The sequence below is a fragment of the Phytophthora ramorum genome (assembly GCF_020800215.1).
Source record: "Phytophthora ramorum isolate Pr-102 chromosome Unknown Phyram_PR-102_s0002, whole genome shotgun sequence".
NCBI lineage: Eukaryota > Oomycota > Peronosporomycetes > Peronosporales > Peronosporaceae > Phytophthora > Phytophthora ramorum.
Window position 1 is genome coordinate 5,735,152 of NW_027150648.1, and position 137,707 is coordinate 5,872,858.

The following is a 137,707-nucleotide window of genomic DNA, read 5'->3' on the forward strand; positions in this document are numbered from 1 at the left end:
CTGATATTTCTAATGAGAGGTTCTGTCATTGGATGGCTGGCAGAACCCCTATCTATTGAATGACTCTCATTGGTAGAAAGGTGTTACTTTCTACCAGTCATATGTCTTTTGCTATGAATGTGGACCACCCTGTGGAGTGGTCACCTGAATGTATCCCTTAGTGCATGTTGCACGAAGGTAGGAGGTGAACCGAATGTGTAGCCCCGCTACACCAGCCCCCCGTTAGGATTTGACGTGCCGGTCTTGACACGTCAATTCGTATTTTCTTCGGGAAAACACGTGCTCTTTCCCAATGAGCACGCCAACGACGTCTTCGTCTAAGACGCCGGCCGCTTCGGCAACAGCAAGTGCTGTCGTCGCCTCCAAGGCGACGACGGCCGCTGCCTCAGCCACGACCGCTACTGACATCGCCTCGACGGCGATGTCGACAAGCGCGGCAACAGAGAGTCGCCTCTCTGTTGCTGGATACCACTCGAGATGGCATGAGAAACATGCCATCCAAAACAAGACAGGCAACATCATTGCTGTCGAAACCGGAGTGGGTATCTACTCTCCGGGTGGAGAGGGAGTTCCCCTCGACTACGGTAGCGAAGTCGAGGAGGGGGAACTCGAAGGAGACAAGGACACCTTGTCTCCGGGCCACACTGACCCCAATGTGGGTCTGCGTCGTCCACGCGAGGACGACTTGAACGCTTCGGGCTCGAAGCGTTCGCGCAGCGGCAGTGGAACATCGCTCGCTGCCGCTGGAGCCTTGGCGACTCCGCGGGATGGAGATGACTCCACTCCATCCGCTGCTGTTGCGGCCTCGCGCACTGATCCAGTGCGCGAGCCGTGGATGCCGTCTCAGTTTGAGATCAGCAGCCGATTCGGTGCGACCGTGCCACCGAATCTGTACGCGCTGTATTCGTGCAACTCCATCGTTGACGATGTCGTCGCGAAGCGATTGCACTTTGATCCGATGACGGATCAAAGGCGCGACTACTACATCGGGCTCTTCCATGAGCTCCGATGGTTTGCGAGCAAGAAGACTTCTCGCAGAAGCAAAGTGCCCGAGTGGCAGGCACTTTGTCAGAGTTGGAGTGCCTTTGTTGAAAACTTCAACAAGAACCCCGCTGGCTATCGCGATCGGATTAGCCAGGCGCGGGAGCTCTACGAGAAGTCCTCGAAGCGTGGTAAACTTGAACGACTGCACCATGGTGCAGTCGGTATCGGACTTCCTTGCGCAGTGCCTTACGACACTGCTTGTGAGTACTGCTACCCCGGAGCAGTACGCATCACCGAGCGGGACATTAACGGGTACACATCCATGTGTGTACCTGACGACCTCAAGACCCTGCGCGCTAGTTTTCAGGCGCAGGCGTCTTCTAGTGCTGTAGCCGACTACAGCGCTCGCCCAAGTTTTACGCCCTTCGACGGAGGTGGCGGTGGCGGCCTTCGTACGCCGTCACCATTTCCGGAATGTCCTCCATCAGGACATTCCGTGATTCCCACGTATCGTGTTGGGGAGGAAATCCTCTCCAACGAATTCGAAAATGAACCGGACCTCTGGTCTGGTTCCGATGACCAACAATTCGCTGGACGATCCAGCGAGTTGCCCCGCGTGCGTCTCGCAACGGGGGTGGGGGGTGGGGGGGGGGGGCGGGAAGACGCCCCGGGTTTGGTCAACCAAACCTTGAGTCTCGCTTGGAGGCTGTTGAGCGTCTCCAAGCGTCGCAGTTTGCTGCTCTGCGTCAGGAGCTGAGCTTGTTGAAGGCTCAGCTCGCGGAGGTTGCGCAGACGACCTCGAACGTAAAGGTTGAGGTCGGGACGAGGCTCTCTGGCGCCTTGAAGCGCGTCGCCGCGCTCGAGAGCGCTTTGGCGAGTCACCAGACGTAGGTGACTCGTGCTGCACGTACGGCTTCAGTCGCCCAACGTAAAACGTTGGGTGCAAGCGCATGCTGGACGGTATGTCCAGTGTGTACGCGTTGCCATGCTTCGCCAACACGGTGAATGGCCCAATGAAGCGCGGAGCAAGCAAGCTTGCTCTGAAATCGGAAACTGCATGTTTAGCTAGGTTCTGCGTAGCTAACAGAACTAATGAACCAACTTTGAACTCATTTGTGTTTCCTCTGTCGGTGTTATCGGCGTTCAGCTTCTGTCGATCGACAGAAGCTGCTATTGCATCTTGGACAAACCGAATTACGGCTTGTCGGCGCTGGACAAAGTCCATTGCATCCGAGCTGAACCCCTGGTTCAGTTCGTGCTCCTTGTTCGCAGCAGGCCCGGCCTGCGCGTGTTGTTCGTTGTCGTTTGAAGTGTCTACGCCCGTCGTAGACACTGTGTTGTCGTCGCCATGACTGCGCGCAGTACGTGCGCGAGTCGTCACAGCTGATACATTACTTGTATCAGCGTGCTTATCCGGTTGTTTTGAATTAACCGAGTACCCTCCCCCACTTAAGGAAGGAACTACCGCTCCGAGTACGCTCGGTACGCGTGGGTGCCTCATGGCATTCACGTAGAACGGTGTGTGTCCTGTCGAGACATGCACCGAGTTGTTGATGGCGAATTCCGCCATCGGCAAGCAGTCGCTCCATTGATGGAACGAGTGCGCGTAGCTCTTCATGGTGTCAACCAGCACGCGGTTGACACGCTCTGTTTGTCCGTCGGTCTGCGGGTGATCCGCAGTCGACATGGACAACTGCGTCCCAAGAAGTGTAAACACTTCTTGCCAGAATCGCGCTGTAAAGCGCGGATCCCGATCCGACACGATGTCGAGTGGCATACCATGGTGTCTAAACACCATGTCGACAAACAGACATGCCGTCTGTTTGGCTGTCACCTCGGCTGGTACTGCAGCAAGATGCACCATCTTGCTGAAGTGGTCAACAAAGACCACAATACCAGTCCTCCGCTTGTTGTCTTGCGGAAGACCAAAAACAAAGTCCATTGAAATGGACTGCCAGCACTCCGACGGAGTCGGTAGTGATTGAAGCGGAGCCTGCGAGTTGGGCGCAGGCTTCACACGCTGGCATACCTCGCAAGCACGAACGTACTTGCGTACCCACTTGTACTGGTGACTCCAGTAGAAGTCACGAGTGAGAAGCAAGTATGTCTTCTCACGGCCAGGATGTCCCGATGTCGGGGCATCGTGGTACTCGTACGTGATCTTGGGCTTCAGCTCATGATCACCCGGCACGACAATGCGATCTGCGTTGTCGTCGACTGCGCTGTAAAGCAGCAGACCATTGTGTACACGATAACGGTGTACACGGGCACGAAGGTGTTTGGCCAGCTTCTGACGAGACTTGTCAGAAGGTGTGGAGAAGTACTCCAACAACTGCTTCGCATCCGCATCATGCGCATATGCGGCCTTCACGTCATCCAACAAGGACGACGAGGGTGTAGTCGTCGACCTCTTGCACCGCATAATCTGGTCGACGCGAAAGCGCGTCGGCCACGACATTCAACCTTCCAGGTTTGTACTCAACCTGGAAGTTGTATTCAGCAAAGAATGACAGCCACCGTGCCATTCTCTGTGATATGTGCGGCGACTTAGTCGCCGTACGCAATGATGCGTGGTCGGTGTAGACCACGAATGGTCTACTCTCAAGTAGATACACTCGAAACTTTGCGAGTGCATACTTCATGGCAAGGAGTTCCTTGTCATGTACCGGGTAATTGCGCTCAACTGGCTTCAGCTGACGCGATTGGTAGTAAACCACACGATCACGACCTTCGTGATCGAGTTGCATCAGTGCGCAGCCGATCGCGAAATCGGATGCATCGCACACAACGTGGAATGGGCGATCTTGGTCGGCCACCGCCAAGATCGGCGCCTCAGTCAAGCCCTGCTTGACTGCTTCAAAGGCCTGCTGACAATCAGCAGTCCATTCCCATGCAGCTCTTTCTTCAAGAGCTGCGACAGCGGGCGAATCTTGCCCGCGTAGTTGCTCACGTACTTGCACAAGTACGTGGCGAGTCCAAGGAACTGCCGCAGTTCCTTTACATTTGAAAGCGTAGGCCATTCATTGATCACTCTGACCTTTCCTGAGTCAGGGCGTACGCTGTTCTTCCCCACGAGACACCCAAGTACGGGTATCTTGGTCGCCCCGAAGATACACTTCTTCAGGTTCGCATAGAGCTTGTGCTTTCGCATGAGCTCAAGCAACTTGCGGAGATGCTCTGTATGCATCTCCACATCCGATTTCCCATTCACAGCCCGGCTATGAATGAACACGTCGTCGAAATAGCTCGGTGCGAAGTCGCGCACCGACCGCAACAAGTGCGTGACGCACCTGTTGAACGTCGCTGGGGCGTTCTTTAGCCCCTGCGGCATCACGAGCCACTCCCAGAGCATGCTGCTCGGAGTGCTTACCGCTGTGAGAGGGATATCACTCTCACGCATGAGGATCTGATAGAACCCGTCTCTCAGATCCAGAGTACTGAAGATAGTACTCGAGGTCATCGAATCGATGATCACATCTTTTCGAGGTATCGGTGTCTGCGCCGGTACCGTCGCATCGTTCAGCTTGTTATACGCATGAACGATGCGCCACCCGCCCTGTGGCTTCTTGACACAGAACGTAGGCGCGCTGTGCGGGGACTTCGATTCCCGCACTTGTCCTGCATTGCGACGACTTTCAAAGAAGTCGTCGATTGCCTTGACTTGCTCACGCGGCAGTGGCCACTGTCGCGTGACGCAATACTTCGTTCCCGGCACGAGATCAATCTCGTGCTGAACACGCTTGTCCTGCGGTAACTCCGCAGGAATGTCGTCCGGGAGTACATCCTTGTACTCACGCAAGACCTTGTAAATGGGGCTCGCCTTGAGCGAGTCTCAGCCTTGCTCGTCGAAGCGTTCCTTCTTCGCCTTCGCGCTGAGGGCGTCCGCGCCTTCAGTGATGAGCTGATTCAGCACTTCTGTTTCACTCGTCACCCTCTCGACGTCCGAGAGGATGCAGATCTGCTCGATGCGTCCATCGTGCAGTTCGCGAGCGAAACGCTTCCAGCTTGTGACTGGGAGCGACATCAACTCCGACGCTAACGTCGGAGGATTCTCCAGTCTCATCTTCTTGTATTGGAGACCAATACTCGTACGCGTCAAGACACTCAATGTCTCGACGGTCGTCTCCAACTCCTGTGTCTGCCCGGCAGACACTGCTTGTAGCGTCTCGGTCCCTGACCGAGACTTGCGCAGCTTTTCTCGCTTGCGCCGTTCACTTCTCGTGCGGAGCCCGGCTCCTCGAGTTTCTTCTTGTCCAGGCCCGGCCGTGGACAGTTGTTCCTTGTATTCGCCGGCGGGTTTTACCCGCGGACGTACGCGTTCAAGCCCGGCTTGATCGCGCACCGCTTCGTCGTGCAGCCCGGCTGCACGCGAGCTCGCAAACATTTCCGGTGCGGGACGTTTTCAACCGTCCGCACTGCTTGCAGCGTCGGCTCCCAGAGCCGACGCGCCTTCTTTACCTCTACGCCTAACGGCGGAGTGTCTTTCGACCAATTGTGTGTCGACATTACCTGTCGACACGACCGCGTCGCCCCGGACGCTTCGAGACCCTCTCGAATCCGATTGAATCAGGCCCTGCTGATTCGTTTCACATCTTCTTCCAACGACTCTCGCAGTCGTTGGCGTTCGCTTGGGGTGATTGGAGACAGCCGCGTTCCGCGCTGTCTCTGGCGGAGGGCCGCATGCACCACGTGGTGCATGTGCTGCGCCGACAGGGCCATCGCTCTCTGTCGCGCTGCTGCTGCTCCCGAAGCGCACGATCGTGCGCTTCGTCCAGTCGATCACCGGATCATATCGAGCTTATCGTCCTGGAACAGGACGATAAGCTCGACGAACTCCTTCTCTTGATAAGAGAAGCGTACGCGTACGATACGCTTCTCGGTTCTAACAACGACACCCGTTGCTAGTCTCATTTCCAATAGACTTCGAGGTGTTTTCACCTCCTCGAAGTCAAGCCTTGGAAGGCTCTGCAGTCGAACAAAGTTGTTCGACGCACCACAGTCCACTAGAGCACGAAGAGACCTCTCTCCCTTCGAGCTTACCTTCAGGATGACAAGGTTCGGCTTGTCATCTTGTTTCTTGCAGTGAGATTGACTCTCACTGGGGGCAGCGATCTTCATTGCAGCGTGTCCGATGTCGACACGCTCGATCGCATCACCAGCAGGGCGCCCCGCGCCTGCTGGTCCCTTTAGTTTTTTGATTGCCCGTGACGATACCCAGTATCGCCACGACGGCTCCTCGCCGCGTGCACAGGTGCTGTGCACTCGCGGGCATAGTGACCGATGTTTCCGCAGCGGAAACAACGCACATTCGTTGATCCACGACGCTGCTGGGAACCAGCAGCGGTCGCACTCGAGAGGTCCATTGGTTCGGGACCTCCCGACGGCCTTGCCACCGGTCGTGGCATTAGCCGTGGGGCGTTCACATGCAGTTTAGCCTGCCGCAGGCTAAACTCTTCTTGCATTGCAAGCGCAATTGCAGCCTCGAGAGTATTTGGATACTCTCGGAAGAGATAGGTCTTCACAGGCCCATCTCTAAGGCCCTTCATGAACGTGACGACCTTTGTCGCCTCGTCAATCGGGTTGGTCACGATGTTCGAGACCAAGTACCGTGCTCTTTGGGCGTAAGCATGCACGTCATGCTTGCCCTGTTGCAGATCGAGGAACTCCGCCCTCGATCGGAACTCGTTTTGCGGGGGCTCAAACGCTAGTTTGAGCTCCTCCTTGAACTCTTCGTACGTGCTGAAGCACGTAGGGTCCGTGAGTCGGCGTCCGTACGCCCAACTCCTCGCTCGTCCGCCAAGACATGACATGGCGAACGCAACCTTCGACAACGGGTCGACGATACGTCGAGCCGCAATGGCAGTGTCGACCTCGACAAGCCAACGGAGGAGAGGTTCGCCCTCTCTTCCAACGTAGCTGCTTACGTGGAGTTTCAATGACTCCACGCGCGGTGTGGCCGATGGCGACACCGAAGTTCGAGCAGCGGTTTCACGCTGTTCCTTCACGATGAAACCCAGAGCAACACCGTGTTGCTCCGTCGGCGATAGCGTTCGCAACATCGTTGCTACCGCCGCTTCCCCCATGACTGTTGACAGTCGTTGGAGGGCCTCCCACTCTGGTTCCGACAGGTGGGGGCAGTCTGCACGCGCAACATGCGTTGCAGACGTGTTTGGGCTACCCACGGACATGTTACTGTCCGAGGGCAGATTCTCAGCCCCGCGTTCGTATTCCATACGAACGTGTTAATCGGTCATTGGACGGACTACAAAGTGCTACCAGGTGTAATGGGTCTGCTTGGACCCACTACTTAAGCTTACACGTGTGCGCACGTGTATGAGGAAGCGTAGGAGTATTTAACTTAAGTTCAGTATACTTGTATCCGCAAGTATACTGAAACCTAGATAAAGGAACCGAACGATAGCTTTGGTGCTAAATGAGAACTGTATTGATTGTAAATGGGGTTTCCTCCTAAAACTGATATTTCTAATGAGAGGTTCTGTCATTGGATGGCTGGCAGAACCCCTATCTATTGAATGACTCTCATTGGTAGAAAGGTGTTACTTTCTACCAGTCATATGTCTTTTGCTATGAATGTGGACCACCCTGTGGAGTGGTCACCTGAATGTATCCCTTAGTGCATGTTGCACGAAGGTAGGAGGTGAACCGAATGTGTAGCCCCGCTATAGCATATCTCCGCCGATTCGAATACCACGACCAAAAGCAAAGCGCTCCAAGACAGACGAAAGACATCAAGTCGCATCTTACATATTACAAGGCCTCTATAGGAAAATACCAACACCAGATAGAAGGCCACTTATCATCATATCAGACTTTGCAACGTATCAGCGGTCTTAGATATCATTTAATATATGTTAATTCCTCTTGCTTGGCTTGTTTAAATGATCACGCTGCGATTTCAAGCATAATCCCATGTACAGAGCCGCTGGCGGATTTGTCACGCAGGCACCTGCTGGCACGAGGTTGCCAACTGGGTCTTTGACATCTGCAGCACAAAATAATGCAGCTGTCTGCCAGCACCCTCTAGTCGACGGCTTCCCGCTGGTTTCTTTAAAGCCTTGTTCAATGGAGAAGCAAACAGGGGAACGCGGTGGCTGGCGACTAGCAGTCGGGATACATGCTATGCTTGCAGGCGACGATGAGTTGATCGACGAAATAATGGAGATACTGGACGAGGCTATCGAGCCTCGGTGTGCGCGCGCCCATATCGTTAGCACCAGCGATGCTGGGCCCACTGCAGCACGTTCTTTGCCAGACGGCCAATGCTGCTTGCAACCTGTGCTTTGTCCCAGAGTTCCCGCCGCTACTCTCGGCTAGTTGCCATCGTATCCGCCACCTGCGGGTTATCTGCTGGAAATTGAAAGAGTGTCTATATGTATTAAAACACCGCATCACCCAAGCTGGCAAAGAACTGCCTGGTGGCAAACAGGTGATATGCAGCTTGATTTGCTGAACGGTAATCGAAAATTTATTGTTGGCAGATTAGTCACGATAGCATACAGCTGGTGCTGCTAGCGAACAAACAGCGGTAACCACAGTCAGTCATCCACACTGTACCGTATATGTATCGCTCGCAAGCGACCCACATCGACAAAGCGGCTCCTGCTAATAGAAGACCCAGACAACACCAAGAAGCTATTCAGTTACATGTAGTTGTATAAACTACGGTAGGGTTCAATAGACTGTCTTCTCTCTCAAGTGACTCGCATCGCGGTCGATGAGGATAAGTCCTACGTGTACATATAAGCCGGACGAGGCTATCCAGCACTTTTGGCCCTCAATACTGTTTATGTTGACCGGGGAGAGTGATTCCTACCACAATCCCGTTACTTGTAAGCCCACCTATTTCTGCTTAAATAAGAGATTGGGGGGGGGGAGCCAACCTGCTCGGCAGACCGTAACAACGCCTGCGGCTTAAAAGACCCAGGACCAAGCATTCGAGCTTAAACTGAGGAACACGTCTCAAAATACTCACGTTTTTTGTGGGGTGGGCGATAGATTCCAGGTCGACAACTTCGATTTTGCGATTTGACGGCTCATGACATCCATCCTCCCGATTGTGGCACTGGCCGCTGCCGCGTGCTGATCGATGGATTTGCCGTCAACGTTATCCTGTTATGTCCACTGGATACTATCCAGAGACCTCACTTACAGAAAGCGTTCTTCCCCACTTTCCATTTTACCCTCGCCGGCTTGATCACGCTCCCCTCCACCAGTTCAAGTGATCTCAGCACCACACTTTCAATGGACATGTGTGTTCTCCGCCCACCCAACAGTCGGCAATTCAGCGACGATGTCATTACCAGTGTCGTCCAGCGCTCCCGGAGAATTCGCAACTCGCTCGTCGCCGTCGCCAACGTCTTGAGTCCGGACGCTGAATACCACCCAGCGCAACACTCGGACGCGCACACACCCGACAGAAATTCGTACCCGACACGTGAGATGGGGGTCACTCCTCCAGAACGTTGGCGGGCCACCTCGCCTCAGAGCAACTCTACATGCATGGCGTTCACAGACCAGAAAAGGAAGAGGGAAGACTTGCAGAGTTCCGTCTCGATGTCATCTCCTACTGCTGGCGGTGGCGTCCCCGAGAAGACTGTCCTGGTGAAACACGAAGACCAGCTTGCAGTCATGGCCAGACTAGTCCTCTCCGAGAAACAGCGTGTTCGTGAGCTCCGTCGAATGCGGCAGATACGATATCGCAAGAAGAAAGACAACTACGCGCTGAGTCTGGAAGAAGAAGCTCGACGATTACGCGAAGAGATCGAGAAGCTCGCGCAAGAGCAACGAGCTGCGTATGTTGCTGTGTCTGCGGTCGAGTCTGTCTGGAGCGTTGCAGCGGAATACTTTCGGATCTTCCAGTACGGCATTCGTCAGCACACATCCACTCTACAAGCAGACCAAGGAGCTCAATTCAGTGTGTACGGTAGGTTCTTGAGATCGACGGTGGCTCCAGACGTCGTCTTCAACTCAGAGAACGGGCAAGAGGCAATGCTGACGAGCTGGAGGAGCTTATCGCTCTGGTTCAAAGACGTCGAACTGGAGCTCGAAGGCTTAGAGAAGGCCGGTCTTGACTCGGTTGTCGCCACAACAATTACCAGCGCCACGATCACACAGCAAACACTGCAGTGTGTGTTTCCACACTTGCGTGCTGATACAACGGGATCTTCTGCGAGGTCGCGGCTAGCGGACAAACTTCTTGGTCAGCGGATTGCCATGCGTGGCTCGATGCGTTTCTCCTGGGGTCGCGAATCCAGACGAGTGGAGCGGGTCATGGGGCAGTCAGATATGCTGACACCGATGTTACGTCTCCTTGGGAACTTGGAGGACGTGTCCGTCGTGTTTGAAGGAGCTCTCGTCACTCTGGATTTCCAGTGGAACCCTTGACTTGATGTGCTTTCATTCTACAAGTTGTAATGTCTGCATACAGATACAACGGGAGAACCTACTCGGTGTCCCGTGTCATCAGAGGGTGCAAACCGCGCGAGGTCGTAGTGATACCTAAGTACGAGTTTGAACTTAAGAGAAGCCTCTTAGTTTGATTCCCAAATGACTAGACAATTCAGTCAACCGTGAAAATATGGAATTCATCATATCTGTTCTACAAAGTAATACTACATGCTCTTCGAAGTAATACACGTAACTAGCCCGGCTTGCTGTGGATATCGTGCGCTCGCACTCACTCGCCTCCGTTGGACCGGCAAGCCTAAAACTTAATACGTCTGCTCACGCTTGCCGTCGGCGCCCTGCTACCCGCAACCGCATACTTACTTGGTATTTTCCTGGATAAATACTACTAGTACCAAGTGTAACCAGGAAAATCACGCGATCATCATCTCGCAGGATATCATCTGCTGAGGATCGTCATTTTGGATGAGAAAACAGGCACATCGTGGACTTGGTTGAAGTATGCCAGTAATCGAGTAACTCCATAAAAGTAACAATCCGCGGGTTTGTCTGTTTTGATTTTTTTTTCACATTTCACGCTGGGATTACGGTGCCCTGAGCGACTTTTTCAGAGCGCAAACAAATTGCGCTTCTCGCTGAGAAGTTCTCATTCGTCAACTCGCCCACTGAGTTTTACTAAGAGCCCGGAAATGGACACTTGTATTCTCCTCCCGTCAACCAGCCAAGTCCCAAATGACGCCGTTATCACCGATGCCGTGCAGCGCCCCCGCGGCTTTCGGTCGTACGCTCATGTCGAGCAGCCCAGTCGACCGACGTATCCCACCGAGCACGTGGCGATGGGGTACCCCCACCCGACTCATGCGTACTACACAACACCGGAACACAACTCGGCAGAAGGACCCATGGACAGGAAGAGGAAACGGCAGGAGTCCACCGGCTTCGCCAGTTCTACGCTGATGCTCTTGGCAGCTTCGAGCGACGCGACGGAAGTTGGTCCCGATACAAGTAACAACCAACACGTCAGCAAGGAGTGGCTCATGGCACAGCAGGAACATCAACGGGAGATCCGTCGACAGCGCCAAATTCGGTACAGGAAGAAGAAAGAGAACTACGCGAACGCCCTTGGGGAGGAAACGCACCAACTGCGACAGGAGATTGACAAGCTGGAGCAGCGTCGACGATCGGTCTCTGCTGCTGTCCCAAGCGAGAAGACTCTCTGGAACGTGGCGGTCGAGTACTTCCGCCTGTTTCGCTACGGTCTGCGCGCCTCGGACTTGTCGGAGCAAGCGACCAACTCGTCAGAGCCTCAGCCGTGCGCTCAATTGGACTTCCTGCGAGCGGCCATGGCCCCAGACGTCATGTATAACGCTGGACGCGGCATCGACTCGATCATGACGAACTGGAAGTACTTGTCGCTGTGGTTTCAGGACGTCGAGGTCGAGCTGGACGGCTTAAAAAAGTGCGGCGTCGACGCGCTGATCGCCAAGACGACAACCAAACTCACCATTAACAAGCGGGCGCTTGTCACCGTGTTCCCGCACCTGTGCAGTAAAGACTCGGGGGCGGCTGGACTTGAGCTGGCCAAGAAGCTCTACGGAAAGACCATCACTATGCGTGGTTCGACGCGGTTCGAGTGGGACAGCGGTTACGGTCGCGTGACGAGTGTGATTAGTGAGTCTGACATGCTCACGCCCATGCTGCGGCTGCTAGGAAGCTTGGAAGGCGTGTCCCGAGTGTTTGAGAAGTCTCTGATCTCGCTAGCTCCGTATCGGAGTCAAAACACTGCTGCACGTCAAGGAGTCGGCCGCCAGTGAGGAGAGTAGCAGAGCAAAGTTAGGTAGACATATTGATATGAATCACAGCTCTTTCGGTGAACTAGTATTCGCTTTTTCCGGTGGCATTCGGTCAGCTGGACCAGCGTTCTGGCTAGCTCGGAGAGCCAATTGCATTCGAACAGTCCGACATCTTCAGTGCACAAAGCTGTAGAGCCACTCTTGTCGACTATTGACCGACTCTCGCAATTCATTTGGTTCCTAGCAAAGCGTACACATAGCATTGTTTGACATGCGCTTGCCGAGCCTTCTCGTTGCATGGACTTCCTAGATGCGAGAGTCGGTCGATGATCGACAAGAATGACCCTACAGCTTTGTGCACTGAAGATGCTGGAACTGGCTGCGAATTTCTAATGTTTTTTTTTTACCATTTCAAACTGACCAATCCGCTCTGCTAACGAAGTACCGTCAGCATTTTGAACCTCTCCGTCGTACTGCAGGAGCGACTTTAACCAAGCTCGGATTGCGCTCCGTAGCCACCAACGTAAACGTCATGCCGTCTGAGTGTGCTGCACAGCCTCGGTGTCCGAGTCGGATGGGCAGCGCAGTCTCGTACAGTAAGCGCTGAACATCATTTGTCTTGCAGTCGCAATTTGTGAGCGACATGCTTTCGCCTGGGAGGTTTCACTGGGACCACTTCCAAGGCTTATACACGCAAGCAAGCCGTATTCAATGCTGTGACATTCTACAAACTGACCAGAGCAACTCCCGAATGGACAGCACATAATTGTCAAGGCCTGGATTGTATACGTGTGCGAGCGAGCAGGTTCCGAGACTACTGTATATCGCCGATGCAGATTGAAGCTGTCTGGCAACTCTATCCGGCACCAACACAATTCTTTATGAACAGCAGTGCGGTTGTGGTACCTGCATACGTTTCTCTCCGCCGTTAAAAAAACTGTCACGGTTCTACAGGCACAGTAACAGCAAGTGCTGCTTACTTTGTCCGCTGCTAATGTCGGCTGGTTGCTATCGTAATCGCTACCGCGTTATCTGTAGGAAATCGAGTCAGTGTCTACGCAGCATCACCCACGCTGGCAAAGGACTGGCTGGTGGCAAGCAGGGTGATACATGCACATGTATGCAGCTTCGGTCTTCGTGGCTTGAATTCAGAGAGCAATCTTGCCTTACAACTTTCCAGCTTCACTTGTCCTACATATTCTCGGCAAGCCCAGCCAGGAGCCCACCATGTACAATAAAGTGTAACGATGGCAGATGTAGTCACGATGGCACATGTCTCACGAGTAGACAGTCGCAGTCATGTACAGAACAGACAAACTCCATGGTATTAATAGACCCCTGTCTAAGGGTATTCCTATCGCAGGGCACAGTATGAATCATAATTCGACAATCACCATGCTACCATTACGTTAAGGTCACATTAAAGGTCCCAACTGTCGGTTTGCTGAACGTGTCATTACAATCCTGTCGCATGTGTAGTGCGCTTCATATTCCTGTTGAGAGCGTATTATAGGCCTGTGGATCACTACGCAGGGGTTGCAGTACATGCTCGCTTGCAAGCGGTTCACATGCAGCATTTTTAAACGCGACGCCAAGCCCACCCCCGCCACCTACACCGACTGTTGATGATTATGACGCCCAATCATACAGTGCAGATAACGAAGAGTCCTGCACGAGTGTGGCTGCTGCACTTCGCTTTTTGCGCCCTCCGGCACAAGTGGTTTCAAGAATACCTCCAGCGCCTCTTCGGAAGATCTCGCTTTTCGGACGAAGTCCCCCCAACGTGGGGCCGGGAATGGGAGATGGGGTGTTCCTGTACGCCGGGCACGGACGCGGCGCCGTGCCTGGTGTCTGCCACCAAGACTGATATCAACATCGCCGCAGCATGTGGGACCTGGTGACCTCCACGTGTGTCCAAGACCCACACCAAGACGCAACGGACCTGGCGGCCCCGTAGTGCCCAAGAAGAAAAATTAAATCGCCAAGGCGCACCGAGGACCTGGTAACCCTCGGAGCGCTCCAGACAAGCACGCACCACGGCGCGATGACATGGTGAACCATCGCGCTTACGCAACCCAAACACCAAAGCACGGAGGGCCCGGTGACCCCCCACGTGTTCAAGATCTCACACACCAAGACGCCTCGGGCCTGGTGAGCCCCTCGCGTTCTCGTTCAAGCACCAAGCACAGAGGAGATGGGACCCCTCTATGCTCACGATTTCCCCTCCCCAGAGTGCAACACAGCAGTCCATATACGAACCTCTTGACATGACGGCCCGCTTATTGACAGCAGAAGGACCTCAGGACCTCAGCAAAGCCCAAATATAGCGGAAACGGAGCCACACGGAGTTAAGAGCTGGTTACTCTACACGTGAAGACCCGATACCGACGGTGGGACCGCAGCTGTGCCCGAGAGGGTTAACCCTTCCTAGCGGATACGGACACCTGTGCTGTTTTCCGGAGGTTGAAGCAACTCAAAACACGGGGCGAGGCAGGTGGCGATCCTGCTGGAACTTGTAGCCTAGTGTATTGGTAGCTTGTGGTGTAACTAGCAAATTGAAGAGTGAGAGATTTGGACAGTCGTCACCATCCATCCTTCTCAATGAAAGTATGAAGCCTTCATGCTGATGGCAGCATGAAAGGGAACATGTAAGGCAACCCGCGATTCCACTTGGATCACTGGCGGCCTGTTCTACAAGATCCATGAAAGTTTGGTCAGAGCCAGATGTCTGGCTCTGCCATCGCCAAGGAAGCACGCTGACCTTGATGCACCAGGATCAGGCGTAGCTCCTTCTGTGATTGACCTGGTTGCATCAAGTCGCACACTGTCTATTGGTCAAGTCTTGAAGTTCACGTCTGGCGGCGGAAGCTGGCTTGATCCAGAATCCACCACAACACCTCACCATGCAAGAGCAAGAAATACTCGCCTTGGCGTGAAGACCCATATCGACCGAACAAGACCTCAGAGAGGATCCGCTGTAACGGATATGGAACACCCACCACATGCAAGATCGAAGGAAAGACCGAAGTGAAAAAATCTTCGAGGAAGACAGGCAGATCTTTTAGAACTGCCTAAAGGCGTCTATAGAAAACAAACTTTAACATCAAATAGACGGCCGACTAACACCACCACCACGAGTGTGGCTGCTGCTGCAGTTCCATGTACACTACAATCGCTGGCTCAAACCAGGCAAGTATTGTCTCCATCCTGTGCGGTGGCATCAATTTTTCCTAGCGTCTCGTGTGAGGTGGTCGCTCATGCTGGCGACAGTTCACACGAAAGGTGTTGTCATCTGGGTCACAACACTACTATAGTAATGCGAGAGCTTGGTGACGTCGATGCAAGTGATGTTTTCTATGACATTGGTGCGGGTCTTTGGAATGTCGTCGCTTAAGTCGTGCTCACAACCAAGATATCGAAGGCGATTGGCATCGAGGTGCACGCAGATGTCTACAGACTTGACATGGAGATGATTACAAGGAGCTCCCATGGTCGCCATGTTCATGAAAGAGCTGAGTTCTACTGCAAGGATATCACCGGCATTTGCTTCTTGCGGACCCCTCCGTATCAACAAGCTACAATCGTGTTTTAGAACTTTTTTGTTTTGTTCAAGCCTGTCACGATGGGATACATGAAACGCAAGCTTAGTGAGATGATTCATGTGCGCCTCTTCGTGTGCACAGCTCGCATTTTCTCACGACACCGCGAGCCTTGCTTCGCTCAATTCTGTCCTTCCTTGAGCTATTCGCCGAGTCACATATCGCCTGCAGCTGGAACGTTGAGCCGCAGCGCGCGTACTTCTATCGCTCGTACCAGTTTTATTGTAATTTCGATAGTAAAATCAATATAAATACACACTTCACCACGATATGTGAACCTTTGTCTCCAACCAAAAATGATGTAAACTATTACCATACTTACTTCAAGATATATGCGCACTTGGACCAAGGTTTTGGTAGCTATAGGTCGATTGAGCGTACATCACTTCGGTGACCTCCAGCTGGTACTTCTTGTCCTGGGGTTAAGTTGCGCTGCTTCATGCTCTCACGTTTCATCTTGTACAATTACAAACTTGTGCGTACATTGCTCTTGGCTGAGAACAGCTAGCGTGGAAGATAAAAGTAATGGTACTTCTCCCAGCACGTCCATGTTTGTTTGGGACACATGAACGGCTCGTTAGCCACGAACACGTGCTGACAGAGGCAAATCCTGTGGATAACGCAGAAGTCGTTAACCTCTGTTGCGTATCTGTCCTCCCATCTGCACACTACACATTGCCGTCGCTTCCAATTCGAATCTAGGTATAGCTACTTTGAGGCAATCGCAGAGCACCGCTTCTGGGGGCTACCAAGGACTCCACCGACGTCACGCCTACCAGCAACCCACATCACACTGGACGGCGACATCTGCTCGTCCACCACTGTTGATGTGAAGCGTTTGGCGGGCACCCGGGGTCCCACAAGGACCCCGGTTCTGGCAAAACAACCGGTATTTGGTAAAATGCAATGGTATTTTTTTCCCTTAAAAAAAGGTCAAACTTCTTTATCTTTCTACTTCGCAGCAGAGCTGAAGAACTGCAGAATGGAAGGCTGTTTAGCTCGCAGCTTCACTTTCTTCTTGTGAGGTCGACCAGGCTTGCGTTTTCCCGCGGTGGCACCAGTGTTGGGGTCTCCTGTTTCGGTGTGCTCGGTATTGATCTCTGGGGCGTTTAGGATCGCTTCAGGCACGGCAGGATAGTAGCCGAGGTGCTCTTGTGGTATTGAGAAATACTTGGCTGACAATGGCTTGATTTTCTTTGCGGATAGTTCTTTGGTTGGATGGCGAGGGAGCTGGACGCCGCGAACGGATGCTTCCCAAACACTTTTGATGTTTGCTCCAAAAAGCTCAGCCAACACTGCCTTGCGGACAGCCTCGATGTTGCTGTGCGGTATCATCGAGAATATGATCGATTGGTCATCTGGCGTACTTACCGTTTTGCGCGCCGTGCAGACACCTTGGTCAATTTCGAATAGGTAGTTGGATGTGTAGCCAGCAGGAGGCGGAGTAAAGTATTTTGAGAGAAGTGCACTCCACTCGATGAAAAATGGACGCTGTGGGTCATTGTGGTCGAGAAAAATACTGTTGACACTCTTCACTGTGTTCACTTTCTCCACCAGTGCAATAGGTGAGTAAATGTTGAGGCCACGCATGGCATTACGACACCAAGCGATGACACGGTCCGCGATATTGTGTGAATGCCCGGGAAGCAAAAAGCATAGAACCACCTTCTTGTACGGAAACACCACTGACAGCATAGCGAAAAACATCATCACTACTTTGGATTTGTTCTGTCCAACACAGTTGTCAAGCAGACTGAAGCTTATCTCCGCACCTGGTATTCCATTGCGAGCATTTTTCTGTAGAGTCGAAAGATGATAGAGGAGACGGAGGCTGCAGAGTGCATCTGCATTCTTGTCTTGCGCGCGCTCGTCATAAAAGAACACGTTGTTCTGCTTGTTTGAAATATCTGCAACGACAAAGTTTTGGATAATCAAGTTGCTGTTGAAGTAGTCAGCTGAAGGACGGGAATGGCCATAATGCGGCATCGAAATTCCTCCACCGTAATCCTCAGCTTGAATTTGGACGCGACAATACTGCTTTGCGCTGTCTTCATTCAATCGCTCGTCGCACTCAGAGCCGCGATCATGCTCGGCTTCCTCAGCGTTGTCGTTGTCGTCAAACGTGTCTGGAATGACTACAGGCGGAAGAAGTTGTTCTGGTGCGTGCAAAGCAGAGTAGTCTTTGATAAACGTCGACACAAATCGACGCTGGGCGATTGCTTCGTCGAGGTGTGTGCGCTTCTCTAAGAGGATTGTCTGCTTTTCATCTTCGGTGATATCGGACTGTTGAAGTAAGATATCCAGTCGAACACAACAATCACACACATCTTCTGCAGTTCGTGTTAAGCGGACGCCAGGGTAGTAAAAGTGCACATACTGAGTGAAGCGTGAATAGCTTAGCGTTCTGGCGTCGGGATGGGCGCGCAACATATCATCCACATACCGAGAATGCACGACAACCCACGTCAGTTTCGGCTCTGTGAAATACTGACGTGGGCGGCGGTGGGCGCAGGGAAAACCATCCTCGAGTATCCAAGTAGCGCAGTGAGTCTTAAAAGCATCCAGGTCCAGCTCACTAAATGCGTGCCATGGCTTGACTGGCAATCTTCTTGTGTGTAAGGTGTCAATTCCATCCTTAAGGACCTTTCTCAGCCTCGAAATACGGCTCCCACCGACTGGAATAATGGATCGGGTCACGCGCTCGGATAGTCCCTGTTGTATCAACTGCAGCACCACGCCTTCAGATTGTTGCCACTCCCTGCCATGTCCCAAGATTCCCAATCCTGTCTTATCTGCTTCACGGTGTCAGCACCCAGGAGCTCTACTGCTCGAAGGTATGCGGCAGCTTGTCGGTCAGAACCCTTCTTCCGTTTACGTTGCGGGATTGTTGACCGCGACCCTCCTCCGCGCCGTTGCGTCATATTCGCTTGATGCTCTTGAAACAAGGGCGTCTTGCTTCTCCACACGGGGCCCACGGGCGACTTGCTGCTCTGAGAGGGCGACTTGCTGCTCCACACGGGGTCCACGGCCGACTTGCTGCTCTGAGCGGGCGACGGGCGACTTGCTGCTCGACGCGGGGTCCACGGCCGACTTGCTACTCGACACGGCCCCAATGCGCTATTGGTTTCCTAAACGATGTAGTTTTGCACTCGGTCGCCGCGACCGCAGGTCCAAAATTAAATAAATAATTCCCGCCTTTTTCGGTTTCTGTTGCGGGAACCCGGGGTCCGGCCAACCGCTTCATGTGTCCATTGCGTAAAACATCCGCCGTTCGTTAGGCTCCTCTTTTCATTTTCCAGACAGCAAATCAGAGCTGAGCTGGACAATAAAGTCGCGGTGGGAGTCGCGATCATTAGTGAGCCCGAGCAATAATTTGTGCGTGAAATACGCATTTGAGCGCGCGACATCCACAAGCGCGAGACCCAGGTTTTTATACCACTTGTTGAAAGGATGGCCATCCACCAAAGAGAATCTCCCTCGAACCTGGTCGAGTCGATCAACACTGCATGTTTTGTTGTGCTTCTTAATGCATGTTGGGGCGCTGAACGTTCACTTCTCGGAGCGGACTTGGCGAGTCAAGGTAGTCAGCGTCGATGCATCGGCATTAGAAGTCACGGTGATAATGAAACTATCATATCATGAGGCCACCACCGTATTGCAATCAGCAGAAGCCCCTTGTCCGGAGGTTCCACGAGTGCAATCTATCTTCTCCACCACGGCGTACCTCGGAAAATGTGCACTAGACTTTCTCACGGCCCCCCGTCCATACACGCATAGCATCTAGTAGCTGCACAGATGTGTTGTAGTAGTTGGAATTGGCAATGCGGCCGGTTCCATACAACGGTCGAACTATTTGCAGCACACACTGGCGGATTGATGAAGATACTGCTATTTTATCACTCAGGGCTTGAGCTTCTGCTTGTGCCGTCACACCTGCTAGCCCTTCCGTCACATCGCACTGACAGTGTAGCCGAAAGTTTAGCGGAATCCACGTGGTAGAACAGCAGAACATGTAGATGCGAAAATGACACTTCTGTAGGCTTCATAGGATTGTACACAATCTGTGGCTTGCCGTATTTCAACCTGCACGCGATGTTGGCTTCGTCTAGAGCTACATTTCGTCCGACAGCCACGTACTTAGAACCTGTTGCCTTGAGGATATTGAGCAGAAGTCTGATTCTAGCTGACTGGTCACGATTGCCGTTGTTCACTTCAATGCACTAAACCCAAAACGCTTGTCAAAGCTGCTTGAACGGACGAAGAGGCATCGCTGTATCAAGACTAACTGGATTTCCTCCAAAAGTTATATTCCACCTGCTGTCCCCAGTGGTCGCTGTACTCGCCTGTATTCACTAGCTTCATGTAGAATAACACACCGAGAAATGTCATGGTCTTATCCAATGTAAATGGTTACGCAAGTGCAATGCCGTATACACATGCATAGCTTCTTCTTTTTTCTTTCATCACTTGCTGCCAGAACGAGACAGGAATGTTCGCGAAGAAACTCGCTGAAGTCGAGTGCTCGAATAGGTACTTGAACTGAGGTAACAGACCCATTGTGGTAGTGCCGTCCGCATGCTGAAACAAGTCTACTGGCTCCTCGCTCTGCGCACCAGGCTCAAACCGCGTGTTTTTGATGGCCTCAACCTCTGCTAGCGTTGTTGGTAGCTCCATGGGTCGAGCATTTTCATACACTCCTCCGTCTCGTCAATATCGCCCTCCACTTAAATACGTCCCCCTTCCTCAACGGCATAAAGATGTCTCCAATCCACCCTCGAAGAACTACCATACTGAGCTGAATCCTGAGCTCGTCGTTCATCCTGGATCTGGCGCACTCCCAGATCCTGCTTGCAGCTTTCTGCATCGGGACGAGCGGTCTCAGCACGTACAAGTCGGTCCGTGAGTTCTTGGACATGGTGGCGTGCATCCACATTGCGTTGGTCTCTGCGTCACTCTCGCTTCATGGCTTCCAAGTGTTCTCTGGCGAGACATTTTCTCTTCTCGTTCTCCATTTGGGCCTGCCACTCTTGCTGATGTCGCATGACGTTCAACTCAATTTGGGCTGGCCCAGAGCTGGCGGACGACGCTGATCCAGGATGCCGAGATGATTTCCTGGAGGAACGACTGGTATCTCGGATTTCGACGAGTGTCAACCCTAGAGCTCCGATGTCTGCTTCGCTAATCACTGTCAGAGTCTTCTGTATCAGGATTCACTGCAGCGCCCCTGGAAGTCGCTGATGGTATCCTGGATAGCTTGCTCCGGCTCAGCCACCACGATGTCATCCTGGTTAACAAGTGCAGAGCGTGGTGGAAGCACTGTTCTGGTTACGTTGAAACCCATCGAAGCATCAGCAGCGGCAACACCGCCTCCACCTTGGGCTACAAGTGCTAAAGCAGCACCTACAGTGTACGGTATGTGTGACGAAGTACTCCGATCGGTCGACATCATCGATGAAGACGACGAATTTCCTCGTGAAGTATGCGCCCCTAACGTTACGCTTTCATCCGAAGACCTTGAAGTGCTAATGACGTGGCAGAATCTGTGTTCATGGCCTCGGCGCCCTGGGTTACAACATCCTGGACACTTGAATCCTGACGCGATTGATTCGTCAAAGACTGGTACGCTGGCAGTGAAGAGAGTAACGGGGTGGATATTGCGAACGGAGTCGAAGGCACCAGTGGACGCGGTGGTTGATGCTGACAGCGCTTCAACCTAGGTTCGCCGTCGCTTGTCCCCCCCCCCCCCCCCCCCCAGGATTTCTGGTTACCCTGAGTCCGGTTGCTCTAAATCTCAAGACAAACTCTCGTCCAAGCACATCCGTGTCGTAGTCGGTCATCAATAGATTGCCTTTGTGCATCTTGAGTGTGATACTCCAGTCTTGGCGATTGCTCTTGAATCCTGGGTGCAGGTTTCTCCTCGAGAAAGGGAATCACCTCTAAGCGCACTCCAGCGATGACTTACCTCCAGTCCATGAGTTCAGCAGCAATGCACGCCTTGATTTCACTCGTCACACTGCATACCATGTCATCCGGAATCCTGGACACATGCGTCTTGGACCATACAAGAATCAAGTTGGAGAGCTCAAAACCGGCTTCAAATAGTAGTGTCTGCAGAACGACGGCACATTCACGTGGTGTCAGCATCGTTGGCGGAATTTGGATCGCAGTGAGGTCTTGGGCAGTGCCAGCACCCCAGTGGACAGGATTCACTTCTGAGATTCAGGCATCATCCTGACATTCCGAGAAGAGCGCCACTTGAAGTAGTCTCCCGTCGCGAACGCTGGAGACACCATAGCATTTCCACCTCGCGCTGCCTCGCTCTCGCAAGCAGTCTTCCGCGCAGCCCGAGCTTCTCTGGAGATGGCGTCCAGATCCTTGTGCTGGCAACCCTTACACACGACGCAACTGATGTGACGCCTCACTACGTCCGCCACCTCCGCGTCCAGCCTTCTTCGCCCCTCGTCCTCCCGGCTTGGTGAATGAATCCAGAAGTTGACGGGCATTCAGCAGCTCTTCAACATTTGGGATCGATGAAATCCTCGATAATCAAATCCGGGTACACACACCAGCTGTGGTGAGGTCAATGAAACATTTACCGCCCAGGGAGGTTCGTATTGCGCGGTCCAGGAATTCCTCCTCCAGGATTGAAGGGGGAAGACTGTTCTTGGTGGCGTGGGTACCTTGCGGAATCCCTAACGACTCGTTTGTCTTTGACGTAACGGCACTTCACCGAGCTTGTGGTCTTGAAGTTGTGCCGAGCGTACGTCCACGTCTGGATGCACCCTCAACGATAGAAAGGAAGAGTGTAGTCTGGATTTCACATCCAGAGTATCAGTAATCCAGGGTGCACCTTTACCCATGGTGCACCCCAAATACGAATAACTAACAAATACAGAGTTATATATAATACAGATAGCCGTCACTTATTCTTATCGACCCTTGGACGGTGGGTCACTCGCTAGGCCCACTCGAGTCTTACAATTCAGACACCTAGTCAGTCTGAGCACTCGTATAAAACGCGCACCACTCTCAATTAAGAGAGAAACTATCAATTACCGGAGTCAGTCGATACACACAGTAGTTAAACTATCAATTCGGGGGACAACTGCTAATCAGTCACCCAGAATACCAGGGGAATATGAAATGGGCAAACACCATCACGCTAGCGACCCAATTAAAATATGAAATAGGTGGGTCAACCCAGGATGCTGGAGCGTCTCTGGTCACCATCTAACTGGACTTGATGTTATGAGGTGGAGATGTCACAGACAACCCGTCCTTAATGGTCGCAGCGCCCTTTGTTGTATCGCAAAACTCTTATCGAAAGGCACCCCTTGCAGGCGACGGTTAAAAAATATCAACCTATCAAATTACTCCATTTTGATCATTTATCATGACATATCGAAAGACACCCCGGAGATAAATTACCACCAGTCGATAGGTTACGCAGCGAGCTAGCCATTCATCAGCACTGCACTTCGCCATAACTCAGCCTGCAAGAATGCCCCGAGGAAGCCGCCCACGCGTGAAAGGCTTCGAGGCTTCGCCAAGCCAGTGCCTTCGCACTGCTATCAGCTACCAGCGCAAGTATATTATTAATAGCTTCGTCGAGCAGAACGGCATGTCAGCAGCAGTAACACGCTTCTATCCCTCTCTCCAAGCGGAAGCCCGAAAGCGGAAGAAGCGGCAACTGCACAAGTGGTTTGAAGCCCGTGATGACATCGCCAAACAAGTTGCCCAAGGCAACGGGCTCCCAGTCTGTCGCATCAACGACAGCAGCTTTCACCAACTGAACCAGCGAGGTGACCGTAATCTATTCAGGAAAATATCTTTGATAAATAAATTCCGAGTGATGCAGCTGTTATTTATTTGCAGATGCCTCTTCCCATGCATTCGGCATCCCTGGTGCTGCAAGGGGTGCCTTTCGATAAGAGTTTTGCGGTATCGCAGTCGAAGTCTTGGGTCCCCAGATTTCTGTCGGCAGGCTTGGCCAATTTCACTTGCGCAGTACGGGGTAAAGCAAACTCTGCTGTTGACTGTAGGCCTTAAACTATCAATTCTTTCTAGATCTCGGCTCTGGGTGATTTATCTTGATTTCACTATGGCTTGGGTCAAATTGTCTTCGCTTCAGTATGGTCTGGGTACATTGTCTTCGTAGCTTCAAAAGTGTCGACTCGACAGTTCTGCTGGATTATTTGGTGGTAGTTCAATTGCATTTCACTTGATGACGTACTACTGTCTTCGAAGTCAGTAGTCAGTGGTCAACCGTCAAGGTTCTGGTATTCTGGAGTCAGGATTTTGGATACAGGATTCAGGATACAGGATGTACTTGACACCCAAACTCTTGGGGCTTCCAGCGCACGACTTGGGTGTTGGTAGTGAATGATCTTGGTGCAGTATCTTTAGTAGTCGCTCTGAGCCACAGCAAGATGAGATACAGTCTGAGATACGTTCTCAACTGCACTTTCCGCCAGAATGTAGGCACTCGCCGTAAGGGAAGTCCAGGGTTGGACATAGTGCGGGTTTGCAATCGTGAATTTGTGCACACCCAGGATACGCACTTCCAGCCGATTGGGCCCATCTGTGGTTAGGCGTAAGATCTTTCCATAAATCAGTCGCACTCCATACATCACCCGTGTCCCACGGGTACAGCCGAGCCGAGTCACATTCTCCATTTCATCCAATAGTATCCATGCTCAAATTTTAGACCAGAGTCATGACGGCGGCGCGTTACAGAAAATCCAGGAGCACGTCGTGTGAAACGCATTCACGCGGTCGACTTGCTTGGCTGGCGTCGCCAACGACTAGACTCGGCGGACATCCCTTCCAAGGATGTCTCCCATCTTTCGAATGGACTCGAACTACGAGTCGTTCAATTGACGATACTCACTTAGAAGAAACACACTTCGTTCCATAGTGGCTCGGCTGAGACCACAGAGAATTCACGTAGTTCCATCTACCCGCATATTGACTACAAGTGCTACCAAGTGTGACGGGGTACTGACTCGAGTACGTGCACACGTACATGTACACACTTGCCATCGCGTGGAGATGTCTGCGGGTATGCTGGTGGCAGATCGTCGCAGATCAGTCACACAGCATTTTGCACAGCGGAAGTGCTAGAGAGCGGAAGTTCTCGGTGAGCAACTAGTTCACGGTTCCAGGCCTAAAGGAACCGACTACGACTTAGACAGTATGTTACAGACTGCATATATTTATAGGTGAGCCAAGCTTGATCCATACAAACTCTAAGTCAAATATAGTAAAAGCTATATAAAGGTCCGATGGTTGGTTCACCGCCAACCGGTACCCTGTTACACTTATCTCCTCCCTTCGAATAAACAAATGGTAGCTTTTTGACACGAACTGGTTTCAGGCGGTTTCGCAGCTTGTTATCGTTAAAGGAGTGAGCACTCCATCAAGGATTTCGAAAAATAAATATCCAATAGAGTATATATACTGTTCTTTGCATGCTTGTTGTCCGTCAAGTTGAAACGCACCCAATGCTGTCAGTTTTGCACTCCTAGCCCTCCATCTCTGGTTTACCAGGCTGTAAACAAGACTTCAAAACAGAGTAAAAATGTAAAGAAGAGTTTGTCTCAATAAAATCGAGTTATCAGAACAATGTAACTTACTTTATCGAGCGTTTTGACAAAATGTAGGCATAATATCACTCCGCTCCGGATCTTTCATAAATCTCTCTTGGGACTTGCCAATAATAGGCCTACGGTAGCGTGATTGGTCGAACAATAATATGAAGGATCAGCCGGGTTGAACGCCGTGCACATTTTCCAGTGCTCACCACGATAATATATGTAAAACTGAAACCAAGAAAATAAGCTCAACTGACCTCATATTTTTGTGTGGAAGTGAATTCTTTATGACAAAGTGGATCTTTTTCACTCTCATGATTTGAAGCGACATTTTACAGTTGAAAATATAAATTCAAAATATGGACATGAATAAAAACTGAAGGGGATAAGCGTTGAGTGGTAGCATTTGTACAAAAGCTCAAGAAACGAATCAGCATACATGCATCGATAATCCGACTCACTGTCGGTTGAAATCCAATCGGAGTCGATCGCACCCGATCGATGCGATTGGGTCTACTTGATAGTCTCCTGTTGCCTGTCGCTGGCAGCCAGTGTACTGTACCCTACAATCACAGTGGAAACAGGTCAAGTCATCTGAGCAAAGATGCAAAATTCACGCGTGAGACAGTGCATCAAGCTGTTTATCGTTTGTGTCCTCAACCGTGCTACATACGAAGTAAGCTTACATGGATACCGATACCCTACGTACACGTAGGAATACGCGTGGGGAAATGAACACTGGAAGACTTCACAGTGTCCGTCCGCTGTCGCGACACAGGAGACACATTACCCTAAAGTTCGAATTCAGTGAGATAGTGGTAAAAAAAGTCATTTGCTGTATAAAAATATTCAAAATATTGTGCTTTGCAGATTTTTGTTGCTCCATGTAATGAATGACCTCGACCAGCAAACAAATCGAGGCCATAAACATGCGAAAGGAGTTAAAACGTGCCTTATACATGTATTGGCTTCTCCTTACCTGCTAAAACGATCACTTCTGTGGCGGTGAGCCCCTTGAAGGACGCCAAGATGTAGCCGGCTGCTAACGCTCTAATATTGCTCTGTTTGCGCTGTGCAATGGCTCTTTAGTTTCGTCTGTGTGTGTACTAGCTGTTCCTGCATCGTGGCGCGCTGCTTCACACCTGTGAGAAAAGTTGCTCCGCCTCGAGTAAGTTCGCCCAGCCAGTGTTGTGTTACTTTACTAAAATCAAGATGTCGCCTGTTGATCCTCTAAGTAAAATGTAGGATGGCCTTTTACGTACTTGAGAACACGAGCTACTACATTGCACGGCCATCATGACGAGCGGTTCGTTCCCTGTCTGTCTTCCACTACACCATTAGTTAAAAACAAGTTGTACCAACGCCGCAGGGTCCGCATATTCGGGCCAAATATATCACTAACACACTGCGTACAAATACCATAGAAAGATGGCTCGCGTCTTGAGAATACATGCTGCACTTGTGCGCGAACAAGGTTATTGAAAACTGAGCTAGTTTGAACATGAGCTGCATCCCCCAATTCCTGTGTCCGAAAACTGGCGCCGCAATGCTTTATAATGAGTATGAAAATGGTGCATTAGTAGCCGGACAGACGGAAAGATGGATGTAGTATAAATCGGCCCGGATTGCCGGTTTCAAACGGCAATTCGAGGGCCTTCGATATCTAACTCCAACCTTGCGAACTATAATCAAGTCGAATTGTCCTATCTTTTCCACCATCTACATCTATATCGAGCTCCAGATGTTACACTTCGACCAAAACGAGAAGTGAAAAGGACAAACGCATTGCAAAGCACAATACAGGTACTGGTACGAGGATAAATTTACTTTTTACGGTCGTAAAAAGTAATTTAGTACAATTTCCAAGTCGCTCCTAAAATATCGATTTTAGTTTTTACTACTGTCGCATTGAATCCATGTGTCTCTTCTCACTGAATTACGGCAAGATTTGCCAACGCGCTGTTTTTTGTTATGATCGATGTTTTAACCCATTGTTCCGTGAAGGGCGTCCTATAAATAGTAACATGCAGAGTCCGAAAGGGCTACAGACAACGACGGATAAATCCGACACCACTGACTGACCTCCCCCATACTAAAACTCATTGTAAAAGGACTGCTTCTCTGTCTAACGTTTACATGGATTCTGCATAAACCACACGCCAGCATCGCATAAAATACCCGTAAAGTCATAGAAAATACGCAAAAGCATATGGTTTCGAAGAACCAAGTATTATAATAGAATCTGATTGGCTAGATCGATTCCCACTCTAGGTACAACTCGTTTTGTCGGAGGTTAGTGTCGGTCGGATGTATCCGTCGTTGTCTGTACCGGTAGCCGGCTACCACCACGCAACCCTCCCACCTCGAGGTAGGCACATGGCGACGCTATTAATAAATCGAAATTCGCACAAGAGACTCGAGCGAGAAAGTTAACCGGAAAATTCATCTGAAGTTATCTAAAAAATCTAAAAAAAATCACTCGGTAGGCTCTGCATGTAGAACCAGACGTGTGGGCGTATCCTTAGACAGACAGATATATGTAACAGGAAGGTTGCCGCCAAACGGACAGCCAACAAAGAAGGAAGGACTTCTCGTGCTGCTATGTATCTGCACATTGATTTATAATGATAAGTCTACTTCCTCAGGAATCCTACGTGTAACGGATACCCAACAGGTATTTTAGTGTTCGCACATACTAGTACACTGTACTGCTTACACTACTGTTTGCAGACTGTTTGTTCGTGTATAGCTCATCTGGCCAACATGTATGTGGAGTTAGGCGATTCTCATTGGTGCATTATAGAGTTTGCCCTCGGCTCGCAATGGCAGGCTGACAAGGACTCGTGCACCGCCATCAGTCATCTCACTTCAGCTCTGTTCATTTTCCAATGGTCAAGCTGCCTATCAATTCTCCCCATCGCACCACCAGTAGTAATAACTACATCGTAGCTGTGTTTAGTATGTACGAAACACACACAGACTAACACGTTTGCAAACACCACTTACTGTTAGCTGGCGTGTAGTAAGATTCACAAACACGTCTGCGGAGTACATTACCAACAAGACGGATCGGCAACAAGCATAGTTTAGGCAACAAGCGCGACTGTTTCCTCGCATGAGAACACTCGCAATCAGCGTTCGCACAAAACACAACAAACAAAGCTGCTAACACTGTTTGCATACTGTTCGTTAGCGTACAGCAAAATCTAGCTTCGCGTTGGTAAACTTAGACAGTTCTACTTTGGCTCATCTCAAACTGATTCTCCCCAAGCACCCCACGCATGGTAGCGGTTTGCTTAATATAAATCGCAGACAGACTGACCTATTGTAAACCCACTGCAAGTACACTCATGGGCACACTTCATCGAGAGTACAATCCTAATACCTGTATGCAGTAGTAGACTTCATTATGCACTTTAAGTGGGCATGCTACACTTCCCGTGTAGGTAAGCGTGTTGACTTACACTTACAACCGGTGATTCAAATCCACTGGAAATGTATAGGAACGGCAGATCCCCCTCCCAGCTATTTTATTAATACACTGTCACTGAGGTGCCATTCCGTTCTGCTCCTCAAGTTACTTTACATAAATAAAATGCCGAAGTGGAAAAAATGTGTCGGTTGTTCTACCCAGATGAAATCTTATACAAGTAGCAACGCCAAATCCGCCACCCAGAATGGACACGACAGAGGGAAGACGATGCCCAATGCTATGGTAGCCAATCCGTGAAAATAAGCATGGATATCCGGAACGTTAGTACATGTACCGGCGTAGTGTACTGTTCACCTCTACCAAAGTACTACGAAGTAACATATTATCCCCAATCCCCAAGGATGCCCGGTAACTCTCGAGTTTATAAGAATGCTGAACAACTTCTTATTATAGCACAGTCTTTGGTTGAAGGGTGTGCTGTCTGACTGAAGGACGAAGGGGGACTGTTAGTGCCAGATAAGGCAAGGTTCCCACCAGCACGACTGAGTGGCTCGAGCAGAATGGTTCAAGAGCCCTTTGGGGACCATTTTTTTTCGGGACAGCAGTATACTTGGGCCAAGTAACACGCCGGAGCCAGCACAGTCGGCATCTTGTAAGTGATCTGTTTGTCTTCAGATGGGCTTAGAAGTCCAGCTGTTACTTTAGTACTGAACGCTCGTTGATCACGTAGAGACTACCGGTACACGAAAGCGCCAATTGCTTGCTGGCAGATGCTCCACTAGTTTGTGTCTATCCTTTTGGCAGGCTCTTCACGCATCGAGCAGCATTTCTGAACTCGCAATCCCGACAACAGGCGTCATCAACGTTCGAGTTCGCAGCAGTAGGAATGAACTCGTCGATTCTGCGGCTGTCGAACCAAGGAGTACTACCTAGGACCGCCCTTGGCGGTGTGGAGGAGCGCAACATGACGAACAACAACTTCCTCACTAATGGCAAAGGTTCGAGGCAATCGCATTTACGCCCTCGAAATTTAACGTGTTATTCACCGGCGCCTCCAGTAACGAGAACGCGGTCACCTGGTATTATCTCGGCTGCTTCTGAAAGGGACGCGGTAGCGATAGACGGACTGCTATCGCTCATGGGCAGGAAGAGAAAGAGGGAACCGTCCATTTGTTTGTACCCCTCCAAGGCTCCGTCGCCGAGGTCTCCTGGCGCCAGTTCGGCGCCAATGACAGATACAGAGTCGGTGAAGAGTGATAAGCAAGACGCGGTCATGCTGGATTTGGCTGCCTCGCAGAAAAAATTCCAGCACGAACTTTGCCGGGAGTGGCAGATCAGGTACAGGAAGGAGCAGGACGCCCGCACGGAATGTCTCGGGGAGGAGATTCGGCAGCTAAATGAGGGGATCGAGACGCTCGAGCAACTGCGACAAACTATTTCCATCGCTCTCCCGGCAACAGAAAATGTGTGGACTGTGGTGTCAGACTACTTCCGTCTCTTTCGGCACGGCCTCCAATGGATAGCACAAGCATCCAACCCAACCAACTCGACTCGGACCTCTGCTCAAGTGAACTTCCTGCGGACGATGATGGCCCCTGACGCTGCGTTTAACGCTGGAAGAGGCTCGGAGGCGATGATCCGGAGTTGGAAATGCATCTCACTATGGTTTCAAGACGTCGAGCTTGAACTTGAAGAGTTGGTTGGGCGTGCAGGCGACGCTCTTGTTGCTACCACGACAACCAGCATCACTGTCACGGAGCGAACGCTTAGAAATGTGTTTCCACACCTGTGCTACAAGAGTCAAGGATACGATAGGCTAGCAGAGAAACTGCTCGGTCAACGTATCGTCATGTGCGGCTCGACACGTTTTGAGTGGGACCCTGAGCTTGGCCGCATTATCAGCGTAATGGCCGAGTCAGATTTGCTCACCCCGATGCTGCACCTACTTGGCAATTTAGAAGATGTCGCGCGAGTGTTCGAGAAGTCCATCATTTCTCCCGATTTCATGTGGAGGTCGACGTCGTAACTCTAATATCAAGCAAAATACAGGTCGTCATTCCAGTATAAAAAAAAACAAATTCGCCTCGCCTTGTGGGCAACCATCAGTGGAAGCTGGGCGAATTAAGCCTCGCAGCCATCTTGTCGAGGCGTTTCACAAGGTTCGTCGTCACTTTCCGCGTATCCGCCGTACTGTCATAGAAGATGTGGACCTTGTTCGCCTGCACCTTCGGGTGGCATGACACATACTCCTGCATCTTGCGCGCAAGGTCACTCACGTCACAGATCGATTGAAGCAGGGGCGCGACTACGTGAGAAGTCACTGCGAAGAAAACCCGTGCCTCGAATTCGCCAATTTCTTGATACTCTTCAGTGAGAGGTTGAGTAGCCGCAGGAAAGTTGAACCCCTCGGCCGTAAAGTGGCTGCCAAAATTAAAACCTCCACGAGTTTGGTTAGCGTCTCTGAAGCCTGAAGAGCGTGGCTTGTTCGTTGGAACCTGTGCGCTAACAATCAAGCGAGACATTTCTCTGACGAAAAACAAACGCAAAGATGTGAATTTCCTCAACACGGCGCCACGTATGCTATTGGTAAATCGAAGCGTACCTGTCCAGGGATATATTTGCGGGAGGAACAGATGGGACGTAGATTTCATCGAGCGAGGTGCTGTGGAATCCTTTCGAGTCCAAGTACAACTCCAAAGCATTGGCTAAGGTCTTTAGCTCGTCTGCTGCTTTGGTCGGCATCTTCTTGACCTGTGTTGGTAGTTGTAGAAGACTTGCGTTCTCTGGGTCAAACTCCAAAAATGATTTTTCCAAGTGCTCCAGTAGGTCTTCGTCATTAATAAGCAGTTCGTTTAGCCGCTCCCACAACACGCCAGCAAAAAAGTAGTGAAGGTTGGCGAAACGATCCAGTCGCTGCAACTTTCCACCCTTCTGCTCCAATCCAATCGTTTTCTGAACGAGATGAACAATGTGAAGCACTACATTCTTCAGAATCTGGACCAAGTGATCGGTGATGTACGTGCCATGGGAGTCTAGCATCAATATTGATGCTGCCACAAGGGATCCAGAGTGTGTTCGAGCCGAGAACGGCTTCTTCGCATGAAAAGGAGCTAAAATCAGTTCGTGCTCTTCCCTAGACTGCAAGCAATCCTCGTGAATAATTGCTGCGAGCTGTAGAATATCTTCGTCAACACGTTCCAAAAGTCCAGGTAAAATGGGGGTTATCAGCTGAAGCATCCTCTTCCGAGCTGTTGTTGGAGACACGCCAACAAAATCGCTCACGATATCTTCTGCAGAAGGTCCTAAGCTCGCCAACGTGTTGTAGCAGTTTCTACGTTGAGTTTCAATCTTGGCCAGAGCCTGAGGCACCCAAGTGGCGCGCGCATGGTCCGCCAGTATCTCCTCGAGTTTCTTTGCCAGCACGGAGCTGGATGCTAAACCACGATCGATGTACCCCGGCATTTTCTCTTCAAGCCACGCATTTTCTTCAGCCTTGGCTTCATCCAACGACAACGCTGGTGCTAAACGTGTATCGCGGTTCTTGACCGCCACGTATCCGTGTTTCAGGTCCACAACGTCTTGCGATGTACCCTCCAGTCGACTCATGACTTCACTTAAAGGGGCATCAGGATTCGTTGCATCTACTGCACGATCCATCATCGTGAGCACGCCGATCGTGCTGTCCATGAGGTTGTACTGCTGCACCAACTGGAACGCCTGCGAGTTGCGCACTCTCTCAAAGGCCGGTACAACCGCCAGTACCAGTGTGTTCGGCATCTTGAGATATTTCTCCACGAGCGCTCGAGTACGCTGCATCATGTCAACCGGCTCGCCGACGCGTCGTCCCGCGACGATACCCGGCAAGTCGACCACGTTCAGATTGGGCACATGGGGTGATTGCACTTCAATCTCCAGCACGTGGTCCACGACTCCTTCCTCGCCCTCCTGGGCAACAATTTCCTCCATCCACTTGCGCATAAGCTGCGCTGCCTCGTCGGGCGTAAAGTTCCTATCTGACTCGACGGGTTTCCGCCCGTCCGAGTACGCTAACTTCATTTTAATCTGCTGCTTGGCTTGCGGCTTTCCGCAATGCGGCATGAGGTCCGGGTCGCCTTCAACGTCAACATTGCCGTGGCGCAGTTTGAGGAGGATGGGCAGCTTGGTGCACATGACGCTGTCGCGGGGGAATAGCGGCAACATGGCGAGTGCCTCCAAGACACTGGACTTGCCGCTGCTCTCCTGGCCCACGACCACGATCTGCGGTAGCGCGAACTCCAGATCCGCCAGAATGTTGGTCCCTTCTTCCGTCGCCCGGTAGAAGTCCCCCACGAAGCCGCTGAGAACCGCAGCGGCGAGGCCTGCAGCAGAGGGAACACACGGTTCATGGGCTGCGGAGTGCTGTACTGGGGGTGCTTCTTGGCGTGCTGGGGCGAAGGAGGCGCCGCCGCCTGCAGCCACGTCGGTCAGGCGCATGGCTCGAGAATGCGGAAATGGGTTGAAGCGAAAAGTCAATAAAAAAACAGAAAAAATGACGGCGTTCCGTCCAACAGATTGTGGATTATTTGTATTCCGCAATAGCCCCCGATGTGGTCTGCAGTTCCGATCGAGGGGTAAATGCGATAAGCATCTTTCACAGACGTGGTAGTCGAGCTCGAAGGATAGACCGGGGGGCAGGGTGTATTGGTTGCGAGACCCACACCCAGTATCACCATTACCAACCGAGTGTTTCGTCACATATTTCCAGTGAGTTGATCCTTGCTTATCTGTTTTCTGCAGCTCGGACGAACATGGTGGAGGGGGGAGAGGAGTAGCGTTGATTGCCAGCATACTTTTAGGACGGCGGTTTGTCCTGTACGGTCCAACAAGAAGAAAGACGGAGGAGAAAACATGCTGGCTGCGAGCGAGCGAGCACTGGACGTTGTGTTTCCACATCTCACAAACGGTCGATTGTGATCTCAGTGATGCCTTCTTGGGAGCGGATTGTGATTGCTCAAAGTGGCATGCTGACGCCGATGCTGCGGCTACTATGACAGTAAGCGTGGAGAACGTCTCTCGAGTATTTGAAAATGTGCTATATAGTATCCCTTGATTTCCAGTGGAGAGCAAACACAGCCAGCATTAATTCAACATGATGACTCTAAAAAAATCCTTCCCAATGCGGTGGCTTGTTCGCATTGAAACACAGTCTACGACGGCAGTTCGCAGCGGGGCCCTGTTAATGCAGCGGATGAGCAAAAGTTATGCAGCAGCATTCAGTAGAGACTCTTGGGCAAGCAGTATTCCTTCAAGAGTCATCAGCACGAATCATGGCTCGGCGAGGTTGGCTCTGGGGTATCTGTTGTCGGCATGCCAGTTGTCGGACTCTCTGTGGTCGGTAAGCCCATACTTGGCTGTTCGGTCCCGGGGATCACGGGGCTCGGTGACTCAGTACCAGATATTGAGGTAGACGAAGAACCAGTCGATGGGGCAGTCGAACTCGGAGACTCGGAGCCAGACGTAGGAGAGTCCGTCGCCGGCACAGTCGTCGAAGGGGTGTCCGTTGACGCACTACATTGATCCGACACGTAGTCCACCAGGTCTCGGAACAGGTAGATCTTGTCTCCGATCGGCAGGATGCACTCCGACAGCCCCATGGCCTCCACGTCGGCCAAAAGATTGGCACACGCGCTCGACGCACACATGCTCGAGGCCTCGGTGTCGTCGGGCTGCACGCCGGATGTGAACGAATACCCGGAGTCGGAGGCGCACTGGTCGATGTAGGCGTCAGTGAGCAGGGACGAGATCACTGTGGTCGCACAGGTCACGGGCATTGAGGCCGTCGGCGCCGGGGTTGCTGGCGTGTCTGTCGGTTCCGGCGTTGCGGTGGCTGGTTCAAGCGTGTCAGTATCGCATTGGGCTGAGACGTAGTCAACCAGGTCGGCAAGGAGCAGAATCTTGCCGCCGACTGGGATGCGGCAGTCTGTCATAACCATCGACGCGACATAACCAAACAGATTGACGCACGATTCGGACGCACACATGGCCGCCACTTGGGCATCTGTGGGGGGGGTAAGGGGACGTGAATGCGTAGCCGGTGTCCGTAATGCACTGCTTCTCGTACGTGCTCGTGAGCAGGTATTTCAGTTGGGCAGAAGTGCATGAAGCGATGGGGGCTGTGGTAGGTGCTGGCGTGGCGGTCGTCGGAGCGGGTGTCGGTGCCGCTGTTGTCGGCTCCGGCGTGGTGGTCGTTGGGGCAGGTGTGTCCACTTCACACTGACCGGACACATAGTCGACCAAGTCGGCCAACAAGTAGATCTTGTCGCCAATGGGCAGCGTGCACTCGGTCAAGTTCATGGCTTCCACGTCGGCCAGGAGGCTGTGGCATGCGTCCGAAGCACACATGCCGGCGACTTCTTCCGGGTCGGGCTGGACACCAGAGATGAAGGAGTAGCCGGAATCCGCGGCACATTGGTCAATGTACTGGTCGGTGAGTAGCTTGGACAAAGTGGCGACTGCACACGACGCCGCTGAAACGGCCTGGAGTAGCGATGCAGCCACTGCGGCCGCGACCAAGAACTTCATCTTCGGCTGTAACTGCGAACGGCCTGTAGTTGTTGCAACAACTGGGAAAATGGCAAGTGACGACCAGGAAGTGGTCCGCGAGCGGATTTGGTGCAGCGCTAGCGCGAGAAAATACCGGAAGAAATCAACTTGACGTGAGGGAGACCCGACGCGCTATGACGAGGTGAAAGAGGGAGCTGAAACACTGCAAGCAACAGCAAGGCAACGCTGGCGGAGAGTACGCTTCCAAGCTCGGGCACAAAGTTGTCGATTGCAGTGTCAGCCCAGAGAGATTTTATGCACCGCAAGCTGACAGCGAACCATCGCCGAGACAGACGTACTAGTCTTCAGGGCTTCGAGCTGGCAAAGGAGACCAGGAGTAGCCTGCTTTCAGATTTTGTATCGGTTCGGCGCTGGTGTCGACGGCAAGTACTTGTGCCTTTTCGAGGCCACGTTATCTGTGGGCTCCATCTCACCGGCTGGTTGAAGATCGCGTCAAAGAGTGTTCTCGAACAGAAGTCGGAGTGGCATCGTCGACCTCCCTAGAACGCCGGACCAGCTCGGGAAAGCGCCGTTCGTGTTGCAGTGTTGGCCTTTGCGGACTGGTTCCCAGGGCGAGTAACACCTTCAATAAAATGAGGAGCGCTGAGCAGAGTCGCCGAGGACATGATGGTCTAGTGTGCTCCGTCAACGTGTACATGTACTGTACATGCAGCTGTGAGGCTGAAGATCACAGCGCAACACTACTAGTACGCTGCATTCCGCACATGTACACTCAACACCAACGCGGCAACAAAGGCAATCGCGGTATCAATCTGGTGCGTGTACTTCGGTATGTACATGTACAGTAGCTGAGCGCCGTCCGGGAAAGCAACCCAAGCCCAATTCGTGATGACTCCCACGTTGACGTCCAGCGGCGGAAAGTGGGATTCGCCATGATATATCTGGATAATATCCGAATCAGCCGCACCGAATACGCGGATTTGCAGCCTTGTTCATGTCGATTTGACCGCGGGCTTCAACACTGTTGAATCAACAGCAACGGGTGCCGTTCATGTAGTTGAAGACCGCTATCGGGGGCGAATTCTGGTCCTTGCTTGAGGTCGCAAGTGATTCGGGCGCGTCAGCCTGGTCCAACTTTGTAGTCGACCTATCCATACAATCATCGGCATCAAGGGGAATCAAGTCAAACTGGTCGTGTAATGAAATGTATGCAGTAGTGTTGATAGCAATCGAAGAGCATTTCAGGCTTTTTAGTGCGCTATAATATGCATAGCAAGCTCACATTATGAGTTTCCATTCGTCCGCCATTTATCCTCAACGTATTGAGAGTGAACAAACACTTTATTGCTACACGATCCATGAATCGATGACATGCAAGTGCTGTAGCAACTACATGGGAACACCTATGTTTCTAGCTATTAAAGTTGAAACGATGCAGAAGTTGGAAGAAAAATACCACACTGTATTTGTCTTAGGCTACTGGCCAACAAGCCGCTCGCTGGCTAGTTAGTTCGTAGCACCCTCGAGAGAACGGAGCAAAAAGGTACGACATGCAGTGTTATCTCGCCGGCGGCAAGTCCTCCTGGCTGAGCGAGCATCGGGCTCCGGTTCTGGTCTTGATACACCCTTGCGCTGATTAGCAAGCGGTCGCAGTCGAGCTCGTGGTGGTGGTGGTCGATGTTGACGAAGACGCGGTGGTTGCCGTCGGAGCCTCCGTGGGAGTGGTGCTGGAAGTCGCAGACGAAGTCGTCGTACTTGGGGCCGTCGTGGCCGTCGAGGTGCTGCTCGTGGCCGATCCCGAGGAGGACGAGGGGCAGTGCGCCGGCACGTAGTCCACTAGGTCCGCGAGCAACAGGATGTTGTCACCCACGGGGATGACGCACTCGGACAGGTCCATGGCCGTCACATCGGCCAGCAGGCTCTGGCACGCCGTCGAGGCGCACATGAGGTCGATCGTGGCCTGGTCCGGGATGCTGGCGGCCGTGAACACGTAGCCCGAGTCCGTCGCGCACTGGTCGATGTTCGCGTCCGTCAGCAGCGCGGAGAGTACCGACGAGGAGCAGTCGGCATACGAGCCGCTACTGCTGGCGGCGGAGACGGTGGAGGCGATGGCGGCGAAGGCAACGGTGAAAGACTTCATCTTGAGCGTGGGTGTGGTGGTGGAGAAGGTGGTGGATTTGTCAGTGAAGAGGCAAATTTGAAAGTGATCGATGGAGTGTGTGGCCAAGCTCCATCGCCGGCCGCGGGCAATGGCAATGCAGGAAGAGTTTGAGCCACCTCTTGTCACTGCGCTGCCACAACGGAGTTCTTTCGATTTTCGACGGCTGCTTGCAGATCAGAGCGCGGGCGAGGGTTGCAATGTCAAGATCGGAAAGAGCTCACGTCGTGTGAGTCGCAGAGACCGACGCCGAGGAGGAGAGCCCGGAGTGTCCTTCTTGGTGTCCTGGTAGCTCCCGGCATATCCTCCGTCAGGAACACCGGCCAGCATGTCTTTGTCTATAACCAGGCTACTTTTGCGGTGTTCGAGCTCGAGCGCCTCGAATGCAGACATAGAGAACCCAAGTAGGAAAGCAAAATCTGCCGACATTTTGGAATGGTCATTCAGTTTAACTTGTCCGCTTTAAACAGCGAAAGTATCGCTAGAACGACTACGACATGTAAGGCCTACGACTCTTGATAGCTAGAGCGAAGGCGAAGCTCAAAAAGCAGCAAAGTACTCGCAGCTGGCTGTGAGTCGCCCCAAAAACGCTTAGCAAGCGGTGGCCGTCGAGGTGGTCGTCGTCTTAGTTGGGGCTGGGGTCGCAGCAGCGTCCGTGGTGTTCGACGAGCTCGTCGCGGTGGGCGCCTCGGTCGCGGGGGTCGCAGTAGTGGGGGCATCGGTGCTCGGACTGTCCGTGGCGGGGGCATCGGTCGCCGGACAATGGGCGGGTACGTAGTCCACCAGGTCGCCTAGGAGGTTGATGTTGTCCCCAACCGGCAGCGTGCACTCCTCCAGGCCCAAGGCCTGGGTGTCAGCGAGCAGGCCTTTGCAGGCGCTGGAGGCGCACATCTTATCGATAGTGGCCTGGTCCGGGATGCTGGCGGCCGTGAAGACGTAGCCCGAGTCCGACGAGCACTGGTCAATGTACTGGTCCGTGAGAAGGGCCGAGAGTACAGCACTCGAGCAGGTGGCGGCCGAGGCCTGGGACGTGAGCACGACGAGGGCGGTGAGGGTGGCAGCGAAGGACTTCATCGTGGAGTAGGTGCGGGGATTGAAGCTTGGGCTTGAGAGGCAAATTGAATTGTGAATGATCTGTCTGGAACCGATCGGGCTGGATCAGCGATCGAGCGCGTACGGACCCTCGCACTGTTCGAGCGAGACCGGCTCAGCAGCGGCATCACACTCCTCGGCGCCCACCGGTGCCACCCAGAAGGGAGTTGCAGCAGTAGAAGGGCGGCGGCGAGGAGGAGACGGCGTTGTTTTGTTAGGCAAATGCAATCACGGTTGACACGACACTTGAAGCTGCAGCAATGCCTTCCCCGACGTGACCCCAAAACTTGACGTGCAGGTTGCACGTTGAAGTGGAGCGGCGGGAAAGTGACAACCGTGGCACCGGGTTGCTGCAGCTCGCACCGGATTGTTGGATGCCACTCAGCTAGGATAATCTGACGGAAATGTGCCGCGTTAATAAAGGCTTCGTACTTGCCTACTTGCAGACCAAAGCCTGCAAGTACGACGGCTGTCAAGTTGATCGAGGCAAGTAATTTGACAAAGTTTCTGCTAGATCGATCAAAGTATCTCATGGTCAAGATATCTTATTCCGGTGTGGAAGGCTTTTTTTAAAGATATTTCCGGTGTTGGGATAAAAGCCTTGAAAATATGACGACGATCCGGGTGGATGCACTTTGCTACAATGGCGTTGTCTGAGTTGAACGGCGGCGAAGATTTTGCGAAAGAGATCGATTATACTTGTACGGATGCAAACGAACGTGAAGACGACCGGAGTATTTCATTGAAATGGCACTATACTTTTACGTTGAAGCAGCTTTTCGCTGCTCGCTGATTTGGATATCCACAAAAGTCTTGGCAAATATCCAAGATAGATGCGAATAATTATGTGGAGTACGGTACACTACCAGATGGCAACTTTGATTTGCTGACGTTCAACTGCGAAGCTTATTTGGCTAGCGGCAAAGACCTATCGAGGTGCTCCATCGAGGTGCTCCAGGAGGGTAACCGTGTGAGGGGTCAGCTGTGTGTTGGTGTTGCAGTAGGTCATGGATGCACCTCAAGCAGCCATAGAGAGCCGAAGAGTGCGGCACGGCGTTTAGTCCGTCAAAGCACGTCGCCCGGCAGCGCTGATCGGCAGGGAAAGCGTCGCATGAAGCCCGGTGTTCAAATGCGCGACAATCCACCGTTCACAACGGAGGGTGTGAACAGGAACCCAGAACAGTCCATGTTCAGCTACATCATACCCCGCCGCTCGAGGTGCCTCCACAGCGGCCCGCAGGACTTTTGGCAAATGCCCTCGTCCTCGACTCCACTCGCACCTACGTACTCCAGCAGCAGCCATTCACCCAGACAACGCTCGCAGTTTCCATCGGCCAGGCGCTGGTCTGGCACAGACTCGAGGGCGTGCTGTGGCAGACGTCCTGCATTGCGCCACTTGAAATTTGTATGAAACATGATATCTTGGCCTGTCTGGGCGCGATGGCGGATTATCCCGTTCTATGCCTCTCGCATCCAAATTACATCACGCAGACCAGCACCCGGGGCGGACAGTATCACCTCCGCGCCCAGGGTCAAGCTGCATCTCCCTTCTCTTCGGCATTCCCGAATTTGCTGTCGTTATCGACCTCCACGCTCCACTTTTCATCGGCCTCAGCTGCAGAAAAGTATGAAGACGTTTGTCGCGCTCGTGTTCGCCGCCGTGGCCGTGTCGGCCGCTGCCGCACTCGAGGACCTGCCGGTGTCGCTGTGCCGTGACGCCACCTACAATTCGCCCGCCTCGCGCGGCGCCATGTGCTCCGGTGCGGGCGCGTCTCCGGCCGGCACCGCCTGCCCGCTCCAGGGCGACGTGGCCATCGCCGACTGCCACAACTACCTGCCGTCGTGGAACGGCAGCGCCTGCGTGGCGCCCGAGGACGCCGAGTGCGCCATCGTCACCGGCGACACGTGGGGCTGCGTGCTGCCGTCGGTTGGATGCGGCACCGCCACCACTCCGTGCCCGGTCACCTCGCTCCCCGACACCCCGTGCCCGGTCACCTCGCTGCCTGACACCCCGTGCCCGGTTACCTCGCTGCCTGACACCCCGTGCCCCGTGACGTCGCTTCCGGACACCCCGTGTCCAGTGACTTCGTTGCCGGACACCCCGTGCCCGGTAACTTCATTGCCCGACACCCCGTGCCCGGTGACGTCGCTTCCGGACACTCCGTGCCCGGTGACCTCCCTGCCAGACACTCCATGCCCGGTGACGTCTCTCCCTGACACGGAGTCGACGCCGTGCCCGGTGACCTCCTTGCCCGACACGACGGCGACGCCGTGCCCTGTGACGTCACTGCCTGAGACGACGGCGACGCCATGCCCGGTGACTTCGCTTCCGGAGACGACCTCCACGCCGTGCCCGGTGACCTCGCTGCCGGAGACCACCGCCCCTGCTTCGACGACTCCGTGCCCCGTCACGGCCCTGCCTGAGACGACGGCTCCGGCCACCACTCCTGCTGCTACGACTCCGTGTCCGGTGACGTCCCTGCCGGAGACCACCGCCCCCGCCTCGACGACCCCGTGCCCGACTTCGGTGACGTCGCTGCCCGAAACGACAGCTCCAGCCACCACTCCTGCTGCCACGACGCCGTGCCCGGTGACGTCGCTGCCGGAGACCACGACGCCCGCTACGACGACGCCGTGCCCCATTACGGCCAAGCCGTAGACTGCGGTACCTTATTAGGCGTCGAGCCTCCCCCACGTGGTCATATTCAACAGGCGCCGGTCTGGCACCCGCTCCCGTCCTCTCCAGTAATCACAGTTGAAATACAACTTGGATACGCATTTTTTGTGATATTATTTACCACAGAGCAGCGCGTTCCGAGACCAGAACCTTTGAACTCGTCATTGAGCGTGAACACGATGAACTTTGCGTGCATGGCCTTCCTAAGCTTATCCGGATAGGTCTTCATGTGGGCGACGCCGAAAGCAGACGTCCATGCCTGCTGTGGTATCTCATGTCACATGCTCGGATACACTGTTGAAGCTGTATCCTACGATACAAGCCTGGAGGTCTCCCAGCGATAGCTATTGAGATCGAAGTGGCCGGTATCCAAGCGAAATTGGACACGAGGGTCTCGTCGAGACCTCATCTCTGTTCTTCCGACGTTGCTCGGTATTAATAGTATATGACTGCGGGGAGCCAAGCATTACGTCACCGAGTCTGCTCAGTGTCTGTCCGACAAAAACGGGCTCTGCGCGCGTGCGCCGTGAGGTGATCGGTGGCCGCTTGTAACGAGGCGTGCCGAACGCGTTGAAGTGGCATATAATAGACATTCGGTCAGATCCCGTACATGTAGTCCCATGCGCAGGCAATGATATGGTGTGAGCAAGGCCTCAACGAGTTCGCTAGTTTCTCGCTCTTAGTTTGTCCTTCGGAGGTCGGAACAGCCCGATGCTCGCTGCTACATGTACCGTAGCAGGTTGGACATCTTCGTGAGCGCCGTTGCCGCTCTCTCAATATCTGACTTGGTGAGCTCTTCCGAAGGCCATTTTCAAAACTGCCCCAGCAGCGAGACCCACCACCACCCGCTCTCGCCCAAAAATAACCATCTTCGAGATGAACCTCCCGGCCATCATCGCCACCGGTTTTGCCTTGCTCGCTTGTGCGAAGGCCGCAGTTATCGACCACGATGCGGTCGTACCCTTCGCGCAGCCGACACCGACGACGACTCTGCAGACGCTGGCTGTCAAGTTCAAGCCGCAGATCTACATCAACAACGGATGTCACCCGTACCCGGCTGTCGATGAAGACGGCAACACCAGCGGCGGTCTAAAGCCGACGGGGAGTCAGAGTTCCGGTTGCACTGGTTCGAGCCTCGGCAGCCAAATCTACGGCCGCGCTGTCGAGTACGAAGGCGTGTACGCGTTCATGTACTCCTGGTACATGCCCAAGGACGAGACGCTACCCGGACTCGGTCACCGCCACGACTGGGAGAACTGCGTCGTTTGGCTGGACGACATCACTCTTGACGAGCCCAACATCGTGGCGCTGTCGGCTTCTTACCACAGCACGTACCTGTACTACTATCCCCCTGACTCGGACTACTTGGATGGCGACAGCGCCAAGATTGAGTACTCGACGAGTTGGGTGCTCCTGGATCACTCGCTCTCGGCCACCTCGACGTCAGGTGAAACGCAGGACTTGATCATGTGGGACCAGCTGACGGATGCAGCTCGGACAGCTCTGGAAGACACGGACTTCGGCGACGCCAATGTCCCGTTCAAGGAAGCCAACTTCGAGACAAAGCTTGCGAACGCGTACTACACGTAAGGGTTGAATAGGGCTTTTTGGGCAGCAAGCTGAAGCTGTTCAATTGATCAAGTTGAATACATGTGCGACTTGCTATGGACGTTGATTCGGTGGATTATACCGGTTATACCAAAAACACGCCGAAACGGAGGGTCTATTTTCGGTAGCAGCATACTCCTGATAACACAAATGAGGACGTACGAGTCGAACGTCCCTAGATCTCGTTGAGCAGTGACTTGGAGCTCTTGTTTGCTCTCCCTATTTCGGGGTAGATTCACACGACAAACCGTCCCGCTTTGAGTCTTTTCAATTTTTTGGACGAACCTTTCCATTTCACATGATCATGTACAGTGTGAGACTCTGACGCTGTGCATGATCAATGAGACTAGTTTGCATGTTTTGCGGGGCCCTATTATAGACCTAGGTCAGCGTGATATTGGTATCGGTCGCAATGCGGATCGGGTGGTATCTGGGAAATGGACACGTGTTATATCCATGCACACGTATGCTTTTACGTTGCCAGGGAGTATTACTGCTTCGTGCAGCTTGCCAGCCTGTGGTGGAGACAGATAGTGAGCCGACTAAGGGAAGCACATCCCAAACTCTATCCTTCGGTGTACAAAAACCTCAGAAGTACATGTACAGACAATCCTCTCCTTTGTGATAGCGTCGGGAACCACCACATTATCACTCGCTGGAGTTATTACAAGGCAGAAATGTGCCGTAAAATTGGTACATTTGAACTTAACAGCTCTACAGCGTCGACGTACAGCAGGCAGTACTGTGGAGCATCGAGAGCTGGAACGCCCTGCTTCCCAGCGTCTTCAGTAACTGCTGGAAGAAGACTGGCTTGCTTGACTACTACACGTGCGAGTACGCCGAGCCGGGCGTGGAGGATGACATCGTGAACGAGCTGGCAGAGATGCTGACGCGTCTCCTCCACCCCTCGAATCCGATGTCGGTTGAAGAGCTGCTGAACCCACCGGACGAGAACATCCTCGCGGATGAACCAACGGACGAAGATTTCTGCCGGGTCGAGTCTTCAGAGCGCGAGAATGGGTGCGGTCAAGATGTCGGTGATGGCGGTATCGAGGACGAAGAAGAAGAAAGCACTTCTTCAACCTATCCAACGCCCGAAAACCTGTCCACAGAGGAGCTGAAGGAGCGTCTTCAATGGATAGCACAACTTTTCGTTACCGCCGGTGCGATGGGGGTCCGTTCAAGGGACGTTATCGGGCTTCGAACGATGCAGCGAGTATTTAGAGAGGAGCTTGCGTGTAGACAAGGCCACAAGCAGCAAAAGTCGATGCTCGACTTCTTCGGACGTCCTGCACCAAATGGACCTTAGCAATAGTTAAGCACCTTTGAATAGTGATAATGACGTGTTTTGTATCACAAACCAGTAACTAGAGGGTAGAGGTATATTTGACTCGTGCTTGTATGGTGACGGTCATCGGGAGCCCTCCCCATATCTCTCCGTGGAGGGTATCACTACTCAGGATATCACGACCGAGAGGATTGTCTGTATTAGCAAACATGTACGGCTCTGAAAGATTCTTCAAGGCTTTGCCATTTTTTTCTTCCTTCGGACTTACTTTCTGTTTCACCTCGCCGAGCGCACGCGCAACGCAACCGGCTTAGAGTAAGCCGCTTAGTAAACTCTCAAGCTAGCAACCTCTGCGCCTAGATGAATCCAACCGGTTTCCTAGCCACAGTACTCATTGCAGCACTTGCAGCCCAGACTGAAGCAGCCGTCATCAGCCACGACCAAGTAATTCCGTTCGCCGAGCCAGCACCTGTCACGATCTCTGAGAAGGCGGGCGTCAAATTCAAGCCTCAACTCCATATCTCGAACGGATGCCACTCATACCCTGCTGTGAATGAAGCTGGTGACACTGGCGGTGGTCTCAAGACGTCAGGAGCTCCTAGTAGCAAGTGCAAGGGTTCCGGCTACGGCTCGCAGATCTACGGACGATCTGGGTGGCACAGTGATGTTTGGGCTATCATGTACGCATGGTACTTTCCAAAGGACATGGCATCCACTACTCTGGGCCACCGCCATGACTGGGAGCACGCTGTCATTTGGATCGATAATCCTGACGTTGCTGAGCCGAAAATCCTGGGAGTCTCGGTTTCATCACACTCCGGCTATGCGAAGACTACTACCATCCCGGTGGGGTCTCTAGTTGGCACAACTGTCCTGATCAACTACGAGAGTTTCTGGCCGTTAGACCACGAGTTAAGTCTCACAACAAAGGGCGGTGACCTTCAGCCACTGATCATGTGGAGTCAACTGACTGACGCCGCCCGGAATTCGTTGAGCACGACGGATTTCGGCAGTGCACTCATGCCAATGACAGACTTCTGGTTCACCTCAAAGCTTGAAAAGGCTTGGCCATTTTGAATCGACCAGCTACATATAGAAAGCGTTTAAGTGTGCTAGCTGCCTGTTAGCTATTGATCACTCTAAGCATAATACGCATTTGCAACCTTCGTCGCGAAGTTCCCTTCCTTGAACGGGACATTTGCACTGCCAAAGTCCGTGTCCTCCAAAGCCGTTCGTGCCGCGTCGGTCAACTGGCCCCACATGATCAAATCCTGCGTCTCGCCCGACGTCGACGTGGCAGACAATGAATGATCCAGGATCACCCAACTCGTCGAGTACTCGATCTTGGCGCTGTTGCCATCCAAGTAGTCCGAGTCCGGAGGGTAGTAGTATAGGTAGGTGCTGTGGTAGGAAGCCGACAGCGCCACAATGTTGGGCTCATCGAGGGTGATGTCGTCCAGCCAAACGACGCAGTTCTCCCAGTCGTGGCGGTGACCGAGTCCGGGTAGCGTCTCGTCCTTGGGCATGTACCAGGAGTACATGAACGCGTACACGCCTTCGTACTCAACAGCGCGGCCATAGATCTGACTGCCATAGCCAGAGCCCTTGCAACCAGCACTTTGGGACCCCGTCGGTTTCAAGCCGCCGCTGGTGTTGCCGTCCTCGTCAACAGCGGGGTACGGATGACACCCATTGTTGATGTAGATCTGCGGTTTGAAGTTGACGGCGACCGACTGGACGGTGGTGTTGGGCGTCGGTTGCGCAAAAGGAACGACTTGGTCGTGGTCAATGACAGCAGCTTGAGCGCCGGCGAGAGTGGCGAGAGCAACAGCGGCGATGGCTTGGAGATTCATGGTGGCTGGACACTTGGACGTATGTACTGCAAATGTAGGAATGACCTTAGCTTTTAAACGAGCGAATACCTCTCCACCAAGTATCTGCTTCGAGAGCGCTTACGGAGGTGATCGAGTATCCTAGCCTATCGTGCAGGTGGCGGCCTAGAACCGTCATGACCGCGCAGTCTACCCAGCTGTTGATGTTAGACTAGCGAAAGCGGACATGGATGATAAGGATGGCACCGTCACAGCAAAAACTACTGGGCGACTGCATTGTAACTAACGGATCCTTTTGCAAGTCCCCTGTTGCCAGCAGTCTGACGGCACTGAATTGTGTACTACTGCCGGTCGGAACTCGCAACTTGTCGAAGTTGTATCGCGCAGGAGATTCTAGGGATTTGCTAGCCAATTCACGCCTTCCGTCTTGGTCAGTCGAAGTCTGCAGAAAGGGCGCGGGCTGAGCAAGCAGATACCGTCTTCTAGACTTGCGGAGCAGATAAGCTTTAGCCTGAACGCACTGACAGGTTCACACGTCACAAACGTCAAGGATACAAGATACCGGCACGTTACTAACGCACACGTCGGAGCGCGATTAGCGAACGAGATTCAACAGATACGTTTCATTCAACTGCTAGCGGTGCCCAAAGCAACAGCTTAATTAAGCATAATAGGCGTTGCCGAGCTTCGTCTCGAAGTTGGCTTCCTTGAACGGCACGTTTGCGCTGCCAAAATCTGTGTCTTCCAGGGCCGTTCGAGCTGCGTCGGTCAACTGGTCCCACATGATCAAGTCCTGGGTCTCACCTGCCGTCGACGTCGCCGACAGCGAGTGGTCGATCACGACGTAGCTCGATGAGTACTCGATCTTCGCACTGTCTCCATCAAAGTAGCTTGAGCTCGGCGGGTAGTAGACGTTGTAGCCGCTGTGTGCCGAGGCCGATAGCGCTACAATGTTTTGGTCGTCGAGAGAGTCGAGCCAGACCACACAGGCCTCCCAGTCGTGGCGGTGGCCAAGGCCAGGCAGCGTCTCGTCCTTGGGCATGTACCAGGAGTACATGAACGCGTACACGCCTTCGTACTCAACAGCGCGGCCATAGATCTGACTGCCGTAGCCAGACCCCTTGCAGCCAGCGCTCTCGGAGCCAGTGGGGGCCAGACCACCGCTGGTGTTGCCGTCCTCATCCACGACCGGGTACGGGTGGCAACCATTGTTGATGTAGATCTGGGGCTTGAACTTGAGAGCAACAGTTTGCAGCGTCGTCGTCGGAGTGGGCTGTGCGAAGGGCACGACGGCGTCGTGGGCGATGACTGCGCCTTGAACTCCGGCGAGGGACGCAAGTCCGGCGAAGGCAAGGTGGCGGAGGTTCATGGTCGTTGCCGTCGTGGAGCTTGATAGTGGCTAACAAAGCGAGTTCGAGAATGAGAGCCTTACTAGTATCCTGCTAGTGCACTTGTCTGTGGTCTGCAAGACCTGAGAAGAGCCACATCACTTGCCTTTGTCAAGGTGCAAACAAATCGACTTGTCCATCGCTTTGTAGTCCGAACACTGATGAGTCACTGCAAGCTGCCTACTCTAGCTTCAGACCAGCGATACTGCGTCTGAATCTCGAGGCCATCCTCGTGAGGTAGTCAGGTCAGAGTTGCAGAAGGGAACAGGATGAAATGGTCATCATCATTTCGAACAACGATCCACGCGCTTCTTAGGCGTAGCAGGCGCTGCCACGTTTTGGTCTGGAAGTTCGCATTGTCGGTAAGCTGGCCCCACATGATCGTAGGTTGCGTCTTACCAGGCAGAAAGTGAGTGGTCGACGACGACGTAGCTGGAGAAGTAGTCGGTCTTGGCACTGTTTCCGAAGAGAAGAATACCGCTACGATCCACTTAGTGTGATCTTGCTTGGTTCTAAGTTGCCCCACCATAGAGGTATCGCAAGCAGCAGATGAAGAGTACATGCTGGTAGATCCCGTTCCCTCATGACGTGAAGTGCAGCCCGTGACGATGTGCTCTCGTGGTTCAAGTGGATAGGCGCAGCCTCAGCCTCAGCTCACCACGACGAGCCAAGTTGAAGCGGTCTACCAGCAATTGACACGAACAAGAAGCACCTTTGATATACATATATTGCGGCAGCAGATTTTGCGCACAAGTAAGGCAGTAGGCTACTTGTACCAAGCGTTCGCGAGCTTGGTCTCGAAGTTTGTGTCCTTGAACGGCACGTTGGCGTCTCCGAAGTCTGTGTTTTCTAGAGCTGTCCGAGCGGCATCCGTTAGCTGGTCCCACATGATGAGGTCCTGCGTCTCGCCGGTATCTGATGTCATGCGGAATGCGTGGTTAATGAGCAGCACGCTGTAGTAGTCGATCTTGGCGCTGTTGCCGTCTAGATAGTCCAAGTCGGGCGGGTAGTAAAAGGTGTAGCCGCTGTGGGCCGACGTGGAGACAGCGAGGATTTCCGGACTGGACACCGCTGGGTTGTTGAGCCACACAACGATATGCTCCCAGTCGTGGCGGTGGCCGAATCCGGAAGCCGGGGAGTCCTTGGGGAAGTACCAAGAGTACATGATAGCCCAGACGCCATTGTACCAAGTCGATCGTCCGTAGATCTGGCTGCCGTAGCCCGAACCTTTGCAACCGGCACTGGACGACCCCGTCGGGTTGAGACCACCACTGGTGTTTCCGTCTGCATCAACAGCGGGGTACGGATGGCAGCCATTTGTGATGTGAAGTTGCGGTTTGAAGTTGACCGCGGCGATCTGGGAGACGGACGTCGGTGTAGGCTGCGCGAACGGCACAACCGTGTCGTGGTCGATCACAGCGCCGTAGATGGCTGTGAGACCGACCGCAGCGGAAACGAGGAGGCCCCGGAGGTTCATAGTTGTGGTTGAGTCTTGGCTGGTTGTTGGGCTTGGTGCAAATTGTGAAATGAGATGAAGATCGAGAGACTTGCTTGATGAGCTCGTTGCCTTTAATCTGTTCCCTGCCTGTCACCATAGGCCATGCGAACAAGGTCTTGTGCGATGAATCTGTCCCTGGCCGGTGCGTTGAGCATCTTGGTTAGCCGAAAACTGATTCGCGCGATGTTTCGGGCGACTATTTGTTGACTAGTGCATTCGACCCCGCAGGTTTGGTTTTGAACGCGTCGACCGATGCGAAGTGCCAGCTACCGACTTCCCAATGTCAAGACGGAAGACGGACAGTGGATTTCTACCAAACGCTAGATTCCCAGCCCTTTGTCAAGAGCGACGAAAAAGTGTTTCCAGGTTATCACCCAGAATGGGGTCCGTCTTGATTCACGCGTCGTAACATTGCTGTGAGCCGAGTGGTGATCAAGTGATTAGCTGCAGCTGGCGTGAGGTAATGGCAGGATCGCTTGCAGCACGGTGTGGTCAAGTCCGGCGCAAAGTGGGCGAAGCAGTGTCGCCGGCAGTTCCATCCACCTCCTCTGCACTCGAGGTGAAACAAGTCGATGGAGATGCATGTAACTCCAGTAAGAGCCGTCAAGTTTGCGGTTTACGTGTTCAGTTGGGACTAAAACTCTCGAAGCCACGTGATGGCGTCGATCTCTGCTGTCCAACGTAATGCTTGCCTGTCCGAAAGCGAAAGCCCAGATCACATAAAACTTTGTATTTACTCACTCACATGCGCTACTCGATTTCGTGCGAGTCCTTGGGGCCCGTAAGAGGAACACGTCGTTTCTGGAACGAGGTTGTTCCTCTTCCACCAGCTCTCCTTCAATCGGTATTAGCCAACCAACCCCACTCAGGCGGCCCAGGCTCGATAGACGATGCGGCTGCCGAACGTCTCGCCCTTGGGGAGCAGCATCTGGTTGCGCCACTCGGGCGTGTTGATGGCGTTCACGTAGCGACCGGGCTCGACTGCGAAACCCGAGCGTGTGCCGCGAGCGGGCTGGCCCTCGACGGCCGGGACGTCGTTCCAGAAACCCGTGTAGAACTGGAAGGACGGTTCCGTGCTGAGCACTTCGAGGTGGATCTTGGTGTCCGGATGCTCGGCCGAGACCAGCAGCTGCAGCGGCAGGCTGCGCGTGTCGAGCGGGATGCTCTTGGAGTCGAGGTTCATGAGGAAGCAGTGGTCTACGTTGGGCTCCTTGACGCCGAGCGCGAACGTCTCGTGGGCTTTGATGCCCGGGAAGGTCTCGATGGCGCCCGTGGGGATGTTGCCGTCGTCCGGGACCAGGTACTGGTCCGAGGCGAGCGTCACTTGCGTACCGTCGATGGTCTCGCGGTCCGACAGGTTGAAGTAGCTGTGGTTGGTGATGTTGATGGCCGTCTCCTGGACGTCGTCGGGGCCCACGAGCTGCGCCTCGTACTCGGCCTCGAGCTCCACGAGCTCCTTGCCGTTCTGCGTCTTGCTCGTGGTCTGCGTGTATGTGACCGTGAACTCGACGGTGCCGGGGAAGCCTGAGTCTCCGTCGGGGCTCACGAATTTGTACTGCACGGCGTCCTTCCCCTCGTGGTTTTTGACGGGTACGGGACCCTCGAAGTCCTGGAGCCCCCACGTGTTGCCGCCGTGCAGCGAGTTGACGCCGTCGTTGGCAATGAGGTCGTACGACTTGCCGTTGAGTTCCACCTTGGCACCCGACACGCGGTTGGCGACGCGCCCCACGGTCTCACCAAAGTGCGGGCCGCAGTGCTGAATGTACAGCTCTGGCGTGGGGAAGCCCAACACGAGGTTGCGGCCGCCCACGACGAACGCGTTGACCTTGGCACCCTGGTTCAGGAACTTGACGGACATGGAGGAGGAGGTGTATGCGCTTGAGACGTTACTGGCCAATTGCAGAATGAATGGAGACTCCAGCTATTCCAAGTGCGTGGCAGTCGTCAGCTGTGGTTGAAGGGGGCTGCTTGGGCGGCCGCGACTATGTTGAAAACATTACAGCCGATGACTTGACTAAGCTGCAAGTCTATTTCAAGCAAAATAGAAGGTATTCAGTTCTGAGTTCATGTGACACTATAATACATATACAGTATATATCATAGGCTAAGTCGGTATTCTAGGTTATCGGATTTTGAAGATTAATTTGAAGCAACAAAGAGTACTGTACCGGCGGTAGTTGAAGCAGGCGCTCTCAATTGCATCTGCCAAGCTTGTCATTGCCCACTTTTCCCTGTCACGCACGCATTACGCCGAGCCTTCGTCCGCAGGCATAAGCTTCAACCGTGCCAGCTGAAAGGAACCGAGGAACGGACCGCAAGTCGAGTATTATCTTACTATCCTTGGTCTCAATTAGGATAGAATGAGAGGGTCGACGAAGGTCGTGCGGCCTGGGCGGGAGCGTACCAGGACTCTATAGTTTCTTAGCTAAACACAAATAGAGGACCTCTTAACCCCCCCTCTGCCTGGGCGGGAGCGCGGATCGCTGGCTGGCTGGCTGGTCTCGTCGTAGCCGGTTCTTTCAAGATGAACTGCGCTGACACGTTTTACAAGCTGTGTTAACAGCAATTAAGTTAGTAAACAGTGTTCGTGTAAATGCAAGCCGGACGGAAGCGGACGAACGCCGCGTTTCGTCAGTAGTTGCTTAGACTCTTAGTTGTGTACCGGTAACCCGCTTTCATGCAAGCCACATGATTGCTGTGTGCCTTGTGCATGTATCTGCCGAGTGTCGCCGCCCAAGGCGGAAACTTAAGGCAATGCGAGGACGTATTTCGCTCGCGCGAGAAGGCTCACGTGATGTCTCCTAAACTCGCGAAGGTTTGTTTGGTACATTTAGGAAGAACTACTTGATACGCTGGAATATATGAAGTATTAGTCATGCACTCATTCACTCCACTAAGCGTAGTAGGCGTTGCCCAGCTTGGTCAAGAAGTTGCCGTCTTTCATGGGCACGTTGGCATCACCAAAGTCTGTGTTTTCCAGCGCCGTACGCGCAGCATCCGTCAGCTGGTCCCACATGATCAAGTCCTGTGACTCGCCAGAGTCCGATGTGCTGTCCAGCGCGTGGTTGACCACCACCCAACTCGACGAGTAGTCCACCTTGGCGCTGTAGCCATCGATCGTGTTGGACTCGGGCGGGTAGTAAATGTTGTAGCCGCTGTGCGCAGACGGCGACACGGCAATGATCGACGGGCTGTCGAGCGTGATATCGTCGACCCACACGACCACGTGCTCCCAGTCGTGGCGGTGACCCAGCCCCGTGACGGGGGAGTCCTTGGGGAAGTACCACGAGTACATGAGGGCATACACACCCTCGTACGTGGTGATGCGACCGTAAATCTGACTGCCGTATCCGGAGCCCTTGCACCCAGCACTAGAGGAGCCCGTGGGTTTGAGTCCGCCGCTGGTGTTGCCAGCTTCGTCCACTGCAGGGTACGGGTGGCAACCGTTGGAGATGTGAATCTGCGGCTTGAACTTGATGCCCGCCGTTTGTTCCGTCGTCGTGGGCGTGGGCTGAGTGAAAGGCACCACCTGATCGTGCGAGATCACATCCGCTTGGGCGAAAGCGAGCGACACTGCAGCGGCGACGAAGAAATCGCGTAGGTTCATCGTGGTCGGTCGAAACGTGTGTGTGTGGGAGACTTGAGCTGTTGAGGGCGAAATGCAAAGTGACTGGCAGTCGGACGCGCGCTGGTGGGGGATAGCGGCGGAGTTTTAATTGGAACGTTACGCTCGACTAGCGAGAGATGCTACAGATGAATCTGAGCCTGTCACCACATCTTGGTGTTCGTCTGGTCTGGTCGGTTAGTGCATGTTAGTGATGATGTTACTAATGAGTTCCCCACAACTTTACTTCAATAGAGTTTGAAACCAGGAGGTTTTGTATGGGGAAAGTAATAGAGTATTTGAACCCGAATGTGTAAGTTGTACTAGGTAAAGTACAAGTGCTTTGCTGTTGGATTGCGAGATCCCTCTGCTCCCAAACGCTCCTCGTGCTGCCACCGCCGAGGATAACGAATCCGAGGACTCTTCGGATTCAACATTGGGCGAGATCAGCTAATCCGTGGCATTGTTGAAGAGCGGTCACCGAGAGTTGCAGCCACAGCTCATCAAGCTGGACTCGAAAGTCACCCGCTTGGCCTTCTTGATCTTGCTTCCTCGGATGTTAGTGCCTGGCTGTGAGCGTTGGACAATTGGTTGTCGTGGCGAGAGCAGCAGTAGCAGAATGGCATAGAGTAGATTGCATGGTAAACCGCAACAAATACAAAATCAATTGATTTCTCCGCGACGGTCTTCATCGCAGGGGACACCAATGGAACTCGGTCAGTTGAAAAGGGGTTTGAGTGGAGAGCCATGACGCTCCCGGGGTAGGCGGCACAAACCTGAATGAGTCACACCCACTCGGTTGTGCCGAGAGGCTCTCGTGGTCACCAGTTGACGTTTGCGCCAACAAATTCATGACTCATTGGTTTGATAAGCGTGAGATTCACGTATGCCAATACTGCAAGTATCCCCTTGCAATATCCAGGAGTGTTCTGGCTCGGCGCTCGGCTAGCCCCAGCCACCTCCTCTATTGCGCACTAGGGAGGAAATTTCAAACTGACATGTATTTGAGCTCCGTTAGAATTTGCCTGCACTGCGTGCCCTCCTTCTAACGCTAGCCATGGTGCGCCGCTACTACAAACTTCCCCAGTGCCGCACTGGCAGACTGCCAGTGGCAGTGCGACGCCTCGGTGGGTACAAATTAGAAATGATATTCCAGCCCGGCTGAGATCTCACAACCCAGAACCCAGAGTCACCTTCAGCCTTCTGCCACTCGCTGTCTGCTGGCTGCCGCCCATTGGCGGACGGAGGCGGGTCGACACCGTTGCTGCATGGCTGCAGATCATTACCCTCTCTTCTTGGAGGCTCCTTTGCCTTTCTTCGTGGGTGTGCGCGGACGTTCGTCGACAAGTGACGACCACATAGCATGAGCTGCTGAGTCATCAGGCTGCGAGTTGACGAACTGTTCCACCAGTCGGGGAACGTCTTCGAACATGATTGCCGCTGGTTCCCACGATGCTTCGAGCGGATCAAGCCCGACCCACTCGACTTCGATCTCCCACACGTGAGACTCAGCACCGAGACGGCATTTGAGGAATTTGGCAACAAGATGACCACCGTCCGCATGCATAGCATGAGCTATCAAATCCTCCGTGACGTCGCGACGACTGTCTGCATACAGCTGTAAACGTGATGCATGGTGCGTGGAGACTTGGAACGGCGGGCTCAAATCCTGCACCTCGAAAATGTAGTCTGTGAGAGCGCGGACGATGCGCCGCGGACCTCGCCAGTGCACGGCCAACTTGTTCACGCGGCCAATCACCTGAGCCACAAGAACGAAATCTCCAATTTCAAAGTTTGCCATGTGCACGCCCGATTGTGCAGCTCGTCGTGCCCTTGCCTGCTCTCGCTTCGTCTCTGCAACACTGGTCACTGCTCGATGCATGTTGTCTAGCGCGACACGAATGTCCGCTAGATGCTGGCGTTGCTTCTCGTACACGGCCTCCACGTCAAAGAGGACTTGTGTCTGCGGGTGCAGGATGGCATGAATGGGAGGCGAAGCGGGTAGCGCAGTAAACGCTGTAACTGGAGCCACTCCACCAAGCCGGTCGGCTGGCATTTGGTTGAGGGCAGACTGCACCAATGGGAGAATGGTAGGCCATTCGGCCGCATGCAGTTTCAGCTCACTCAGCATCGCCCGCATGCACCGTAGTAGCAGTCTGTTCACCACCTCCACTGTCCCGTTAGATATGCTGTTGTAAAATGATGCGATCCACCATAGAACTTCCGCACCTGCTCGAGAATGGTGTTCTTGAAATGAGTCCCACGATCCGATACCCACTGCGTAACAGGTCCAAAGCGCTTGAACCAATCCAGTAATGCCGAGCATGCTGCCTCAGCCGTGGCACTTTCGCAGGTAACTAATTCACAGTACCCACTCATGTCGTCCTTCAGCACCAGCACGTATGGTTCACCAGTCGAACTTGCCGGAAGTGACAGAAAATCAAAGTGCAGAACCTCATTGGGAGCGGAAGCGTGGAGAGCTTGGCCAAAAGGTCGAGGAACAACGCGCTCACCCACGACCATGCAGTGGAGACAACCACGCACAAACGCCTTCACATCGGCTTTTAGAGTAGGCCAGTCGAACTTTTCAGCCAGCATCTGCTGGGTCACTCCCTCGCCACGATGCCCACTAAGGCCGGCATGTGCCAGCACACACAGTCGTTGTTGGAGATCGACACACTGTTCGGGGATCCAAATACGGCCCGACTCCGTCACGAATAAACCCATCTCGTCGTTCCAGCGACACAGAGGTAGGGCATCGGAAAGATCTCGAGCTGCAAGCTGCTGACGTTGTTCAGTCACGATGTCGAGCTCACTAGGCCAAGCGAAATCCGGCTCTGTCAGCGGCGAAACTCGGTTCACCACCAGCAAAGTACTCATTCGAGCGGAGGCTACCTTTGTCGGTGCGCTTGCACCCCATCGAGACAAAAGATCAGCCCACACATTTTCATCCCCGCGTACATGCTCGATAACGTAGCGAAAGGCAGTGAGAGTCATTGCCCATCTTTGCAAACGGTCGACTTGATGGCGGCCGAGAGAACTGTTGACCGCGAGCGGGTCGAACACATACTGCAAATTTCGATGGTCGGTAAAAATACGGAAACCTCGCGGACGAAGCAGCAAATACATCAAGCGTTTGCATGCCGCAACAATCGCGTAGGCTTCTTTGTCGATCGTAGACCAGCGTGCAATAGCCCCAGTGAATGATCCGCTTAAGAAAGCGAGAGGCTGGTGACGCTGCTTCTCGATGGGCAGGCCGGCATCCTCCGGTGGAATCTGCGACACCACTGCTCCGAAATGAGTTTGGCTCGCATCAGCAAATAGGCATACCTCCCAGTCGTCCTTCGGATGGGCTAATGTGACCATTTTGAGCAGAGCGTCCTTGACATTGGCCAGTGCCGTATCATGCTCCGGACCCCAGCCGACCGAGTCAAGCAGCACCCGATGTAACCGCGTTTTCTTCCGACTTTGAGCAACAGTAGCCGCCGCTTCCAGGACTTCGTACAGCTTTGCTGTGAGAGCGTTGTACTCGGGGATATTGCCACGCATCCAATTTACAGCACAAAGGAACTGCTGTAGTTCCCCTGCTGTGTGTGGCGCCGGCAAGTTTACCAACCCATCAATCCGAGATGGGCAGTGACGAACACCTTGTGCTGAAATCATTCGTCCACACCAGGTAGCCTCACGGGTGAAGAAACAACACTTTAGAGGGTGCAACTTCAAACCGTACTCTGCGCACAACTCCAGTACATTCTTGAGCACGACCAGCAGCGCGGATGGCGAGCGAGCATATCCGAGAATGTCGTCGAGCCAGGCGAGGATCTGACCGCCACGAAGAGGTCCAAAAATCTCCTCGACGACGCCTTGGCAGTATGCTACCGCATCCGTACTGCCCATCAACACTCTGGTCGGGGTAAACATCCCGCGGTGTGTCATGATAGTGTAGAGTTCCTGTGAGTCTTCATCCAGTGGAAGTTGCCAATATCCTCGCCACCAGTCAATCGTGAAATACGCTTCAGAGTCCTCGACTTGAGCCAAGTCTGCCTCGATGTCTGGCATAGGCCACGGCATCGGCTCGGTGAGAGCGTTGACGGCCCGTGTGTCGACAGTCATCCTGTATTCCCCGGGTTTCCGTTTCGCCACAATCCGAGGTGCTGACGCCCAGCGACTGCGGTGATTTTTCTTCACTAAACCGTGACGGACGAGTTCTTCGATGTGTTCCTCCAAATACCGTTTGTGATCAGGCGGATAGCGCCGCGCTTTAGCCTTCACAGGCCGAGCTCCTTCCTTCAGATGAACGCGAAGGGGGGGAACGCGCACTGGCGGGTCATCACCAAATGAGAGTCGGAACACGTCGATGTGGCGAAACAGGAGCTCCTGCAAATCGTCCCCTTCTTTGCTTGTTAGTCCATTCGCACGCGCCTCTTGTATTTTAAGTTCCAGAGCTTCTTGTACGGCCCGCGTGGTCTCTGCGACGAGCCTTGGAGATGCAACAAGTTCATCCAAATCATCACCGTCCACGTCCAATTCATCAAGGAGCCGAGTTCGCATCGCCTGTACGCGGACTAACGGCGAGTTGTTCTTGTCGGAGTCCTCCTCTGCTGGTTCCGTGAGACAGTACTCGGGCTGGCGTGTTCGTGCTGCAGCGAGCAGATCGTCTGTAGAGTAACCTAGGCGGTTCATCACTGGACGGCCCACGGTTAGAGCCAACGATCGATCTTCTTCGTGCACCAAACAATCCAGGTTGCGTAGAAGTAGTGGACCTGCTGAGGTCGCAAACTCCACTTCACCAAAACGTACTTTCCGGGCAACTGGGATCAAATGCCCACCCACAGGTTCCAATGCCGTGTTAGCCGAAAACGTCAGGATAGGAACACCAGCCGACTCCAAAGCGCGCACAATCCCTCCACTGACCACGGAGTCATCCGCACCACTATCTAGCAGCGATGTCTGCAGAGTAAAGCCGTCAATAGTCGTTTGAGCCGTACCGTCGTCATCCCTTAAGCCTATCGAGTGACGCAGGGGGTGATTGGACGTAGTTGCTTGCGCACAACCTGTCTCGGCACTGTCCTCATTCACAACTTGCACACGCTTGAAGTGAGTGCTAGTCGCGCTATTGGTCGACGGATTTCGCGCCGCCAGGAGTTTATCCACTTCATCGGGGGTTACATCTGGGCACTGCCGCACCAAATGCGTTTGCGATCCGCACTTGAGACAGGTACGACGAGGCGGGTTTCCACTGCGCGGCTTTGGGGGTGGCTTTCCCTCTGTCGGACCTGCTCGACCTCTGCTACTGTTTCCCGATGACGGCCCAGGCTTCGCTCCATGGCTGTGGTTGTCCTCCTGCTGTGGTCGGCGAGGCTGTTGACCAAACTTGCTCTGCGGGCGAGCCTGGGGCTTTACTTGGGCTGGCTGCCAGACCAAATATGCCTTAAGTTGCTCCAATACCCACGCGTAACACTTGACAATATCTGTCTTCAGAGCTTTGTGCTGGGCGTATTGCAGACGCTTCTGGATTGCCTCGCGGAACTCCGCCGGCTCCAGCGCTGCGACAAAATACTTCACCACCTTCTTCTGTTCCCGCTCCAGCATCACCTGCTCCACGGTATGTTCGTCGAGGATATGGTGCATGTCAGCCCGCAGCTGACCCATTCGTGATGCGGCATCAGGAAAGGTTGTCTTCATCTTGAGTTGTTTCATCGCCAGGTCCACTGCCGTATAGTCTTCCAGTTCCGGTTCCCGGGCTTGCAGGAAATAGGAAATCCACTCCCCCTCCGACACTTCGTTGGGGTTCTTCTGGAACTCGTACATGCAGATCATCTGGCATGTTCTTTCCTCAATGCATCCACTGACCGGCATGATAAATGGACGCGCGAAACCCGTGTCGAACGCACTGAGCGCATGATAGTAGGTCTCGTATGCACGCATGAAGCTCCGTCGGTCCTTCATCGTGCTGCCCGCGTACCGCGGCGCCGCAGGAAGCGTTGGGGCGTTCGTGATTCGCCCAGACTCAGCCTTCTCCTTCTCTGCCGAACTGGCCCTTGCAGCTGGCGTGTCCCGTCCCGGTGATGCTGTGGCCATTGTCACGTCGCCATCATCGGAAGAGCTCCCCCAGGCTGCAGACCCAGCCGTCAGCGTAGCAAAGGGACCGGACCAAAGTAGACGCCGCTGCCCGCCCAAGCCTCGGGCTGCGCGGTTCGACGTCGGCGTAGCGGCGTGCATCTCCTGCGGCTCAGGAGACGCCGGAAGCGGGGGAACGTCGATGGATAGGTCAGCAGCTTCTTCGCTCTCCATCGTCTTGAGTCAAAAATCCGCGAAAAATTAATTTTGTTCTGGCTCGGCGCTCGGCTAGCCCCAGCCACCTCCTCTATTGCGCACTAGGGAGGAAATTTCAAACTGACATGTATTTGAGCTCCGTTAGAATTTGCCTGCACTGCGTGCCCTCCTTCTAACGCTAGCCATGGTGCGCCGCTACTACAAACTTCCCCAGTGCCGCACTGGCAGACTGCCAGTGGCAGTGCGACGCCTCGGTGGGTACAAATTAGAAATGATATTCCAGCCCGGCTGAGATCTCACAACCCAGAACCCAGAGTCACCTTCAGCCTTCTGCCACTCGCTGTCTGCTGGCTGCCGCCCATTGGCGGACGGAGGCGGGTCGACACCGTTGCTGCATGGCTGCAGATCAAGGAGCTATACAATAAGACATTTCAACTGGTATTTCAAAATGTCAATACTTGCATTTTTGGACATCACTGCTAGCCAACAGTGTTGGTCGCACCTACGATTACCAGTTTGGCTGTCTCCGAGCGCACACGGACCAACCCATTTCCACATTTATGCAGTACAGAGTACGGAGAAGAAAAGTGCGAATTCCGGACAGTCTTCGGGTCACGAGTTGGGAGGCGTCGGTGGCCGCGCGACGAGAGTACTTAGACTACTGGGAAGATTGGAGGACGTATCTCGAGTGCTCTCTTATTTCTCTGACTTCCCGTGGTAATTAAGAATCAGCTTCAGATTAAGAATCGACTGTACCGGTATACGATTCGTGCTGTTGGTTTGGCACCACGAAATGCATAATCCAGCAGATACTTAATAAAGTGATCGTCAAACTCTGAAGATGCCATGCCGCGGTGATTGAGTGATTCGGCTCAAGCACTTTGCAGATTTGCATACACTCTACCCTCACAGATTATGCATCTAGTGTGATTATGTTAATGAAGTGCCAGTGCTTACGCGCGCGTCTTGTTGACGAGCAGTGCGCTGCACTCCGCTGTTTCGGCGGTGCCGAACGGGGAATGACTCCTCCGTCGGCGTTGCTGTCTCACTTTAAAATTCCCCCTCGAGCCGTTCGTTCTCAAGTTGAGAATCTCAACTACAGCAGCAAGCAAATATGCGTTATTGCTACGTCATGATGCTGGTTTTGATCGTCGCCCTCGCGATTAATGCTGCCCAGACAAGTCCGGCTACGATCGCCAATGCTCGGGTGCCGACTCGCTGGGTCGCCGCCGGCTTGAATGGAGCTCGCGGAAGAGTTTTGACAAGCGACAGCACTGCAGAGACGACTGGTGAAGAGAGGGCGGGCATTTCGGCCTCTGCTGTGGAGAAAGCAAAAACTTTATTCACACCCGTTAAAGCCCCCACGAAAACGCTCCAGCGCTGGCTCAACAACGGAATCTCTGTCGATGATATCTTCACACACTTGTCTCTCGCCAAGGCCGGGGATAAACTGCTTGATGATACGCAGTTCATGACCTGGCTCCAATACGTAGAACTGTTCAATTTCAAGAACCCGGCACAAACAAAATCGACGATTCCGACGCTGACAGCTCATTACGGTGACAAAGGTCTGTTTCAGATGCTCGAAGCGGCAAAGAGGGTTTCGAGTACGGAGTCATTGGCCACCAAATTGCAAGCTGAGCAGATTCGGACCTGGCTGAGCAACAAAAAGTCACCAGGCGATGTATTCAAGGTGCTAGGCCTTGATGAAGCGGGACATTCTGTTCTTAGCAGCCCATTCTTTAGGGATTGGCTCAGCTACTTGGCTGTATTCAACAAGGAGAATCCCAGAGAGACAATGAGTTTGGTCTCTCTGTTGGCGAAATACTACGGCCACGATGGCGTGACAAAGATCATCGACGAAGCAATAAAAAATCCAAGTACCGCGAAAATTGCCAAACTATTGCAAGCTAAACAACTCGACTACTGGTTGCAGCTTGACACTTCTCCGGGCACCGCTTTCATCCTGCTATTGCTCAAGGGAGGGTCTCCTACTGGAAGAAACACGGACAGTACCTTCTACACGTTAAAGCTGAACAAGGTACCAGACAACCTTCTTACCAGCTACTCTTTCAGGACCTGGGTCAAGTATCTCGAAGATTTCAACAAAAAGTATCCGGACAAGAAAACGAATGTGGTCGAGACGCTCCTGTACTACTACAGCGAACAAGCACTGTCCCGCATGCTTGCCACGGCGAAGAAAACGCCAGCCACAGAGAAATTGGCCACGAATTTGCAGCTTACGCTACTCAACACGTGGGCCCGTGATATGAAATCACCGAACGACGTGTCCAAGTTGCTGAATGTGGAGCTATCCAATCCATTGATGCAAACATATATCAGAAAGTTCAACTGGGCGCTTGGTGACGCGGGGGACAAGTTGTTTGACAATCCGCAAACGTGGCTCAAGTACGTCAGCTACTTCAGAGCAAAGAATCCTGGCAAAGAGATATCAACCCTATCAATATTGACGACTCGCTACGGTGATGCTGCTGTGGCGAAGATTATAGCAGCAGCGGGGCGGAGCTCAGAAACGGAAACAATTGCAAAAGCGTTGGAGACAGCTCAACTGCAGGGGTGGCTAAGCAAAAAAATGTCGCCTGATGACATCTTTAAGTTGCTGAAGCTTGATCGGGCTCCAGAAAACCTTTTTGCCAGCTCACTATTCGCAACGTGGAGAGCGTATTTTCAGCTCTACCGCGGGAAAAAGTACTTGGTGACATCGCGTATACTCGAGGCATTGACGAGGAGCTACGGCGATGAAGCGCTTTCGAGTATTATTGTTGCGGCGAAAGGAGCGGCGGAAACGAAGGCATTCGCCGGAAGATTGCAGGCTGTCCAACTACGCACATGGTTGAGTGCTAGAGCGCATCCGAAAATGGTATACCAGTGGCTGAAAATAAAGGGGACGTCAGCAGATAACGCGGAGAGGTTGCTGTACAAGCAGTACGTTACGGACTACAATCGAGTTACAGCGAAGCACGCTTGATGCGATAGGTCTTGTCAACCATAGTTTTAGCTCTATCCAAGTCATACTAATCGTTTCAGCTTCACCGTCACATGCTGGCAATGTCTTGGCGAAAGTTTATTTCCGCATCCAAAACTGTTTGAATGTCACCCAATGGCAGCAATAAACATCGTTACTGCTACAAACACTGCTACAAACTCAAAGAGCTTCCAGTTGTGTCTTGAGTAGTATGAATTTGGCATCGGAGCTGAAAGCGACAGACTAGTGAGAACTGTTAGCGTTTTGGTAGAAATTGCAACTGAATTAATGAATTCGTCGCCCTAGATTCCAGAGCATACAGTCTGACCCGCACAATGTACGTGTACACGTATAAAATCGCATCATTCAACGCGTGACTCAATAAGAACCAACGTAACAATTAGAGTTGGCGAACCAGCCAGAGGAGATGCCAAAAGACGACTGCAGGCTGCAAGATCCAAGCCTCTTATTTATTGCTGTATTCAATGGCGATATGATTCACCCGAGTCTGCACACTAGTAAAGCGACGAAAATTTCGTCGTCATGACAACTTTACTGGGGAATAATGCGACGAGGGAAATCAAAAGGAGACCTGAGAAGCTCAAGGTACGTGAATTTGGCGTTGAATTGTGTGGTCAATAAGCGTAGGATAAGGCGCTTCTTTCCAAGAAACTACTATTCGTATTACTACTCACGCGAGACATCCGAGGCATGGACCTTGGTCCTAGCGGAACGTCCTCGACACCTACAGGTGACGAGAACGGTCCTGACATTCGTGCCATTGACATTTTTACAGTCTTCTTTTGGCACGACACCTTCACAGGAAATTCTACCTTCACACTGGAACACAGTCGGAACGTGCACGTGATAATAAGTCGGTATTTGCACTGGATAAAGTTGCACGCCATGGTCGGATTGATAGGCTCGAGACCCCACGGCGTCTCAGTCACCAAGCTCAGAGTCAGCGCTCGTTCAGCCTGACGTCTGGCTCGGACTCCTGGGAAATCTCGTCGACAGAGGACGGTCGATCCCCGCTTCTTGGTTCGGAATGGGACGTCCACTGCGAGATCCTCAACGAGCCGCACCGATATTCCAGCCACATCCTTGGACGACTGGTTTCGAATGCTAGTGAACACAGTCACTGTGTCTCCTGCGGGGATCTCGTCGTGGTCCAGTGAAGCCGACAGTGTGCATGTGCCACGAGATAAAACCCGAAACACGCGCACTTTCTCCAAGGTAGATCGCTCAATAGGTCTCATGGGACTGGCAGGTGGTGGCCGCCGCACAATAAATGAGCGAGAGTCTTCCATGAAGGGGTTCAGCGCGCCATCGAGACGTACCGTGGCGCGAACTTTATACGCGATGGAGGACTCGATGTTTCCCATTTCAACTAAATGGCGGTCTTCAATCTGAAATGAACTCGGCAGTGAATCAGGGAGACTGAACTTGAACGGGAACTCGTAGTCTCCCGGCTGGTAAATCGTTGTAGCCTCCAGTATTTTGATCTGTCGATGCAAAGTCGACGTAAGTGCCAGCACAGACGGCAACAAAGGCAGAAATTATGACCAGCCACAAACCTTCTCTGTGAGTACATCTTTGTTGTGTCTCCTTCGTGGCGCTGACCCGGGATTCCCCACTGATGCAGAATGTTCTTGCCAGGAAATGTGTTCTCGTCCTTCTAGATGAACCGCAAAGTCGGAGCTCTGCACACGATGATTTAGCCGCAAGAACACTTTTCCCTGCACGAGGTCTCCCGCCATGTATTTTCTTCGGTTCAGCTTCACGCGCACGTTTACAGTGTCCTCGGTCGCGGCATTCTCCATCGCTGTTCAAACTCGACGTGTCTTCAAATGATGAACTGGACATGTACTGCCGTATTAATAGCATCGATGGACAGTAGCTGAACCGCCAGCATTCATCTCCGTCGATGGAAACCGTACATACGCGTGAGTCCACTAAAACGGAGTGAATGACGATGGAGTCATATGGAGCACGCCGCCAGCATTTCTCGCTGGGCCATCTGTTACCTCCAGCTGCTGGGTTCTCCTCGAGACTGAACTTCTGAACGCGGCATTTTGCAGAATTTGAGCTGTCTTCGACGCCATTGACCCCAGTTCGTGAGGGCAATGCTTCGAGTAAGTTGGGTACTTGCGGGCGACACAAGTTTGTTTTTTTACCAACTGTTGTGCCGAAATCGACAGCATGGCATCTGAAAACAGGATCCAAGCACAGTTGGCTGATGTCGATGCCTTTTGCAGGAATAGGAGTCTTGGTTGGCTTGACGAAGTTGCGGTGACGTTTTGGTTTTCGCCGTAGCACCAGCACAACGCGACGGTAGCTTCAACCAAACGAAAGGTGAAATATTCGCCACCCGAACCAAGCCACAACTGCAAAGTTTGACCGTCGGGAGCAACACACGGTACTGTACACGCTTTGGAAGCTAGGCTCAAGAAAGTCGCCGTCGGTGAACAGAATCCGTGTAATACAGCTCCAATGTGCAGCCACGATGGCTACGTAATCTCTCAGATTCATGCAACCGAGGTCGTGGTTGCTCTCGACGCGTTTTGAACCCTCAGTTTCAATTCTCCGTACTCATTGTTATTACAGTAAAGCAGCACGCAGTCAATGGTTGCTTCAGCAGGGCGGCGTTGCTTCAAGCCCAACAAGAGCAAGAGAACCAACGTGGACTGACGGGAGTAGTTCGACCTCCAACTGGAGCTTTCGAGAATCCAGAGGTGGCATCCCTCTCCAGCGAGCTGATATTGTTGCATCTCACAGAACACCGAGGTGTGTTCACGATGTATAATTAAGAGCCAAGTCCAAGTTCATTCACTTGGTGAGCTGTGAGCTTACCAATTTCGTACATGCAGCTCCAAATTAGTATATAATACTAACACGCCCTATAAGATCGACTAGCACGATGGGGGCAATGAGAATCAGCGACGGTTTAATCCCTGGCCATCTGATGTAGATCCGCTAGGCTGCGAGATGGGATGTTGCTGCACATACAATAGTGATTGAAGTTCGGTGGGTCAAAACTTACAGACAAAACTCTGATAATGTATGAACCATATAGATTTGCGCGAACTCCAAAACAGTTGTCGGTCATCTTACACACGAATAAAAGTCTAGAAGGGCTTGATCGACACGCTATGTTTGCTAGGTGTGACCCTCGGAACTTCGTGGGTGGGGGGGATTAACTCGCTGCGCTCGCACCCCAAAGCAGTATGACGTTAGCTTGCCTCAGCGAAATGCCCTTGGGGTAGGGACGATTACGATCCAAAAATCCTCGTGCTTCGAAGTAGCTTGTATCAGCAAAAGCCAACTAACATTATCCTGGTTAAAATAAAGGCACACCTTCGCTGCGGTACAATGGTGCTGCACCAACACTCGCCACAACGCAACAAAGGAAACGTGATATCCTCAATGTCGTGAATATTTCAAGAAATGGCATGAGATAGGGGGCAGCCTCTGCTACATCGTTCCATCTCTACCGACTATTTCGAAGTACAACAAATCCTAGTGATCTGCTCAGTGAAAATTGTTTGTCGATTTGACTGTTCCTTTGTGCTCGGCGTGGCGGATTAAAACTCACTTTCGAATTGTCCAAGTCGACGGCACGCAATTAATTCCTCTCCCTACCTCCGACACCAAGATTGCGCGATGAACCTCAGTGTTTTCCTGTTCGTGGCTGTTGGAACCCTTGCCATAGTTCAAGCCCAAGAGCAGCAGCAGCAATGGCAACCCACCACTATCAGTCACGACCAAGTTAGACCATTTGCTCAGCCCGAGCCGGTCACGATCTCTGAAAGGGCCGCCATGAAGTTCAAGCCCCAGCTCAACGTGATCGATGGATGCCACCCGTACCCTGCTGTGAATGATGCAGGCGAGGTCGGGGGTGGTCTTAAGACTACTGGGTCGCCTACGGCCGGATGCAAGGGCTCTGGGTGGGGCTCGCAAATTTACGGGCGCTCGACGTGGCACCGAGATATCTGGGCCATCATGTACTCCTGGTACTTCCCCAAGGACTCCCCGTCGACTGGTCTGGGCCACCGCCACGACTGGGAGCACGTCATTGTGTGGATCGACAACCCTGACGTGCCGAATCCGATTATCCTGGCCGTGTCACCCTCGGCTCACAGTGGGTACTCAAAGTACGCGCCCCCAGGAGCTGATATTCTTGACGGCACGAGCGCGAAGATTCGCTACGAGAGCAGTTACCCGATGAACCACGCACTGGATGCGACAACGGATGCTGGGGAGTTCCAAGACTTGATCATGTGGGAACAAATGTCGGATTTGGCGCGCCAGGCTCTGAACACGATGAATTTTGGCGATGCAAATGTGCCGATGAACGACGGCAACTTTGTCGGAAAGCTGGACAAGGCCTGGCCGTTTTGATTGATCACTCCCACTGCATATACTACTTCAAAGTACAGTTAGGCTTCTGAATGTTTGAGCAAAGCGCAACGCTGAATAAAATGAGTTTCTTGGTCGTGAACTGGTTGTATCTCAAGAGAGGAAGTACAACATGAGAACAATACTGGGAAATTATAAGTAGCATTGTAATAGCTCCATGGCAAAAGGTAGCACAGATCGAGGCTCGATGACTTGTAGAGCGCTTGAAAGTTCCTCGTAAAGCTCAACATTGTGTGGGAAACCCAGAGGCTGTACAGCTTGGTCACACTTCTTCAATATAGAGAGATAGGCTGCAGCATCTGTTGTTACAACAGCGCGACTGAAGCTCGCAGTAACCTCGCGATAGATCAACCGGATGGAGAAGGTTTGGGGAGCAGACTTGCGTCTTCGATCTCGTTCAGAGGAGGTGGGTGTTGACCATTCCAGTACTCGCGCCGGTGTGGCTTGTGCCCTGTGCATGTCTCGAGACGCACAACAATTCGGCGGCACCTTCCGCTCTAACAGCCCAAACAGCAAATCCTGGTGCATGCATGATAATGAACTCTGAGTCTCAGAGTTCAAAATGCGACGTGAGCTTGCTGTTAGCTGTTAGCCAACCACTACATGCACTGTGCTCTTGAATCGATACCGCTACATTTAGTTGCGATCCAACTTTGTGGAGACGAACAACACCAGTCGCTTTCGTTGATCGCATTACATGTTGACAACGAGCTCAAACTGAACTGTAAAATAGCTGTGGTGTTGACACTGTCGCCTCGACGAGCTTCGGGAGGAAGTTGCCATATAAATCACGACATAGCTGCCGTGGCGGCATGGTCATACAGTTATGTGGGATAAAGAAGTTATTGCTCCGCGCGGCTGATGCTCATTCAGAATATTGTTTTGGAACAGAACTTTCACACATGAATACGACACTGACGCGAGTGTACTCCCTGCTTAAGTCGTTGCCCACGGGTACGCTTTGCCCAACTTCGGAAGGAAGTTGCCGTCGTTCATGGGGGTGTTGGCCTTACCAAAGTTCGTGGTGTTCAGTGCGTAGCGCGCTGCGTCAGTCATGTCGCCCCACATAATGAGATCCTGAGTTTCTCCAGCCGTGGAAGTCCCTTCCAAATGATGGTCAATGAACAACCAGCTTGAAGTGTACTCGACCTTGCAACTAGTGCCGTCTACCATGTCGGCATCCGGAGGGGCGTACGTGGAATAACCGCTGTGCGCGGACGGTGTCATGGCCAGGATCTTCGGGTTTGTGTTCTGAGGGTTGTCAATCCACACAACGACGTGCTCCCAATCGTGGCGGTGCCCAGTGAAGTCTTGCGGTTCGTCTTTCGGGAAGTACCAGGAATACATGATGGCCCAGACTCCGTTGTACCATGCCGACCGGCCGTAAACCTGCGAGCCATATCCAGATCCCCTGCAGCCTGCAGCGGAGGAACCCGTCGTCTTGAGCCCCCCACCCGTGTCGCCGTTGGCATTCACTACAGGGTAAGGGTGGCAGCCGTTGTTGATCCAGATTTGGGGTTTGAACAGGAGTGCGGCGGTGTTCGTGATAGACGTTGGCTGAGACTGAGGGAAAGGCACCACCTGATCGTGGCCAATGACGGCTCCTTGGACGCTTGCAAGCGAGGCGAGGACAACGGTCGTGAGTGCACGTAAATTCATCGTGGTGGGGGGTTCGGCGGTGATTCGAGAGTGTGCACTTTGTGGGGGTCGCTGTTATCATGTGCAATAAGGCTCCCTGGCACAAGCCATCATAACTAGGGACCGAGTGACTATGGGAGATCCAAAGTGAGTGGCGAGTGACATGACCTCAAAGCTGAGCAAACTGCCTTGCCTGCCGATGCAATCTTGCTCTTGGGATGGGAAAACAGCGCGTTTCGGAGCAGAACTAGGAAACTTTGGCACATGCATGTTCAGCATCGCCCATGAGTGAAGTGGAACGAAGTTCGCTGTGAACAGGACGAACAGGAACACAACGAGATTTGAAGCCTGGATGGACCGCCTCAGCTGAGCTCTATGCTCGTCTTGACGAGCTCGATGCAGTTGACCGTGTAAAGCTTGAACGCACGGACATCGCTGTTAGCGTCGGCTTATCACCATCTTACCCCGTCCAAAAAAAGTTGGTTGAAGTGCCATCAATTTGTGCCACGTGATTGGCGAAAATTGGACCAATCATGGGAAGCACCCTCAATTCCGCACCCACGCTCAGTATTCGTATCCTCGTCATGCCGCTGCAGCAGCTCGTGGTGGGGGTCGTGGGCGCGCGCGACCTGCTGGCCGGGGACCTGAACGGCTTCAGCGACCCCTTCGTGCAGCTCTCGGTGCTGGACGCCAAGGGGCAGCCGCTCGTGGCCGCGGGCTCCTTCAAGACGAGCGTGGCCAAGCGCACGCTCGCGCCCGAATGGGACGCGACCTTCACTCTCGGCTCGCGGGACTTTGATCTGCGCCTGGCCACGACGCTGCGCTTCCTGGTGGTGGACTTCGACGGGCTTAAGCGGGATCGTGCTGGGCGTCGTGGACGTGCCGCTGGACCTCGTCAAGTGTGAGGACGCGCCCCTGGACGACTGGTTCCGCATCGTCAAAGTGCCGGGCCAAATGACGTCGGACGCCAAGGGGGAGCTCCATCTGAGCTTCTCCAAGCCCCCGCCATCGGCTTCGCTCGTGGGGAGAGCCAAAGCCAAGTCTGTGGGCTTCCAGACGAACGAGGAACGCCCCAACTTGCTCTACGTGACCATTGACTCGGGCAAAGACCTGTTGCCCATGGACAGGAACAACAGTAGCGACCCACTGGTGAAACTCTCAGTGGTGGGCCAACGCCACCAGACGGAGACTGTGGCCAAGACGCTGAAACCCCACTGGGACGAGAAATTCGCCTTCCTGCTCCCGGACGCGCACACGACGCTCGAGCTGCTGGCGGAAGATGAAGATCGCACGATCAATGACTTTCTGGGACGCGCGCAGCTGGTGCTGGCCGATGTCGTGGTGCCGAACGAGGAGAAGACGGTGACGGTGACGCTGTTGGACAGGAAGTTGCAGCACGACAAGGACCGAGGCACGCTCAAGCTACGGCTTCGCTGGGTCTACGATGTGAACGCAGAAAGCATCACCAGGAGCTCCAAGAAGAAGAAGGACACGTCCATTTTGCAGTCGCTTAAGAAGTCCATGCGGGTGAGTGCGCCGGACGGACCGTACAACTCCGACGACGAGCTGAACGAGGAAGATGATGAAGTGCTGGACGTTGAGAGTGACGAAGAAGTCGACGCGGCCACTCTCCCGCCTCCGCCGCCGGGGACTTCACGACTCCACTTTCTCGTGGCTACTGTTCATCGTGTGGAGGACCTGCCACCGATGGATTCGCTCCTATTTGATAAGGGAGAGAACCGCAAGCACAATGGAGGAGGGATCGACGCCTACGTGGCTGCGGCGCTGTCATCTGAGCCCGAAGATTTTGTGCGTACACGCGTGCGCACCAAGCAGGGAAGGCGTGACCAGCTGAACGCGAACTTCCGCGAGAGTTTGATGTTGTTATTGCCGGACGAGAAAGACGAGAAAAAGAGCCATGACGTGATTTTCAATGTGATGGACTGGGACCCTGTGGGTGGCGATGAAGTTGTGGGGAAGTTTGAGTTCAAGAATGTTGAGGCTGTCGTGAAAGCTCATGGGAATGCACCGTTTTGGGTGAATCTTTACGGCGCCCCAGTGAAGGGCTGCAGCAACAACAGTCGCGCGGCTGTGCTGATGAATGAGAATGCTCACCTCGCATCGGCGTATCGCGGTCGTGTCTTGCTGACGTTGAGAATTCGTGCCAAGTCGGGCGACATGTACGATGCCAAGCACCAAAAGAGATTGGCCCCAAAGTTGTCACTGGAAAGCTACCCACCTAGTTGTGTGTACCGCATGCGTGCTCATTTCGTGCAAGCCATCGGTCTGCCGACTGCCGTTGCCAGTGGTAAGCCGAAATTGTCGCTTGTGATGTCCTGTGGCCTGCATAAGATAGCTTCTACGAGAAAGAAGGCTTTGAATGGAAGTCTCAAGTGGAATGAGACGGAGGAGAGTGACAAAATGCTGTTCCCCGTCGACGTAGCTCAAGTACCAGACGTGTTCTTGTACTTGTGCGAGAAGGACGACGAAAATCGCGTGGCCATCTGCTACAAGCGATTCCGCGCGAAGGATCTTCTTACGTCGCAGTTCCAGCGTGACACCGAGTGGATCCCGCTAGTCGCTGACCGTGCAGTGGGCAAGGCGAGAGCACGGGAGGAATTCACTGGCAAGGTGTTGGTACGCTTAGGCTTGGGTCCTATTGAGACAGCAACGGCTCAGAGCTGGGACCAGAAAAAGATGATCGAGCATGTGAACCACCGGATGCCGTATCAGGTCCGCATCCGCCTGCACGAGGCCCGCAACTTGGTGTCGTTGCACGATAGCACCAAAACCATTGTCGCAAGCGCAACCGTTCAATGTTGGGATGGAGTGCAGAATACAACGGAAAGCGCTGGGGAGCCTGCTACATGCCCTATTTGGGCGCAAACGTTCTGCATGGATGTGAATCTTCCCCATCTTCTCTACGCACCTCAAGTGCTGATCCATGTGAGGAACGAAAGCCCGCGCGAGTACATCGGCACAGCGTCTGTGAAACTATCAGGTGCCGCCGATGGCAATTGTGCTGCTGGAAGTGTGACTGTGTGCACATCACAGGAGCTCAAGCAGAACGAGCGCCCGCTGGAGCCGAAGCCCAAGTGGCTGCCTGTGGTATTCAACGGAGACGACGGAGAGACTTTTCATGGCCAAGTCCTCGCCTCAGTCGAGCTTGTCCGCAAAGCGTTTCCCGATGAGACCCTACCGGAGCCAGAGGTGCTTGAAAAGGCTCACATGGATGTGTAAAAGTGATAGCAAACGCCGCAGAGCAGAGAGTTGATACTGGGAAAATGGATGCTGCGTTTGCAAGCAGCAGGTTGGGATGTGGCCGATGAGTTTCCAGTGTTCGACGCCTTGCTAACCATTTGGGTCGTGTACTCTTTTTCGTCCAAGAATTTCAGTTTCAATGTCTAACTTCCAATGTGTGACTGCATCCTCAGCAGACCAGGTTTCACGAGCGCACGTCCTCCAGCAGTTTGGTGATGGCATCTGCCCACATTTGCGGGGAGATTTTGAGCCCTCTTCAGCCGCCGTAACCCCCATGCGTGACATCCTGCACCAAACAGCCCAATACTTGAGAACGTAGCGTTGGACAGACAGCGCTTACCCACACCGCCTGGATGATGAAAACGCCGGGATCGCAAAAAGGCAGAGGTAGCTAGAACAAGTGGCTCCACAGAGTCCCGGAGTCCAAGAGCGAAAGGCAACTAACTAGCTTTCGTAGTTACGTTGTGCACCGAGTTTGAATGTCAAAATCTCGGGAGACAGAACTTCCCGCCGCTGTGCTGCCGTCCTGCCTTCCTGAAACGATTATCGAGGTCACTCGAGCAGGTAAGTAGGCGCACAAAGGTGCAAGAGAGCGAGCGATATTGTTGTGCGTCGTGGGTTAGATCTGTGTCAACAGGCTTATTAAAAGGAGAGAGGTAGCACCCTTACAAACCACCGCACAGCTTTGAAGCCATCAAGGCTGCTCAGTCTTTCAACGAGATTATCGAATTTGTTGGATATGGGCCGCATGTAGAGCAATGCGAGGTTGATAGCGTACGATGTTTCCTGGCGCAACAAAGAGATTAAAAAAATCATTTAGGCTATAATCGCAGTTGATGAAAAGATAAACGCGCACTTCTGCGTACGAATACTATACATGTATAGGGACAGTGCAAAATTCAGGTCTCAAATCATACCTTCTCGGCCTTTTGGCTAAGATCAAGTGTAGTATCTGTTCTAATCAGTGTGAAAACTGGTTTCCGACGTTTTTCGTTGGTCTTTTTCACATTCATTTTTGGGACTCTTGGTGGGCGCTTGCTTGCAAGTGTCCTCCGAGACGGTTTCCGGGGGCTTTCACCTTTCCCCCGCGAGGCCAACTACATTTGACTCTTTTCTATATACCTTCCTCCTCGGCTGTCCTCCTCGGTCCGCGTTGCGTCCTCCATTGTCCCTTTACCCTTTTTGACCAATAGGATCGCAGCGATGCGGTTCTTTTGGCCAATCAGGGAGCGCGCTACGTCCACCGACAGCGAGTGCTCCACAGCCAGCCAATCCAGTCTCGCCAGCGACGCGTCTTTCTACAGCGCGGTCGGTGACGAGAGTGGGCTGGTCGGTGGCGCAGTGGACGGGTGGGCGGATCCACTAGGGGTGCGGTTACACACTGTGGATCCGCTCGCCCCCGTTTTGGCCCTTTCCGGGCCCGAAACGGACCCCGAAGAGCCTCCACGCGCGGTGCCGCTGCTCGGCACCGGCGACGCTTCAGCGGCTGCAACTTCGGGCACGGGTCCGGGACCCGCAGCGCCCATTGCACCGCGACCCCTCACGCGCCTCGAGGCCGCTGCCGGCCAAGAGACGCCCCGCCCCGCCTCCACGACCTCGCGTCGTTTCGACGGTCCGCCCGAGCCAGCGGACGGTGGATCCGCTGGCGGACCGTCCCCACTTGGCCCCACTATGGACCAAATGCTGGCCTCTCAGGCCGTACGGGCGACGCTTCCACAAACGGAGCCTTCTCAGCCCGTACGGCCGGCCGCCGAAGAAGCGCCGCCGAGCGCCGGCCGCCACGACGGCCCCAGACGTCCGCCGCCCCCCCACGCGCGCCCGTTGGCTGGCCAAGGTCCCTCGCCCGCCTCTCCGCCCGTCGCCGCGCCCCAGCTCCCCCCCTGTAATGTGGCACGACCCGGCAGGGCGAGCGGCATGCTGCCCGAGCCGGTCGTGCCAGGGGAAGCGCTTGCAGCCGCCACGGCTCGCGCTCTCGCGGCCGCGTACGGCCTCCGCGAGCTGGAGGACGACGACAGCGACGACGAGGACGCGCCGGACGACCGCGCCGCCGCCGCCAGCCGCCGCCACGACCCCCCACGCGATGATGGCCCACCCGGCAGGGCGGCATGCATGCTGCCCGCCGGTGGGTCACCCTGGACGCCCGCAGCAGCCGCTGCTGCCGCGGCGCCGGCCCCCCGCAACTCCGCCGCTTGTGCGCACGGGCCGCCGGCCCCCGAATCCCCCGCGAATGTGCTGCCCTCACCCGCAAGGGCGGGCGGCATGCTCGCCGACCAGGAATCACCCCCGCCGCCCCCAAGCGCTCCGCCGCCGAGCCCAGCTGCGGCTGCTGCCGCCCCACTGGTGACGGCAGTCGCAGCTGCCCCTGCCACCTCTCCTGTTGGCCGCGCCGCCGTGGAGCCCCGCGCGCGCGCCGAGCCGCCCCAAGAACAAGCACCCCCAGCTAGCGCGCGCGTGGAGCCCATGTCGGGCGACGTGGTCAGCAGCGACGGCAGCAGCAGGACGACGGACGCGAGCGGCGACGGCGACGACGGCGCAGGCAGCAGCGATGCAGCAGGCGATGTCGGCGTCGTCGCCATGGATGTTGACCAAGGTGCCCGCCGACAGCAGCCGCCATGGCAGCGCGTCGGCGGCAAGCGTCGACGTCTCAACGACGTCGACGACGAAGACACCCGCGAGCTGGCCGAGCTCCTGCTCGAGGAGGAGGACGAGGCTGGGGACCACGCTCCAGCGCCTAGGCTATCCGCGGCCAGCGCTCGCCCGGCCTCCGTCCTCTCCGTGTACGCGCACAATGCGCAGCGCTTCCAGTGCACGCTGTGCACGTACACGGCCGCCAGCTTCGCGTCGCTCAAGCGACACCGGGACTCCCGGCACCGCCGCACCGCCTTCCTCGACCGGTTCTCGGCGGGATGTGCGTGCGGCGTGCCCTTCGCGTCGAGGCTGGCTGCTGCGAACCACGCACACGCGTGCGACAGCCTCAACCGCATCTTCTCGGTAGCGGCTGCGCCGGCAGCAGGGGAATTGAGCCCCACTGCTGGTGCAGCCAACGCCACTGTCAAGGCGGCCACTGTCACGCCCGACTCCCCCCGCCAAGACCCCCCGAAGCTCGCAGCGACCCCCCCGCTAGCGAGCTCCGCTCTTGTCGTCGACCCGGACCACGCCGAGCAACAAGCCCGCGAGCGCTGGGGCCCGCCCCTACCCAGGACGCTGGTGGCAGGCCGTGTTGCAGCCCGCCTCAGCGAGGTTCCAGCTCCCCGCTGGGGACCCCCACTGCCACGCGGCGTGGTGGCATTCCGGATCGGCCACCGCGTGCTCCCGCCGGAGATGACGAGCGACGAGGAGACGAAGGACGACTCGAGTGTCCAGGACGGCGACCGCCAGGACTACCCGGTGGCCGCGATGGACGTGGACAGCGGCATGAGCGGCGAGTGGCTGCTGCGCTTCGACGGCGCCTGCCGCGCCAACCCTGGCCCAGGTGGCGCCGGCGCAGCGCTGTCCCAGCCCGACGGCTCCGTTGTATGGACTTGCTCCCACTACATGCCGAGCAGCAGCGAAACCAACAACACCGCCGAATACACGGCGCTGCTGCTCGGTACGCGAGCCGCCGCCGACCACGGAGCCACGACCCTGCGAGTGGAGGGCGACAGCACCTTGGTGATCCAGCAGGTGCGTGGCATCTTTGCCACGCGGAGCGTCACTCTCCGCCACCTCCGCGACCAAGTCAAGCTGGAACTCGCCCGGGTGGGGAGATTTTCGCTCCACCACATTGATCGCCAAGCCAATGCCCACGCCGACCGCCTCGCCAACCGAGCCCTCGACCTCCGGCGGACAGTGTCGGAGTGCGGCGTCCACCCCGACGGGAACGGCTGCACGCCCACGGCCATCGACGACCGACCCCTAGCGCCGACTCAGCAGCCACCTGACGCCCCGCCACCGCCGCCCGCCGCCGACATTGAGATGGAGGACCCGGACGACGAGGACCTCGCCGACATCGACGACGGCGAGGTCTACGCGGCCATGCGCGTTGGCCCGAATGCCACTCCGCAGCGACGACCCCGCCTCCGCCTCCGCAAGCTCTCCGATGACGACGAGGACACCGCACGCGCGATGGTTGAGCGGCTCGGAGCGTCGCTGGCGGGCAAGATCACCGACGCCAGTGACTGGGAGACGGCGGAGGGCTACATCACGGCCCTCCCGCACTTGCTGTACGACAAACTGCAGCTGTACACCCAGGCGCGCCGCCCCGAGCCCTGTGCCCAGCGCCAGCAGCAGCAGCAGCAACAGCACCCACGTCAGCAGCGCGACCATCAACAGCAGGGTCGCCACCAGGACCGGTCGCCGGAGCAGCGGCAGGAACAGCGGCCGGACGAACATGTAGGCGCCCAGACACGGCGACGGCGGCGACGACGCCGTGGACGCTCAGGCACCGCGAAGAAGCACCGCCGCCAGCGCCCACCCCGGGTGACCCGACACCACCGCGAACACCGCCTCGACGAGGCACTCGATGACCTCCATGCAGTGGAGCGCTCCACCCCCAGCGACCGCACCACCGTCCGCCGGGCACGACGCCGCGTTGGACGCGTCAATTCGGCCATCGAACAGCAGCGCCTCCGCCACCGCTTCGACACGGACGAGAAGGCATGTGTCACCGACATCCTGGCGAAGGCGTGCGCGACGCGAGAGGCAGCGAGGACCACGGCCTCCGGCGGTGATCCACCTGCAGGCCCGGCGACGCCAGCGGCAGGCAGCGCAGACGACGGCACCTGCCCCATCTTGGGAGAAGAACTCTGGCGGTTTTTCGACAGCGTCAACACGCCGCGCCAAGAATTCGCCCCGGACGCCCCGGTGGGTGCCGCCTTCCGCTCGGCGTTGGCACGCCTACCGGCCGCGACCAGTTGCAAGGAGCTGCTGACTGCGGCGCCGTCGGCCGGCGAAGTGGAAGACCAGCTACAACACGTCCGTGGCGCCTCCAGCCCTGGACTCGACGGCGTCGGGTACGACGTGTACCAGCACTTCGCGGCGCAGCTCCTGCCGGCACTGACCGCGGCATTCAAGGCATGCTGGACGGCGAAGAGAGTGCCTCAGAGCTGGAAGCTCGGGGTGGTGCGGCTGCTCCACAAGAAGGGCGCGCGCGAGGACCCGGCAAACTGGAGGCCGATCTGCCTCCAGCAAGCCATTTACAAGCTCTACACGGGACTCCTCGCGCGGCGGCTGGTGCGTTGGCTAGACGCCAACGACCGCCACGCTCCAGGCCAGAAGGGCTTCCGAGCGGTGAACGGCTGCGGGGAGCACAACTTCCTCGCAGCCACGCTCGTCGACCAAGCCCGCCGCAAGCGCCGCACCCTCTTCGAAGTCTGGTACGATTTTCGCAACGCGTTCGGCAGCGTGCCATTCGCGCTGCTGTGGGACGCGCTGGCGCGGCTCGGCGTGCCCGACGACTACGTTACCATGTGCAAGGGGCTCTACGAGAGCGCGGCGTTTGTCGTCGGGAACGCTATCGACGGCACGACGGACCCAATTGCGCTGCGGGTGGGCGTCTTCCAAGGGTGCCCACTGAGCCCCCAACTCTTCAACGCTGCCATTAGCCCGCTGCTCTTCGCGTTGCAGCGGCTGCCGGCCACGGGCGTGCAGCTGTCGGGCGATGACTGCCCCGGTGCCTCGGCTTATGCCGACGACCTCAAGATTTTCAGTGGCACCGAGGACGGCATCAAGCGACAGCACGCGCTCGTGGCCGACTTCTTGCGCTGGACCGGCATGGCGGCGAACCCCAACAAGTGCTGCACCATGTCGGTCCAGCGCGACGGACGCGGCGTGCTCAAGACTGACGACCTCCAGCTAGACCTGGCTGGCACGCCGATCCCCGCGCTGTCCATGAGCGCTTCGTACACCTACCTGGGGATCGGCGATGGATTCGATCACGTGCGCCGCCGCGTCGAGCTCGCTCCAGCACTCAAGCAGCTTAAGGACGACGCGACGACGCTGCTGCAGTCGGGCCTCGCCCCGTGGCAGGTGGTGAAGGCGGTGAAGACGTACCTCTACCCCCGGGTGGAGTACGCTCTCCGCCACCTTCGCCCCTTCCAACAGCAGCTTGAGGGCTTCGACCGGCACCTCGCGCGCGGCCTCCGCCACCTCCTGCGACTGCCGGGCAACGCCACGGCGGAGTGCTTCTACGCTCCGGTGTCGCGCGGCGGGCTGGGCCTGCTGCCACTGACGGAGCTGCACGCGGCGCTCCAAGTCGCGCACGGATGGCAGCTGCTGAATTCGAAGGACCCTGCCATCCGGCGCATCGCGCGCGTGCAGCTCCGGCAGATCGCCGACGCGCGCCACCGTATCGACAGCCGCGCATGGGAGGGGCGCGACGAAGAGCTGTGCGAGCTGCTGCTCAACTCGCAGCTCGGGACGTCGCCCGACGCGCCACCGAAGCGTCGGAACGGCGACATCGGTTCTCTTTGGGTCGACGTCCAGCGCCACCTCCGCACGCTCGGCCTCAAGTTCGCGACCGCGCCGGCCTGCGCGGACGCCGGCTCTGCGGCGACCACGTTGCAGCTCCGCGTGCCGCACCACGATAAGTGGCTAGACCACAAGACTGTGCTGCGGCACGTGAAGCTGCACTACAAGAACAAGCACTGGGCCAGGTGGGCGGCCATGCGCGACCAAGGCAAGACGGCACGCACGCATGGGGGCGCGGGGAGCGGCTTCCTCACCCGGCCACGAGGCATGTGGGAAGCCGACTACCGCTTCGCGGTGGCCGCCCGCCTGAACCAGCTCGACACGCACAGCGTGCTGAAGCGCCGGCGTCTCCGAGCCCACGACCACTGCAGGCAGCCGGGCTGCTCCAGGGCGGAGACGCTGGCGCACGTGCTCAACCACTGCGCCGGCACCATGGACGCGGTCCGCGGCCGCCACGACGACGCCCTCAAGCACATCGAGCGCGCGCTGCACGCGTCGTCGCCGGGCGGCCAGGACCGCGTCGAGCTCCGGGTGAACCAGACGGTGCCGTCGCTCGCCGGCCCCGCGCTACGGCCCGACCTCCAGCTGTACAACCACACCAAGAAGATGGTGGCGGTGGTCGACCTGGCCGTGGCGTTCGAGGAGCAGGCGAGCGACGACCCGGAGAGCTCGGCGCTGGCACGCATCGCCGCACACAAGCGCGCGAAGTATGCCGGCGTCAAGCGACACCTCGAGCGCCAAGGGTGGAAGGTCCACCTCTCGGCGCTCGTGTACGGCTCGCTCGGCGCGGTGCCGGCCGGCAACCACAAGGTGCTTACTGAGCACCTTGGGTTGCTCAAGCGTGATGCGAAGCGGCTGGACCGGCAGCTCTCGGTGGCGTGCATCCAGTCCAGCCGCCGCATCTGGAACCTGCACTGCAGCCAGCACCGCGCGCGCCAGCACCAAGCACCAGGGGGAAGTCGGGCGGCGGAGACCGGGGGGACTCCGCCGCGCACCGGCCGCCGCTAGACGGCACACAGGCCCACAGCGGCCGACAGGGCCACACCCAGGTAGGGAACCGCCTTCAAACCCGGCCGGTACATTATGGTCCGACACCTATGAGGTGCAACCGGTACACAAGTTACACACCACATAGCGACTACCAGGTATTTACTACCTGGAAGCCAAGGATTAACCGGTCGGTAATACACATAACTTTTCTGTTCTAATCAGTGTGAAAACTGGTTTCCGACGTTTTTCGTTGGTCTTTTTCACATTCATTTTTGGGACTCTTGGTGGGCGCTTGCTTGCAAGTGTCCTCCGAGACGGTTTCCGGGGGCTTTCACCTTTCCCCCGCGAGGCCAACTACATTTGACTCTTTTCTATATACCTTCCTCCTCGGCTGTCCTCCTCGGTCCGCGTTGCGTCCTCCATTGTCCCTTTACCCTTTTTGACCAATAGGATCGCAGCGATGCGGTTCTTTTGGCCAATCAGGGAGCGCGCTACGTCCACCGACAGCGAGTGCTCCACAGCCAGCCAATCCAGTCTCGCCAGCGACGCGTCTTTCTACAGCGCGGTCGGTGACGAGAGTGGGCTGGTCGGTGGCGCAGTGGACGGGTGGGCGGATCCACTAGGGGTGCGGTTACACACTGTGGATCCGCTCGCCCCCGTTTTGGCCCTTTCCGGGCCCGAAACGGACCCCGAAGAGCCTCCACGCGCGGTGCCGCTGCTCGGCACCGGCGACGCTTCAGCGGCTGCAACTTCGGGCACGGGTCCGGGACCCGCAGCGCCCATTGCACCGCGACCCCTCACGCGCCTCGAGGCCGCTGCCGGCCAAGAGACGCCCCGCCCCGCCTCCACGACCTCGCGTCGTTTCGACGGTCCGCCCGAGCCAGCGGACGGTGGATCCGCTGGCGGACCGTCCCCACTTGGCCCCACTATGGACCAAATGCTGGCCTCTCAGGCCGTACGGGCGACGCTTCCACAAACGGAGCCTTCTCAGCCCGTACGGCCGGCCGCCGAAGAAGCGCCGCCGAGCGCCGGCCGCCACGACGGCCCCAGACGTCCGCCGCCCCCCCACGCGCGCCCGTTGGCTGGCCAAGGTCCCTCGCCCGCCTCTCCGCCCGTCGCCGCGCCCCAGCTCCCCCCCTGTAATGTGGCACGACCCGGCAGGGCGAGCGGCATGCTGCCCGAGCCGGTCGTGCCAGGGGAAGCGCTTGCAGCCGCCACGGCTCGCGCTCTCGCGGCCGCGTACGGCCTCCGCGAGCTGGAGGACGACGACAGCGACGACGAGGACGCGCCGGACGACCGCGCCGCCGCCGCCAGCCGCCGCCACGACCCCCCACGCGATGATGGCCCACCCGGCAGGGCGGCATGCATGCTGCCCGCCGGTGGGTCACCCTGGACGCCCGCAGCAGCCGCTGCTGCCGCGGCGCCGGCCCCCCGCAACTCCGCCGCTTGTGCGCACGGGCCGCCGGCCCCCGAATCCCCCGCGAATGTGCTGCCCTCACCCGCAAGGGCGGGCGGCATGCTCGCCGACCAGGAATCACCCCCGCCGCCCCCAAGCGCTCCGCCGCCGAGCCCAGCTGCGGCTGCTGCCGCCCCACTGGTGACGGCAGTCGCAGCTGCCCCTGCCACCTCTCCTGTTGGCCGCGCCGCCGTGGAGCCCCGCGCGCGCGCCGAGCCGCCCCAAGAACAAGCACCCCCAGCTAGCGCGCGCGTGGAGCCCATGTCGGGCGACGTGGTCAGCAGCGACGGCAGCAGCAGGACGACGGACGCGAGCGGCGACGGCGACGACGGCGCAGGCAGCAGCGATGCAGCAGGCGATGTCGGCGTCGTCGCCATGGATGTTGACCAAGGTGCCCGCCGACAGCAGCCGCCATGGCAGCGCGTCGGCGGCAAGCGTCGACGTCTCAACGACGTCGACGACGAAGACACCCGCGAGCTGGCCGAGCTCCTGCTCGAGGAGGAGGACGAGGCTGGGGACCACGCTCCAGCGCCTAGGCTATCCGCGGCCAGCGCTCGCCCGGCCTCCGTCCTCTCCGTGTACGCGCACAATGCGCAGCGCTTCCAGTGCACGCTGTGCACGTACACGGCCGCCAGCTTCGCGTCGCTCAAGCGACACCGGGACTCCCGGCACCGCCGCACCGCCTTCCTCGACCGGTTCTCGGCGGGATGTGCGTGCGGCGTGCCCTTCGCGTCGAGGCTGGCTGCTGCGAACCACGCACACGCGTGCGACAGCCTCAACCGCACCTTCTCGGTAGCGGCTGCGCCGGCAGCAGGGGAATTGAGCCCCACTGCTGGTGCAGCCAACGCCACTGTCAAGGCGGCCACTGTCACGCCCGACTCCCCCCGCCAAGACCCCCCGAAGCTCGCAGCGACCCCCCCGCTAGCGAGCTCCGCTCTTGTCGTCGACCCGGACCACGCCGAGCAACAAGCCCGCGAGCGCTGGGGCCCGCCCCTACCCAGGACGCTGGTGGCAGGCCGTGTTGCAGCCCGCCTCAGCGAGGTTCCAGCTCCCCGCTGGGGACCCCCACTGCCACGCGGCGTGGTGGCATTCCGGATCGGCCACCGCGTGCTCCCGCCGGAGATGACGAGCGACGAGGAGACGAAGGACGACTCGAGTGTCCAGGACGGCGACCGCCAGGACTACCCGGTGGCCGCGATGGACGTGGACAGCGGCATGAGCGGCGAGTGGCTGCTGCGCTTCGACGGCGCCTGCCGCGCCAACCCTGGCCCAGGTGGCGCCGGCGCAGCGCTGTCCCAGCCCGACGGCTCCGTTGTATGGACTTGCTCCCACTACATGCCGAGCAGCAGCGAAACCAACAACACCGCCGAATACACGGCGCTGCTGCTCGGTACGCGAGCCGCCGCCGACCACGGAGCCACGACCCTGCGAGTGGAGGGCGACAGCACCTTGGTGATCCAGCAGGTGCGTGGCATCTTTGCCACGCGGAGCGTCACTCTCCGCCACCTCCGCGACCAAGTCAAGCTGGAACTCGCCCGGGTGGGGAGATTTTCGCTCCACCACATTGATCGCCAAGCCAATGCCCACGCCGACCGCCTCGCCAACCGAGCCCTCGACCTCCGGCGGACAGTGTCGGAGTGCGGCGTCCACCCCGACGGGAACGGCTGCACGCCCACGGCCATCGACGACCGACCCCTAGCGCCGACTCAGCAGCCACCTGACGCCCCGCCACCGCCGCCCGCCGCCGACATTGAGATGGAGGACCCGGACGACGAGGACCTCGCCGACATCGACGACGGCGAGGTCTACGCGGCCATGCGCGTTGGCCCGAATGCCACTCCGCAGCGACGACCCCGCCTCCGCCTCCGCAAGCTCTCCGATGACGACGAGGACACCGCACGCGCGATGGTTGAGCGGCTCGGAGCGTCGCTGGCGGGCAAGATCACCGACGCCAGTGACTGGGAGACGGCGGAGGGCTACATCACGGCCCTCCCGCACTTGCTGTACGACAAACTGCAGCTGTACACCCAGGCGCGCCGCCCCGAGCCCTGTGCCCAGCGCCAGCAGCAGCAGCAGCAACAGCACCCACGTCAGCAGCGCGACCATCAACAGCAGGGTCGCCACCAGGACCGGTCGCCGGAGCAGCGGCAGGAACAGCGGCCGGACGAACATGTAGGCGCCCAGACACGGCGACGGCGGCGACGACGCCGTGGACGCTCAGGCACCGCGAAGAAGCACCGCCGCCAGCGCCCACCCCGGGTGACCCGACACCACCGCGAACACCGCCTCGACGAGGCACTCGATGACCTCCATGCAGTGGAGCGCTCCACCCCCAGCGACCGCACCACCGTCCGCCGGGCACGACGCCGCGTTGGACGCGTCAATTCGGCCATCGAACAGCAGCGCCTCCGCCACCGCTTCGACACGGACGAGAAGGCATGTGTCACCGACATCCTGGCGAAGGCGTGCGCGACGCGAGAGGCAGCGAGGACCACGGCCTCCGGCGGTGATCCACCTGCAGGCCCGGCGACGCCAGCGGCAGGCAGCGCAGACGACGGCACCTGCCCCATCTTGGGAGAAGAACTCTGGCGGTTTTTCGACAGCGTCAACACGCCGCGCCAAGAATTCGCCCCGGACGCCCCGGTGGGTGCCGCCTTCCGCTCGGCGTTGGCACGCCTACCGGCCGCGACCAGTTGCAAGGAGCTGCTGACTGCGGCGCCGTCGGCCGGCGAAGTGGAAGACCAGCTACAACACGTCCGTGGCGCCTCCAGCCCTGGACTCGACGGCGTCGGGTACGACGTGTACCAGCACTTCGCGGCGCAGCTCCTGCCGGCACTGACCGCGGCATTCAAGGCATGCTGGACGGCGAAGAGAGTGCCTCAGAGCTGGAAGCTCGGGGTGGTGCGGCTGCTCCACAAGAAGGGCGCGCGCGAGGACCCGGCAAACTGGAGGCCGATCTGCCTCCAGCAAGCCATTTACAAGCTCTACACGGGACTCCTCGCGCGGCGGCTGGTGCGTTGGCTAGACGCCAACGACCGCCACGCTCCAGGCCAGAAGGGCTTCCGAGCGGTGAACGGCTGCGGGGAGCACAACTTCCTCGCAGCCACGCTCGTCGACCAAGCCCGCCGCAAGCGCCGCACCCTCTTCGAAGTCTGGTACGATTTTCGCAACGCGTTCGGCAGCGTGCCATTCGCGCTGCTGTGGGACGCGCTGGCGCGGCTCGGCGTGCCCGACGACTACGTTACCATGTGCAAGGGGCTCTACGAGAGCGCGGCGTTTGTCGTCGGGAACGCTATCGACGGCACGACGGACCCAATTGCGCTGCGGGTGGGCGTCTTCCAAGGGTGCCCACTGAGCCCCCAACTCTTCAACGCTGCCATTAGCCCGCTGCTCTTCGCGTTGCAGCGGCTGCCGGCCACGGGCGTGCAGCTGTCGGGCGATGACTGCCCCGGTGCCTCGGCTTATGCCGACGACCTCAAGATTTTCAGTGGCACCGAGGACGGCATCAAGCGACAGCACGCGCTCGTGGCCGACTTCTTGCGCTGGACCGGCATGGCGGCGAACCCCAACAAGTGCTGCACCATGTCGGTCCAGCGCGACGGACGCGGCGTGCTCAAGACTGACGACCTCCAGCTAGACCTGGCTGGCACGCCGATCCCCGCGCTGTCCATGAGCGCTTCGTACACCTACCTGGGGATCGGCGATGGATTCGATCACGTGCGCCGCCGCGTCGAGCTCGCTCCAGCACTCAAGCAGCTTAAGGACGACGCGACGACGCTGCTGCAGTCGGGCCTCGCCCCGTGGCAGGTGGTGAAGGCGGTGAAGACGTACCTCTACCCCCGGGTGGAGTACGCTCTCCGCCACCTTCGCCCCTTCCAACAGCAGCTTGAGGGCTTCGACCGGCACCTCGCGCGCGGCCTCCGCCACCTCCTGCGACTGCCGGGCAACGCCACGGCGGAGTGCTTCTACGCTCCGGTGTCGCGCGGCGGGCTGGGCCTGCTGCCACTGACGGAGCTGCACGCGGCGCTCCAAGTCGCGCACGGATGGCAGCTGCTGAATTCGAAGGACCCTGCCATCCGGCGCATCGCGCGCGTGCAGCTCCGGCAGATCGCCGACGCGCGCCACCGTATCGACAGCCGCGCATGGGAGGGGCGCGACGAAGAGCTGTGCGAGCTGCTGCTCAACTCGCAGCTCGGGACGTCGCCCGACGCGCCACCGAAGCGTCGGAACGGCGACATCGGTTCTCTTTGGGTCGACGTCCAGCGCCACCTCCGCACGCTCGGCCTCAAGTTCGCGACCGCGCCGGCCTGCGCGGACGCCGGCTCTGCGGCGACCACGTTGCAGCTCCGCGTGCCGCACCACGATAAGTGGCTAGACCACAAGACTGTGCTGCGGCACGTGAAGCTGCACTACAAGAACAAGCACTGGGCCAGGTGGGCGGCCATGCGCGACCAAGGCAAGACGGCACGCACGCATGGGGGCGCGGGGAGCGGCTTCCTCACCCGGCCACGAGGCATGTGGGAAGCCGACTACCGCTTCGCGGTGGCCGCCCGCCTGAACCAGCTCGACACGCACAGCGTGCTGAAGCGCCGGCGTCTCCGAGCCCACGACCACTGCAGGCAGCCGGGCTGCTCCAGGGCGGAGACGCTGGCGCACGTGCTCAACCACTGCGCCGGCACCATGGACGCGGTCCGCGGCCGCCACGACGACGCCCTCAAGCACATCGAGCGCGCGCTGCACGCGTCGTCGCCGGGCGGCCAGGACCGCGTCGAGCTCCGGGTGAACCAGACGGTGCCGTCGCTCGCCGGCCCCGCGCTACGGCCCGACCTCCAGCTGTACAACCACACCAAGAAGATGGTGGCGGTGGTCGACCTGGCCGTGGCGTTCGAGGAGCAGGCGAGCGACGACCCGGAGAGCTCGGCGCTGGCACGCATCGCCGCACACAAGCGCGCGAAGTATGCCGGCGTCAAGCGACACCTCGAGCGCCAAGGGTGGAAGGTCCACCTCTCGGCGCTCGTGTACGGCTCGCTCGGCGCGGTGCCGGCCGGCAACCACAAGGTGCTTACTGAGCACCTTGGGTTGCTCAAGCGTGATGCGAAGCGGCTGGACCGGCAGCTCTCGGTGGCGTGCATCCAGTCCAGCCGCCGCATCTGGAACCTGCACTGCAGCCAGCACCGCGCGCGCCAGCACCAAGCACCAGGGGGAAGTCGGGCGGCGGAGACCGGGGGGACTCCGCCGCGCACCGGCCGCCGCTAGACGGCACACAGGCCCACAGCGGCCGACAGGGCCACACCCAGGTAGGGAACCGCCTTCAAACCCGGCCGGTACATTATGGTCCGACACCTATGAGGTGCAACCGGTACACAAGTTACACACCACATAGCGACTACCAGGTATTTACTACCTGGAAGCCAAGGATTAACCGGTCGGTAATACACATAACTTTTCTGTTCTAATCAGTGTGAAAACTGGTTTCCGACGTTTTTCGTTGGTCTTTTTCACATTCATTTTTGGGCATCCCGTTGTCGCGCAGCTTGCTGTGCGAGGACGGGGCGGTTTCCGGGGGCTTTCACCTCTCCCCCGCGAGGCCAACTACATTTGACTCTTTTCTATCTTCTTCCTCCTCGGCTGTCCACCTCGGTCCGCGTTGCGTCCTCCATTGTCCCCTTACCCTTTTTGACCAATAGGATCGCAGCGATGCGGTTCTTTTGGCCAATCAGGGACCGCGCTACGTCCACCGACAGCGAGTGCTCCACAGCCAGCCAATCCAGTCTCGCCAGCGACGCGTCTTTCTACAGCGCGGTCGGTGACGAGAGTGGGCTGGTCGGTGGCGCGGTGGACGGGTGGGCGGATCCACTAGGGGTGCGGTTACACACTGTGGATCCGCTCGCCCCCGTTTTGGCCCTTTCCGGGCCCGAAACGGACCCCGGAGAGCCTCCACGCGCGGTGCCGCTGCTCGGCACCGGCGACGCTTCAGCGGCTGCAACTTCGGGCACGGGTCCGGGACCCGCAGCGCCCATTGCACCGCGACCCCTCACGCGCCTCGAGGCCGCGGCCGGCCAAGAGACGCCCCGCCCCGCCTCCACGACCTCGCGTCGTTTCGGGGATCCACGACCTCGCGTCGTTTCGGGGATCCACGGGTGGATCCACCGTCCGCTGGCGACAGTGGACGGTCCGCTGGTGCGGGCGGGAGGTCGGCGCACCCCTCCCCACTCGGCCCCACTATCGGCCGAATGCTGGCCTCTCAGGCCGTACGGGCGACGCTTCCACAAACGGAGCCTTCTCAGCCCGTACGGCCGGCCGCCGAAGAAGCGCCGCCGAGCGCCGGCCGCCACGACGCCCCCAGACGTCCGCCGCCCCCCCACGCGCGCCCGTTGGCTGGCCAAGGTCCCTCGCCCGCCTCTCCGCCCGTCGCCGCGCCCCAGCTCCCCCCCTGTGATGTGGCACGACCCGGCAGGGCGAGCGGCATGCTGCCCGTGCCGGTCGTGCCTGGGGCGGCGCTTGCAGCCGCCACGGCTCGCGCTCTCGCGGCCGCGTACGGCCTCCGCGACCCGGCGGACGACCCCAGCAGTGACGACGACGAACCCGACGGTCCTGCCGACGCCGGCAGAGGCCCCCAAGACCCCGCGCATGTTGCTGGCCGACCCGGCAGGGCGGCCGGCAGGCTGCCCGTTGGTCGAGCGCTTGGAGCCGATGCGGCTCGCGCTCCCACGGCCTGCCACGCAGCCCCCGAGCACCACGACAGCCGCGGCGACGACGCAGACGGCGCCGACACCTCCGCTACGCCCTGCCCCGACCCCGCGAGCGTGTTGCCTCGACCCGGCAGGGTGGGCGGCATGCTCGCCGACTCTGGAGTGCCCGGCGCGGCCTCCAGCTTCCCCTCCGCCGCACCTTCGAGCCCGGCTGCGGCTGCTGCCGCATCACAGGTTGCTGCAGCTGCAGCCGCCCACGCAGCACCTCCTGCTGATCGCGCCGCTCCGGAGCACCGCGGGCGCGCTGCGCCGAGCCAAGACCACGACACTCCGGCGCGCGCGCTCACGGAGCCCAGCTCAAGCGACGTGATCAGCAGCGGGGACAGCAGCACGCGCAGCACCAAGGCACGCAGCAGCGGGGACGACGGCGACGACGGCGCACGTCATGACCGACATAACGCCGCCGCCGCCGTCCCCATGGACGTAGACCAAGATGCGAGGTGGCCGGCAGCGGGGACACAGCCGCTGTCGCCGCCACCTGTGCTGTGCATCGGCGGCAAGCGTCGACGTCTCAACGACGTCGACGACGAAGACACCCGCGAGCTGGCCGAGCTCCTGCTCGAGGAGGAGGACGAGGCTGGGGACCAAGCTCCAGCGCCTAGGCTATCCGCGGCCAGCGCTCGCCCGGCCTCCGTCCTCTCCGTGTACGCGCACAATGCGCAGCGCTTCCAGTGCACGCTGTGCACGTACACGGCCGCCAGCTTCGCGTCGCTCAAGCGACACCGGGACTCCCGGCACCGCCGCACCGCCTTCCTCGACCGGTTCTCGGCGGGGTGTGCGTGCGGCGTGCCCTTCGCGTCGAGGCTGGCTGCTGCAAACCACGCACACGCGTGCGCCAGCCTCAACCGCACCTTATCGGTAGCGGCTACGCCGGCAGCAGGGGAATTGAGCCCCACTGCTGGTGCAGCCAACGCCACCGTCAAGGCGGCCACCGTCACGCCCGACTCCCCCCGCCAAGACCCCCCGAAGCTCGCAGCGACCCCCCCGCTAGCGAGCTCCCCCGACGTTGCTGTGCAGGCCGCTGACATGCAGGCCCCGACTCGTTGGGACCCGCCCCTCCCCCGCACGCTGGTGGCGACACGGGTCGCCTCCCGCCTCACCGACCTGACACCGCCGCGGTGGGGACCGCCGCTGCCTCGAGCCACGGTGGTGTCTCGCATCGCGGCGAGACTCGAGGCCGCACCAACGCCCCGTTGGGGCCCTCCACTTCCACGCGTCGTGGTTGCGTCCCGGATCGCCGAACGCTTAGCTCCGCCCGAGCTGGCAGCGGACGACGAGACCAAGGACGGCGAGGAACGCCCGGCAGATGGCGAGGACGCGAACGGTGAGTGGCTGCTTCGCTTCGACGGCGCCTGCCGAGCCAACCCAGGCCCCGGCGGTGCGGGCGCAACGCTGTTCAAGCCCAGCGGCCCGGTGGTGTGGACCTGCTCCCACTATATGCCGAGCAGCAGCGAGACCAACAACACGGCCGAGTACACGGCTCTGCTGCTCGGCATGCGGGCTGCGGCAGACCATGGCGCTACGCGCGTGCACGTCGAAGGTGACAGCACCCTGGTGATCCAGCAAGTGCGGGGCATCTTCGCTACCCGTAGCACCCGGCTCCGTGGACTGCGCAAGAGCGTGAAGGCGGAGATGGCGCGGATGGAGCATGTCACGCTCCACCACATCGACCGCCAAGCCAACGGCCATGCCGACCGCCTCGCCAACGCCGCCCTCGACCGCCGCAAGACCAAGCTGGAGTGCGGACTCCACCCTGACGGCGAAGGCTGCTCCAGCACCGCCGCGACGACGGCGGTCCCCTCTGTGGTGCCGGACCGGCCTCCCTCGTCAACCGCTGCCGCGCCAACGCCAAGCGCCGAACCCGACGAGACCGAGCAGGGCGACATCGACGACGGCGAGGTCTACGCCGCCATGTGCATTGGCCCGGACTCCATACCGGAGCGCCGACCACGCCTCCGCCTACGGCAGCTGTCCGAGACCGAGGAGGAGGAGGCGGGTGCCATTGTGGAGAGGCTGGCGGCAACGTTGGCGGGCAAGATCACGGACGCGAGTGACTGGGCGACGGCGGAGGGCTGCATCACTGCCCTCCCCTACACTCTATACGACAAACTGCAGCCGTTCGCCCAGCACCGCCACCAGCCTCGCCCACAGCACCGGCAGCAACCCCAGCGCGACCCACCCCTCGGCACCCACGACGGGGACCACGGCCAGCCGAGCACCAGCCGCAGCCGTCGCCGTCGCCGCCGCGCCAAGGATCGCTTACGCCGACGCCCACCGCGTATTACTCGCCACCACCGTGAGCACCGCCTCGACGAGGCTCTGGACGACCTGCGGGCGGTGGAGCACGCCAGTCCCCACGACCGGCCGGGCGTCGCTCGGGCCCGGCGGCGCGTTGGTCGCGTCAACTCCGCCATTGCCCAGCAACAGCTGCGACACAAGTTTGACAAGGACGAGAAGGCGTGCGTGGATGGAATCTTGGCCGCGGCCCGAGCTTCTCGCGGGTTAGCAACCCCATCGGCCTCAGCCTCGAGGCATCCACCGCCGGTACCCTCCACCGCTGCTGATGACGGCTCCTGCCCCATCCCCAGCGATGAGCTCCACGCCTTCTTCACGGCCGTGAACACGCCGGCGGGCACCTTCGAGCCCATGGCACCAGTGGGTGTCCCGTTCCGCTCCGCCGTCGCCCACCTCCCCGCCGCGACATCGCAGCCTGAGTTGCTCTCGGACGCGCCGACCACGGACGACATCGAGGACCAACTGCAGCGTGCCCGTGGCAGCTCCAGCCCTGGCCTGGACGGCGTGGGGTACGACATTTACAAGGCGTTCGCGGCCCAGCTCCTGCCGGCCCTGCACGCAGCATTTGCGTGCTGCTGGCGCCACAAGCAAGTCCCGCAGAGCTGGAAGGTGGGGGTGGTGCGCCTCCTGTTCAAGAAGGGGGAGCGAACCGAGCCGGCGAACTGGCGCCCGATCTGCCTGCAGCAGGCGATCTACAAGCTGTACGCCGGGGTGCTAGCTCGCCGACTCACCCGCTGGCTGGACGCCAACGGCCGCCACGCAGACACGCAGAAGGGATTCCGGGCGATGAACGGCTGCGGGGAACACAATTTCCTCGCAGCCACGCTGGTCGACCAGGCCCGCCGCAAGCGACGAGAGCTCCACGTCGTGTGGTACGACTTCGCCAACGCCTTCGGCAGCGTGCCACATGACCTGCTGTGGGAGGCGCTCGAGCGGCAGGGCGTCCCCAGCCCCTTCATTGCTTGCTGCCGGGGCCTCTACGCGGATGCCGCCTTCACAGTCGGCAACGCAGCGGACGGCACCACGGCACCGATCGCGCTACGGGTGGGGGTCTTCCAGGGATGTCCGCTGAGCCCCCACCTCTTCACGGCCGCGATCGCCCCGCTGCTCCACGCGCTCAAGCGCTTACCAGACACGGGCGTACAGCTGTCTCGTGTCGACTGCCCCGGTGCCTCCGCGTACGCGGACGACCTCAAGATATTCAGCGGCACCGAGGGCGGGACCAAGAGACAGCACGCGCTCGTGGCGGACTTCCTGCGCTGGACCGGCATGCGCGCGAATCCGGCGAAGTGCTGCACCATGTCGGTCCAGCGCGACACACGTGGGGTGCTCAAGGCCTGCAACCTCGGACTGCAGCTGGATGGCGCCCCGATCCCCGCGCTGACCATGAGCGCCTCGTACGCCTACCTGGGGATCGGGGATGGCTTCGACCATGTGCGCCGCCGCATCGAGCTCGCGCCCAAACTCCAGGAGCTCAAGCACGATGCGACGGCGCTGCTGCAGTCCGGACTGGCCCCATGGCAGGTAGTGAAGGCGGTGAAGGTGTACCTCTACCCCCGGGTGGAGTACGCCCTTCGCCACCTTCGCCCCTTCCAACAGCAGCTGGAGGGCTTCGACAGACACCTCGTGCGCGGCCTCCGCCACCTCCTCCGCCTGCCCGCCAACGCCACGACGGCATTCTTCTACGCGCCGGTGTCGCGCGGCGGGCTGGGCCTACTGCCCCTGACGGAGCTGCACGCGGCGCTACAAGTCGCGCACGGATGGCAGATGCTGAACTCGAAGGACCCTGCCATCCGACGCATCGCGCGCGTGCAGCTCCGGCAAATCGCCGACGCGCGCCACCGGATCGACGCTCAAGCGTGGCAAGACCGGGAGGACGAGCTGGCGCAGCTCCTCCTGAACTCGCAGCTCGGGGCGTCCACCGGCGCACCCCCGAAGCGCCGCAACGGCGACATCGGCTCGCTCTGGGTGGACGTCCAGCGCCACCTCCGCCATCTCAGCCTCAAGCTGGAGACCGCACCGGCGTGTGCGGAGACCGGTACCGCCGCGGCCATGCTGCAGCTTCGCGTGCCGCACCACGACAAGTGGCTAGACCACAAGACTGTGCTGCGGCACGTGAAGCTGCACTACAAGAACAAGCACTGGGCCAGGTGGGCGGCCATGAAGGACCAAGGCAAGACGGCCCGCGCCCATGGCGGCGCGGGGAGCGGCTTCCTAACACGACCGCAAGGCCTGTGGGAAGCCGACTACCGCTTCGCGGTGGCCGCCCGCCTGAACCAGCTCGACACGCACAGTGTCTTGAAGCGCCGGCGTCTCCGGCAGCACGACCGCTGCCGACAACCAGGCTGCACCCGGGGGGAGACGCTGGCGCACGTGCTCAACCACTGCGCCGGCACCATGGACGCGGTCCGCGGCCGCCACGACGACGCCCTCAAGCACATCGAGCGCGCGCTGCACGCGTCGTCGCCGGGCGGCCAGGACCGCGTCGAGCTCCGGGTCAACCAGACCGTGCCCTCGCTCGCCGGCCCCGCGCTACGGCCTGACCTCCAGCTGTACAACCACACCAAGAAGACGGTGGCGGTGGTCGACCTGGCCGTGGCGTTCGAGGAGCAGGCGAGCGACGACCCGGAGAGCTCGGCGCTGGCACGCATCGCCGCACACAAGCGCGCGAAGTATGCCGGCGTCAAGCGACACCTCGAGCGCCAAGGGTGGAAGGTCCACCTCTCGGCGCTCGTGTACGGCTCGCTCGGCGCGGTGCCGGCCGGCAACCACAAGGTGCTTACTGAGCACCTTGGGTTGCTCAAGCGTGATGCGAAGCGGCTGGACCGGCAGCTCTCGGTGGCGTGCATCCAGTCCAGCCGCCGCATCTGGAACCTGCACTGCAGCCAGCACCGCGCGCGCCAGCACCAAGCACCAGGGGGAAGTCGGGCGGCGGAGACCGGGGGGACTCCGCCGCGCACCGGCCGCCGCTAGACGGCACACAGGCCCACAGCGGCCGACAGGGCCACACCCAGGTAGGGAACCGCCCTAAAACCCCGCCGGCACATTATGGTCCGACACCTATGAGGTGCAACCGGTACACAAGTTACACACCACATAGCGACTACCAGGTATTTACTACCTGGAAGCCAAGGATTAACCGGTCGGTAATACACATAACTTTTCTGTTCTAATCAGTGTGAAAACTGGTTTCCGACGTTTTTCGTTGGTCTTTTTCACATTCATTTTTGGAACTCTTGGTGGGCGCTTGCTTGCAAGTGTCCTCCGAGACGGTTTCCGGGGGCTTTCACCTTTCCCCCGCGAGGCCAACTACATCGCTTGCATCTTTTCTACCTACCTTTCCTCCTCGGCTGTCCTCCTCGGTCCGCGTTGCGTCCTCTGCTGTCCCTTTACCCTTTTTGACCAATAGGATCGCAGCGATGCGGTTCTTTTGGCCAATCAGGGAGCGCTCACTGTCCACCGACAGCGAGTGCTCCACAGCCAGCCAATCCAGTCTCGCCAGCGACGCGTCTTTTTACAGCGCGGTCGGTGACGAGAGTGGGCTGGTCGGTGGCGCAGTGGACGGGTGGGCGGATCCACTAGGGGTGCGGTTACACACTGTGGATCCGCTCGCCCCCGTTTTGGCCCTTTCCGGGCCCGAAACGGACCCCGGAGAGCCTCCACGCGCGGTGCCGCTGCTCGGCACCGGCGACGCTTCAGCGGCTGCAACTTCGGGCACGGGTCCGGGACCCGCAGCGCCCATTGCACCGCGACCCCTCACGCGCCTCGAGGCCGCTGCCGGCCAAGAGACGCCCCGCCCCGCCTCCACGACCTCGCGTCGTTTCGACGGTCCGCCCGAGCCAGCGGACGGTGGATCCGCTGGCGGACCGTCCCCACTTGGCCCCACTATGGACCAAATGCTGGCCTCTCAGGCCGTACGGGCGACGCTTCCACAAACGGAGCCTTCTCAGCCCGTACGGCCGGCCGGCGAAGAAGCGGCGCCGAGCGCCGGCCGCCACGACGCCCCCAGACGTCCGCCGGCCCCCCACACGCGCCCGTTGGCTGGCCAAGGTCCCTCGCCCGCCTCTCCGCCCGTCGCCCGCGCCCAGCTCCCCCCCTGTGATGTGGCACGACCCGGCAGGGCGAGCGGCATGCTGCCCGAGCCGGTCGTGCCAGGGGAAGCGCTTGCAGCCGCCACGGCTCGCGCTCTCGCGGCCGCGTACGGCCTCCGCGAGCTGGAGGACGACGACAGCGACGACGAGGACGCGCCGGACGACCGCGCCGCTGCCGCCAGCCGCCGCCACGACCTCCCACCCGATGATGGCCCACCCGGCAGGGCGGCATGCATGCTGCCCGCCGGTGGGTCACCCTGGACGCCCGCAGCAGCCGCTGCTGCCGCGGCGCCGGCCCCCCGAGACTCCGCCGCGCGCGCGCACGGGCCGCCGGCCCCCAAACCTCCCGCGTATGCTGCCGCCCCACCCGCAAGGGCGGGCGGCATGCTCGCCGGCAGTGGAGCCCCAAGGGCGGCTCCTGCCGTGCCCGGCCGCCGCAGCGAGCCGGGCAACCACCCCAGCGGCGGCATGGACACGCCACTTGGCCGCGCAGCCGCCGCCACGACCAGGACCAACCCCGCGAATGCGCTTCCCTCACCCGCAAGGGCGGGCGGCATGCTCGCCGGCAGTCGAGCCCCAAGGGCGGCTCCTGCCGTGCCCGGAAGCGGCCGCATGCCGGACGACGTCGCCGGCGACGGCGAGGAAGCGCTGAACGGCCGCCCAGCCGCTGTCAGGACCCCGACCAACACCGCGCGCTTGTTGCCCCCACCCGCAAGGGCGGGCGGCATGCTCGGCGAGGAGGCAGCACCCGCTGCCTCGCTGCATAGCGGCAGCAGCAGCTCGGCGACCAGCAACACGGTCGGCCGCAGCACAGCTCGCAGCAGCAACCCGGCGCGCAGCAGCACGTCGGTTGCTGTGCCCACGGACGGCACCGAGGGTGCGCGGCAGACCAAGACGCGCAGCCAACAACAGACCGTGCAGCGTTCGGGTGGCAAGCGCCGCCGCCTGAACGCTGGTGACGATGAAGACCAGCGAGAGCTGGCCGAGCTCCTGCTCGTGGACGAGGACAAGGCTGGCGCCGAACACCCCGCGCTCAGGCTGCCCACGGCCAGCGCTCATCCGGCCTCCGTCCTCTCCGTGTACGCGCACGCTGCAACTCGCTTCGACTGCACGCTGTGCACGTACACGGCTGCCAGCCTCGCTTCGCTCAAGCGCCACCGCTCGTCTCGGCACCGACGCACGGCCTTCCTCGACAAGTTCTTGGCGGGCTGCGCGTGCGGCACGCCCTTCGCATCGAGGTTGGCCGCAGCCAGACACGCGCAAGCGTGCGCCAACCTCTGCACCACCTCGGCGACGACTTCGACGGCAGCAAAGGCATCAAGCCCCACTGCTGCCGGAGTCAGACCCACCGTCCGTGCAGTGGTCACCGCCGCGCCCGACCTGCCCCGCCAGTATCCCTCGGAGCTCGTTGCGTCCCCCCCGCAGCCGAGCTCCACCAACGTTGCAATGCAGGACCAGGTCGACGCAGAGCAGCAGGCGCGAAATCGCTGGGGCCCACCGCTCCCTCGACCGCTGGTGGCCTCCCGGGTCGCAGCCCGACTCGGCGAGGCACCGCCGCCGCGATGGGGCCCACCACTTCCGCGAGGGGTGGTGGTGTCCCGCATTGCGGCCCGGCTGGAAGCCGTCCCAGTCCCACGCTGGGGACCCCCGCTCCCACGCAGCTTCGTCGCGACCAGGATCGCAGACCGCCTCGCTCCCCCCTCCCCGGACCTGTCGCTGCTGGACGAGGAGATGAAGGAGAGCGAGCCGCCGGACCCGACGCACCACTCAGCGGACGAGGATTCCACGGACGCAGAGACGGCGGACGCAGTGATGGAGCCCGCGTTCGTCAGCGACCCACCCACGGCGACACCCCGGGAGTGGCGCCTCCAATTCGATGGAGCTTGCCGTGGCGGGCCCAACCCCGGTGGTGCTGGCGCACTGCTCTACAACCCCGAGGGTGCTGTCGTGTGGACGGGTTCGCACTACATGCCGGGCGCCAAGGAGACGAACAACACGGCCGAGTACACGGCCCTCCTGATCGGCGCCCGCGCAGCAGCAGACCACGGTGCACGACAGCTGCGCATCGAGGGCGACAGCCTGCTGGTCATTCGTCAAGTCAAGGGATTGTACGCCACCAAGAGCACTCGGCTGCGACAGCTCCGGAACGCCGTTCGCCACGAGCTGGCTCGGGTGGGGCAGCACTCGCTCCACCACATCGACCGGCAAGGCAACGCGTTCGCGGACCGCCTCGCCAACCGGGCGCTCGACCTGAAGAGCGACAAGGTCGAGTGCAAGGAACACCCCGTGGCCGGCGCGTGCACGACATGCATGGGTTCGCCCTCGGCGGGCCCGCCAGCGACACCGCCCCCTACCACTGCCGACATCGAGATGGCGGACGCGGGGAGCGACGACGAGCTCCGAGCAGACATCGACGACGGTGAAGTGTATGCTCCGATGCGCTTAGAGCCCGGCGTGATCCCGACCCGCCGCTCGCGCCTCCGCCTTCGCCAGCTGACCGACGATGAGATGGAGGCAGCTGGTGAGGTGGTCGAGCGCTTGAGTGCGGGCCTGTCGGCCAAGATCGCGGACGCCGACGACTGGGAGACGGCGGAGGGCTACATCACAGCCCTCCCGTACATGCTCTACGACAAGCTGCAGCAGTACACTCAGGTACGGCATGGCACTGCTCGTTCACCTGCGCCCCACCCACAGCGCCGAGACGTCCAAGGCCAGGTGGAAACCCACCGGGAGCCGCAGCACGAGACCATTGGTCAGCCAGACCAGCCAGGTGAGCCGTCACCGACGCGCCGCCGCCGCCGAGGAAAGCGTAAAGGCCGCCGCCAGCGACGTCATCCCCGACGGACCAATTGTGGTGGTGGTGGCCGTCAGCAGCGGAAGCAACGGCATCCACGCCCACCGCGCGGGACACGCCACCACAGGGAGCACCGCATCGACGAAGCCATCGACGAACTGCACGCGCTGGAGCGTGCCCGTCCCCAAGCTCGCCCAGCCATTGCCAAAGCTCGCCGCCGAGTTGGCCGGATCCGATCGGCGATCGATCAGCAGCTTCTGCGCCACCGCTTCGACACCGCCGAGAAGGAGTGCGTGGACGGCATCTTGGCAGCAGCTCGCACGGCACGCGACGCACGGACAACAGTGAGGGCGGCCGCGGCAACAGGGACGACAGCGACTCCAGAGACGGCAGTGACGAGCGGTACGGAGCAGCAGGACGACAACGGCACCTGCCCCATCCCGAGCGAGGTGCTGTGGAGACACTTCGACAGCGTCAATACGCCCCAGAGGGAATTCGACCCGGAGGCTCCCGAGGGTGCTGCGTTCCGTTCTGCGATGGCCCGGCTGCCAGCAGCCACGCGATTCATGGAGCTGCTGAAGGAAGCGCCGTCCACGGACGACATCGAGGTCCAGCTGCAGCACGCGAGCAGCACCTCCAGCCCGGGCCTCGACGGCGTCGGCTACGACGTGTACAAGCGCTTCGCGACGCAGCTGCTGCCGGTGCTGAAGGCGGCTTTCAAGTGCTGCTGGACGCACAAGCAGGTGCCCCAGAGCTGGAAGCTCGGCGTGGTGCGCCTCCTGTACAAGAAGGGCGACCGTGAAGACCCGGCGAACTGGAGGCCCATCTGCCTCCAGCAAGCCATCTACAAGATCTACACGGGGGTGCTCGCGCGGCGCCTCACCCGCTGGCAGGACGCCAACGACCGCCACGCTCCGGGCCAGAAGGGCTTCCGGCCGGTGAATGGCTGCGGGGAGCACAACTTCCTCGCGGCCATGCTCATCGACCACGCGCGCCGCAAGCACCGTCCACTGTACGAGGTGTGGTACGACTTCCGGAACGCTTTCGGAAGCGTACCCCTCGGGCTGCTGTGGGACGCCCTGGAGCGGACGGGAGTTCCCGCCGAGTACATCGCTGCCGTCCAGGGCTTGTATGACCACGCAGCGTTCATGGTGGGCAACGCGGTGGACGGCAGCACGGCGCCGATCCTGCAGCGTGTCGGAGTGTTCCAGGGGTGCCCGCTGAGCCCACCGCTGTTCTCGGCGGCGATCAGCCCCCTCCTCCACGCGTTGCAGCTACTGCCCAGCTCAGGAGTACAGCTCTCGGGTGACGACCGCCCGGGTGTCTCCGCGTACGCCGACGACCTCAAGACCTTCAGCGGCACCAAGGCGGGCGTCACCGAGCAGCACGAGCTAGTGGCCATGTTCCTGCGATGGACCGGCATGGCGGCGAACCCGGCCAAGTGCAGGTCGATGGGCGTGCGCCGCAACGGCAACGGCGCCATCGAGGCGGACCACCTGGAGCTGGCGCTGGACGACACGCCGATCCCTACGTTGACGCACCTGCAGTCGTACACGTACCTGGGGATCGGCGACGGCTTCGACCACGTGCGCCGCCGCGTCGCGCTCGCGCCCAAGCTCAAGTTGCTCAAGCAGGACGCGACGGCGCTGATGGAGTCCGGCCTCGCGCCGTGGCAGGTGGTGAAGGCCGTGAAGGGGTACCTCTACCCTCGGGTGGAGTACGCCCTCCGGCACCTGCGACCCGACGACCAGCTCCTGGAGAGCTTCGACCTCCACCTCCGCCGCGGCCTCCGCCACCTGCTCCGCCTCCCCAAGAGCGCCAACAACGACTTCGTGTACGCGCCGGTGTCGCGCGGGGGCCTGGGCTTCCTGCCGCTGGTGGAGCTGCACGCGGCGCTGCAGATTGCGCACGGGTGGCAGATGATCAACTCGCCCGACCCAGCCATCCGGCGCATCGCGCGCGAGCAGCTTCACCAGGTTGCCGACGCGCGGCACCGGCTCGACAAGGACCACTGGAAGCAGCGCGGTGACGAGCTGTGCGAGCTCCTCCTCAACGGGGAGCTCGGGACGTCGGCCCACGCGCCACCCAAACGGCGCAACGGTGACATTGGCTCGCTGTGGGTCGACGTCCGCAAGAATCTCAAGGCCTTCGGGCTGAAGCTCGCAACCGCGCCCGCCGACCCGGAGTCCGGCGCACCTGCCAAGCCGCTGCAGCTTCGCGTGCCGCACCACGCTGAGTGGCTGGACCACCGCAACGTGCTGCGGCACGTGAAGCAGCACATGAAGAACAAGCGCTGGCGGGCCTGGTGCAGCCACGTGGACCAGGGGCGGACGGCGCGCGCGCACGGAGGCGTCGGCAGCGGTTTCCTGACGAGACCGCGGGGCATGTGGGAGAGCGACTACCGCTTCGCGGTGGCCGCTCGCCTCAACATGCTTGACACGGTGAACGTGCTCGCGCGCAGACGCCTCCGCGCCCACGACCGTTGCCGTCACCCGGGCTGTCGGTGGAAGGAGACGTTGGCACACGTCCTCAACCACTGCCCGGGTACGATGGACAGCATCCGCGGCCGCCACGACGACGCGCTCAAGGAAATCGAGCGCACGCTCCACGCGTCGTCGGGCGACCGCCAGGGCCGCACCGAGCTCCGCACGAACCAGACCGTGCCGGGCCTGGCCGGGCCAGCTCTGCGCCCCGACCTCCAGGTCTACAACCACGACCAACGCACGGTCGCGGTGGTGGACCTGGCCATCGCGTTCGACGAGCAGCCGCGCGACGACCCAGAGAGCTCCGGGCTGGCCAAGGCGGCGGCCGAGAAGAAGGCCAAGTATGCGGGCATCAAGCGACACCTCGAGCGCCAAGGGTGGAAGGTCCACCTCTCGGCGCTCGTGTACGGCTCGCTGGGCTCGGTGGCACCCAGCAACTACAAGGTGTACACCGAGCACCTGGGGCTGCTCAAGCGGGACGCCAAGCGGCTGGACCGGCAGCTGTCGGTGGCGTGCATCCAGTCCAGCCGCCGCATCTGGAACCTGCACTGCGCCCAACACCGCGCCAGGCAGCACCAAGACCAACCAGCCTCAAGGGGCAGGCGGGTGACGGAGACCGGGGGGACTCCGTCGCGCACCGATCGCCGCTAGACGGCAACACTCTGGCCCGCGTCGGCCGAAAGGGCCCCACCCACGTAGGGAACCGCCCTCGGGAAACCCAGTCTGGTGTTCGGCCAAGAAATGCACCACCACCACGGCGGAGGTGCATTTCGACAGTCGAACTTCAACCCGCCACATATCGGATATAGTTACAGCTCTAGTTAGACATCGGATAGGAACTTCTTAGGAAATTAACGGGTATACCGGATGGTAAATAAAATAAAAACTTCTCTGTTCTAATCAGTGTGAAAACTGGTTTCCGACGTTTTTCGTTGGTCTTTTTCACATTCATTTTTGGAACTCTTGGTGGGCGCTTGCTTGCAAGTGTCCTCCGAGACGGTTTCCGGGGGCTTTCACCTTTCCCCCGCGAGGCCAACTACATCGCTTGCATCTTTTCTACCTACCTTTCCTCCTCGGCTGTCCTCCTCGGTCCGCGTTGCGTCCTCTGCTGTCCCTTTACCCTTTTTGACCAATAGGATCGCAGCGATGCGGTTCTTTTGGCCAATCAGGGAGCGCTCACTGTCCACCGACAGCGAGTGCTCCACAGCCAGCCAATCCAGTCTCGCCAGCGACGCGTCTTTTTACAGCGCGGTCGGTGACGAGAGTGGGCTGGTCGGTGGCGCAGTGGACGGGTGGGCGGATCCACTAGGGGTGCGGTTACACACTGTGGATCCGCTCGCCCCCGTTTTGGCCCTTTCCGGGCCCGAAACGGACCCCGGAGAGCCTCCACGCGCGGTGCCGCTGCTCGGCACCGGCGACGCTTCAGCGGCTGCAACTTCGGGCACGGGTCCGGGACCCGCAGCGCCCATTGCACCGCGCGACCCCTCACGCGCCTCGAGGCCGCTGCCGGCCAAGAGACGCCCCGCCCCGCCTCCACGACCTCGCGTCGTTTCGACGGTCCGCCCGAGCCAGCGGACGGTGGATCCGCTGGCGGACCGTCCCCACTTGGCCCCACTATGGACCAAATGCTGGCCTCTCAGGCCGTACGGGCGACGCTTCCACAAACGGAGCCTTCTCAGCCCGTACGGCCGGCCGGCGAAGAAGCGGCGCCGAGCGCCGGCCGCCACGACGCCCCCAGACGTCCGCCGGCCCCCCACACGCGCCCGTTGGCTGGCCAAGGTCCCTCGCCCGCCTCTCCGCCCGTCGCCCGCGCCCAGCTCCCCCCCTGTGATGTGGCACGACCCGGCAGGGCGAGCGGCATGCTGCCCGTGCCGGTCGTGCCAGGGGAAGCGCTTGCAGCCGCCACGGCTCGCGCTCTCGCGGCCGCGTACGGCCTCCGCGAGCTGGAGGACGACGACAGCGACGAAGAGGACGCGCCGGACGACCGCGCCGCTGCCGCCAGCCGCCGCCACGACCCCCCACGCGATGATGGCCCACCCGGCAGGGCGGCATGCATGCTGCCCGCCGGTGGGTCACCCTGGACGCCCGCCGCAGCCGCAGCTGCCGCGGCGCCGGCCCCCCGCAACTCCGCCGCTTGTGCGCACGGGCCGCCGGCCCCCGAATCCCCCGCGAATGTGCTGCCCTCACCCGAAAGGGCGGGCAGCATGCTCGCCGACCAGGCATCACCCCCGCCGCCCCCAAGCGCTCCGCCGCCGAGCCCAGCTGCGGCTGCTGCCGCCCCACTGGTGACGGCAGTCGCAGCTGCCCCTGCCACCTCTCCTGTTGGCCGCGCGCGCGCCGAGCCGCCCCAAGAACAAGCACCCCCAGCTAGCGCGCGCGTGGAGCCCATGTCGGGCGACGTGGTCAGCAGCGACGGCAGCAGCAGGACGAAGGACGCGAGCGGCGACGGCGACGACGGCGCAGGCAGCAGCGATGCAGCAGGCGACGTCGGCGTCGTCGCCATGGATGTTGACCAAGGTGCCCGCCGACAGCAGCCGCCATGGCAGCGCGTCGGCGGCAAGCGTCGACGTCTCAACGACGTCGACGACGAAGACACCCGCGAGCTGGCCGAGCTCCTGCTCGAGGAGGAGGACGAGGCTGGGGACCACGCTCCAGCGCCTAGGCTATCCGCGGCCAGCGCTCGCCCGGCCTCCGTCCTCTCCGTGTACGCGCACAATGCGCAGCGCTTCCAGTGCACGCTGTGCACGTACACGGCCGCCAGCTTCGCGTCGCTCAAGCGACACCGGGACTCCCGGCACCGCCGCACTGCCTTCCTCGACCGGTTCTCGGCGGGATGTGCGTGCGGTGTGCCCTTCGCGTCGAGGCTGGCTGCTGCAAACCACGCACACGCGTGCGCCAGCCTCAACCGCACCTTCTCGGCAGCGGCTGCGCCGGCAGCAGGGGAATTGAGCCCCACTGCTGGTGCAGCCAACGCCACTGTCAAGGCGGCCACTGTCACGCCCGACTCCCCCCGCCAAGACCCCCCGAAGCTCGCAGCGACCCCCCCGCTAGCGAGCTCCGCTCTTGTCGTCGACCCGGACCACGCGGAGCAACAAGCCCGCGAGCGCTGGGGCCCGCCCCTACCCAGGACGCTGGTGGCAGGCCGTGTTGCAGCCCGCCTCAGCGAGGTTCCAGCTCCCCGCTGGGGACCCCCACTGCCACGCGGCGTGGTGGCATTCCGGATCGGCCACCGCGTGCTCCCGCCGGAGATGACGAGCGACGAGGAGACGAAGGACGACTCGAGTGTCCAGGACGGCGACCGCCAGGACTACCCGGTGGCCGCGATGGACGTGGACAGCGGCATGAGCGGCGAGTGGCTGCTGCGCTTCGACGGCGCCTGCCGCGCCAATCCTGGCCCAGGTGGCGCCGGCGCAGCGCTGTCCCAGCCCGACGGCTCCGTTGTATGGACTTGCTCCCACTACATGCCGAGCAGCAGCGAAACCAACAACACCGCCGAATACACGGCGCTGCTGCTCGGTACGCGAGCCGCCGCCGACCACGGAGCCACGACCCTGCGAGTGGAGGGCGACAGCACCTTGGTGATCCAGCAGGTGCGTGGCATCTTTGCCACGCGGAGCGTCACTCTCCGCCACCTCCGCGACCAAGTCAAGCTGGAACTCGCCCGGGTGGGGAGATTTTCGCTCCACCACATTGATCGCCAAGCCAATGCCCACGCCGACCGCCTCGCCAACCGAGCCCTCGACCTCCGGCGGACAGTGTCGGAGTGCGGTGTCCACCCCGACGGGAACGGCTGCACGCCCACGGCCATCGACGACCGACCCCTAGCGCCGACTCAGCAGCCACCTGACGCCCCGCCACCGCCGCCCGCCGCCGACATTGAGATGGAGGACCCGGACGACGAGGACCTCGCCGACATCGACGACGGCGAGGTCTACGCGGCCATGCGCGTTGGCCCGAATGCCACTCCGCAGCGACGACCCCGCCTCCGCCTCCGCAAGCTCTCCGATGACGACGAGGACACCGCACGCGCGATGGTTGAGCGGCTCGGAGCGTCGCTGGCGGGCAAGATCACCGACGCCAGTGACTGGGAGACAGCGGAGGGCTACATCACGGCCCTCCCGCACTTGCTGTACGACAAACTGCAGCTGTACACCCAGGCGCGCCGCCCCGAGCCCTGTGCCCAGCGCCAGCAGCAGCAGCAGCAGCAACAGCACCCACGTCAGCAGCGCGACCATCAACAGCAGGGTCGCCACCAGGACCGGTCGCCGGAGCAGCGGCAGGAACAGCGGCCGGACGAACATGCAGGCGCCCAGACACGGCGACGGCGGCGACGACGCCGTGGACGCTCAGGCACCGCGAAGAAGCACCGCCGCCAGCGCCCACCCCGGGTGACCCGACACCACCGCGAACACCGCCTCGACGAGGCACTCGATGACCTCCATGCAGTGGAGCGCTCCACCCCCAGCGACCGCACCACCGTCCGCCGGGCACGACGCCGCGTTGGACGCGTCAATTCGGCCATCGAACAGCAGCGCCTCCGCCACCGCTTCGACACGGACGAGAAGGCATGTGTCACCGACATCCTGGCGAAGGCGTGCGCGACGCGAGAGGCAGCGAGGACCACGGCCTCCGGCGGTGATCCACCTGCAGGCCCGGCGACGCCAGCGGCAGGCAGCGCAGACGACGGCACCTGCCCCATCTTGGGAGAAGAACTCTGGCGGTTTTTCGACAGCGTCAACACGCCGCGCCAAGAATTCGCCCCGGACGCCCCGGTGGGTGCCGCCTTCCGCTCGGCGTTGGCACGCCTACCGGCCGCGACCAGTTGCAAGGAGCTGCTGACTGCGGCGCCGTCGGCCGGCGAAGTGGAAGACCAGCTACAACACGTCCGTGGCGCCTCCAGCCCTGGACTCGACGGCGTCGGGTACGACGTGTACCAGCACTTCGCGGCGCAGCTCCTGCCGGCACTGACCGCGGCATTCAAGGCATGCTGGACGGCGAAGAGAGTGCCTCAGAGCTGGAAGCTCGGGGTGGTGCGGCTGCTCCACAAGAAGGGCGCGCGCGAGGACCCGGCAAACTGGAGGCCGATCTGCCTCCAGCAAGCCATTTACAAGCTCTACACGGGACTCCTCGCGCGGCGGCTGGTGCGTTGGCTAGACGCCAACGACCGCCACGCTCCAGGCCAGAAGGGCTTCCGAGCGGTGAACGGCTGCGGGGAGCACAACTTCCTCGCAGCCACGCTCGTCGACCAAGCCCGCCGCAAGCGCCGCACCCTCTTCGAAGTCTGGTACGATTTTCGCAACGCGTTCGGCAGCGTGCCATTCGCGCTGCTGTGGGACGCGCTGGCGCGGCTCGGCGTGCCCGACGACTACGTTACCATGTGCAAGGGGCTCTACGAGAGCGCGGCGTTTGTCGTCGGGAACGCTATCGACGGCACGACGGACCCAATTGCGCTGCGGGTGGGCGTCTTCCAAGGGTGCCCACTGAGCCCCCAACTCTTCAACGCTGCCATTAGCCCGCTGCTCTTCGCGTTGCAGCGGCTGCCGGCCACGGGCGTGCAGCTGTCGGGCGATGACTGCCCTGGTGCCTCGGCTTATGCCGACGACCTCAAGATTTTCAGTGGCACCGAGGACGGCATCAAGCGACAGCACGCGCTCGTGGCCGACTTCTTGCGCTGGACCGGCATGGCGGCGAACCCCAACAAGTGCTGCACCATGTCGGTCCAGCGCGACGGACGCGGCGTGCTCAAGACTGACGACCTCCAGCTAGACCTGGCTGGCACGCCGATCCCCGCGCTGTCCATGAGCGCTTCGTACACCTACCTGGGGATCGGCGATGGATTCGATCACGTGCGCCGCCGCGTCGAGCTCGCTCCAGCACTCAAGCAGCTTAAGGACGACGCGACGACGCTGCTGCAGTCGGGCCTCGCCCCGTGGCAGGTGGTGAAGGCGGTGAAGACGTACCTCTACCCCCGGGTGGAGTACGCTCTCCGCCACCTTCGCCCCTTCCAACAGCAGCTTGAGGGCTTCGACCGGCACCTCGCGCGCGGCCTCCGCCACCTCCTGCGACTGCCGGGCAACGCCACGGCGGAGTGCTTCTACGCTCCGGTGTCGCGCGGCGGGCTGGGCCTGCTGCCACTGACGGAGCTGCACGCGGCGCTCCAAGTCGCGCACGGATGGCAGCTGCTGAATTCGAAAGACCCTGCCATCCGGCGCATCGCGCGCGTGCAGCTCCGGCAGATCGCCGACGCGCGCCACCGTATCGACAGCCGCGCATGGGAGGGGCGCGACGAGGAGCTGTGCGAGCTGCTGCTCAACTCGCAGCTCGGGACGTCGCCCGACGCGCCACCGAAGCGTCGGAACGGCGACATCGGTTCTCTTTGGGTCGACGTCCAGCGCCACCTCCGCACGCTCGGCCTCAAGTTCGCGACCGCGCCGGCCTGCGCGGACGCCGGCTCTGCGGCGACCACGTTGCAGCTCCGCGTGCCGCACCACGATAAGTGGCTAGACCACAAGACTGTGCTGCGGCACGTGAAGCTGCACTACAAGAACAAGCACTGGGCCAGGTGGGCGGCCATGCGCGACCAAGGCAAGACGGCACGCACGCATGGGGGCGCGGGGAGCGGCTTCCTCACCCGGCCACGAGGCATGTGGGAAGCCGACTACCGCTTCGCGGTGGCCGCCCGCCTGAACCAGCTCGACACGCACAGCGTGCTGAAGCGCCGGCGTCTCCGAGCCCACGACCACTGCAGGCAGCCGGGCTGCTCCAGGGCGGAGACGCTGGCGCACGTGCTCAACCACTGCGCCGGCACCATGGACGCGGTCCGCGGCCGCCACGACGACGCCCTCAAGCACATCGAGCGCGCGCTGCACGCGTCGTCGCCGGGCGGCCAGGACCGCGTCGAGCTCCGGGTGAACCAGACGGTGCCGTCGCTCGCCGGCCCCGCGCTACGGCCCGACCTCCAGCTGTACAACCACACCAAGAAGACGGTGGCGGTGGTCGACCTGGCCGTGGCGTTCGAGGAGCAGGCGAGCGACGACCCGGAGAGCTCGGCGCTGGCACGCATCGCCGCACACAAGCGCGCGAAGTATGCCGGCGTCAAGCGACACCTCGAGCGCCAAGGGTGGAAGGTCCACCTCTCGGCGCTCGTGTACGGCTCGCTCGGCGCGGTGCCGGCCGGCAACCACAAGGTGCTTACTGAGCACCTTGGGTTGCTCAAGCGTGACGCGAAGCGGCTGGACCGGCAGCTCTCGGTGGCGTGCATCCAGTCCAGCCGCCGCATCTGGAACCTGCACTGCAGCCAGCACCGCGCGCGCCAGCACCAAGCACCAGGGGGAAGTCGGGCGGCGGAGACCGGGGGGACTCCGCCGCGCACCGGCCGCCGCTAGACGGCACACAGGCCCACAGCGGCCGACAGGGCCACACCCAGGTAGGGAACCGCCCTCAAACCCCGCCGGTACATTATGGTCCGACACCTATGAGGTGCAACCTGTACACAAGTTACACACCACATAGCGACTACCAGGTATTACTACCTGGAAGCCAAGGATTAACCGGTCGGTAATACACATAACTTTTCTGTTCTAATCAGTGTGAAAACTGGTTTCCGACGTTTTTCGTTGGTCTTTTTCACATTCATTTTTGGAACTCTTGGTGGGCGCTTGCTTGCAAGTGTCCTCCGAGACGGTTTCCGGGGGCTTTCACCTTTCCCCCGCGAGGCCAACTACATCGCTTGCATCTTTTCTACCTACCTTTCCTCCTCGGCTGTCCTCCTCGGTCCGCGTTGCGTCCTCTGCTGTCCCTTTACCCTTTTTGACCAATAGGATCGCAGCGATGCGGTTCTTTTGGCCAATCAGGGAGCGCTCACTGTCCACCGACAGCGAGTGCTCCACAGCCAGCCAATCCAGTCTCGCCAGCGACGCGTCTTTTTACAGCGCGGTCGGTGACGAGAGTGGGCTGGTCGGTGGCGCAGTGGACGGGTGGGCGGATCCACTAGGGGTGCGGTTACACACTGTGGATCCGCTCGCCCCCGTTTTGGCCCTTTCCGGGCCCGAAACGGACCCCGGAGAGCCTCCACGCGCGGTGCCGCTGCTCGGCACCGGCGACGCTTCAGCGGCTGCAACTTCGGGCACGGGTCCGGGACCCGCAGCGCCCATTGCACCGCGCGACCCCTCACGCGCCTCGAGGCCGCTGCCGGCCAAGAGACGCCCCGCCCCGCCTCCACGACCTCGCGTCGTTTCGACGGTCCGCCCGAGCCAGCGGACGGTGGATCCGCTGGCGGACCGTCCCCACTTGGCCCCACTATGGACCAAATGCTGGCCTCTCAGGCCGTACGGGCGACGCTTCCACAAACGGAGCCTTCTCAGCCCGTACGGCCGGCCGGCGAAGAAGCGGCGCCGAGCGCCGGCCGCCACGACGCCCCCAGACGTCCGCCGGCCCCCCACACGCGCCCGTTGGCTGGCCAAGGTCCCTCGCCCGCCTCTCCGCCCGTCGCCCGCGCCCAGCTCCCCCCCTGTGATGTGGCACGACCCGGCAGGGCGAGCGGCATGCTGCCCGAGCCGGTCGTGCCAGGGGAAGCGCTTGCAGCCGCCACGGCTCGCGCTCTCGCGGCCGCGTACGGCCTCCGCGAGCTGGAGGACGACGACAGCGACGAAGAGGACGCGCCGGACGACCGCGCCGCTGCCGCCAGCCGCCGCCACGACCCCCCACGCGATGATGGCCCACCCGGCAGGGCGGCATGCATGCTGCCCGCCGGTGGGTCACCCTGGACGCCCGCCGCAGCCGCAGCTGCCGCGGCGCCGGCCCCCCGCAACTCCGCCGCTTGTGCGCACGGGCCGCCGGCCCCCGAACCTCCCGCGTATGCTGCCCTCACCCGCAAGGGCGGGCGGCATGCTCGCCGACCAGGAATCACCCCCGCCGCCCCCAAGCGCTCCGCCGCCGAGCCCAGCTGCGGCTGCTGCCGCCCCACTGGTGACGGCAGTCGCAGCTGCCCCTGCCACCTCTCCTGTTGGCCGCGCGCGCGCCGAGCCGCCCCAAGAACAAGCACCCCCAGCTAGCGCGCGCGTGGAGCCCATGTCGGGCGACGTGGTCAGCAGCGACGGCAGCAGCAGGACGAAGGACGCGAGCGGCGACGGCGACGACGGCGCAGGCAGCAGCGATGCAGCAGGCGACGTCGGCGTCGTCGCCATGGATGTTGACCAAGGTGCCCGCCGACAGCAGCCGCCATGGCAGCGCGTCGGCGGCAAGCGTCGACGTCTCAACGACGTCGACGACGAAGACACCCGCGAGCTGGCCGAGCTCCTGCTCGAGGAGGAGGACGAGGCTGGGGACCACGCTCCAGCGCCTAGGCTATCCGCGGCCAGCGCTCGCCCGGCCTCCGTCCTCTCCGTGTACGCGCACAATGCGCAGCGCTTCCAGTGCACGCTGTGCACGTACACGGCCGCCAGCTTCGCGTCGCTCAAGCGACACCGGGACTCCCGGCACCGCCGCACTGCCTTCCTCGACCGGTTCTCGGCGGGATGTGCGTGCGGTGTGCCCTTCGCGTCGAGGCTGGCTGCTGCAAACCACGCACACGCGTGCGCCAGCCTCAACCGCACCTTCTCGGCAGCGGCTGCGCCGGCAGCAGGGGAATTGAGCCCCACTGCTGGTGCAGCCAACGCCACTGTCAAGGCGGCCACTGTCACGCCCGACTCCCCCCGCCAAGACCCCCCGAAGCTCGCAGCGACCCCCCCGCTAGCGAGCTCCGCTCTTGTCGTCGACCCGGACCACGCCGAGCAACAAGCCCGCGAGCGCTGGGGCCCGCCCCTACCCAGGACGCTGGTGGCAGGCCGTGTTGCAGCCCGCCTCAGCGAGGTTCCAGCTCCCCGCTGGGGACCCCCACTGCCACGCGGCGTGGTGGCATTCCGGATCGGCCACCGCGTGCTCCCGCCGGAGATGACGAGCGACGAGGAGACGAAGGACGACTCGAGTGTCCAGGACGGCGACCGCCAGGACTACCCGGTGGCCGCGATGGACGTGGACAGCGGCATGAGCGGCGAGTGGCTGCTGCGCTTCGACGGCGCCTGCCGCGCCAACCCTGGCCCAGGTGGCGCCGGCGCAGCGCTGTCCCAGCCCGACGGCTCCGTTGTATGGACTTGCTCCCACTACATGCCGAGCAGCAGCGAAACCAACAACACCGCCGAATACACGGCGCTGCTGCTCGGTACGCGAGCCGCCGCCGACCACGGAACCACGACCCTGCGAGTGGAGGGCGACAGCACCTTGGTGATCCAGCAGGTGCGTGGCATCTTTGCCACGCGGAGCGTCACTCTCCGCCACCTCCGCGACCAAGTCAAGCTGGAACTCGCCCGGGTGGGGAGATTTTCGCTCCACCACATTGATCGCCAAGCCAATGCCCACGCCGACCGCCTCGCCAACCGAGCCCTCGACCTCCGGCGGACAGTGTCGGAGTGCGGCGTCCACCCCGACGGGAACGGCTGCACGCCCACGGCCATCGACGACCGACCCCTAGCGCCGACTCAGCAGCCACCTGACGCCCCGCCACCGCCGCCCGCCGCCGACATTGAGATGGAGGACCCGGACGACGAGGACCTCGCCGACATCGACGACGGCGAGGTCTACGCGGCCATGCGCGTTGGCCCGAATGCCACTCCGCAGCGACGACGCCGTGGACGCTCAGGCACCGCGAAGAAGCACCGCCGCCAGCGCCCACCCCGGGTGACCCGACACCACCGCGAACACCGCCTCGACGAGGCACTCGATGACCTCCATGCAGTGGAGCGCTCCACCCCCAGCGACCGCACCACCGTCCGCCGGGCACGACGCCGCGTTGGACGCGTCAATTCGGCCATCGAACAGCAGCGCCTCCGCCACCGCTTCGACACGGACGAGAAGGCATGTGTCACCGACATCCTGGCGAAGGCGTGCGCGACGCGAGAGGCAGCGAGGACCACGGCCTCCGGCGGTGATCCACCTGCAGGCCCGGCGACGCCAGCGGCAGGCAGCGCAGACGACGGCACCTGCCCCATCTTGGGAGAAGAACTCTGGCGGTTTTTCGACAGCGTCAACACGCCGCGCCAAGAATTCGCCCCGGACGCCCCGGTGGGTGCCGCCTTCCGCTCGGCGTTGGCACGCCTACCGGCCGCGACCAGTTGCAAGGAGCTGCTGACTGCGGCGCCGTCGGCCGGCGAAGTGGAAGACCAGCTACAACACGTCCGTGGCGCCTCCAGCCCTGGACTCGACGGCGTCGGGTACGACGTGTACCAGCACTTCGCGGCGCAGCTCCTGCCGGCACTGACCGCGGCATTCAAGGCATGCTGGACGGCGAAGAGAGTGCCTCAGAGCTGGAAGCTCGGGGTGGTGCGGCTGCTCCACAAGAAGGGCGCGCGCGAGGACCCGGCAAACTGGAGGCCGATCTGCCTCCAGCAAGCCATTTACAAGCTCTACACGGGACTCCTCGCGCGGCGGCTGGTGCGTTGGCTAGACGCCAACGACCGCCACGCTCCAGGCCAGAAGGGCTTCCGAGCGGTGAACGGCTGCGGGGAGCACAACTTCCTCGCAGCCACGCTCGTCGACCAAGCCCGCCGCAAGCGCCGCACCCTCTTCGAAGTCTGGTACGATTTTCGCAACGCGTTCGGCAGCGTGCCATTCGCGCTGCTGTGGGACGCGCTGGCGCGGCTCGGCGTGCCCGACGACTACGTTACCATGTGCAAGGGGCTCTACGAGAGCGCGGCGTTTGTCGTCGGGAACGCTATCGACGGCACGACGGACCCAATTGCGCTGCGGGTGGGCGTCTTCCAAGGGTGCCCACTGAGCCCCCAACTCTTCAACGCTGCCATTAGCCCGCTGCTCTTCGCGTTGCAGCGGCTGCCGGCCACGGGCGTGCAGCTGTCGGGCGATGACTGCCCTGGTGCCTCGGCTTATGCCGACGACCTCAAGATTTTCAGTGGCACCGAGGACGGCATCAAGCGACAGCACGCGCTCGTGGCCGACTTCTTGCGCTGGACCGGCATGGCGGCGAACCCCAACAAGTGCTGCACCATGTCGGTCCAGCGCGACGGACGCGGCGTGCTCAAGACTGACGACCTCCAGCTAGACCTGGCTGGCACGCCGATCCCCGCGCTGTCCATGAGCGCTTCGTACACCTACCTGGGGATCGGCGATGGATTCGATCACGTGCGCCGCCGCGTCGAGCTCGCTCCAGCACTCAAGCAGCTTAAGGACGACGCGACGACGCTGCTGCAGTCGGGCCTCGCCCCGTGGCAGGTGGTGAAGGCGGTGAAGACGTACCTCTACCCCCGGGTGGAGTACGCTCTCCGCCACCTTCGCCCCTTCCAACAGCAGCTTGAGGGCTTCGACCGGCACCTCGCGCGCGGCCTCCGCCACCTCCTGCGACTGCCGGGCAACGCCACGGCGGAGTGCTTCTACGCTCCGGTGTCGCGCGGCGGGCTGGGCCTGCTGCCACTGACGGAGCTGCACGCGGCGCTCCAAGTCGCGCACGGATGGCAGCTGCTGAATTCGAAAGACCCTGCCATCCGGCGCATCGCGCGCGTGCAGCTCCGGCAGATCGCCGACGCGCGCCACCGTATCGACAGCCGCGCATGGGAGGGGCGCGACGAGGAGCTGTGCGAGCTGCTGCTCAACTCGCAGCTCGGGACGTCGCCCGACGCGCCACCGAAGCGTCGGAACGGCGACATCGGTTCTCTTTGGGTCGACGTCCAGCGCCACCTCCGCACGTTCGGCCTCAAGTTCGCGACCGCGCCGGCCTGCGCGGACGCCGGCTCTGCGGCGACCACGTTGCAGCTCCGCGTGCCGCACCACGATAAGTGGCTAGACCACAAGACTGTGCTGCGGCACGTGAAGCTGCACTACAAGAACAAGCACTGGGCCAGGTGGGCGGCCATGCGCGACCAAGGCAAGACGGCACGCACGCATGGGGGCGCGGGGAGCGGCTTCCTCACCCGGCCACGAGGCATGTGGGAAGCCGACTACCGCTTCGCGGTGGCCGCCCGCCTGAACCAGCTCGACACGCACAGCGTGCTGAAGCGCCGGCGTCTCCGAGCCCACGACCACTGCAGGCAGCCGGGCTGCTCCAGGGCGGAGACGCTGACGCACGTGCTCAACCACTGCGCCGGCACCATGGACGCGGTCCGCGGCCGCCACGACGACGCCCTCAAGCACATCGAGCGCGCGCTGCACGCGTCGTCGCCGGGCGGCCAGGACCGCGTCGAGCTCCGGGTGAACCAGACGGTGCCGTCGCTCGCCGGCCCCGCGCTACGGCCCGACCTCCAGCTGTACAACCACACCAAGAAGACGGTGGCGGTGGTCGACCTGGCCGTGGCGTTCGAGGAGCAGGCGAGCGACGACCCGGAGAGCTCGGCGCTGGCACGCATCGCCGCACACAAGCGCGCGAAGTATGCCGGCGTCAAGCGACACCTCGAGCGCCAAGGGTGGAAGGTCCACCTCTCGGCGCTCGTGTACGGCTCGCTCGGCGCGGTGCCGGCCGGCAACCACAAGGTGCTTACTGAGCACCTTGGGTTGCTCAAGCGTGACGCGAAGCGGCTGGACCGGCAGCTCTCGGTGGCGTGCATCCAGTCCAGCCGCCGCATCTGGAACCTGCACTGCAGCCAGCACCGCGCGCGCCAGCACCAAGCACCAGGGGGAAGTCGGGCGGCGGAGACCGGGGGGACTCCGCCGCGCACCGGCCGCCGCTAGACGGCACACAGGCCCACAGCGGCCGACAGGGCCACACCCAGGTAGGGAACCGCCCTCAAACCCCGCCGGTACATTATGGTCCGACACCTATGAGGTGCAACCTGTACACAAGTTACACACCACATAGCGACTACCAGGTATTACTACCTGGAAGCCAAGGATTAACCGGTCGGTAATACACATAACTTTTCTGTTCTAATCAGTGTGAAAACTGGTTTCCGACGTTTTTCGTTGGTCTTTTTCACATTCATTTTTGGAACTCTTGGTGGGCGCTTGCTTGCAAGTGTCCTCCGAGACGGTTTCCGGGGGCTTTCACCTTTCCCCCGCGAGGCCAACTACATCGCTTGCATCTTTTCTACCTACCTTTCCTCCTCGGCTGTCCTCCTCGGTCCGCGTTGCGTCCTCCATTGTCCCTTTACCCTTTTTGACCAATAGGATCGCAGCGATGCGGTTCTTTTGGCCAATCAGGGAGCGCTCACTGTCCACCGACAGCGAGTGCTCCACAGCCAGCCAATCCAGTCTCGCCAGCGACGCGTCTTTTTACAGCGCGGTCGGTGACGAGAGTGGGCTGGTCGGTGGCGCAGTGGACGGGTGGGCGGATCCACTAGGGGTGCGGTTACACACTGTGGATCCGCTCGCCCCCGTTTTGGCCCTTTCCGGGCCCGAAACGGACCCCGGAGAGCCTCCACGCGCGGTGCCGCTGCTCGGCACCGGCGACGCTTCAGCGGCTGCAACTTCGGGCACGGGTCCGGGACCCGCAGCGCCCATTGCACCGCGACCCCTCACGCGCCTCGAGGCCGCTGCCGGCCAAGAGACGCCCCGCCCCGCCTCCACGACCTCGCGTCGTTTCGACGGTCCGCCCGAGCCAGCGGACGGTGGATCCGCTGGCGGACCGTCCCCACTTGGCCCCACTATGGACCAAATGCTGGCCTCTCAGGCCGTACGGGCGACGCTTCCACAAACGGAGCCTTCTCAGCCCGTACGGCCGGCCGGCGAAGAAGCGGCGCCGAGCGCCGGCCGCCACGACGCCCCCAGACGTCCGCCGGCCCCCCACACGCGCCCGTTGGCTGGCCAAGGTCCCTCGCCCGCCTCTCCGCCCGTCGCCCGCGCCCAGCTCCCCCCCTGTGATGTGGCACGACCCGGCAGGGCGAGCGGCATGCTGCCCGAGCCGGTCGTGCCAGGGGAAGCGCTTGCAGCCGCCACGGCTCGCGCTCTCGCGGCCGCGTACGGCCTCCGCGAGCTGGAGGACGACGACAGCGACGAAGAGGACGCGCCGGACGACCGCGCCGCTGCCGCCAGCCGCCGCCACGACCCCCCACGCGATGATGGCCCACCCGGCAGGGCGGCATGCATGCTGCCCGCCGGTGGGTCACCCTGGACGCCCGCCGCAGCCGCAGCTGCCGCGGCGCCGGCCCCCCGCAACTCCGCCGCTTGTGCGCACGGGCCGCCGGCCCCCGAATCCCCCGCGAATGTGCTGCCCTCACCCGAAAGGGCGGGCAGCATGCTCGCCGACCAGGAATCACCCCCGCCGCCCCCAAGCGCTCCGCCGCCGAGCCCAGCTGCGGCTGCTGCCGCCCCACTGGTGACGGCAGTCGCAGCTGCCCCTGCCACCTCTCCTGTTGGCCGCGCGCGCGCCGAGCCGCCCCAAGAACAAGCACCCCCAGCTAGCGCGCGCGTGGAGCCCATGTCGGGCGACGTGGTCAGCAGCGACGGCAGCAGCAGGACGAAGGACGCGAGCGGCGACGGCGACGACGGCGCAGGCAGCAGCGATGCAGCAGGCGACGTCGGCGTCGTCGCCATGGATGTTGACCAAGGTGCCCGCCGACAGCAGCCGCCATGGCAGCGCGTCGGCGGCAAGCGTCGACGTCTCAACGACGTCGACGACGAAGACACCCGCGAGCTGGCCGAGCTCCTGCTCGAGGAGGAGGACGAGGCTGGGGACCACGCTCCAGCGCCTAGGCTATCCGCGGCCAGCGCTCGCCCGGCCTCCGTCCTCTCCGTGTACGCGCACAATGCGCAGCGCTTCCAGTGCACGCTGTGCACGTACACGGCCGCCAGCTTCGCGTCGCTCAAGCGACACCGGGACTCCCGGCACCGCCGCACTGCCTTCCTCGACCGGTTCTCGGCGGGATGTGCGTGCGGTGTGCCCTTCGCGTCGAGGCTGGCTGCTGCAAACCACGCACACGCGTGCGCCAGCCTCAACCGCACCTTCTCGGCAGCGGCTGCGCCGGCAGCAGGGGAATTGAGCCCCACTGCTGGTGCAGCCAACGCCACTGTCAAGGCGGCCACTGTCACGCCCGACTCCCCCCGCCAAGACCCCCCGAAGCTCGCAGCGACCCCCCCGCTAGCGAGCTCCGCTCTTGTCGTCGACCCGGACCACGCCGAGCAACAAGCCCGCGAGCGCTGGGGCCCGCCCCTACCCAGGACGCTGGTGGCAGGCCGTGTTGCAGCCCGCCTCAGCGAGGTTCCAGCTCCCCGCTGGGGACCCCCACTGCCACGCGGCGTGGTGGCATTCCGGATCGGCCACCGCGTGCTCCCGCCGGAGATGACGAGCGACGAGGAGACGAAGGACGACTCGAGTGTCCAGGACGGCGACCGCCAGGACTACCCGGTGGCCGCGATGGACGTGGACAGCGGCATGAGCGGCGAGTGGCTGCTGCGCTTCGACGGCGCCTGCCGCGCCAACCCTGGCCCAGGTGGCGCCGGCGCAGCGCTGTCCCAGCCCGACGGCTCCGTTGTATGGACTTGCTCCCACTACATGCCGAGCAGCAGCGAAACCAACAACACCGCCGAATACACGGCGCTGCTGCTCGGTACGCGAGCCGCCGCCGACCACGGAGCCACGACCCTGCGAGTGGAGGGCGACAGCACCTTGGTGATCCAGCAGGTGCGTGGCATCTTTGCCACGCGGAGCGTCACTCTCCGCCACCTCCGCGACCAAGTCAAGCTGGAACTCGCCCGGGTGGGGAGATTTTCGCTCCACCACATTGATCGCCAAGCCAATGCCCACGCCGACCGCCTCGCCAACCGAGCCCTCGACCTCCGGCGGACAGTGTCGGAGTGCGGTGTCCACCCCGACGGGAACGGCTGCACGCCCACGGCCATCGACGACCGACCCCTAGCGCCGACTCAGCAGCCACCTGACGCCCCGCCACCGCCGCCCGCCGCCGACATTGAGATGGAGGACCCGGACGACGAGGACCTCGCCGACATCGACGACGGCGAGGTCTACGCGGCCATGCGCGTTGGCCCGAATGCCACTCCGCAGCGACGACCCCGCCTCCGCCTCCGCAAGCTCTCCGATGATGACGAGGACACCGCACGCGCGATGGTTGAGCGGCTCGGAGCGTCGCTGGCGGGCAAGATCACCGACGCCAGTGACTGGGAGACAGCGGAGGGCTACATCACGGCCCTCCCGCACTTGCTGTACGACAAACTGCAGCTGTACACCCAGGCGCGCCGCCCCGAGCCCTGTGCCCAGCGCCAGCAGCAGCAGCAGCAGCAACAGCACCCACGTCAGCAGCGCGACCATCAACAGCAGGGTCGCCACCAGGACCGGTCGCCGGAGCAGCGGCAGGAACAGCGGCCGGACGAACATGCAGGCGCCCAGACACGGCGACGGCGGCGACGACGCCGTGGACGCTCAGGCACCGCGAAGAAGCACCGCCGCCAGCGCCCACCCCGGGTGACCCGACACCACCGCGAACACCGCCTCGACGAGGCACTCGATGACCTCCATGCAGTGGAGCGCTCCACCCCCAGCGACCGCACCACCGTCCGCCGGGCACGACGCCGCGTTGGACGCGTCAATTCGGCCATCGAACAGCAGCGCCTCCGCCACCGCTTCGACACGGACGAGAAGGCATGTGTCACCGACATCCTGGCGAAGGCGTGCGCGACGCGAGAGGCAGCGAGGACCACGGCCTCCGGCGGTGATCCACCTGCAGGCCCGGCGACGCCAGCGGCAGGCAGCGCAGACGACGGCACCTGCCCCATCTTGGGAGAAGAACTCTGGCGGTTTTTCGACAGCGTCAACACGCCGCGCCAAGAATTCGCCCCGGACGCCCCGGTGGGTGCCGCCTTCCGCTCGGCGTTGGCACGCCTACCGGCCGCGACCAGTTGCAAGGAGCTGCTGACTGCGGCGCCGTCGGCCGGCGAAGTGGAAGACCAGCTACAACACGTCCGTGGCGCCTCCAGCCCTGGACTCGACGGCGTCGGGTACGACGTGTACCAGCACTTCGCGGCGCAGCTCCTGCCGGCACTGACCGCGGCATTCAAGGCATGCTGGACGGCGAAGAGAGTGCCTCAGAGCTGGAAGCTCGGGGTGGTGCGGCTGCTCCACAAGAAGGGCGCGCGCGAGGACCCGGCAAACTGGAGGCCGATCTGCCTCCAGCAAGCCATTTACAAGCTCTACACGGGACTCCTCGCGCGGCGGCTGGTGCGTTGGCTAGACGCCAACGACCGCCACGCTCCAGGCCAGAAGGGCTTCCGAGCGGTGAACGGCTGCGGGGAGCACAACTTCCTCGCAGCCACGCTCGTCGACCAAGCCCGCCGCAAGCGCCGCACCCTCTTCGAAGTCTGGTACGATTTTCGCAACGCGTTCGGCAGCGTGCCATTCGCGCTGCTGTGGGACGCGCTGGCGCGGCTCGGCGTGCCCGACGACTACGTTACCATGTGCAAGGGGCTCTACGAGAGCGCGGCGTTTGTCGTCGGGAACGCTATCGACGGCACGACGGACCCAATTGCGCTGCGGGTGGGCGTCTTCCAAGGGTGCCCACTGAGCCCCCAACTCTTCAACGCTGCCATTAGCCCGCTGCTCTTCGCGTTGCAGCGGCTGCCGGCCACGGGCGTGCAGCTGTCGGGCGATGACTGCCCTGGTGCCTCGGCTTATGCCGACGACCTCAAGATTTTCAGTGGCACCGAGGACGGCATCAAGCGACAGCACGCGCTCGTGGCCGACTTCTTGCGCTGGACCGGCATGGCGGCGAACCCCAACAAGTGCTGCACCATGTCGGTCCAGCGCGACGGACGCGGCGTGCTCAAGACTGACGACCTCCAGCTAGACCTGGCTGGCACGCCGATCCCCGCGCTGTCCATGAGCGCTTCGTACACCTACCTGGGGATCGGCGATGGATTCGATCACGTGCGCCGCCGCGTCGAGCTCGCTCCAGCACTCAAGCAGCTTAAGGACGACGCGACGACGCTGCTGCAGTCGGGCCTCGCCCCGTGGCAGGTGGTGAAGGCGGTGAAGACGTACCTCTACCCCCGGGTGGAGTACGCTCTCCGCCACCTTCGCCCCTTCCAACAGCAGCTTGAGGGCTTCGACCGGCACCTCGCGCGCGGCCTCCGCCACCTCCTGCGACTGCCGGGCAACGCCACGGCGGAGTGCTTCTACGCTCCGGTGTCGCGCGGCGGGCTGGGCCTGCTGCCACTGACGGAGCTGCACGCGGCGCTCCAAGTCGCGCACGGATGGCAGCTGCTGAATTCGAAAGACCCTGCCATCCGGCGCATCGCGCGCGTGCAGCTCCGGCAGATCGCCGACGCGCGCCACCGTATCGACAGCCGCGCATGGGAGGGGCGCGACGAGGAGCTGTGCGAGCTGCTGCTCAACTCGCAGCTCGGGACGTCGCCCGACGCGCCACCGACGCGCCGGAACGGCGACATCGGTTCTCTTTGGGTCGACGTCCAGCGCCACCTCCGCACGCTCGGCCTCAAGTTCGCGACCGCGCCGGCCTGCGCGGACGCCGGCTCTGCGGCGACCACGTTGCAGCTCCGCGTGCCGCACCACGATAAGTGGCTAGACCACAAGACTGTGCTGCGGCACGTGAAGCTGCACTACAAGAACAAGCACTGGGCCAGGTGGGCGGCCATGCGCGACCAAGGCAAGACGGCACGCACGCATGGGGGCGCGGGGAGCGGCTTCCTCACCCGGCCACGAGGCATGTGGGAAGCCGACTACCGCTTCGCGGTGGCCGCCCGCCTGAACCAGCTCGACACGCACAGCGTGCTGAAACGCCGGCGTCTCCGAGCCCACGACCACTGCAGGCAGCCGGGCTGCTCCAGGGCGGAGACGCTGGCGCACGTGCTCAACCACTGCGCCGGCACCATGGACGCGGTCCGCGGCCGCCACGACGACGCCCTCAAGCACATCGAGCGCGCGCTGCACGCGTCGTCGCCGGGCGGCCAGGACCGCGTCGAGCTCCGGGTGAACCAGACGGTGCCGTCGCTCGCCGGCCCCGCGCTACGGCCCGACCTCCAGCTGTACAACCACACCAAGAAGACGGTGGCGGTGGTCGACCTGGCCGTGGCGTTCGAGGAGCAGGCGAGCGACGACCCGGAGAGCTCGGCGCTGGCACGCATCGCCGCACACAAGCGCGCGAAGTATGCCGGCGTCAAGCGACACCTCGAGCGCCAAGGGTGGAAGGTCCACCTCTCGGCGCTCGTGTACGGCTCGCTCGGCGCGGTGCCGGCCGGCAACCACAAGGTGCTTACTGAGCACCTTGGGTTGCTCAAGCGTGACGCGAAGCGGCTGGACCGGCAGCTCTCGGTGGCGTGCATCCAGTCCAGCCGCCGCATCTGGAACCTGCACTGCAGCCAGCACCGCGCGCGCCAGCACCAAGCACCAGGGGGAAGTCGGGCGGCGGAGACCGGGGGGACTCCGCCGCGCACCGGCCGCCGCTAGACGGCACACAGGCCCACAGCGGCCGACAGGGCCACACCCAGGTAGGGAACCGCCCTCAAACCCCGCCGGTACATTATGGTCCGACACCTATGAGGTGCAACCTGTACACAAGTTACACACCACATAGCGACTACCAGGTATTACTACCTGGAAGCCAAGGATTAACCGGTCGGTAATACACATAACTTTTCTGTTCTAATCAGTGTGAAAACTGGTTTCCGACGTTTTTCGTTGGTCTTTTTCACATTCATTTTTGGAACTCTTGGTGGGCGCTTGCTTGCAAGTGTCCTCCGAGACGGTTTCCGGGGGCTTTCACCTTTCCCCCGCGAGGCCAACTACATCGCTTGCATCTTTTCTACCTACCTTTCCTCCTCGGCTGTCCTCCTCGGTCCGCGTTGCGTCCTCCATTGTCCCTTTACCCTTTTTGACCAATAGGATCGCAGCGATGCGGTTCTTTTGGCCAATCAGGGAGCGCTCACTGTCCACCGACAGCGAGTGCTCCACAGCCAGCCAATCCAGTCTCGCCAGCGACGCGTCTTTCTACAGCGCGGTCGGTGACGAGAGTAGGCTGGTCGGTGGCGCAGTGGACGGGTGGGCGGATCCACTAGGGGTGCGGTTACACACTGTGGATCCGCTCGCCCCCGTTTTGGCCCTTTCCGGACCGGAAACGGACCCCGGAGAGCCTCCACGCGCGGTGCCGCTGCTCGGCACCGGCGACGCTTCAGCGGCTGCAACTTCGGGCACGGGTCCGGGACCCGCAGCGCCCATTGCACCGCGACCCCTCACGCGCCTCGAGGCCGCTGCCGGCCAAGAGACGCCCCGCCCCGCCTCCACGACCTCGCGTCGTTTCGGGGATCCACGGGTGGATCCACCGTCCGCTGGCGACAGTGGACGGTCCGCTGGTGCGGGCGGGAGGTCGGCGCACCCCTCCCCACTCGGCCCCACTATCGGCCGAATGCTGGCCTCTCAGGCCGTACGGGCGACGCTTCCACAAACGGAGCCTTCTCAGCCCGTACGGCCGGCCGCCGAAGAAGCGCCGCCGAGCGCCGGCCGCCACGACGCCCCCAGACGTCCGCCGCCCCCCCACGCGCGCCCGTTGGCTGGCCAAGGTCCCTCGCCCGCCTCTCCGCCCGTCGCCCGCGCCCAGACCCCCTCCTGCGAAGTGGCACGACCCGGCAGGGCGAGCGGCATGCTGCCCGTGCCGGTCGTGCCAGGGGAAGCGCTTGCAGCCGCCACGGCTCGCGCTCTCGCGGCCGCGTACGGCCTCCGCGAGCTGGAGGACGACGACAGCGACGACGGGGACGCGCCGGACGACCGCGCCGCCGCCGCCAGCCGCCGCCGCCGCCAGCCGCCGCCACGACCCCCCACGCGATGATGGCCCACCCGGCAGGGCGGCATGCATGCTGCCCGCCGGTGGGTCACCCTGGACGCCCGCCGCAGCCGCAGCTGCCGCGGCGCCGGCCCCCCGAGACTCCGCCGCGCGCGCGCACGGGCCGCCGGCCCCCGAACCTCCCGCGTATGCTGCCGCCCCACCCGCAAGGGCGGGCGGCATGCTCGCCGATCAAGCCCCGCCGCCGCCAAGCCCAGCTGCGGCTGTTGCCGCCCCTCCAGCAGCAGCAGTCGCAGCTGAACCTACAGCCCCTCCTGCTGATCGCGCCGCCGCGGAGCATCGCGCGCGCGCCGACCTGAACCAAGAGCTAGACCTCCAAGTTCGCGCGCGCGCGGAGCCCACATCGGGCGAAGCGGTCAGCAGCAGGAGCTGTGGCAGGACGACGACGGCCCCAAGGAACGACACCGCCGCCCCAGACGAGACCAAGACGGAAGAGAGCGACGCCGAGGCGGCCAAGCTTCGCTGCATCGAGGCGCCAACACCGAGCCCCCACCCCTCCGAACTTCGGCCAGATCACGGCCTCAGGGACTCGGTGCAGGCGGTGTACGCGCACAACGCTGCTGCTTTCGAGTGCGCGTTGTGCCCGTACGCCGCCCGCGACCTCACAGCTCTCGCTGCCCACCGCCGCACAGCGCACCGTGGCACCTGCTTCGCGGACCACTTCCACAGCGGGTGCACGTGCGGCATCGGCTTCCAGTCCCGCGCAGCGGCGACGAAACATGCTCTCGCGTGTGGCCAAAGCGCCCACGTCAACGAAGCGGCTGCGCGAGACAGAGCGATGCAGGAACCGGCGACCCCAGCGCTTTCCGCCCAGCGCACCGAGGTGGCCCCAGCACCTACCGGGCCCCTCCGCGCGGCGGTGCCTGCAGCTGTAGCAGCCACATCAAGCGGCACTGCTGCTGCAGGTGCCGCCCACACACAGAGCGCCGTGCCAACCGCTTCCGGGCACCCTCACGTCCCCCCCGCGGGGTGCCCACTCCAGCCACCACCGGAACTCCGCATTGGCGGCAAGCGCCGCCGCCTCAACAACCATGACGATGTGGAGCTGGCTGTCGACCTGGACGAGCTGATGCAGGAGGCCGAGGACGAGCTGCTGGACGAGCTCACAGATGCCATGGAGCCGCTGGCAACAAACGCCTGCCCGACCCCGCCCGCGCCGACGACACCAAGGACGACTCGATGGGGACCGCGCCACCAAGCCGTGGGCGCGGCGGCCATCGCCAGGCTGGTGACCGGCGAGGAAACCGTGCCGGCTCCGCCACGGCGACGAACCCTGCCGCCCACTGCGCTGGGCCGTCGCGCCACGCGGTGGGGACCACGACTTGCAGCACGCAGCGCGGAGAGCGCCAGCGCCGCAGAGCCTTCATCGATGCTGCCGCCTGGCCGGACGAGCACCCGCTGGGGGCCGCGAGTGACAGTGACCCCGCCACCTCCTGGACGACGGCCTCGCGCATGTGGGGGCCCTTCGAGGGCCGCTGACCAACTTCCCGACCGCGCCGCAGGGGCCACGGGCCAACTTCCTGCTGGCGCTTCGGGGGTCAGCGACCACGTTCCTGCTGCCACGACTGCAGCGACAATGGCTGCCGACGGCGGGTCGGCCGGACTCGAACCGTGGGTGCTGCGCTTCGACGGCGCCTGCAGACGCAACCCCGGCCCAGGCGGGACCGGCGCCGCACTCTTCAATCCGAGCGGCGCCGTGGTGTGGACGTGCTCCCACTACATGCCAAGCAGCAACGAAACGAACAACACCGCTGAATACACAGCACTGCTGCTTGGCGTCCAGAGCGCTGTCCACCACGGCGTCTCGCTCCTGACGATAGAGGGCGACAGCCACCTGGTGGTGGCCCAAGTTCGCGGAGCTTTTGCATGCAGGAACGACAGACTCCGCCAACTCCGCAACAGAGTGCGCCACGCGCTGCGCCCGCTGCAGCGATACACGCTCAAGCACATCGACCGGAAGGCGAACTCGCACGCCGACCGCCTGGCCAACCGTGCACTGGACTTGAAGAAGACGCTCGTGGAGTGCGGTGAGCACCATGAAGACATGAACCGATGCCACTGCGCACCCGGTGCTGACCCCGAGCAGCCGGTGAGGGGGAGACGTGCGCCGACCAGAGTGCAGCGAGACCCGACCAGCGAGAGCGACGAGGACGCAGCGGAAGTTGCAGCCCGCGACGGCGGCGAAGTATTTCCCTCCCTGCCCATTGGACCCGGCTCGGCGCCAGCGCGGCAACCCCGACTCCGACTTCGCCAGCTCACCGAGAACGAGTTCGACGCTGCCTCCGCCAGCCTGCAGACGTTCGCCGAGGAGATGGCGTGTAAGATTGACGACGCAGATAGCTGGGCGTCAGGCGAGGGGTACGTCAGTGCCATCCCTGATCGCCTCCGAGAACTGCTGCAGCCGTACGTGACGAAACCGCTCCCGCCTGGGCGTCGCCAGTCGACGCAGCAGCAGCAACGCCCGCCCCGCGTGACCCGCAACCAGCGCGAACATCGCCTTGACGAAGCGCTTGATGAGATGGAGACCACGCAGCGCGCGACCCCCAGCAACAGGACTGCCACCCGCCGGGCCCGGCGTCGTGTGGGACGCATCCGGTCGTCGATGAAGATGCAGGAGCTGCGCCAGGCCTTCGCGCGGGACGAGACCAAGTGCGTGCAGGAGGTTTTGCGTGCAGCGTCGGCCGAGACAGCGGTGGAGGAGCACCCGGAAACGTGCCCAATCGACGCGGCCACGCTGCACGCACACTTCACGCAGACGAACACGCCACGAATCAACTTCATGCCCACCGAGGCGTGCGGCGAGCAGTTCCGCGCAGCGATGGCGAGCATTGGGCCAGCGACGGCAGCACGCGACGCACTCACCGACGACCTGGCGGTGGACGAGGTGGAGACTCAGCTCGCCCAGGCGGCCGCAAAATCCAGCCCCGGACATGACGGCGTGGGGTACGATGTGTACAAGAAGTTCGCGGCGCAGCTGGTGCCGCTCCTCCACGCCGCGTTCCAGCTCTGCTGGCGCCACCGCCGTGTTCCAGCGCTGTGGAAGGTGGGATTCGTCCGCCTGATTCACAAGAAGGGCGACCCAGGAGACCCGGAGAACTGGCGGCCAATCTGCTTGCAGACCGCCATCTACAAGCTGTACAGCGGTCTGCTGGCGACCAGGCTGTCACGGTTCCTGGAGAACAACAACCTGCTGCCCATGGCGCAGAAAGGGTTCCGCGCCTTCAATGGCTGCCACGAGCACAACTTCGTGGCGACGACGCTGCTCGACCAGACCCGGCGCCTCCACCGCCGACTGTACGAAGTCTGGTATGACCTGAGGAACGCGTTCGGGTCGGTCAACCAGGACATGCTGTGGTATGTGCTCCGCCTGCTCGGCGTCGAGCCAGACTTCATCGCCCGCTGCGACGACATCTACGACGAGTCCTGCTTCGTGGTGGGCAACGCCAGCGACGGCGCTACGGAACCGGTGTGGCAGAAGGTGGGCGTGTATCAAGGCTGCCCGCTCAGCCCCCTCCTGTTCATCGCTGCCTTGGTCCCGCTGCTCCGCGCCCTGGAGCAACTCGACGGCGTGGGCGTACCGCTTGCTGACGGCATCCGGCCCTGCACCACGGCGTATGCCGACGACCTGAAGGTCTTTGCCGACAGCGCGGCCGGCATCACGCGCTGCCACGCGACCGTAACAAAGTTCCTGGAGTGGACAGGGCTACGGGCCAACCCCGCCAAGTGCGCCAGCCTCGCGGTGACCACGAACGCGCGCGGCAACCCGACTCGCGACGACAGCGTGCGCCTGGCAATCGACGGCGACGCCATCGCCACCCTCAGCCTCCAAGAAAGCTATCGATATCTGGGGGTGGGCGATGGCTTCGACCACGTGCGCCACCGCCTCCAGCTTGAACCCAAGCTCCAACAGATCAAGCGTGAGGCGGTGGCGCTGATGCAGTCGGGACTGGCGACCTGGCAAGTGGTCAAAGCGCTCAAGACGTACGTCTACCCCAAGGTAGAGTACGCGCTCCGCCACCTCCGCCCGCTCCGGTCCCAGCTACAAGGCATCGACCGCGCCGTGGCCCGGGGACTCCGCCACCTGCTGCGCCTCCCCCAGTCCACCACCACCGAGTTCTTCTTCACGCCAACGTCCAGTGGTGGGCTGGGCCTGCAGTCACTGGTGGAGATGCACCAGGCGCTGCAGGTGGCGCACGCCTGGCAGATGCTGCACTCCAAGGACCCCGCGGTCGCGGCGGTGGCCAAGGCACAAGTGGGGCAGGTGGTGCGCAAGCGCTACCGCCTCACCGAGGAGCACTGGCGCGGGCGCGACGAGGAGCTCGTGAGGCTGTTCCTCAACTCCGAGCTCGCTGCCTCGCCCTTCGCCGAGGTGCTTCGCCGCAACGGCGACATCGGGTCGCTGTGGGTGGACGTGCAGCGCACGCTGCTCACGCTCCACCTCAGTCTCGCGGCCCGCGACGACCGCGACGGCCAAGACCCACTCGGACTTCGCGTGCCGCACCACGCCAAGTGGCTAGACCACAAGAGCGTGTTGCGGCACGTCAAACTACACATGAAGATCCGCCACCAGACCCGATGGAAGGGCCTGGTGGACCAGGGCAAGACGGTGCGAGTGCACGGCGGCCTCGGCGCCAAGTTTGTGACGACGGGGGCGGGCCTGTCGGACGCGGAGCACCGGTTCGGCATCCAGGCCCGCCTCAACCAGGTCGACACGAACGCCGTGCTCAAGCGCAAGCGGCTGCGGGCCAACAAGACCTGCAGGGACCCGACCTGCTCCTCGGCCGAGACGCTGCCCCACGTCCTCAACCATTGCGCGTCCAGCATGGACGCCATCAGGCAGCGTCATGACGACGCCTTGGAGCAGATCGGGTCCAAGATCCGCGGCGCGCTCGACCGCGCCAAGTCGCCCACGGAGCTGCGCCTCAACCAGACGGTGCCCGAGTACACGGGCGCAGCTCTGCGGCCCGACATCGTGCTGCGGAACGTGGCCGCCAAGACGATGGCGATCGCCGACTTGGTGGTCACGTTCGAAGACCAAGCGGCGGGCGCGCGCCACTCATCGCTGCAGCTCAGCCACGACCACAAGACGCTCAAGTACCAACCGGTCGTAGCGGAGCTGCGGCACAAAGGATGGCGCGTGCAGATCGGCGCCATCGTGTACGGGTCGCTGGGCTCGGTGCAGCCCAGCAACTTCAAGACGTACACGGAGCAGCTGCACCTGCTCAAGCGCGAGGCTCGGCAGCTGGACATTCAGCTGTCGAGCCATTGCATTCGTGCCAGCCACCGCATCTGGGGATGGCACTGCCGGCAGCACCGCGAGCGGCAGCGGAGCGGCACTGCTTCGCGAGCGCCGCGTGGGTCTGGGGGGTCCCCGCGGCGCACATCGCAGGCACCGGCACGGCGGTAAGCGGGTCATTATGACCGACAGGGCACCACCCAGGTAGGGAACCGCCCTTCAAAAACCCAGGCAGACACAAACACCCTCCCTTTAGTGACATGCATATTTTAGCCTAGATTTCAGTTACGGAGAGGTTACTAACTGGTAACACGAAAACACATTCTGTTCTAATCAGTGTGAAAACTGGTTTCCGACGTTTTTCGTTGGTCTTTTTCACATTCATTTTTGGAACTTCCGAGAATGCTAGCTTGCTAGCTTTTCTTGGAACGGTCTCCGGGGGCTTTCACTATCTCCCCCGCGAGGCCAACCACCACACTTCTCTTATTTTTCTTTGCTTGTATATTTCAAATTATACTCCCCCATTTGGCGCCTCAACCTTATTAGCTATATAGAAAGCCCCTGCTAACCAAACATTTTGTTTCGTTTTGTGAAATGTAATTGATCAAATGTCATATTTTAGAATTGTGCTTGCCAATAATAACAATTGCGACCAAATGATTCGCTGCATTAATACTGACAATAGAATGTTACGTTAAACATGCATTTTTTTAAATAGCCACGCGGTGGGTAGCAGACTATAACCATGTATGTATGTATGATTTATTTACACTTTTGTATCGATTGTACACAATTCAACGTATAATACCTTCTCGGCCTTTTGGCTAAGATCAAGTGTAGTATCTGTTCTAATCAGTGTGAAAACTGGTTTCCGACGTTTTTCGTTGGTCTTTTTCACATTCATTTTTGGGCATCCCGTTGTCGCGCAGCTTGCTGTGCGAGGACGGGGCGGTTTCCGGGGGCTTTCACCTCTCCCCCGCGAGGCCAACTACATTTGACTCTTTTCTATCTTTTTCCTCCTCGGCTGTCCACCTCGGTCCGCGTTGCGTCCTCCATTGTCCCTTTACCCTTTTTGACCAATAGGATCGCAGCGATGCGGTTCTTTTGGCCAATCAGGGAGCGCTCACTGTCCACCGACAGCGAGTGCTCCACAGCCAGCTAATCCAGTCTCGCCAGCGACGCGTCTTTTTACAGCGCGGTCGGTGACGAGAGTGGGCTGGTCGGTGGCGCAGTGGACGGGTGGGCGGATCCACTAGGGGTGCGGTTACACACTGTGGATCCGCTCGCCCCCGTTTTGGCCCTTTCCGGACCGGAAACGGACCCCGGAGAGCCTCCACGCGCGGTGCCGCTGCTCGGCACCGGCGACGCTTCAGCGGCTGCAACTTCGGGCACGGGTCCGGGACCCGCAGCGCCCATTGCACCGCGACCCCTCACGCGCCTCGAGGCCGCTGCCGGCCAAGAGACGCCCCGCCCCGCCTCCACGACCTCGCGTCGTTTCGGGGATCCACGGGTGGATCCACCGTCCGCTGGCGACAGTGGACGGTCCGCTGGTGCGGGCGGGAGGTCGGCGCACCCCTCCCCACTCGGCCCCACTATCGGCCGAATGCTGGCCTCTCAGGCCGTACGGGCGACGCTTCCACAAACGGAGCCTTCTCAGCCCGTACGGCCGGCCGCCGAAGAAGCGCCGCCGAGCGCCGGCCGCCACGACGGTCCCAGACGTCCGCCGGCCCCCCACGCGCGCCCGTTGGCTGGCCAAGGTCCCTCGCCCGCCTCTCCGCCCGTCGCCCGCGCCCAGCTCCCCCCCTGTGATGTGGCACGACCCGGCAGGGCGAGCGGCATGCTGCCCGTGCCGGTCGTGCCTGGGGCGGCGCTTGCAGCCGCCACGGCTCGCGCCCTCGCGGCCGCGTACGGCCCCAGCAACCCGGATGACGGCTCAAGCGACGAAGAGGACGCGCCGGACGACCGCGCCGCCGCCGCCAGCCGCCGCCACGACCTCCCACGCGATGATGGCCCACCCGGCAGGGCGGCATGCATGCTGCCCGCCGGTGGGTCACCCTGGACGCCCGCAGCAGCCGCTGCTGCCGCGGCGCCGGCCCCCCGAGACTCCGCCGCGCGCGCGCACGGGCCGCCGGCCCCCGAATCTCCCGCGTATGCTGCCGCCCCACCCGCAAGGGCGGGCGGCATGCTCGCCGACCAGGCACCACCCCCGCCGCCCCCAAGCGCTCCGCCACCGAGCCCAGCTGCGGCTGCTGCCGCCCCACTGGTGACGGCAGTCGCAGCTGCCCCTGCCACCTCTCCTGTTGGCCGCGCCGCCGTGGAGCCCCGCGCGCGCGCCGAGCCGCCCCAAGAACAAGCACCCCCAGCTAGCGCGCGCGTGGGGCCCATGTCGGGCGACGTGGTCAGCAGCGACGGCAGCAGCAGGACGACGGACGCGAGCGGCGACGGCGACGACGGCGCAGGCAGCAGCGATGCAGCAGGCGATGTCGGCGTCGTCGCCATGGACGTTGTCCAAGGTGCCCGCCGACAGCAGCCACCATGGCAGCGCGTCGGCGGCAAGCGTCGTCGGCTCAACGCCGGCGGCGAGGAAGACCCCCGCGAGCTGGCAGAGCTCCTCACCGAGGAGGAGGACGAGGTTGGGGCCCAAGCACCAGCGCTCAGGCTATTCGCGGCCAGCGCTCGCCCGGCCTCCGTCCTCTCCGTGTACGCACACAATGCGCAGCGCTTCGTGTGCACGCTGTGCGCGTACACGGCCGCCAGCTTCGCGTCGCTCAAGCGACACCGGGACTCACGACACCGGCGCGTGTCCTTCGTGGACAAGTTCTCGGCGGGCTGCGCGTGCGGCACGCCCTTCGGCTCGAGGCTGGCAGCGGCGAGACATGCGCAAGCGTGCGCCAGCCTCTCGATCCCACGCACGGTAACAGCTCCGGCGGCAGCAGGAGATTTGAGCCCCACTGCCACGGGAGCCAACGCCTCGGCGGCCGCAACTTCGCCCGATTTGCCCCGCCCAGCTTCCCCGGAGCTCGCTGCGTCCCCCCCGCAGACGAGCCCCTTTGACGTTGCCATACAGGCAGACGCTGCAGAGCAGACAGCGTGGACGCGCTGGGACCCTCCGCTCACCCGCGCTGCGGTGGCAGCCCGTGTCGCCTCCCGCCTCGCCGTGGTTCCCGCGCCGCGATGGGGGCCGCCGCTGTCAAGGACGCTGGTGGCCTCCAGGATTGCAGCACGCCTGGACGCGCAGACGTCACGATGGGGACCGCCCCTGCCACCGGCGATGGTGGCGTCCCGGATTGCGTCGAGACTCGCCGCCATGCCGGCACCCCGCTGGGGCCCGCCGCTGCTGCGGACCGTGATCGCATCCCGCATCGCCGACCGACTGCTCCCACCGGAGTTGGCGGCCGACGAGGAGACGAAGGATGACGACGTCCCCATGGACAACGCGGCCAGCGTGGACGTCGACGAGGAGTCCGAGGTCGCCGACGTGGTCATGACCGACCACGACGGCGAATGGCTGTTGCGCTTCGACGGCGCCTGTCGTGCCAACCCTGGCCCAGGCGGCGCCGGAGCCGCTCTGTTCAAGCCCAGCGGCCCCGTAGTGTGGGCATGCTCGCGCTACATGCCGAGCAGCAGCGCGACCAACAACACGGCCGAGTACACGGCGCTGCTGCTCGGCGCTAGGGCCGCTGCCGACCATGGAGCCACGCACCTGCGAGTGGAAGGCGACAGTACGCTTGTGATCCAGCAGGTGCGTGGCATCTTCGCAGCGCGCAGCACCCGGATGAGGGCGCTGCGCAACCAGGTGCAGTCCGAGCTCGCGCGGGTGGGCAGCTTCTCGCTCCACCACATCGACAGGCAAGACAACGCACACGCGGACCGCCTTGCCAATCGCGCGCTGGACCTGCGCCGGACCGTGATAGAGTGCGGCATCCACTGTGATGGTGTTGGCTGCACCGCCACCACGACGGAGGTACAGTCATCATCAGCGCCCGAGATACCGACCCGGCCGGTTGCTGACGACCATGATGAACATGAAGTTGTTGATGTTGTTGATGTTTGTGGAGTTTGTGGAGTTTGTGGCGACCGTGGAACTTGTGGAGCCTGTGACGTTAGTGGAGATATCGATGATGGCGAGGTCTACGCAGCCATGCGTACGGGACCTGACGCTGTTCCTGCGCGCCGACCACGCCTCCGCTTGCGGAAACTCACTGACGAAGAGCAAGAAGAGGCAGGCGCGATGGCGGAACGGCTTGGAGCGACGCTGGCGGCCAAGATTGCAGACGCACGCGACTGGGAGTCGGCGGAGGGATACATCACAGCCCTCCCTTATCTACTCTACGACAAATTGTTGCCGTACTCCCAGGGCCCAGCTCGCTCCTTGCCGGTCCGCCAGCACCAACAGCAGCAGCAGCAGCAGCAGCCGGACGGACACTATCAGCAACCCACCCAGTCCCGGTCTGCGGCTCGTCGACAGCGACGCCAGCGCCACCGGGCACGTCGCCGACCGCCACGCGTGACTCGTCACCACCGTGAACACCGACTAGACGAAGCGCTTGACGACCTCCACGCGGTGGAGAGAGCTACGCCCAGCGACCGCCGCTCCATTCGCCGAGCCCGCCGCCGGGTCGGCCGCGTTAATTCGGCCGTCGAACAACAACGGCTCCGGCACCACTTCGATACGAACGAGAAGGGCTGCGTGGAGATCCTACTGGCCAAGGCGCGTGCACAGAGGTCGACGACGGTGGCCCGGACGGCAGTTGGAGAGCCGAACAGCGGTGCGGCCGAGGACGACGGCACGTGCCCCATCCCGAGCGAGCGCCTTCACCGCCATTTCACCGAGGTGAACACGCCCGGGTCCAGCTTTGATGCGATGGCCCCCGTGGGTGCACCGTTCCGTGCGGCACTTGCGCACCTCCCCGCGGCCACAGAGGCCTCGGAGCTGCTGACAGAGGCGCCGACGCCCGATGAGATCGAGGATCAGCTGCAGCGAGCCAAGGGAACGACCAGCCCTGGCCTGGACGGAGTGGGCTACGACGTCTACAAGGCCTTCTCCACCCAGTTACTGCCGGTGCTGCACGCGGCATTCCAGTGCTGCTGGCAGCACCACCGTGTGCCGCAGAGCTGGAAGCAAGGCATCGTGAGGCTCCTGTACAAAAAGGGCCCGCGCGAAGACCCCGCGAACTGGAGACCTATCTGCCTCCAGCAAGTGATCTACAAGACCTACGCCGGGGTCCTCGCGCGGAGGTTTACGCGCTGGTTGGCTGCAAACGGCCGCCATGCCGACGCCCAGAAGGGGTTCCGCACTGTAAATGGTTGCGGCGAGCACAATTTTCTCGCGTCGACGCTGATCGATCATGCGCGCCGCAGCCGCAGAGAGCTCCACATGGTCTGGTACGACCTGAAGAACGCCTTCGGCAGCGTGCCCCAGGAGTTGCTGTGGGAGGTGCTGCAGCGCATGGGTGTCCCGCCAGCCTTTGTGGAGGTCTGCCAGGGGCTGTACCAGGATGCTGCCTTCACCGTCGGCAACGCTGCTGACGGCCCGACCGATCTCGTGCGGCAGCTCGTGGGCGTGTTTCAAGGATGCCCGCTGAGCCCCCACCTGTTCACTGCGGCGATCAGCCCGCTCCTCCACGCGCTGGAGCGACTCAAGGACACGGGCGTGCGGCTGTCAGCGGACGACCGTCCCGGTGCCTCGGCCTACGCCGACGACCTCAAGATCTTCAGTGGCACCGCGGACGGCGTTAAGCGACAGCACGCACTCGTGGCCGACTTCCTGCGCTGGACCGGCATGGTGGCGAACCCCAACAAGTGCTGCACCATGTCGGTCCAGCGCGACGGACGCGGCGTGCTGAAGACCTGCGACCTGGAGCTGCAGCTGGACGGAGCCCGGATCCCCTCGCTGACCATGAACGCGTCGTACGCGTACCTGGGGATCGGCGACGGCTTTGACCACGTGCGCCGCCGCATCGAGCTCGGCCCGGCGCTCACGCAGCTCAAGGACGATGCGACGGCACTGCTCCAGTCTGGGCTGGCGCCATGGCAGGTGGTGAAGGCGGTGAAGACTTACCTCTTCCCGCGGGTGGAGTACGCACTCCGCCACCTCCGCCCCTTTCAGCAGCAACTGGAAGGCTTTGATCGCCACCTCGTTCGCGGCCTTCGCCACCTGCTCCGACTTCCGGCCAACGCCACGACCAGCTTCTTCTTCGCGCCGACGTCGCGCGGCGGACTAGGCCTGTTGCCACTGACGGAGCTGCACGCCGCGCTCCAGGTCACACACGGGTGGCAGATGCTCCACTCGACGGACCCGGCCGTCCAAAGGATCGCGCGCACGCAGCTCCGACTGATCGCCGACCGGCGCCACCGCCTGGACCCTGACCACTGGAAGGAGCGGGAGGAGGAGCTGTGCGAGCTGCTGCTCAACTCGCAGCTCGGGACGTCGGCCCACGCCCCGCCCAAGCGCCGCAACGGCGACATCGGCTCGTTGTGGGTCGACGTCCAGCGCCACCTCCGAGGACTCGGCCTCAAGCTAGAGACCGCGCCGGCGTGCGCGGAGACCGGCACCGCGGAGGCGACGCTGCAGCTTCGCGTGCCGCACCACGAGAAGTGGCTGGACCACCGCACGGTCCTGCGGCAGGTGAAGCTGCACATGAAGAACAAGCATTGGCAGCGGTGGGCCGGGATGAAGGACCAAGGCAAGACCGCCCGCACCCATGGTGGTGCAGGGAGCGGCTTCCTCACGCGGCCTCGCGGCCTATGGGAGACCGACTACCGCTTTGCAGTGGCGGGTCGGCTCAACCAGCTGGACACGCACAGCGTGCAGAAGCGCCGGCGCCTCCGCGCGCACGACCACTGCAGGCAGCCGGGCTGCTCCAGGGCGGAGACGCTGGCGCACGTGCTCAACCACTGCGCCGGCACCATGGACGCGGTCCGCGGCCGCCACGACGATGCGCTCAAGACCATCGAGCGCGCGCTCATCGCGTCGTCAGGCGACCGTCAGGACCGCGCCGAGCTCCGGGTGAACCAGACGGTGCCCTCGCTCGCCGGCCCCGCGCTGCGGCCCGACCTCCAGCCCTTCAACCACACCAAGAAGACGGTGGCGGTGGTCGACCTGGCCGTGGCGTTCGAGGAGCAGGCGAGCGACGACCCGGAGAGCTCTGCGCTGGCGCGCATCGCCGCGCACAAGCGCGCGAAGTATGCCGGCGTCAAGCGACACCTCGAGCGCCAAGGGTGGAAGGTCCACCTCTCGGCGCTCGTGTACGGCTCGCTGGGCGCGGTGATGCCCGCCAACTACAAGGTGCTTACTGAGCACCTTGGGCTGCTCAAGCGTGACGCGAAGCGGCTGGACCGGCAGCTGTCGGTGGCGTGCATCCAGTCCAGCCGCCGCATCTGGAACCTGCACTGCGCGCAGCATCGAGCACGGCAGCACCAGGGCCAAGCGCCAAGGGGCAGTCGGGCGGCGGAGACCGGGGGGACTCCGCCACAGAGCGGCCGCCGCTAAGCGGACATCGGGCCCGTAGCGGCCGACAGGGCCACACCCAAGTAGGGAACCGCCCTCTAAACCCGCCCGGTACATTATGGTCCGACACCTATGAGGTGCACCGGTACACAAGTTACACACCACATAGCGACTACCAGGTATTTACTACCTGGAAGCCAAGGATTAACCGGTCGGTAATACACATAACTTTTCTGTTCTAATCAGTGTGAAAACTGGTTTCCGACGTTTTTCGTTGGTCTTTTTCACATTCATTTTTGGAACTTCCGAGAATGCTAGCTTGCTAGCTTTTCTTGGAACGGTCTCCGGGGGCTTTCACTATCTCCCCCGCGAGGCCAACCACCACACTTCTCTTATTTTTCTTTGCTTGTATATTTCAAATTATACTCCCCCATTTGGCGCCTCAACCTTATTAGCTATATAGAAAGCCCCTGCTAACCAAACATTTTGTTTCGTTTTGTGAAATGTAATTGATCAAATGTCATATTTTAGAATTGTGCTTGCCAATAATAACAATTGCGACCAAATGATTCGCTGCATTAATACTGACAATAGAATGTTACGTTAAACATGCATTTTTTTAAATAGCCACGCGGTGGGTAGCAGACTATAACCATGTATGTATGTATGATTTATTTACACTTTTGTATCGATTGTACACAATTCAACGTATAATACCTTCTCGGCCTTTTGGCTAAGATCAAGTGTAGTATCTGTTCTAATCAGTGTGAAAACTGGTTTCCGACGTTTTTCGTTGGTCTTTTTCACATTCATTTTTGGGCATCCCGTTGTCGCGCAGCTTGCTGTGCGAGGACGGGGCGGTTTCCGGGGGCTTTCACCTCTCCCCCGCGAGGCCAACTACATTTGACTCTTTTCTATCTTTTTCCTCCTCGGCTGTCCACCTCGGTCCGCGTTGCGTCCTCCATTGTCCCTTTACCCTTTTTGACCAATAGGATCGCAGCGATGCGGTTCTTTTGGCCAATCAGGGAGCGCTCACTGTCCACCGACAGCGAGTGCTCCACAGCCAGCTAATCCAGTCTCGCCAGCGACGCGTCTTTTTACAGCGCGGTCGGTGACGAGAGTGGGCTGGTCGGTGGCGCAGTGGACGGGTGGGCGGATCCACTAGGGGTGCGGTTACACACTGTGGATCCGCTCGCCCCCGTTTTGGCCCTTTCCGGGCCCGAAACGGACCCCGGAGAGCCTCCACGCGCGGTGCCGCTGCTCGGCACCGGCGACGCTTCAGCGGCTGCAACTTCGGGCACGGGTCCGGGACCCGCAGCGCCCATTGCACCGCGACCCCTCACGCGCCTCGAGGCCGCTGCCGGCCAAGAGACGCCCCGCCCCGCCTCCACGACCTCGCGTCGTTTCGGGGATCCACGGGTGGATCCACCGTCCGCTGGCGACAGTGGACGGTCCGCTGGTGCGGGCGGGAGGTCGGCGCACCCCTCCCCACTCGGCCCCACTATCGGCCGAATGCTGGCCTCTCAGGCCGTACGGGCGACGCTTCCACAAACGGAGCCTTCTCAGCCCGTACGGCCGGCCGCCGAAGAAGCGCCGCCGAGCGCCGGCCGCCACGACGGTCCCAGACGTCCGCCGGCCCCCCACGCGCGCCCGTTGGCTGGCCAAGGTCCCTCGCCCGCCTCTCCGCCCGTCGCCCGCGCCCAGCTCCCCCCCTGTGATGTGGCACGACCCGGCAGGGCGAGCGGCATGCTGCCCGAGCCGGTCGTGCCAGGGGAAGCGCTTGCAGCCGCCACGGCTCGCGCTCTCGCGGCCGCGTACGGCCTCCGCGAGCTGGAGGACGACGACAGCGACGAAGAGGACGCGCCGGACGACCGCGCCGCTGCCGCCAGCCGCCGCCACGACCCCCCACGCGATGATGGCCCACCCGGCAGGGCGGCATGCATGCTGCCCGCCGGTGGGTCACCCTGGACGCCCGCCGCAGCCGCAGCTGCCGCGGCGCCGGCCCCCCGCAACTCCGCCGCTTGTGCGCACGGGCCGCCGGCCCCCGAATCCCCCGCGAATGTGCTGCCCTCACCCGAAAGGGCGGGCAGCATGCTCGCCGACCAGGCATCACCCCCGCCGCCCCCAAGCGCTCCGCCGCCGAGCCCAGCTGCGGCTGCTGCCGCCCCACTGGTGACGGCAGTCGCAGCTGCCCCTGCCACCTCTCCTGTTGGCCGCGCCGCCGTGGAGCCCCGCGCGCGCGCCGAGCCGCCCCAAGAACAAGCACCCCCAGCTAGCGCGCGCGTGGAGCCCATGTCGGGCGACGTGGTCAGCAGCGACGGCAGCAGCAGGACGACGGACGCGAGCGGCGACGGCGACGACGGCGCAGGCAGCAGCGATGCAGCAGGCGACGTCGGCGTCGTCGCCATGGATGTTGACCAAGGTGCCCGCCGACAGCAGCCGCCATGGCAGCGCGTCGGCGGCAAGCGTCGACGTCTCAACGACGTCGACGACGAAGACACCCGCGAGCTGGCCGAGCTCCTGCTCGAGGAGGAGGACGAGGCTGGGGACCACGCTCCAGCGCCTAGGCTATCCGCGGCCAGCGCTCGCCCGGCCTCCGTCCTCTCCGTGTACGCGCACAATGCGCAGCGCTTCCAGTGCACGCTGTGCACGTACACGGCCGCCAGCTTCGCGTCGCTCAAGCGACACCGGGACTCCCGGCACCGCCGCACTGCCTTCCTCGACCGGTTCTCGGCGGGATGTGCGTGCGGTGTGCCCTTCGCGTCGAGGCTGGCTGCTGCAAACCACGCACACGCGTGCGCCAGCCTCAACCGCACCTTCTCGGCAGCGGCTGCGCCGGCAGCAGGGGAATTGAGCCCCACTGCTGGTGCAGCCAACGCCACTGTCAAGGCGGCCACTGTCACGCCCGACTCCCCCCGCCAAGACCCCCCGAAGCTCGCAGCGACCCCCCCGCTAGCGAGCTCCGCTCTTGTCGTCGACCCGGACCACGCCGAGCAACAAGCCCGCGAGCGCTGGGGCCCGCCCCTACCCAGGACGCTGGTGGCAGGCCGTGTTGCAGCCCGCCTCAGCGAGGTTCCAGCTCCCCGCTGGGGACCCCCACTGCCACGCGGCGTGGTGGCATTCCGGATCGGCCACCGCGTGCTCCCGCCGGAGATGACGAGCGACGAGGAGACGAAGGACGACTCGAGTGTCCAGGACGGCGACCGCCAGGACTACCCGGTGGCCGCGATGGACGTGGACAGCGGCGAGTGGCTGCTGCGCTTCGACGGCGCCTGCCGCGCCAACCCTGGCCCAGGTGGCGCCGGCGCAGCGCTGTCCCAGCCCGACGGCTCCGTTGTATGGACTTGCTCCCACTACATGCCGAGCAGCAGCGAAACCAACAACACCGCCGAATACACGGCGCTGCTGCTCGGTACGCGAGCCGCCGCCGACCACGGAGCCACGACCCTGCGAGTGGAGGGCGACAGCACCTTGGTGATCCAGCAGGTGCGTGGCATCTTTGCCACGCGGAGCGTCACTCTCCGCCACCTCCGCGACCAAGTCAAGCTGGAACTCGCCCGGGTGGGGAGATTTTCGCTCCACCACATTGATCGCCAAGCCAATGCCCACGCCGACCGCCTCGCCAACCGAGCCCTCGACCTCCGGCGGACAGTGTCGGAGTGCGGCGTCCACCCCGACGGGAACGGCTGCACGCCCACGGCCATCGACGACCGACCCCTAGCGCCGACTCAGCAGCCACCTGACGCCCCGCCACCGCCGCCCGCCGCCGACATTGAGATGGAGGACCCGGACGACGAGGACCTCGCCGACATCGACGACGGCGAGGTCTACGCGGCCATGCGCGTTGGCCCGAATGCCACTCCGCAGCGACGACCCCGCCTCCGCCTCCGCAAGCTCTCCGATGACGACGAGGACACCGCACGCGCGATGGTTGAGCGGCTCGGAGCGTCGCTGGCGGGCAAGATCACCGACGCCAGTGACTGGGAGACGGCGGAGGGCTACATCACGGCCCTCCCGCACTTGCTGTACGACAAACTGCAGCTGTACACCCAGGCGCGCCGCCCCGAGCCCTGTGCCCAGCGCCAGCAGCAGCAGCAGCAACAGCACCCACGTCAGCAGCGCGACCATCAACAGCAGGGTCGCCACCAGGACCGGTCGCCGGAGCAGCGGCAGGAACAGCGGCCGGACGAACATGCAGGCGCCCAGACACGGCGACGGCGGCGACGACGCCGTGGACGCTCAGGCACCGCGAAGAAGCACCGCCGCCAGCGCCCACCCCGGGTGACCCGACACCACCGCGAACACCGCCTCGACGAGGCACTCGATGACCTCCATGCAGTGGAGCGCTCCACCCCCAGCGACCGCACCACCGTCCGCCGGGCACGACGCCGCGTTGGACGCGTCAATTCGGCCATCGAACAGCAGCGCCTCCGCCACCGCTTCGACACGGACGAGAAGGCATGTGTCACCGACATCCTGGCGAAGGCGTGCGCGACGCGAGAGGCAGCGAGGACCACGGCCTCCGGCGGTGATCCACCTGCAGGCCCGGCGACGCCAGCGGCAGGCAGCGCAGACGACGGCACCTGCCCCATCTTGGGAGAAGAACTCTGGCGGTTTTTCGACAGCGTCAACACGCCGCGCCAAGAATTCGCCCCGGACGCCCCGGTGGGTGCCGCCTTCCGCTCGGCGTTGGCACGCCTACCGGCCGCGACCAGTTGCAAGGAGCTGCTGACTGCGGCGCCGTCGGCCGGCGAAGTGGAAGACCAGCTACAACACGTCCGTGGCGCCTCCAGCCCTGGACTCGACGGCGTCGGGTACGACGTGTACCAGCACTT

At 60.5% G+C, this 137,707-nt stretch overlaps 15 protein-coding genes across 16 annotated transcripts; 10 read left to right on the forward strand and 5 right to left on the reverse strand.

Moving 5' to 3' along the window:
* Positions 1-30,930: 30,930 nt before the first annotated feature.
* KRP23_3123 (Interferon-induced GTP-binding protein Mx1) lies at positions 30,931-33,301 on the reverse strand (the record flags this gene model as incomplete). Its single annotated transcript, XM_067887937.1, has 2 exons — positions 30,931-31,354; positions 31,431-33,301. 2 exons carry the CDS (start codon positions 33,299-33,301, stop codon positions 30,931-30,933), a joined length of 2,295 nt encoding a protein of 764 aa, XP_067750483.1.
* Positions 33,302-34,122: 821 nt separating this feature from the next.
* Positions 34,123-35,389, reverse strand: KRP23_3124 (uncharacterized protein; the record flags this gene model as incomplete). Its single annotated transcript, XM_067887938.1, has 2 exons — positions 34,123-34,787; positions 34,858-35,389. 2 exons carry the CDS (start codon positions 35,387-35,389, stop codon positions 34,123-34,125), a joined length of 1,197 nt encoding a protein of 398 aa, XP_067750484.1.
* Positions 35,390-38,120: 2,731 nt separating this feature from the next.
* On the reverse strand, positions 38,121-38,603 carry KRP23_3125 (uncharacterized protein; the record flags this gene model as incomplete). The annotated part of the gene is made up of 1 exon (XM_067887939.1): positions 38,121-38,603. The coding sequence occupies one exon, from the start codon at positions 38,601-38,603 to the stop codon at positions 38,121-38,123; it is 483 nt and encodes a 160-aa protein (XP_067750485.1).
* Positions 38,604-40,248: 1,645 nt separating this feature from the next.
* On the forward strand, positions 40,249-41,280 carry KRP23_3126 (Periaxin; the record flags this gene model as incomplete). Its single annotated transcript, XM_067887940.1, has 1 exon — positions 40,249-41,280. The coding sequence occupies one exon, from the start codon at positions 40,249-40,251 to the stop codon at positions 41,278-41,280; it is 1,032 nt and encodes a 343-aa protein (XP_067750486.1).
* An 8,497-nt stretch (positions 41,281-49,777) lies between these two features.
* KRP23_3127 (Bifunctional protein GAL10) lies at positions 49,778-50,770 on the reverse strand (the record flags this gene model as incomplete). Its single annotated transcript, XM_067887941.1, has 1 exon — positions 49,778-50,770. The coding sequence occupies one exon, from the start codon at positions 50,768-50,770 to the stop codon at positions 49,778-49,780; it is 993 nt and encodes a 330-aa protein (XP_067750487.1).
* An 11,643-nt stretch (positions 50,771-62,413) lies between these two features.
* KRP23_3128 (Arrestin domain-containing protein 2) lies at positions 62,414-63,601 on the reverse strand (the record flags this gene model as incomplete). The annotated part of the gene is made up of 2 exons (XM_067887942.1): positions 62,414-63,283; positions 63,356-63,601. 2 exons carry the CDS (start codon positions 63,599-63,601, stop codon positions 62,414-62,416), a joined length of 1,116 nt encoding a protein of 371 aa, XP_067750488.1.
* A 4,767-nt stretch (positions 63,602-68,368) lies between these two features.
* On the forward strand, positions 68,369-68,740 carry KRP23_3129 (Synaptotagmin 2; the record flags this gene model as incomplete). The annotated part of the gene is made up of 1 exon (XM_067887943.1): positions 68,369-68,740. The coding sequence occupies one exon, from the start codon at positions 68,369-68,371 to the stop codon at positions 68,738-68,740; it is 372 nt and encodes a 123-aa protein (XP_067750489.1).
* Positions 68,741-68,789: 49 nt separating this feature from the next.
* On the forward strand, positions 68,790-71,075 carry KRP23_3130 (Protein kinase C; the record flags this gene model as incomplete). The annotated part of the gene is made up of 1 exon (XM_067887945.1): positions 68,790-71,075. The coding sequence occupies one exon, from the start codon at positions 68,790-68,792 to the stop codon at positions 71,073-71,075; it is 2,286 nt and encodes a 761-aa protein (XP_067750490.1).
* A 1,224-nt stretch (positions 71,076-72,299) lies between these two features.
* Positions 72,300-78,551, forward strand: KRP23_3131 (the record flags this gene model as incomplete). 2 transcript variants are annotated; one of them, XM_067887946.1, is made up of 2 exons in its annotated part: positions 72,300-74,237; positions 74,311-74,421. In XM_067887946.1, 2 exons carry the CDS (start codon positions 72,300-72,302, stop codon positions 74,419-74,421), a joined length of 2,049 nt encoding a protein of 682 aa, XP_067750491.1. The 2 variants fall into 2 exon arrangements, with proteins under 2 accessions (XP_067750491.1, XP_067750492.1); XM_067887947.1 differs by having other exon boundaries at positions 72,300-78,551.
* A 442-nt stretch (positions 78,552-78,993) lies between these two features.
* KRP23_3132 (Retrovirus-related Pol polyprotein from type-1 retrotransposable element R2) lies at positions 78,994-85,245 on the forward strand (the record flags this gene model as incomplete). Its single annotated transcript, XM_067887948.1, has 1 exon — positions 78,994-85,245. The coding sequence occupies one exon, from the start codon at positions 78,994-78,996 to the stop codon at positions 85,243-85,245; it is 6,252 nt and encodes a 2,083-aa protein (XP_067750493.1).
* A 441-nt stretch (positions 85,246-85,686) lies between these two features.
* On the forward strand, positions 85,687-92,009 carry KRP23_3133 (Retrovirus-related Pol polyprotein from type-1 retrotransposable element R2; the record flags this gene model as incomplete). Its single annotated transcript, XM_067887949.1, has 2 exons — positions 85,687-86,169; positions 86,238-92,009. The coding sequence occupies 2 exons, from the start codon at positions 85,687-85,689 to the stop codon at positions 92,007-92,009; spliced, it is 6,255 nt and encodes a 2,084-aa protein (XP_067750494.1).
* Positions 92,010-92,455: 446 nt separating this feature from the next.
* On the forward strand, positions 92,456-99,055 carry KRP23_3134 (Retrovirus-related Pol polyprotein from type-1 retrotransposable element R2; the record flags this gene model as incomplete). The annotated part of the gene is made up of 1 exon (XM_067887950.1): positions 92,456-99,055. One exon carries the CDS (start codon positions 92,456-92,458, stop codon positions 99,053-99,055), a length of 6,600 nt encoding a protein of 2,199 aa, XP_067750495.1.
* A 965-nt stretch (positions 99,056-100,020) lies between these two features.
* KRP23_3135 (Retrovirus-related Pol polyprotein from type-1 retrotransposable element R2) lies at positions 100,021-105,789 on the forward strand (the record flags this gene model as incomplete). The annotated part of the gene is made up of 1 exon (XM_067887951.1): positions 100,021-105,789. The coding sequence occupies one exon, from the start codon at positions 100,021-100,023 to the stop codon at positions 105,787-105,789; it is 5,769 nt and encodes a 1,922-aa protein (XP_067750496.1).
* Positions 105,790-106,234: 445 nt separating this feature from the next.
* Positions 106,235-112,114, forward strand: KRP23_3136 (Retrovirus-related Pol polyprotein from type-1 retrotransposable element R2; the record flags this gene model as incomplete). The annotated part of the gene is made up of 1 exon (XM_067887952.1): positions 106,235-112,114. One exon carries the CDS (start codon positions 106,235-106,237, stop codon positions 112,112-112,114), a length of 5,880 nt encoding a protein of 1,959 aa, XP_067750497.1.
* Positions 112,115-112,559: 445 nt separating this feature from the next.
* KRP23_3137 (Ribonuclease HI) lies at positions 112,560-116,613 on the forward strand (the record flags this gene model as incomplete). Its single annotated transcript, XM_067887953.1, has 2 exons — positions 112,560-116,441; positions 116,566-116,613. 2 exons carry the CDS (start codon positions 112,560-112,562, stop codon positions 116,611-116,613), a joined length of 3,930 nt encoding a protein of 1,309 aa, XP_067750498.1.
* Positions 116,614-137,707: the final 21,094 nt, after the last annotated feature.